The sequence below is a fragment of the Scardinius erythrophthalmus genome, assembly GCF_964197995.2.
Source record: "Scardinius erythrophthalmus genome assembly, chromosome: 6".
In the NCBI taxonomy this organism is placed as follows: Eukaryota; Metazoa; Chordata; class Actinopteri; order Cypriniformes; family Leuciscidae; genus Scardinius; species Scardinius erythrophthalmus.
The window spans coordinates 24,813,871-24,947,612 of NC_138226.1; the positions used below are offsets into that span (position 1 = coordinate 24,813,871).

Here is a 133,742-nt window from a genome sequence, read left to right on the forward strand (position 1 = left end):
TCTTCGCATTCCTGTCCTCTACCCTTGCTGACACCCAACATGATATTATTAAAATTGCCTTAAATTACAGTTACACTTGTTTCCTACATTCGTAAGACTAGGTTCCCTTAAATATAGCTGTTAGCCTACTGTGTTAATTTCATTACTGTTGTATCAAGTTTCCCATTCATTTTTACTTGTCTCTATACAAAATATATTCATTTAAAAATGATGATGATGATACTACTACTACTACTACTACTACTACTATTACTAATAATACTAATACTACTAATACTAATAATTTAGTCACTCATCAAAAAAATTAACAAGTCCATTTTAAGTAAATCAGTGGTACTATCTCAAATTAATGTAAGATTTTTAAATGAGTATATTATGCAGTATAAGTTTTCATTACCAATGCAAAAAAAAAAATAAATAAATAAATAAATAAATAAATAAATAAATAAATGTTTAGTAAATATTCTGATGTCTGCCTAATGTAAGTGTTGTTATTATTATTATTTTAACTTGATTCCACTGAGATCCAGGGGTAAACAGCTTTAGTCATCCTTGACATCATCCAGTGTTAACCCAGGTTAAAAAGTCCCTCATTCTGTGTGGTCCACTGGGATTTGGCTTTTCCTGTTGCTTGAGGCTCACCTGGGGCCTAAACACCTTGCCTATGCTCTAACTGGGGCATGAGCTGCACTCATGCACACTGCCTGCACATCACACTCACTCATAAATGTGCATGGCTTGTAGAACATGTTCCTGTTTGTGTAAAAATGTGTTTACATTAGCTGTTAGCTTATACATACAATAGCGTTAGCTATTCTAAATTGCCCCTGCATTCGTTTTCCCATTTTAGTCAAACTCTAAACCTCCAGTGAACCTGAGAGCATTGTGCCAAAGCACTGGTGTAAACTAAAAATCATCAAGTAGACAAAAGTACACTAGAGAAAATGGAATGTAAGCATCTAATCAAGCTCAGCACTCCAAAACACATGACAATTTGAAGCAATATCAGAGGAGCATTAAGTGGGCTGGAGGGAGCCAGAGGGTTCTCCGTTTAATTTCCAACACTAAAAATACTGAATGAACACATAGCACAAATGACTCAACACGGCTATTCGGAGGGGAAAAAACTGCTAAATTTGTCACTACTGTTTTGTTTCTGGGCTTCTCTGTACCAGTAAAAAGCTTCCTGTCCAAATCTATATCTGGTTCCTTCCTCTTCTCGTCAGTATGCTAGCAGTGTCCATTTAACCCAAGGCTTGGTGACTAAAAGTGTCTAATGCATCGAGCACTGCAGCAAGGGTCTGGAGCTGAGGGAAATGACATCCAATGGAGTCGACGTGATTCTGGCACAAGGGCTAGCATACTCCATGCATCAATCTTTCCCTCAATCAATTGCCTTAATGAAGAATGGGCTGGAATTAAATCTAAACCTCTAATAACACTAATGGTGGCTCTTTTTTCCACAGTCAGAGGCCAAGTGGCTGCACCCTCAGGGGAAATACCCTTCTCTCTAACCATTTATAATCAATGATTAGCCACTGATCAGTGATTAGCCAGGCCAACTTTAGACTCGATCAAAGCAGAGGAACCCACAACCTTAAAGTTCAGACATGTCTCGAATACATGAACTCAAATTTCTGGTTTAATTTCTGTTCCTTTTGAAAGTCATTTAATACCTTCATCTTGTCGAAAATGAAGAACCAGCAGGATGGCAGAAAATCCTAGCACACTCCATTCAGTCAGTCGAAGTGGTAATGACATTTTTTTTCCAAAGCTAATGGACTTGGATTTAGCGTTTTGCTTTGACAGAGCAAGACAAGAAGTCAAAATGCAGCCACTAAGAATAACCCCGGCGGCTAAGAAGGCGGTGGTATCAGTCAATGAGCAGAAAAGAAAAAGAGAGACATTTACCTTTCCTGTCTGTCAAGGAGTTGATGCATGGATGGAAAGAGGATGCCTTTTAGTGTCCTCCCATTCATTAGGAGAGTCTCGTTAATGCAGACCCCCAGGTAGGGCATCAATTTCTCCTAACATCTATATCTTCAACCCATTAATGTGACAGAAGAACAAGCTCAGATGTTGCTTAGAGTATGGGATCAAATTCCCGCCAAATATATAGCGGTCGCGTATAAAAAAATAATAAGCGTAAATCAAAAATTTAAAAACACATGTAAAAATATATTGCACAAACTGAAAAAAAGAATGCAAAATGATCAGAATAGCAAACAACGTGGTCACAGATCAAAATATAATAAGCGTGAATAAAGAAATAACAAGCATGAATAAAAACTTTAAACACATTAAAAGTTATTTTGCACAAAACTTAAACTTATGGTCATGCTTTGTTAAAAAGTATGGTTTTATTACTGTGTACTTTGTGCTTTCTTGCATTTTCTGCTCATATTTTACTCTTTTGTACGCTTGTGATGTTTTTCTCTTCGCTCTTCTTTCTATGTTCTGCGCTTGCTCTTCCAAATGTTGCAGTTCGAGTTTCATGTAAATTAGGGCGGGCTTAAGCGTCACCATTGGTCCACTAGTTCTAGATTGACAGATACTCCTCTAGCCAATCAATCGAAGAAGGGAGTTGACGTCACACCAATGCGACTCGTGGCTACTGATGCTTACTTGTTATACAGGGGAAGACGACCATCAACAGGACACCTTTAAACTGCATGTGTGCCTGCAACTCAAACTGTTGCCGGTATACGTATACCTGGCAATATGGTATAGTTAAATTCGTCATCCTAACAACGACCTGTTACAGTTATGCCTGTCTGATGATCCATCATTCACCTCTAATGCACTGGACCTGGCACCGCGAACGTCGATCTTCTCCGAGCAGCCACCACCACCTACTGGCCGTTTTACTTTCATATTTAAAATCATATTTAATCAATAACAAGGATGTGTAATGTCGGTCCTGGGAGCAGAGTTTAGCTCCTCCTACCCTAATCAAACACACCTGAACCAGCTAATCATCGTCTTTAGGATATTTAAGACAGGTGAGGTTTTTAATCGGAGTTGACGCTAAACTCTGCAGGACAGCAGCACTCTAGAAACAGCGTTACCTATCGCTGATGGAGATGTTACTGTATTCAAATTTTAAGCTATATTTAAAACATTAATTCTAAAGTAATATGCAATTATGTGGCTATGTAAGTAAACACAGTAAGTTTGTAATGAATCACTGTATTAAATTCAACTGGTTTCTCTATATCTTCTCTGTAACACAATCATTTTCAATAATCTTGTCAAATTTGGCGAGGTTAATAAAAAAAAGGTAGGCAATGCGTAGCAGGCTTGTGCACAATTCAGAATTGAATTGAGAATGACTCCTTAATTCCAATTCAATTCTTGAATTTGAATTGAATTTGAATTGATGTCAAAAACAGGATCTAGAATTACAATTCGAATTTGAATAAAGTTATCCAAATAAAGTAATCCAAACCACATTTATAATGGGTAACCAATAACAGTAAGCAATAACATTTACAAAGTAACCTTCCTAACACTGAATGCATGCGAGACTCAACACATTCTTTCTGTTGTGTGACTGTGTGGAATTTCTTTGAATTGCCATGAATTTAATTCCACTTCCTGTCATTCCAATTCAAATTCAATTCAATGTCCTGTGGGGCGGATTAAATTCAATTCAAATTCCAATTCATGAATTGAATGGAGGCCAATTCTGAAATTCTGAATTTTGCACAAGCCTGATGCTTAGCGGCGAAAGGTCAAAGTCCTAAAGTCTTCAGACAATGGCCGTTTTTAACTTAGTTTTTGCGACGAATTGTAGTGTTTCATAATTGCTGGATGTTTCGCTAACAGCAGCCTTAACATATTGGCATCATGAGCCAAGTAATATTGTTTAACACCAATTACCTGTGTGCACATTAACATTCTCATGTATCTAAAAAAAAAATGAATTTAATTATTTATGTCCAGAGTTCAGATAGCTTTACTGCTTGAAAGTCTAACTGTAAAGTTAAATTGAACTGCCGTCTTCCCTTGTAAGTGTAGCACTCCTGAAAAAGAGTATAATGATTAAAGAAATATGAAATAAAAGAGAGTGCAGCAGTGCTTCTTTGTTGTTATATTTACTCAGAATGAAGTGCTTCACGGGCGCGCACCACCCACTGAAGTGTGCGGTGACGTAATCACGCTGGTATGCCAAGCGAAAATAATTAATTTAATAAATGCACATATCAAAGCACAAATAAGAAATTGAACAGTATATAAAAGTATTAGAAAATAACATTTTAGTATATTATAATGGGATTGAAGAAATTGTACAAACATAAACAGCTTGTACCACGAGTCGCATTAGTGTGACGTCAACTCCCCTCTTCGATTGATTGGCTAGAGGAGTATCTGTCAATCTAGAACTAGTGGACCAATGGTGACGCTTAAGCCCGCCCTAATTTACATGAAACTCGAACTGCAACATTTGGAAGAGCAAGCGCAGAACATAGAAAGAAGAGCGAAGAGAAAAACATCACAAGCGTACAAAAGAGTAAAATATGAGCAGAAAATGCAAGAAAGCACAAAGTACACAGTAATAAAACCATACTTTTTAACAAAGCATGACCATAAGTTTAAGTTTTGTGCAAAATAACTTTTAATGTGTTTAAAGTTTTTATTCATGCTTGTTATTTCTTTATTCACGCTTATTATATTTTGATCCGTGACCACGTTGTTTGCTATTCTGATCATTTTGCATTCTTTTTTTCAGTTTGTGCAATATATTTTTACATGTGTTTTTAAATTTTTGATTCACGCTTATTATTTTTTTATACGTGACCGCTATATATTTGGCGGGAATTTGATCATATATTAGAGCTCTGATTGCATGACACCCAAACCATATGATTGGCTTAAGACAGGAGGCTCCAAAACAAAACATTATCCATGTCAATCAGCATCACATGATCTAAACCAAGGGTGCATTAAGACTTCAGATGCAAAAGCCACTAAATGCCAAAATGAGATAGCGATATTGAGCAAATGCTCTCCACACATAGTATACGTTCATCAAATACAAAAAGAAAATCGTTAGAAAGTGGCAATGACAGGATTTTGCGAGTAGCATATAAACACAACAGTATTTCATGTTCTGCTGTAACTGCTATAACAGAAACAGGCATAAACATTAAAGAACAGGACTTAGTGGTTTTTGCAAAGAAAAGAAAAAAAAGTACACATGGACAATGAATGTCACTGAAAAGCCAGTCAAAAGAGTTAATATCAATTAATTGATTAAAGTGATATTTTAATAATAACCTTCATTGCCACTAAAGTGAAATTACTGAACCTAAACACAGGAGCCTGATAAAAATGTTAATTTAAAAGAGAAAAATGTCAGACAGAATTAGAGGTTTTTGCATCTGAGGTCTTTATATATACCAAGGGAAGCTTGGAAAGATTTTGCTTTGGTAGACCAAAAAGAAATTACAATAGATTAAAAGAACATTTTATGACTCCTGTCTTAAATAAATAACTGTCTTAAATGAGTGCATAATACTTGTGTTTAGGGGGTTATAAAAAAAATAATAAAAAAAGTATGTTGTTTACAAGCAGTTTAATTTATAAAATATAATTATTCAAATTAAAAATGATAGTAAACATTTGTTCTGCATAGAAACACATGGGAAATGCAAACATAAAATGTGGGTCATTTTACTATATTATTGCAGATTTGTATTGTATTTATGAAAAAAAAAATTGTAACATTGTTTTTTTAAAGGGGGGGTGAAATGCTCATTTTCACTCAATCTCCTGTTAATCTTGAGTACCTATAGAGTAGTATTGCATCCTTCATATCTCCAAAAAGTCTTTAGTTTTATTATATTTATAAAAGAAAGATAGGCTGTACCGAGTCTTTCCGGAAAAAAACGAGCGGCTGGAGGCGGGCCGTGTGGGCGGTGTGCTAAAGCAGTGCTAACCGAGCTAACAACACACAGAGACATTTGAAGCAGATTCTTACTCACCGCCTGCGACCGCGAACCTTTATCATTGTGAGTGCTCGATCCTTAAGCATTAGACGATCTGCAAATCCATCGATCTGGGCTTTGTTTATAAAACAATCATCGTCGAAATGCAGGGAACAAACAGTCTTGCACAAAAACAAACAGTCTCTGAAAAAACAAACTCCATCCACTGGTCCCTTAGCGCTGGGTTCTTTGGGAATCTGTGCAGGGTTGTCTTGCCCTGGCAACCAAAAACACACTTCTTTGGTGATATTGACTTCCAAAAGCTGAGCAGAGCACTTTGATGAGGTAACGTACTGCTTTTGCTCCCTTCTCTCTCTGTCTGGTCTACGAGTGTGCGCGCGCCCGCGGAGAAGTGCCCTTAGGACCCATATAAGGAAATTCCGCCCCAGCTGACGTCACGAAGACCCATACTCGAAAAAAAACTTTCCGAAACTTGTGACAAACCGGAAGGACAATTTTTGGCACAGAAATACTCCTTCAAACGTACAATTAAATTTTTGAAACTTTGTCCATGTTTAGCATGGGAATCCAACTCTTTAACAGTGTAAAAAACTCAGTATGCATGAAATAGCATTTCACCCCCCCTTTAAATAATATCAATGATTACGCTAAATTATTTCCAATACAAGATACAAAACAGTAAATCATGCTACCAACAGCAAGGCATGTCATGGTTCTGTTCTGTTTGGACTTTATATTATGTAACTGCTGTTGTCACTCTTTGTTTTTTTGCCATGGTTATTGATTGATTATTGTGTGCCCTCATTATCTGGCGTATTTAAGTTCATGTGTTTCTGCCTGTAGTTGTCGGGTCTCGTCTATGTTATGGTTGTGTTTGCTTGTCCGTTACCTGTGGATACTGTTAAAGACTGTCTTGGATCTTCCTGTCCTGTCTTGTATCAACTCCTCTTGGATCTTTATCTTCTTCATCATGCGTGTTACTACAGCCAGTGAGTTACAGAAGACCGGGACCAAAGTAATTAAAGTTGTGGCAAATTTTATATGTTTGCTTGTTTCATGAGTGTTTTTTCACCATGGACATTCGTTTGGTTCGTTTGCCCAGCCTCGACCATGGAGATTGCTCCCTCGAGGACCATTTGGATGAGTTTTTAGATCTCGCTTATCAAACACGCTTCCTGGACGACTACTTTTGTACATTTTTCCACGCGGGACTTAACACCATTACAAGGGCCGAGTTGTCCGGGAAGGTACTGGATTCATGTGGATCTGCGTTCTTCACCGGCCCAGTGGATGATGACACCAGCCCCACTCCCAACCCAGAGCCCAGCCAGAAACCACTCAGCTGCACGGAACATCTGCCTGAGTCCACCACTGACAGGGAGCCCCAGCCTCAGGATCCTGACCAGGTGTGTGAGTCGGCAGCACCATCCATCACCGTGGAAGTCACAGTGGAGTACGAGGGTACGGAAGGGCAACACAGTCCCGCCACTGAGTGTGAGTTTCTGATGACCTCAATGAACTGTTGTTTTGATTTTAGAGAGGATAATTCCCTGCCCTCCCTGATCCCAGCCAAATCAGACTCTTCATCTCCATATCCGCTTATCCCGCCCAGCCTCCCTCTCCCGCCTCCTCTCCAAACCTCAGACTGTCCTTCTACCCAGTCTCTGCTGTCTCTCGTCAGCCCTTCAGTTCAAGAGGCCATCTCTGCTTGGCCGCGTGTGGATCCCCTGGCTCCGCATCCGGGCACTGATCCCGTCACTCCACCTCAGCCCTCTTGTATCCCGCTTCCACATTGGCCTTCAGCATCGTTCCAGTCCATTGGCTCTCTGTCTGCGCCAAGGGCTCCACCTCCATTGGCTCCGTCGCCTTCGCTCATCCCCAGGGTGGCTTTGAGGCCCTCATCCCCATGGTTCCTCCCTCCAGCAATACCGCCATATATGACCCCATACACAATAGAAATATATTGGAAATAAATTTCTTTTGTGTATGGGACGTCCTGGCTGTGACCTGGGTCGCCATCTGGCTCCTCCTGCTCCTCGCTTCTCCCTGGCTCATTCCATGATCTTCACCACCCTAGTTTCCTCAGTTTTCACCCCTCCCAGATTCCTTTCTTCGAACTGCCGGCTCGAGGTTGTGCCTTTCCGGGAGGGGGCATACGGTTCTCTTTGGACTTTGTTTTATGTAACTGCTGTTGTCACTCTTTGTTACTATGGTTATTGATTTGTGTTCCCTCGTCATCTGGTGTATTTAATTTCATGTTTTTCTGCCTTTAGTTGTCCTGTCTCGTTTGTGTTATAGTTGTGTTTGCTTGAGTTTATCTTCTTTGTTGTGCGTGTTAAGCCGGGTGCACACTGTACGATTTATTATACAGTAGTCCTTTACGATTGTTGCTTGTCAGACTGTACGAACATGATCATCGCTGTTAAGTCATGTCACACTGTAAGATCTCAGTTGTCATTAATGTCAGACTGTACAGCAGTCAAGACGCGTTAAAAACGGACGCACGCAAGAAAACTTGTCTGTAGTTTTACATCAATCAATAATGCGTTTGGTGACAGTGAGCTGCATTACACGCGGGATTGAAATGGTGGCAACTGAAATGTAGCGTTACTACAGCCAACGGGTGACAGCATGGGTTTAATTCCCTGGTAATGCATGAAAAAAATACAATTTCAGATTTGGTATTGATGAAGGGGTACTTGGGCCTTATTGATGGGGCTGTGGGGTTATACATGGCAAAAAAGCACCTTATCCACTTATTTTTATTTCTTTGTCTCAAAACTTGCCTCTATACTTCCCCTTGCCTGTGGGGAAAATAGGATGGGGTGCAAGTGTCTGGAGCTTTCAAAGCCTGTCTGAAGAGGATTCAAAGTTAGCTTAGCTTTCATGTCATAAAACACTGTCAAAAAGTTTGTGGTTTTAGAAGTGTCATACAGCCACCCACCATTAATTAAAGTGAGAAGAGTTTCTGAGGTAGCATACATTTCATCTTTACCCTTAACTATTCAACTATTTGGAGAATTCAGCTTGGGCCACTATCATCTGTGAAAATTTGTCAGAATTATCAATGCAACCTCTTTATATCAAGCCTACTGTGAGATGAATTCAAAACCATGATGAGATCAAAGGCAGGAAGCCTATATAGAGTAATAAGGGAAATAATCCTTCAGATTTAACCAGAGATAATCAGAAAAAACGCAGAGTAACATCCTTTATTCAAGAGGCATCCATTCTGTACATTACTGGTTTGACCATGTACGCCACAGTTAGCTGCTTCACAATGCTGAAATGTTCTTATTTTGAGCTGACCAAAACAGAGAAGTTAGATTACAAATGACACCCAATATGGGGATGTCATGATTAATTATGATGATACTCAGTTCATGGATAGAGTTGGTGATTCCCTGTAATGACAATAAATTTTATTTCGTGAACGGCTGTCAAGTCCCTGAGACAGGCTGCTAGGGAGTGTCAAGTACACTTTGGCAAATGCAATAATGAAAACTTTATTCCCTAGATTGATATTTCTGGTAAGAAAATGATGTCTGTAGCTCCAAATTGAATTCTTCACAATCACAACCGACTTAGCACAATAAACATTTATGTATATATTACTATAAAAAAATATTGAAAGGAAAGGCAATGGATACAATTCTCTGTCTCACTCTTAATATTTTGCAGTTATGTAACTTATACACTAGAGCCCCTTCAGTTTTTGAGCCCAATTTAGGGATTGTTTTAGGTCAACGGCAGATTACTTATGCAATCAGTTCATTCACTATAATACATATTCACAATCCATAATGCAGGCAGTGCGCAAAACGACAGGCCAATGAAGATGGAGAATAAGTTAGTGACATGTCCAACAACATCAGGATGTCATGTCAGGACAACACATCAAAAATAATCCAAAATGAGCCGTCTAGTCTCTGACTAACACTAAATATATCCATACACATTCACTGTGTCATTGTCTTTTTATTTGACATATTCTTGAAACTCAATGCATAATAATGATGTCTTTACAAAGTGAATTATCAAAGCAGCCCAAGTCTTGTTCAAATTCATTCAGCACAGAGGGAAGATCACATCTCTGATGTCTACAATGACAGCTCTATGTGTGGAAAGGCAAGTGGGAACAAAAATGACGGGTCATTATGATATGGAATAAATTATGCAACATAAAATGTGTCAAATGATTATTTATGTTAGTTGACAAATTACAAATTTGATGATCAAATAATTGGTTCATGTTTTTGTGTTTTAAATTATTATCTGAGGAAGGCCAGACACTATCTCAATCATTATTACTATCAAGTCCCATTATTACTAAGGTGGCATTAATTAACAATCTTTTATTTTTTATTTTTATAATTAACATATTAAATAATAATTTTTTTTTGAGATGGTCTATATAAATAGGCAGGGCTGTGCACAGACCTTTTGAGGGGCATGTGCTGAAACTGAAAAAGGGCACCCCTCCCTTTTTTATATCAAAATTATTTAGTAAGCCTACATAAAAGGAAGAAATGGTCACGTCTTCATGACAAATTCAATAACACAAAACAATAGTCTCAAAAGCTTTAGATTTATTCACGATTAATAACAACCATAATAATAATATAGATAATATAGATAAACAGGGTTTTAAGGGCCTCTTAACCTAAATACAACAGCAACCTTCTGTTGCTCTTGTGTACTCCCTCTTTTTTAAATTGCATTTATAGAAATATATGTCAAAAATACTTGACTCATACATAAACATGTTAACCAAATAATACAAATTAGCTTACAAAACCAAACAGAATAGCTAAAAAATTCTGTTTTTTTATTGAACTTTATGCACTTTTTTATGAACTTTGCAGAGAAATATATATATATATATATATATATATATATATATATATATATATATATATATATATATATATATATATATATATAAAGAGAGAGAGAGAGAGAGTTCAGATGCAAAAGCCTCTAAGTGCCATCTGAAAATTTCTTCTAGAATGATCATTTTTATCAAGCTCATATATTTAAGTTCAGTAATTTCACTTAAATGACAATTAATAGCTAATTTTCATTGCCATTTAAGTGAAATTACTGAACTTAAATATATGAGCTTGATAAAAAAGATCATTCTAGAAGAAATTTTCAGATGGCACTTAGAGGCTTTTGCATCTGAACTCTTCATATTCTCTTTTTTAGCTATTCTGTTTGGTTTTATAAGCTAATTTGTATTATTTGGTTACCATGATTATGTATGACATTGAGAAGAGGGGAAGGTAGAGCAATGAGTCAAGTATTTTTGACAAACTATTTTGAAATATAATTTGAGTAATTATGTCCAAATCAATTCCAGATTATAAGAAACTATAGCCATACCTTTACTATATCCAACATGTATCCGCCTACCTGGCAAAAATTTGATACTGTGCTGTGGAGGACAAGGGATGTTGGTCTCTTGAAGGTCTCTTATTCACTAAAAATATTTCACAATATTACTGTTTTTGCTGTATTTTGGATCAAATAAATGAAGCCTTGGAATGAATTACATTTTTTTTTTGTTACTACTACAACATTACTGTAGTAAAACCATGTTTTACTACATTTTATACATGTGAGGATGAGCGGAGAGTATAGAATAATATAGATTAAAAATTAGATAGCGAATACATGCATATTAACAGCCTTGAATTAACCATAATTGAATATTATTACCATAACATGATTATCCTAAATGTTAATAAATTAAGTGTATCAGCAATCATAAATCAAAGAAGAAATTTCTTAGAAATATGTTATCTAGGTGATGAGGATCGCTTTATGTAAGTTCCAGTACGAAACAGCGCGGGGGCGCACCTGTTATGATTTTCCGATAGTAAAAACAAATTATATGTTGTTGTATTACTTATCAATATATAGTTTTTGTTGTATTACTTATCAATATACCAGCGAATGTGTGCAAATGTGCATTTTTTTGTCCTTCATTAAAACGGCGCAGGCGGTATCACATTACATTTTCATCAACAGGTTACAAACTAGTTTGTTTTTCCTGTTGTAAAATACATTTGGCCAAAATCGCATTTTATAAAATTTGAAATACTACTGTATGCACAGGATATTTAAGTTATTTGCGTTAGGCTATGTATTGGCTATGACTAGATGGCAAATGCTAGCCTAGACCTCTCTCACATGTCTCAGTCAGTGAGTCATCAAATAAATAAAATATGAGCCTTTAGAGACATAGTGTTTAGTAGTACTTATTCAAACAACAAGATATTTATTTACCCTTCGCAAAACTTCGTTCAGCTGCTGTCTACTGTGCGGCTGCTGTGGAACTTCAGTTGATGCAGTGAATATAGAGGAGGCGGAGTTATCAGCTTACTGACAGCTTGAGGATCGAATAAGATTTACACAAGCTCGGTTTAAGAACTGTCATTGGCTAAATATTTGTAAAACAGACAGACAGACGTAAAGGATGACCAATAGCATTGGTTTAAAAAAAAAAAAAAAAACACCACCAAAAAAAGGGCACTTCGGAGTGTGAGGGCAAAAAGGGCATGTGCTCTGCACAGGTTGAGCCCTACCTGTGCACGTGCCTGTAAATAGGGATCTTTTGTGCATCCACAATTACGAAAGGTAAATAAATAAAAACAAATAAAAATTCTGTTTGCTCCTTGTTTGATTCTCAAAAACCTAGACTTTCATACTGTAAGTCAGATATCTGCAAATTAGAATGAAAAACATTTTAATTTCATAGTATATGTTCTAAATTTTTACTTTTTTCTCTTCTAAAAACAAATTTATTTGGGTTGAAACCACACATTTGCCTGAATCTAACACTCTGGAATAATATAACAAGCTCTCACATAATTATCACTTCATTTGGGCAAAAGAAAAGTGAAGAAGCTTTTTCACCTCTGATTGTGTTTAGGATTGTGAGTAGGAGGAAGCATTCTTTATTAGGAATAAGTGAGCATGAGCATATGCAGGTCACAAATACATCCATATGCTCTATTGTACAGCCTGTGTCAAAAGAAAATTATGAATATGCTTATGTGGAGCACCTGTCACCAACCCTTTTTGGGAACTTCACAGCATGCAAGAAATATCTGCAAACTTAAATGTCAAATTCAGATCGATGGTGTCCTATCAAACTTTACAAAACTTTTCCTAGCCTTTTGAAGGAGAGCAAAGCTTGTGAAAACACAAGCTTAATTTCATTTCATTTTTACAGACTTGGGTTCAATGGAATTTTGAAGGTGAACTTGTCATCTCACCATATGCTCAGTATTTCTTGCAAAAAAGAATCAGCTTGTGTCCCTTCAGACATAGATCTGCTGAAGTCAGCACACTCAAACAAGCCTTAGAGATGACATGGATATTGTTTTCTTATAGCATTCAATAGTAACCCTACATTGCACGGAGTAGCCTTTAAAATACCTTTTTTAGCAGAATTTGCAAAAGGTTATAATATTCAGTATTACTTTTAGGTGTATTTAATTACTATGTACTAACATTTAAATTATTAATTTGATACAATGCACTTATTGTGTGTACATATTTTAACATTGAACTTTAAACAAAACAAACAAAAAAAAACTAAATGTAATTACATCTGTAATGAATTTCTGTAATTTATTTCTATAATTACACTAATGGCCCTTCCCCTACCTCTTAATTCACCCTTAAACCTACCCATGCCACCAGACCTGTGCCTAACCTTGCCTGTATCCCATAACAGCAAAAGTGTTTTGCAATACAACATGAACATTTTTTTGTTGTTGATGTAAGTCCATAGTAGTTAATAACAAAGTGTGACCGAATATTCTTATGTCATTTGTAAAATAACAACAGACAACTAGTGAAATGAATAATCTTTTGGATTTTTGTTATATCCCATCTGGGTTTCTCTATTGTCTTTTTAAAGACAGAATAATACTTGAGTCTGTCTTTCTCCCAAATGATTGATTGTTTTGGTCACTTTTAAAGGGCTATCTGCAAGAATTGTCATGTTTTAATCACTTTTTTATTGCTAATGTGTGAACAGCTTGTAATAAAAGTAAAAAAACGAGACGTTTCCTGACTTCATAGGTTGTCTTTGAAAGCCTGTAGACTGATTTTTATGTGAAGGACTTGAGCTGGTTTTGCCGGGAAAATCCAAAAGATGTGGTGGTTGTGCATGCTCCTTTGAGTCCCTACCGTTCAATGACACATGAAATGAATGCTTATACAATGTTTAGGATAATCCAAAAAGAGCAATTCTGTACTGTAATGTCAATGTGTCATCATGCAAAGATAAGGGATTTAAAGTCTCTGTTGTCTCACATAGGCTGATCTAGTCTATAGTATCAAATATACTTTATAAACAAACAATCATGACTGAGTCATTTTAATTACTTCATCTGTCGACATAATGCTGGTGAATTGCAGAGCTGGTGCAAACATCCACATCGCTATAATCAGATGCTTTCTTAACTGCTGCTTTTTCACCACTTTCATTGTTGTTGTATGTTTATTTTGTTATTGAGGTGACTATCAGGGCCTGATCCCCATCGAATCCCTAAGATACAAGACATGCTTGACGCATCGAGTGGAAGCACTTAGTTTTCAGTTTTGGACCAGGGGAAGGCCTACCACCATGGCTTCCTGGATGAGGACAGCCAGCCGCTGCCAGCATTTATAACACCATGGGGACTATACCAATGGATATGCATTCCATTTGGACTGAGTTCGGCACCAGCTGATTTCGAAAGAAGTATGGAGAACTGCTTGTTAGGCCTCAGGGACACAATATGTTGACTCTATTTAGATGACAACTTGGTCCATAGCAGCACTTTTGAACACCATTTTGCCCATGTGCAGCTGGTGCTTCAGCGCTACAAAGAGCATGGTATAAAGATCACCCCAAAAAAAATTGAACTCTTAAAATGCAAAGTGAGATTCCTGGGTAAAATGGTGTCTGGTGAAGGTTATACGATGGACTCAGCAGAAATTGCCCCAGTGCAGGCCCTGAAGGAAAGGACGCCGCCCACAGTGGGTGACCTAAGGAAGACGTTAGGGTTTCTGTCCTATTACTGTTCTTATATTCCCATTTTTTCACGCATCGCCCAGCCCCGGTACCAGATACTGACAGTGAGAGAAAAGGGTTCAGGTGAATCAGGAATTAGTATCAATGAAAGTAAAATCCACCCGGAAGTGGAAAGGTCATTTGGAATCACAGACACCCATTGAATGGACACAAACCCATCAGTCGACACTTAGCTACCTGATAGATCACTTTTGTGCTACACTGTGATGCATCCCAGGAAGGGTTGGGTGCAGTATTGTATCATCGCCAGAATGGGAAGATTGTCGGGATAGCTTATGGGTCCAGAACACTTAGTCTCCCAGAGAAAAATTACCACATACATTCTGGTAAGCTTGAATTTCTGAGGTTAAAGTGGGCTGTTTGTGAGCGTTTCAGCCATTACTTGTACTATGCAGTATCCTTTGTTGTCTGGTAAGAGAATCCTCTTACCTATGTGCTCACCACCGCCAAACAGAATGCCACTGGGCACAGATGGGTTGCGCAGCTAACAGACTACAACTTTTCCATTAAATACTGGCCGGGCAAAAGTAATGCTGATGCGGACGGTCTGCCATGCATGCCGCTGGACATCGACAAGTTTATGGAGCATTGCACAGAACAAATGCAACCAGAAGTCCTTCAAGATTCAGTGGAAGGGGTGGTAGTGGAGTGTGAAAATCCCTCACAAGGAACAGGGTTGATTCACTTAAATGCCTTGAGTCTTGAGAAATGCCTGAGAGAGAGCAAGCAAGGTGACCTGGGTCCACCACTGACCCCAGCCCAGATTGGAGAAGGTCAGGAAAATGACAGTATTACTGGGAAAGTCCTGAAATACAAGGAAAACCAGGCAAAGAGAACAGTTGCTTCAGCAGAAGTCTTACCACTCCCTGATTCTAACTGAACTACACCAAAAGATGGGTCATCTGGGTGTGGAGAGAATCCTCTGCCTCATTCAAGAGTGCTTCTGGCCAATAATGCAGAAAGACGTGGAGCACTTTGTCAAAAAAGAAAGTCATTCAGAAAAACTCGAGCACCTTTAACCACGATTCACACCACACATTCATTTGTAATGGTCTGAATAGACTTCCTCCACATGGAGACCTGCAAACAAGGTTTTGAATACATTCTTGTGGTGATGGATCCCTTCACTAGATTTGCACAGGCTTATGCAACCAAATATAATAATAATAATAATACATTTTATTTAAGGGCGCCTTTCAGGGCACTCAAGGACACGTACAATATAAAACAAGGCAATAAATACAAAACATACAAAGCCCAAATTACAGATCAAACAATCATGTCATTAAACGCTATTCTAAACAGATACGCTTTTATCTGAATTTTAAAATGGGAAATTGAATCCATTTGGCGAATGTGCAGTGGTAAAGCATTCCATAACTTAGGCGCCACACAACTAAAAGCTCTACCACCAAAGGAACTCATCCTGAAGTTTGGAACAGACAATAAGTCTGCAGAAGATGATCTCAAAGAACGCAGAGGAGTATACAAATGAAGAAGATCTGAAAGATAGTGAGGTGCCAAATTATGAAGAGCTTTGTAAGGAGTAAGATTCTGTAATGTACATGGTAACGAACAGGAATCCAGTGCAGTTGATAATTAATTTTGGTTATATGATCAAAGGTACGTGAGTGAGTAACAATCCTGGCTGATAAGATAAGCCAGATAAGCCTGCTAAGACCATTACAGAGAAGCTTTTCAAAGACTTGGCTTTAAAGTTTGGTTTTCCCTGTAAAAACCATCATGACATGGGCAAAGAATTCGACAACAAATTGCTGAAGAAACTGAAAGAACTATGCTCCGTACACTCATGGATGAGGAGAAAGCAGACTGGAAGAATTTCTTGACCAAAGTGGTTCATGCCTACAACTGCACAAGGAGTGAAGCAACAGGATTCTCTCCATACTACTATGGAAGGTCCCCTCGCTTACCAATTGTCATTCTCTTCAACCTGAAGACAGATGACGTATGGCACTTACCAGGACTATGTCTCGTTGTAAGGAAAGGATGATCGAGGCATACCAAATTGCATCAAAGACTGCTTCAAAAGTAGCAGCCCGTGGGAAAGCTCACTATGATCAGAAGACTCAGGGGAGAGATCTTCAGCCTAGTGACTGGGTTACAGAAATCAGTGGTATTCACTTATGATACTTTAGGCCAACCTTCTTTGGTTCAAAGGGACTGCTCAGTAGAAGTAAAGCAGTTACCTGCCTCTAACGTTCATTTCTGGAGACCTTGGAGTATATTTGAGAGTTGTTAAAGACTGCTGTTGAGAAACTGTTGAATATGCTTCAAGTTATATTTGAAATGTCAGGAGTTTTTAGTTTAGTTTTGTGGGGGAGAGTGGGGCACTAGTGTAGGGTTAGGGTTAGGGTTAAGAAAAGTCATGAAAACGGAAGACACCCCATTTAAAATGTGTTAGTTTAAATATTTCTATTCAGACTAAATGTCTGAAAGTGCTTGAAGTGTGTCTTGGGCTCCTGTTTACTTTAATAGAGAGCTGCAAGAATGTTATCTATCTATCTGCAGTTAATGCACGAGCAGATAGATAACACACAGGCTGTGTCCGAAATCACCCCCTATACCCTTAAATAGGGCACTATTTGACCGGACAGGCATTTGTAGTGGTGTCTGAAACCATAGTGGATGTTATTGTGTGCACTCATTTAATCTCACAATGCACCGCAATAATGAGTGTACAACTGATGTATGCTCAACAGCTAGAGAATACTCATAATGCACTGTCGAGTCGCACGCTGAATGAATTCCTGCGTCTCGCCAGGAGATGGCGCCCGCAGCTGAATCAATCATCAATCCATTTTCCAAACCGCGCTGGTCCAGTGTAATATCATACATGAATAAATTATTTTTTAACTGATTATTAAATTGTTTAATTCCGTTACATGCTAGTTTCCATGGCAGAGTCCAGGATAAATCTTTTCATTACTACTAGAGCTGCCAGTTTGATATGTTTCAATTAATTATAAAACAGCAAGCACAAACTATGCAGAAGCGGCAGCCCTTCCGGTGCACTCAGTGTCCGAATTCACACACTCGTTTTCATTCACTCCTTCAAGTGGACTATATTAGAGGAGTAATGTAGGGAATAGTGAATGAGGGTCAGGGCGATTTCAAACACAGCAACATAATTGAGATGCTCCATATGTGATTCAATTTATATATAAGCGAAGAATAAAAAATAACTTCACCATGAGTATATCAGAGCCTTTAATCACATTCAGTCCCTTGTACGTGACGTGCACTAGTGCGAGCACGAGCAGAAAGTTGCTGGCTGCAGTTCACTTAATGGCCACCGATGTCGCTAATAACAAGGGTTTCTAAATTCTACATTTACAAATATCTACAAATATCCCCTATATAGCCTACATTAGTTCACCCAAAAATGAATTATTTACTCACCCTCATGTACAGTATCTCACAAAAGTGAGAACATCCCCCACATTCCAGCAAATATTTTAGTATATCTTCTCAAGGGACAATACTATAGAAATGAAACTTAGATATATTAGTCATTGTGCTGCTTGTATAGCAGTATATATTTACTGTCCTCTGAAAATAACTCAGCATACAGCCATTATTGTCAAAATAGCTGGCAACAAAAGTGAGTACACCCTAAGTTAACATGTCAAAACTGTGTCCAAAGTGTCAATATATTGTGTGAGCACCATTGTTATCTAGCATTGCCTTAATCCTCCTGGCCATGGAATTCACCAGAGCTGCACAGGTTGTTGCTTGGATCCTCTTCCACTCCTCCATAATGACATCACGGAGCTGCTAGATGTTAGTCACATGGTGCTTCTCCACCTTTCACTTGAGGATGCCCCACAGGTGTTCAATAGGTGTCAGGTCTGGAGAAATACTTGGCCACTCCATCACCTTCACCTTCAGCTCCCTCAGCAAGGCAGTTGTCATCTTGGCGGTGTGTTTGGGGTCATTATCATGCCGTTCGGCACAGTTTCTGAAGGGAGGGCATCATGTTCTGCTCCAGAATGTCACAGTACATGTTGGAATCCATGTTTCCCTCATTTAGGGTGCCACAAATTCCAAAAAAGTGCAACAAAGGCCAAAGCAAAAAGTCCATTGTAAGTTCAAGTTTCACTCAGAAATTTAGCAGGAAAACAAACTAACAAAAATAACTGTTCAGAGTTCAACTCAACACATATAAAAAAAAAAAAAAGAAACCACACAAAAGGGAAAAAATGGAGTTATACAGTTGGCTACTGATCCAACAAACACACCATTCTTTTTCTTTTCAAACATTTCATCTGTTCTTTTATAGTTTTGGTCTCCTCCTTCATTTTCAAACTGACCAAATATAACTCTTCATCAGTTACTAACTGTACATTTTACATTTCACAGAGTATTTGCAACCTTACAAACAATACCTTGAAAATATCTATCTTTAACAAGTTGCATTACCACATGATCTTTAGGTCTAAATATCGTTAATAGACTAACTCCTCCCCTTCAGGGTGACATATAATCGGTTTCCTGTTCGCGGCCTGGCATTTCCAGGAACTGGTAAGACAAAGAGACATGCACAATAATATACAAGCATTGTTTGTCCAACTTCACCTTGTATGCTTCACTTTGATAACAGTCACCATGGAATGTGCACCTTTCATGTGACTGCCACTAGAGTAAAACAAACACAAAATAAAGATCTTACAAAACTGTTTAGTGTGGTTCTTTGAATTGGAACGTGTGCAACATCACAACAAATGAGAACAAACCTAATTTACCGTAACTGATGTGTGCTTTGATAAATGTTTATGTGTGAATAAAAGAATAAATTAAATCTGTTCATCACATTAAGCGATTGTCTCTTCAGAAAATTTGGAATAAACTGCTCAATTCATATAGATAAGTTTTAAGATCTGCTTATTAACTTTTTGAAGCATCAATGCGGTAGTTGCGTAGACTGTCAATTGAGGGACAGAAAGCTCTCAGATTTCATTTGAAATATCTTCATTTGTGTTCAGAAGATAAACAAAAGTCTTATGGGTTTGGAACGACATAAGGGTGAGTAAATTATGACAGACTTTTCATTTTTGAGTGAACTAACCCTTTAATAATATTAATTATACTGCTAAATGATACAAATCAAGATCATTATGAGTCAAAAGTAACACAAAAGTAAACACAATTGGTGTTGATGACAAGGGGCTGTGGGGGTAAAAAGACAAAATACATTGGAAAATATTGGTGTACTGTGCTAAGCCAGTTAAAAGGACACCTATCAACAAAATGTTGAATTATCTTGGAGATTTTTTTGGGGGGTCTGGACGTAATAAAAGTCATTTTATTAATAAAAGTGCAATATATGTACTGCTGCATTGCAGATGAACACATTTAATTTTTTATCAGAGACTCACTCAAGCTGAAACAGCTTGATGTTGTCAGTAATAGACCACTTTTAAATCAGTGCTCGACACTTGATGAGGATTCTACAACTTTATCATATTATAGACACTGTACAGACTCTGAACATGTGGTCAGTTTTACTGCTAGCCAACTCAAGGGACTGGAACATCTGCATGGTTATAGAAAGATGTTTAAGAGCTGCTGACTAAATAGCTTACTGCTGACCAGAGAAATGGTGATTAACATTTATTTTACCATGTGAGAAAATCTTGGGGAAAAGTGCATTGCAAGGTTAGCATACAAAACAAAATGGTGGAGCTTTAAAGGCAGTATAGTATCAATGTCATGACACAGCATGAAATGACAGCAACAATAAAATGCTCAATAAAACAATGAAAAACATCGTTAGATTCTTAAAGCAAATATTTGATGACTTTCAAAAGCCCAAGAATTATTTAATTTAAATGGGGTTTTCCGAGTTTTCATAATTTGGGTTTTTAAAATAAAGTGTAACCAAACATAAAGTGACAGTTACATTGTACTTCAGAGTAATACTAATTAACTACAAGTACTTACTATGTTATGGTTAGGGTTTGGTTTAGGGTTAATTACTTGTAATTATGCATAATTTATTGTTATTACTATTAGTAAGTACATGTTGTAACATGTAACCATGTCACCTTAAAATAAAGTGATACCTAAAGTTGAATAATCTAAGGCCTGGTTTCACAGACTGGGCTTAGATTAAGCCAGGATTAGGTTTTAGTTCAATTAGCTTTTAGAAATGTGCCTTAGAAAAAAGAAAAAAAAAACATAACTGGTGTGCATCTTGAGATAAAGCAATGGCACTGACATATTTTAAGATAGAGATAAAGCAATGGCACTGACATATTTTAAGATATAAATTGATTTCAGTTAAAACAGCTCAGTAAAAACAGTCTGGGACTAGGTTTAAGCCTTGTAATTTTCTTTTTTTTTAAACCTATCTTACCTTAAAATATTATATTCAAATCTTTGCTTATGCAAATAAATAAATAAATATAGAATGACAACAATTAATTAATTAATGACAGGGTTTTGATCAAAACAATTACTGTGGTAATTAATGAGACCTAGAATAGTAGAATACATTCTTTTTGTTAAACTTATTAAGGAAGCAATTCTTTTGGATTGGTCTCTTACCTGTTGCAGACTACAGGTAAGAATCACATTGCTCTTTTCTGAGCCTAGCTTGTCTTAGGCTAAACAGCAAAATAAGAATTTGCTTTGACACAGCCCATTTTAAGCACAGTATCTAGTTTATTTGTTTTCTTTAAGCATTATAGTGGCTTCTCATTTGCCTGAATTCCATTTCTTCTCTCACACCTGCCAACCAATCAGCCATTAATCATCAGCATTATACGCTCAGTGCATCTGCACTGCAGCAGCAGCCTCGTCCTACTCAGCCTCATCAGAGTCTGTCTGTGGGAGTTCAGTGAGGAAGGCTAATGGAGATTCTAGTTCTTCTGCCCTACAACTATTATGCACTTTATGTAAGCTCTCTCCTATTGTCACAGAAAAGATCCTCTTTCTACCTATTCCAGTCTGTTACATACATCATTTCATTCCACAAATGAAGACTCTCATCCCACCTATTCTATCCTTCACTAACTATTAGAGATTTCTCAGTCCAGTGACATCTACAGTATGACTTTACCTTGGCCTTTACCAGGATTATGTCATTTTCACTTTCTGGGCTTCATGTTGAGGTGGTGGAACAGGTTTGCTCAGATTATTATTTCATGCTACAGTATTACAGTCATTACCCTATACACTGTAAAAATGTATCGTAATTTTATTGGTAAAAGACTGTAAAATGCTGTGGTAAAAACCTGTTAATTGGTTACTTTAAACAGTGAAAAACTGTAGTAGATCTAATTAAACATGTCTTGTAAATTTACATTAAAATAGTATTAAATGTATTTTAGGAAGTATGGTGACATCGCCAGAATTCTCTGTGTTACAGCTCACATCTGATGATTTTTTCAGTAGCTATTTACTGCTTTGTTTTTTCGTATTAGTTATGTACATTTGGGTTTTATGTTATGCTATGTTGCTAAATTAATGTTTTATTTTTTTTCCCTACACACCTGACTTAAGTTTTACCTGGCTCGTCTCCTAATCGACATTTTTAATTATATCTATCCACTAGCGCGCCTCCTAATCGACGTCTATGAACACTCTAGTGCCCCACTAACTTGCTGCACAGCAAATACCAGACAGACTTCAGCGAATGCCCTTTAAATGCTTTAATTATGGCCAGGAGAGTCCTCTTAGAATCTCACCCAGAAAGAAGAACACATCAGGCTTTATGGGATAGACGTAAGAATAACATGTCATATTTCTAATGATCATCTTTCCATATTTTCCTCCAATATGATTGGTTCAATCTGTGCAAAAGAAGCCCCCACTTCTCCCTCTGTTACTGGCAGAGCAAATTTAGATTTCAAAATCATAAAATAATCATAGGGTTAGACGTTCATTTGATTACTCAATATGTCATGGGACTATTATAGACTATTATCTTCTTGATTTGTCTAGCCAGCATCTCAAAGTTTCCACTGGTTTAAACATCAACCTCAGATTACATTTTGTTTTTCAAGTGTTAGAATGTTAGGCCTGTAGGAAAATAAATGTTAGATGTTAGTTATGATAATAGTAATAAAAACTCGGTGAGTGTTTTAGCGCAATTTTCTCACCTCATGGGATCACAACACTAAGAGATAGTAAATCTTTTCCTGGATTTTTTTTGTGCGTTCCCGACCTTCCTTAACATAATGCCGAAAACCCGAAGTCTCAGGTGGTCTGATTGAGGAGTAGATAGAAGTGCAAGACTGGTGCGCACAGACGCACAGAACAGAAATCATGAGTTAACAATCGCAATTTGTCCGGTGGAAAATTGCGCTAAAAATACAGTTTTAAAAAACCCATTACAGTGTTTATTGCATTATTTTAGAGTAATGTCTGTGTGTTACCATGATAGTGTTTTGTATAAGTATTTACCTAAGAAAAGCTACTTGTCAAACTTTGATTAAACATGTGGCTTTCTCTTTACCACCTTAAGGTTGTTGTCAGTACAGTATAATATATATATATATATATATATATATATATATATATATATATATATATATATATATATATATATATATATATATATATATATAACACTATTTCCACACTATTGTTTTTTTCCCTCTAAGTTTAAGTTTAATCTGTAATACGTACAGTGTTGCTTTTTATGGAAAAGTTCAGCAACCACAGCTGCCAATTTTCTACTGAATATTTCACAGATTTTTTTTTTTTTATATATCTTGTAGTTGTAGTTCTTTAAAAGCACCAAAATCCTTGTCCCCATGGCCATCTAGGCACATTTCTGAATGAGGTGGACATTCTTCTGAGCTGATTTCAATATTCAGGCTGATGCTCCCAGCTGCCCTTCAACATCAAATGTCTATGATAGACTCTTAAACTCACCTGTGACTCTAAAGATGCGAAAACAATTTGATTTTGTTCACAGAAAACTGTCCCACACCAGTTGCTGTCACTTTTGGTCCATATGTCTGACTATTTCATCTCATTCCCACTTGTAGTGGAACAAACAGTGAAGACAAACACTGTGGGATTTGTGGTGATAGAGTTTGAAGAAGTGTTTTATAAAGGAATATAAAAATCCTTGTCAGAAATAACTGCTGTTTGTGCAGGGAAAGCAGTGAGTTCAGAGGTACAAGGCAGTCATTGATTTGTGTCTGCCTGGAAGTGGACCTCAGTAACACCAGATGTAGATGTAAGCCAGCAATAGTAGAGACAATAAACAATGATTTTAAATGAATTGCATCATTCATCACAACTCCCATGACACCTCCCGTCCTTTTACCCACTGCAGGTCATACTAAAGTGAAATTTTCAGATTCCTCCAGTGCCATTTCTCCAGTGGCATTTCAGTTTTCACATCCCTCCTTTCCATCCACTTCTTCTACAAAATCTCTGCAAATATTTCATGCACACAGGCTTAACTTTAGATGTTTGACCATTTGACATCTAGAGCCTCAAAGCTATTTTTTTCACCCTGAGAACTTCTGAACTTGTTCCACAAATTGTGGTCATCATCTTGTGCAATTCTCACACAACTCATTGCCTAATCTCATGCATCTTTACTTCCAAGAGAGCCTTGAATGTGCCTTTAACCAAGCATTGTGCAACTGCTCACCTTCCTTAATGCATCTGCTCAAAGATATTGCACATACCTTACACATACCTTACTAGAAGTTCTGTCCCTTTATACTTTAAAAAAAGGTTTAATCTCTCTGAACCTCTAGAAGCTAAAAGCTGGTTTCACTATTTTCTCCCTTTTGTTGTAATGTTGTAAATTTTGTAATCAACATTTCTCCACCTGCTGAACTATTGAGACTATCAGTCCGACTTTCATATTATTTAATCAACTTGCTTGACAACAAACAATGACAAGTATTCATGTTCAACAATATTGTGATTATTTCTAATAATCAGAGGACTTGATTGCAGTAAGATATTTACATCACTAAGAACTGTGGTTATTTTTTATCGCTATTATTCACATACCCCAATGCACAGCACAAATGATGAACTCACATGCACTTATGTTATTGGCCACTGTTCACTGTTGGCGCAACATTGTCAACATGACCAGAGCTTCTTTAAAATCCCAAAAATGTGATGTTTACGAATCTGCGCATGACAACGTGACATGAGGGTGATGACAGAATTATGATTTTTTTGCAAACTGTTCCTTTAGTAAAATAACAAGTCCTTCCTTGCTTTACCCCTCCACTCTGAAGCGACCAATTATGATCATTAGATTATAATCTTTTGTGTCAGTTTGTGTAAACACCCCAAACTGCGCGCTCCAGAACAGATGCTCTTCAGTTGTCCTGAGTGAGGTTCGATTCAGTGGTCCACTGAGTCTGCCGCTGAGTCTGTCTGGGATCTTTTTGAGTGCTAAATAATGGACCAGTTTGGTGCCAAAATTGGACTACCCAACAGATTATTTATCCCTTGCTTCTCTCTACCACAGGGAGATGGAGACACAAATGGAGACACGACAAAGTGCTTTTGATGGTATTTACTGCCACGGTTAAATTTCCCTTAACAATTTCCCCACAAAAAAATTGTGATTAAAATGTAAACTACACAATTGCCACAGTTATCTTAAAAAATGTGATTAGTTAAAAAAGAACAAGGCAAGCCTAGCTGGCTGCTAGTATTAAACTTAAGATAGTTGTCTGTGAGATGACTGTGTTTCTGGACTATAATAACACAAATGGTCTGGCCCTTTACCTTCAATCTTTTATTTGAACTGTACACGTGATCATTGTGAACAGCCTCTATTTTTACTCCCTCTTCTCTCCATATACCTTTTTTTTTTTACTTCACTAGGAACATGAGCATTTAATAAAACAAGATCGGGAAATGGTGGTCTGACCCATTGGCTGCAACACACACACACACTTTTTTAAGAACACTGTTGCCTTGTACAACCCTCTGTATGTTGAACAATTTAACAAAAGTTACATGGCCCTTTTAGCAAGAAAGTGAGAAACATATACTTTTTATGTCTTTGAGAAAGACGTTAATACACAGAGTTTGCCCTTTCATCATGTATCGACAACTCTCCTTGATATTTTCCCCATCACGCACAACAGGTATTGATGATCTCCTCAATGCCACAATAAAAATCCATTTCTCTGTGTGTCTTGTTTGAAATTGTGAGTGCCTTGTTGTTGTCTCCCCACGAGCGCTGTTGATGCTGTGTTTCTGTTGTTGAAGCTGGCAGGGGTTCTGTCACTATGAAAAGGCATCACACCGCCTCTCAGTCTGACCTGCATACAGCACCAGTCCTCTCACAGTCTCGGCCATTGATCTTCTCTGCAGCCCGGCTCACCATGACCAGAACTTAGAAACAAAAGACTTTTCCCTTTCTGAGAGACGGCCCTTATCCACAAAATGACCATGACCTCTAAAGACACGCAAGTCTGACATTAAGCCCAGCAGTTGTAAAAGAGATCTTGTTTTGTAAATAAATATTATGCATTCAGCTCTGTAGACCTAATGTGAATGGGGAATTCATTAGGTGTGGGAATTCACTTTATATTAGGTGTCATTAACTACTATGTACTCAAATAAAAACAAAATGGGTGGTGTTAAGGGGGTAATGGAAAGGGTCAACATTGTTATTATAAATGTAATTACAGAAATGAATTACAGCTGTAATTACATGCAGGTTTTTTTTAAATATAAGTGCACTGCATCAAATGATTCATTTAAATGTTAGTAGCCTAGTAGTTAAAGACATTTAATATAAAGTGTGACCAAAATTTACTAATTTAAAAATCATTGGGATGCATTTTAGTATGAAAAATGGTTTACAAACAAGATCACATAAGCTATATATTCACATATGTGTCTGTCTTCGCTCTCCCGGCTACACTGCACACTTGTCAAACATTTTGACGCCTGGCGACTTAAATTATAGAGGGAGGTAATGCTACATTAATTCCATAATGCACTGTACGCTGCACCTCTTCCTCTAAGAATACACCCCCACTGAATATAAGACGTTAGATTCTATACTTTATACTCCGAAAGGACTGTGTTCAATGGACCCTGGGAAGTGAGAGCCATTACATACTGTTTTTATGTCTTTAGTAAGGGAGGTACCACATAATAGGCCCTGTGTTCCAGGAGGTTTAGACGGTACACAATAATGAAAGGTATTTGCTTCGCCAAGCACCGCTCCTGATATACAGCAAATTCAAAGAGACAAAGCATAGCGACAGTCTACCAGCATCCGTGAGCACTCGAGAAGGAAAACATTGGGAGCTGAAATAGACCTCCAGTTTGTGTGAGGTACTGATAGTAAAAACAGAAGTTGGCGTAATGAGTGTGGTTTGCTTTACTGAGAATCTGAACCCCCTGGGAGACTGACAGTCTGGAGGTGAGCTGCTCTTCAGCATTCGCAAACGCCTGTTTACACGCTCATCTCAAATTGCGAGTCTTCGCCTCCCTTTGTTATTGTCAAACTCCTCTGTTGTTTAGTTTGTAAGAATGAACACGAGAGACTTGAGATCTTGACTGTGAATTTGGGCGCGCGTACGTGCAGTTAGATTTGTCAGAGACATTTTTCTCAGTGCATAAAGATCGTTTTCATATTCAGCGTCTGAATGCATGACTCATGGCTCTGAATACTGCAGCAGAAGGGAGCTCCTCAACCACTTTGCTAATTATCACAGATTGAATCATTTTTTAACAACTGAGCTCAAATGCAGCCAATAAAGAGGGTGATCTGTCTAAATCATTTGCTCCATGCATTGGAAATGGAACTCGAAATTTCCTGTTAATTATTAAGCTTTCCCCATCAAATGAATTTTAAAGCATCTTCTGTTTGGGTTTCTGTAAAGTGAACCTAAGTTATGGCCTGATCTGTTATGGCTTTACAAAAGAAGATTTAGCAATGACTGAAAACGATGTGATTTTTCACACTATAAAGCTTGGAAGTTTGCCTGCATCGTCATGAAAACAAAAATAGCATTCTAACTGTTCGATTTGCCAGGGATGGAAGAGACATACGAAAGCATGAAAATAAAGACTGACATTAGCTATAATCTGTAGACATTTAAAAATACATTTTGAATAAGCACATTGGATATGGCTTTTTGAAGTCAAGACTTGTGCATTATCTGCTAGCACTGAAGTGAAAAAGAAGTGACAACGAAGGAGAATTTGCCCTTGTTGGTGTCAGCTCAATCAGCCTCCTTTGGAGGGCACTGTTTTGTGGCACAAACATATGCATGCTATCTCAGCTGACCACATGTCCAGGCCTTAATAATATCTGACAGTAAATATATAACCTTGCCATCTGCTCGTATAACGGTGCTGTGCAAAGCGAAAACGCTAGTATCTTACAACATTGCAGGGTGGCACCCTAAAGGAAAGAACAATAAAATGGCAGGTCACGAGGGTCAGCACACTCAGTCTTCATTAGTTTATAGAGCTAATAGAGCTGCATATAGAAATGAGGCAATTGCAACATGTTATTTAAAGCAACATAACTTGATTTCTTTTTAAATGTTGATGACCTGTACAAAATCAACAGATGTTGAAAAAGAGGGAAATTAAAGTTGGTGTACACACAGCATTTACCCACACATTCAAAAACAGCTAGACGAAGCACAATAGAATGGAACAGAGCGTGGGGAGGGTCTGAAAACACACTGAGCACTCAGGCTGGTTGCCAGTTACCCATTATTAAGATATTAATAAGACAATGTAGCAGACAGATAGTCTAGACTAGGGTTGCACGGTATACCGGTAATGAAAAGATAGAGCTACATGAAAAAAAAATAATGATAATAATCTGTCAAAAAATAACTAAAAATATTAACTTAATATCTGCAATTCTTTAAAATATTAGTATAAGTTACTTTTGAAATCTGAATTGTGTTCCCACTGAAAGGTATCCCACTGTTCTTGTTTGAATGTATCACTTTTTTAAATTCTGTTGTGCCATATACATCTTGTTTGGACTTCTAAGTTATAGGGCTGATTCTGGCAAAATGGGCTTTTAATAAAACTTGGTTGTCTATGCTGTAGAAAGGCAGTGCTACATGACAAGAGAAAACTGAGAAAAAGGGCTAGGGAAACTTCAACACCCATAATGCACATTGAACTGGGTTCAATCTGGCTGTCCATAAGCAGGACTATGATCTGTAGTTTTTACAAAAGCTCTGGAGCTGTCAAAAGTTTTGCATCATCAGGCAGACTTTAGCTGAAAAATAAACTGGGAGATCTGGGTCCAGGTAACATGGAGAAAGAGTACACATTGTTACATAGAATAAGCTGGTTGAAAATTGGTGAACTAATCCTTTAAAGTGTCATCTCTAAACTTTAAGATGTTCCATAGTAGTTTTGACATATCTTACCATTATATCTTGACAGCAACATATAGTGTCGCCTCAGAACCGGCCCACATCTGGTGCGCGTTGAATCCACATGTACCAGATGTGGCCCGGATTTGGCCAATCACTATGTTGCTATCTGGGTAGCATACTGCTGCTTTGCATGTGTTTAGTGGACTAATGATGCCTGAGATTCTGTTCTGTCTAATTAAGAGACCAGAAACATCACAATAGCCGCAATTCCACTGGCGGGCCAAAAGCAAGCTTGCTAGTAAGGGCCAGTCACCTTTCCACTGTCACTTCCAGGGCTTAATAGGGCCTCCTCTGGGCTTCCTTGGGGCCAACGGTCAGGGTTTTTTGGCCTGCCGAACACCTTGGTCTAAAAGCAAATGGTTATGAACAAAGATGGTGTTTGAGAGACTCAACACCGCTGCTCGTTTCCCACGTTTTCATATCAGGCTACCAGCCAAACTCAACATTAAAGAAAAATTTCAGCTCAAAACTAACTTTCAGACACCAGCAAGTATGTGCAATAACTTCCGACTACGATCCGATGGGAATTCTGAAAACCGAGGCAGAAATATATTGATATTTTTATATTTGAAGAGTTCAGATGCAAAAGCCTCTAAGTGCCATCTGAAATTTGAGCCTGTAATAATATATTAATATATTATATAGGCCTATGTGATTTTTCTGTCTTTGTCTGAATATATATATATATATATACACTATAGCCTAGGCATAGGTATCAATATGTATAGGCACATATCTGCTAATATAAGCAACTTGAGCAATTGTGTGTAATCATTACACAAAAATGTATTACTTTTACTTCATTTCAGCACAATTTGATCTGAATCCACACAATATTTTTAATCAACTGCAAATAAGTGAATGATAATGCAAATAGATTCTGATTACGAATAGTGAAATTCTTCAGAGACATCCCAAAAAGTTACCAATTTACAAAACAGCTACACCACTTTGAGCGGAGCATTTCAGCACAAACTTTCACCATTATAAAAAGCATCTGGTGGAGTGATGCCTCTCAGTCTCAGCAAAGTATCCCAGATAAAGCTAGTGTGCTCAATCCTGCAACTTAACTCTCAGAACTGACCCACAATTTTGGGAACTGCACTGTGCAAAGTGTTCAGCACAGATTTGCTAGCACCATTATTTGATTTGCATAATTCCTTTAGTGAACTGCTACAATGCAGCCAATTCATTCTTAGTGAATTCCCTCCTAAATGTCTAAATGCGTTTCATGTGTAATTAAACGTTATCTCTGTCTAGATTAACAATTTACATATATGCAATCTACTTAATCATATCCTACAAGATCAAATCTTTAATTTTGGAAACAAAGCCAACAGAGTCAAATATTTAATTGATGATTTAGAAATACAGCTGTTTTTATATAACATCCCTTGTTCAAACGTAAAGTAAAAATCAAGTTTTGGATGCTAGTATCCTCCAAGATATCAAGTGATCCTTCTTTGCCTACATTTACATAAATTATATTAAACGTATTTGCTGACATCATGAGAATAAACAAGTGTTGAAAGATAGCAGGTGCAGCAAGCGAACAGCCAAGCGATTCTCTGCCACCCTAAACACAGCAATCAACACATCTCACTGTGAGTACTATTTGTATTCAGACTCTATAATGATGCTCAGTGTAACAAACTGGATTTCAGCAGGAGTCTGAGAGACATTACAGAGCTTAACCTGAAAGCACTGAAACACAAGAAGCCTGAGGCTCTGGGAATCAACATATAATACAGCATCATTAGCCCCTTAGCATGTCGTGAACCAGATGTTCATTTATAAATGCTGAATATTAAGTGCACACTGTTCTCTCTCCATTGCTCTACCCTCTAAAACGTTTTAAAGTAATCCAAACCAAAACCAACAGACACATGCACAGCTTTTCCCCAATGCTCTATTTCGGCTCAACAAGGACCTCAACCGTTAAAGTGGTGAGAGCACCAGGTTGCAGAATGTAGAGACTATAGTGCAATAATATTCATCTACTTTTTTTTTAGTGGCCTTGGTTCTATATTTCTCATACATTTTGTCCAATAGATCCTTCAATAAAGAGTTCTAATAAAGCTGTGATGCAGTATGATAAATAACATGTTTCAAGTGTTTGGATTATACATGCATGTATAGAACGTTATTTGGGGCACAACAAAATAATTACATGAAGCATTGTAACCAACACAATCCAGTGCTTTTCACTGAAAAACTTTACATAGCTGACATTACACATGAGAAAAAATTAATGTTAAATGTTTGCTTATATTGAAAAAATATATCTATATATACATTTTCTTGGTTTCCTTTTAGCTTTACATTTTTCTGATGAACAACCAGAGAAAAATAACCAAAACAACGAAAATTACAGAATGAAAATTCTAAGAGCTCCTACTTGTACCACGTGTCTGCTGCAGATTCATTTAGGAGTTGATAGTGGTGCCATAGCATAATCCCAGTCTGAGGACGCGAACAGCTCCGAATATAACGTTGTGTGTTGTCATCTTGAGACTGAGGTAATTAGGCTTGTTTGAGATGCGCCTCGCCTGAAATGTATGCAAGAGTAGGTGGCTGCAGTGAGGGTAGGAGTGAAAAAAGTGCAGGCAAGATGGACAATTCTCTCTTCTCATAGTGGATCAGAGCACCTGCAAGATCAAAGGCGGGTATCAAGGGATTCACACTCATGCACGCGTTGATGATAAACTGGATGCAATTTAAGTTGTTGCTTTTATATGAAAATAAATATAATGAACAAGTCAAGACACCCAAAGTAGCCTATACTGTTATTTATTGTTATTTATACGTCTATACTGACGTGTTTAACAGTCATTTTTGCTTTAATTACAGGCATGTTATATATATATTTTTATAAATATGACAACAATCAAATAACCCATATAGAGATCGCAGATATCAGAGCAAGGCGGACCGCACTCGGACACATTTCTAACCGGCATGCATCTCGCGGTGATCACCGGTGGTCGGTTCTGCGCAAATTTTGCTCATCTCAAGCAAGCCTATTATGACATGGCGTGAATGCTGCAACTGATAGGCTCGCTCCTTAGGATTATGGGTAGTGTAGTTCTTCACCTGTAGTTCTATTATGCTATTTTATTTTAGTTTTTCCAAATGAGGTTGAAATCACAAAGAAATTATTCTGTTGCTCAACAAGAGCTCATGGTAAGTTTTTACGTTAAATGATTTATGTTAAAATGTTTAATGACTGGTAAGAGAATCGTATAGGCATCTTACTGCATCCATACTTAACATATTTGCAGATTTTTAGATGAAAGACAGGGTAAAGACAGTTAACATGTATGCACAATATCTACATGCATAACCTCTCTAAAATGCACATATTATAGCATAGAAACAATAAATGTTAATAGTACAGTCCACAGATAATTTAAAGCCTATTCAGATTAATGCACTGATAAACTGCAACTGTTTACATTCGTCTGAAAAAAATAGATACCACTTTGCATTTATGATATTTTTGGTGCAGATGCAAACAGTTTGTATTTATTTTTTGCATTTAATTATAAGTTGTAACGTTTTTTCTGACTGCAAAACACATTTGTGTCAACATAACTGATGCATCTTACACACCCCACTATATCCTTTGCCATCAGTGATGCGTGGGTCAATGTATAAACAACCCGCACCCGACCGACGTTTTCAACTAACCTGCCCGCAACTCGGACCGCAAAAAAAAAGAAAGAAAATATTGTATTTAAAAGTAGTAAATGCTCATCGTAGCGTCATTGGGCCATAGACGTAGGAACTAGGGGTGCGGGGGGGCTCCCGACTTTCCCAACAAAAATCCCGCCCCCTCTCAGAAAATACATAAAACTGACATTACTGAGCTATATGCGTTTAAAAGTAGCCTATTACAATGGCATTGCTCAGTCAACGTGTTGGGAAATCGGGCATTTTGTCCCACGTCAGCATTTATTCAAAAGTTAATAACGCTCAACATTCAAAAGGTAAATAAGGATTTCCCACTTCTTCAACACGTCGCTCCTGATTGGAGGTAGCTCGCCAAGGGCCGTTCACCTATCGTGTCTTTTGCGCGCTCAAGTTCGTTATTTCAGAGAATGTCTAATAGGAAGAGAATTGGCACTCTCTGCTTACTTCCGGTTTCTGGACCGGCTGCAGTAACACGTCTCTGTCCATTGAGCGAGAGTGTAGTTTGGGGAGGTTTTGGGGTAGTCCTACTATGATATTAGACTACATAGCCTATAATAAAATGAATTTTCACACCTGAACCAAACATATTTTTATTCAAAGATCAACAGTCTGTCATTAATATTTAGTCTGCCACAAAAAAACAACATTAAAATCATGAACTCAAATGTCATTATGACCAAAAAAAAGAGAGACTGTTTTAACAGTGCGTAAATCAGACATTTCAGGCTATAGTCTAATAAGCCTTATGCCAAAATTATTATTATGACGAAATTGTTGGTCATTAAATAAGAAAACTAAATAATTGTGTATATGATTTGCTTTGTGTAACCCAACATCAGACATTAGGCCGAAGTTTTTTTTGGCACACAGTGCCGCGACCAATCAATCACTCCTTTACTGGCTGCCTGCACATTCACTGTCCTCGCGGCTGCGACATCTCGCGCTCGCTTATCAATGCATTATAATTCGCGCCTACGGTATCTTTGTAGAACTTCAAAAAAAGACAAAAAAAAAAAAGATGCTGCAGCCAATGAGCAGCCGGCGGGGGCTGGCTGCAGGACGACTCAACCTCCACGGACAGTTTTTAATGTTTTATCAGACAATAACTACTCAAGAATTTGCTTTAGTATAATTTTCGGGACAATTAGGGCCGGATTCGGGATTCGGGACAACAGCTTAGATTTCGGGACTGTCCCGAATTTTTCGGGACGTCTGGTCACCCTAGCTAGAAGAGTTTTTGTTTTGTTTGTTTCTGGTCCCGCTTCGGATGCCACGATGCCATCAAGCGGTATCTCTGGTCGTAATCAGTCCTTCACTGACCAATCAGCGTTCATTAGCAGAATGCTAGCGTGTTATGGGCAACAACAACTCAACCTGTAAGAAATCGAAAGGACATAAGTACTCATTCATACAACTTTCGACCTATAACCCATGTTGAACTTGCAAAACCTACAATAAAATCTGAGATTTCTCAACGGCAATCGGGTGAAAGAGACACATTTAGCCGTCTAGCCCCATAGACTCCCATTCAGTCTGCACTCGCCCGCGATCACCTCCAGTCAGAGGTGTCAAGTAACGAAGTACAAATACTTCGTTACATTACTTAAGTAGAAATTTTGGGTATCTATACTTTACTGGAGTAATTATTTTTCCGACGACTTTTTACTTCTACTCCTTACATTTTCACGCAATTATCTGTACTTTCTCCTTACATTTTAAAAGTAGCCTCGTTACTCCTAGTTCATTTAGGCTTGTTTTCATTCCGGCTTGTCGTCGTTAAAAAAAAAAAATTGGCCAATTACACAAACGGTTAATAGATCTGAGTCCCGCCTCCTGAACACACATCGCTAAACTGATTGGCTTTGTGTTTTCTTTCTAACTTGTGAGAGGCTGTAGTCGGTTGTGCGAAGTGCCAAAACTCCTCCGAGTCTTAAGGAAACCTAGATGCGGTAAGCGAGGGAGAAATCAACAGTTCTTTGCTCAAGAATACGGGGCAAATCGCGTCAAATATTGATTTGGGGACAGACGTTTTTACAATATAATGACAATCGTAACATAACACTGACATAATCGTTTGTGTGTGTGTGTGTGTGTGTGTGTGTGTGTGTGTGAGAGAGAGAGAGAGAGAGAGAGAGAGAGAGAGAGAGAGAGAGAGAGAGAGAGAGAGAGAGAGAGTGTGTGTGTGTGTGTGTGTGTGTGTGAGAGAGAGAGAGAGAGAGAGAGAGAGAGAGAGAGAGAGAGAGAGAGAGAGAGAGAGAGAGTGTGTGTGTGCAACTCTACATTATAGGGTCAAAATATCCCCACAAAGATGTCAATATCCGAAATCCTTGTCCTTTTGGGGATTTTTTTTCTTCTTCAGAAAACAGCTATAAATCAGACTTGTTTTTTGAAAATGTAAAAATGCAGACAGTTTTCTGTGATAGGTCAGGTTAGTCTATAGGGGGCTAGAATACACAGTTTGTTTGTACAGTATAAAAATCATTATGTCTATGGAAAGTCCCCATAAAACATGAAAAAAATAATATTGCTTGGTCTGTTGAAGGCTGGTCTTGTTGAAATGAGAGGCCTGTTGATAAAATCATCCCAGTCTCATCAGCTGGACTGAAAGAAGTTTCAGTGCTCCTAGGACACTGAAAACATGGCTCAGAGCATGGTCACAAGTGACACTTGACAGTATTGCCAACCCGTTGGTATTGCTGTGTGTCGTGTCCAACAGGACAAACTAGACAGTATTGATGTGAAACATATGCCAACAGTTAATTTCTGTTAAATGATTAGTTCACTAAGTTAAAAATGAACATTCTGTCATCATTTACTCACTCTCGAGTTGTTTCAAACCAGTTTCTTTCTTCTGCTGAAAACAAAAGAAGATATTTTGAAGAATGTCGATAACCAGACAGTTGATGGTAGCTATTGACTTCCATAGTATTTTTTTTTTCCCCTACTATGGAAGTCAGTGGGGTCCATCCACTGTCTGGTTATCGACATTCTTTAAAATATATTCTTTTGTGTTCATCAGAAGAAAGAAATTCATACAGGATTGAAACAGTTTGAGGGTGAGTAAATGATTTTCATTTAGGGTGAACTATATCCCTTTAATGAAAGATGCAGACATGTGTTTGGCTTCTTCAAAAAGCAAGGAACAAGACAGTATTGCACTATTGCATTGCACTATGAGCGCAGTAAAGTTAAGTCTCTGTTAAACTGCCACCATGTCTTTATTAGTTATTTGTAACATTACAGAATTAATTAATTTACGTATTGTTAAGGTCAATATAGACTAAAAACCTTAATACATTACCCTATTAATTTCCTGATTCCTCAGCTTATTTAGCTTATTTATTTAGAAAATTAATTTTCTATGGGCATATATACGGCTGAAACAGGTATAGCCTAGTCACTAGTGCATCATCCCAAATTTTTCAACATCAACATTTTAATATAATTATAGTCAAATATGGCCTTTAGAAAAATGTGTTTTTTTGAGGAGCTGGGGTAGTGCACTATATAGGCCCCTGTGGAGCGGCCTAAGCTTTTGTCCTTAATGGCATTTTTTTCCTTACATTACTTTTACTTTTATACTTTAAGTAGTTTTGAAACCAGTACTTTTATACTTTTACTTGAGTAAAAAGCTTGAGTTGATACTTCAACTTCTACAGAAGTCTTTTTAAACCCTAGTATCTATACTTGTACTTGAGTAATGAATGTGAATACTTTTGACACCTCTGCCTCCAGTGGAATTCTAATGGAACTGCAATCAAGATCGATACAATGGGGCTAATAGGAAGTGCCAAGGCTCTCCGTAGACGGGCTCTGGTTATTTCAAATAATTGAAGCGACGCGCTCATTTTTTCCAGGCAACATGACGGATGGGAGTGCACCCAAACTACGGGTGTTTTTTTCTTCTCCGTAAATAAATCTTGTAGCAAAGCTACAGGCTACAGCAAGCGTTTTTCTATGGTGGAAATCCATTAGCTCTTATTTGACTAGCTAACTTATTTGTCGTTGTGGAGAGGCAGTGCATGGTTGCATAGCAACGACAGACGCCACGGGAAAATCGGACCGAATTCTATTATTAATAATAAAAGATAAGCTAATGTGCATTGTAAATGTCAGTAATTTATCTTTTTTGACTCATTCTTTTTATGAAAATGATTTAGAGGCTGAAATATGCGAGGTTTATCCTTTTATAAAAACTCTTTTGTCAAAACTTTATTTGAACTTGTACAGTAGATAACATGTTGCAAGACACTCCTTTCACATTTGACCCGACCGTTAGCGACCCGAATATCATTAAAAATATTTTTGGATGACTCGTAACCGCGGGTAACCGCGGGTGACCGCAGGCGCAGGCACCCACTCATTTTGGATCAACCCGCGCATCACTGTTTGCCATACATTGCACTCAACTTAATACCTCATTTCAACATACCGGACTGCAACACACACTGCACTTTAATACAATAATATATCCCTATCACCGAATTACCATCCATGCACATCATACTGCATTATGTGTATTCTGTGCATGTATAAATCTGTAATTTCACATATTATTGTGTGAATTGTATATAATTTGCATAATGTGTAGCCTACTGTTAAACTGTTAAGTAGCCTACGTCAGTTATATACTATGTATATTAAGCATATAGGCTACTGTATATTTTGCATTGTCATCTGTATATTGTCAAAATATGTAAAAACTGTAAATTGTAAAATTGTAATATTGTCTTCTATGTTAAAGGGGTCATATAATGCTATTTTTGTACAAGCTAATATGATTCTTTAGGGTCTAAATTAAAAGTTTGGAATATACTTTAATTAAAAATTCTCATTAGTATTGTAAGAAAACACTAACTTTACCTGGTCAAAAACAGCTCTGTTTTCAGCACGCCGTTTCAGTGCATGTGTCTTTAAATGATAATGAGCTTTGCTCACCCCGCCCCTCTGTTCTGTGTGTACACCGTTTGAAATAATAACGCAATAACCATAACTCGTTTTCATTATAAATGTGGGATTATGAATTATATTGATAACGTCGTACATAGAAAACATGCCGTAATGTACCTGAGTGTAAAAATAGCTGCATTCATCGTGAAGCGTGCAGCAAGCGATTTGCAAAGATTAATATAAAGATTAATATAAAGGTTAATAAAACGTTACACTCACTTCAGTTCTTCTGGAGGTGCAGCAGGAACACGAATAGTTGCCGATCCTTTTTTTCAGGAGCAGCTTCTTAGCAAATCCAGCTTTATACTGACCCTCGTTTATAAAGCAGTCTGGTGTGTGAAATGATTCGCGCAAACATGAAAGCATTGACGTTGATCGTGGGGAATATTAGCCTGGCTGCGCCCTCCTACGCACTTCCGCTCAATTTCATTTTCCTTCAGTACTACGTCTGGGACTGCTGTATATTCTTAGGTTTCCAGAAATCAATTTTTTGTAGGACCAATCAGTGAACAGAGGGAGTGGCTGAGAACGATGACGTTGATGCAGTGCGTCAGTTTGAGTTGGAGTTCAGTAATGGCAGTGGAGAAAGACGTGAGAAAAGGAGAAAAGCTATTCGGTCCGTTGTTGCAAAACTGCCGAATATACAGAAATTAAAGCCGGAGCAAGAACAATGTTTGCTAAGTTTTGTTGGTGGCCATAGCAAACTGACATTGAACCAACATGGAAACGACGTCTCTCCTGACATTGAAACAACATCACTTTGCTCATCGAATTAACGTTGAATCAACGTCAGACACGCCATTCAACCGCATTTCAACATTGAATCAATGTTTTATTTTCAACGTAATAAACAGTAAAGATTGATCCAACGTTGAAATTTGATTGATGATTGATACTAACCTTTACAACTAAGAATCAACGTTGAATCGACGTCTGCCTGCTATCTGGGTTGTGGCCCTCCTCCCCACGGGGTTCGGGAAAAGTTTGATTATATTCGTAGATGCCCTGAACAAAATGACGGAGTAGCCTATGTTTTCATGTTTCCACTGTTAGATAGCGCCCGCGCCCACACACACACCATATTCCAGCATTGCAATCTTGACATTGCAGCCTGTTCATTATAGCCATAATACAATATAATAGCCTAATAAAATAGTCAACCTAACATATAAAAATTCCACTGCTCTGTTTCTCAGTAGCCTAGTACAATTCGTAGCCTACCATTTTATGCGTGTGAAGAGGATGATTTTTTCCGTCGATATTGGAACGTGAGTGAAGTTCAAAGCCTATGATAAAGAATAGTTTAGCATCCAAATACATCGCAAATGTTGAAACATTTTGATTCTAATTAGAGAGTTACGTGAGCCTAACGCCGCTTACTTTCACTTTCGCTTATAAAGTATTTCATTTTGGCTTGTTTATAGTTATTTTTTCTTTCTTTTTCTGTTCTGAATATCAATACATTTAAATGATTTCTTGTTGAATATGTTTAGTGTATTTTTTACCACATTTTATTGTTGTGTATATTGGTATATGTATAATAATACCGCGAAATTCAGTGCGGTCAATATGAACGTTTATGGCCGAAATATTAACTATGTTCATTTGTTTTTTTGCCTTGTGTAATTTGAAAAATGAAAATACAGACACTTTTAGGAAAAGTCAGGTAGGCTACCAGCAGGATTGTATTTATTTTTTCAACAAAGTTATTGCAGATATAAAATTCAAAACGGTCAATATGACCGCCATGGCAAGTTCTAGTGCTAGTGGTGAATGAGTTAGCTAAGGCGAACGATAGGGATGCAAAGCCGATAGTTGTTGTCATCTCCCCTCTTGTTGCACTAATGGAGGACCAAGTGAAGGAGGCAGAAAAGTTATTTCCGTATCGCGCAGTAGCCTGGTGATCACTGTACAGCATTTGCGGCAGATCCAAAACGACCGCAGCAGCGTATTGTTAATGATTAGACCCAGCTTCGACAGTTGACTGAATACGTCACTGTCCTTAGTGTCAAATATACATTTAGAATTTACAATTGTTCCTTGAACTCTTAAATTCGATGAACAAAACCAGCAGCTCGTTGACAGACATCTTATTCTAAACATAATCCTCTGATCATTCGGACTTCGGTTGTTTCCGGCCGGTTTCGGCGCATGACATACGTCACGACCACACGTTAGCGGTTGGCTATGGCAGATCCTGAGTGACTCTGGGCAGATCCAATAGTTTTGAACTTTAACAGAGAACCCGCCTACAAGGAAGTAAACGTTTCTCAATGGAGAGAGGCCAGACTCTCTGTACAAATGAAATGTACGAGAGTCTGGTAGAACCAGGCTAGGGGAATATTCCCTTCGAAAACAAAACTCAGCCACTGCGTCTTCAGCGGTTCGGATTTAGTAACATCAAAATGACTGCTGTGTTCCTTATTACCATAGACAGTATAAGAAGCTTATTACACCCAAGAACAGGACGCCATTCTGCTCATAGACAGTGCTCCAGTGAGTATCAACAATGACGCGCGGACTATGATGATTGACAGCTCGCTCACGAGCGAGGGTGGGACTGTGTTGAAACGCTGCTGTCAATCACAAATCGTGGGAGGGGCGTCCGACCGTGTGACGTCACTAGGTCGAACAGCTTGATTTTAGAGATAGGAAAACATATAAGGAGATAAAAAAAAAACACTGGATGGATTTTTATCATTTTATGATGGTTGTGTACAGGCACTGCCAACACACATTTCAGTACAATCAACTTGTAAAAGTGCATGTACCATTATGTGACCCCTTTAAATTGTATTCTGTGCTGTCTGGAGCGCTTAAGAATTTCACATGTGCTGTTAGTGATGTGACAATGAAGTGATTCTGATTCGTCATAAGGTAAGACTTTATTTATGTGCTTGACATGCAGCATAAATTATGTGCTTTGTATGTGCATTGTGAATATGTGCATGATGTTCAACTTCTCTAGGCACATTTTATTTTGCATAACTGGCCAATTACATCAACAACCCCCTATAAACAAACATAATATTAAAAATGTGATGTTTTGAAGACAACATGCAATTAAATGTGTTTTAAGTCATGCATTTTTTGTTGTCATCATGGATCAATGCCAATTGGTCAATCATGCCCATCACTAATGAATTTTCAATTCTGTTTCTTAAACTTGCATCAGATATTCAAGGAAAGTTATAAAATCTCTCAGTGCATCTCATGTCATGAAATTTGAAGGTTATCGAACAAGCAATATGGTATTACACTTAATACGCAGTGTGATTTACACAATTAGGACATGTTTTTGGAATATTTTGTTGTTTCGGGGACAACATTCCTGTCAACAAGCCCTAACCCTATTCCAAATTTGCCCCAGAAATCAGAGAAGAATGATTGATTGACAGAAATGCTGTTCCAGGAGAAACAAAGGATGTTGATCCAGGAGCATGTCCTACTTGTGTAAATAGGATATAGAAACGTAGAAGGCATTATTAGTCATAAACAAAACTCGCTGTATTGTGGTCTCTGAATTAACTTAGCTTTTTGCATCCAGTGGCCTTTCTCATACATGCAGGCCTGAAAAGGAAGAACAAATCAAAAATAGATCAAAGCGGCCCTGGGCTTGGAAAGTCAGAATGTTTAAATTAAAGTCGCACTCAGTAACTGGGCCTCGTTCTCTAGGGAGCAGGGAAAGAAAAAAAATCAAGTGCAATTTTGAGTGGGTGCAGTTGCTTGTTATCTGGCCCTTTTAACTCAGGCTCTTGAGGGAAGTGCAACCTTTATCAGACATCACTGCAGATGCTGATGTGAAGAGCCAGGTTTTGGAGAGACAGAGTGTATATTGTAGGATGTGTGGTCCGTACAATCCGTCAGCATTCACAATGCATGCTCTGAGCCTCTCAGATGTTATTTTTCCATGCATTTGCTTGATGAGAGTCATGCACTGGGGGGCTGGCCATGCATCCATCCAATCACCCAGAAATGTGTAATCATGTGAATCCCTAAAAGGGAAGATTCAACACCTTGGAAAATGTGAGTTGGGAATTGGTCTGTGTTTTGCCCCTGAGCATAAGCGGTGTGCAGTGAACAGTAGCTCGGTCTTTATGGTCAGTGAATAGAGAAAGTTCCTTCTTCAGGGCATGGCAGAGCCGGGCCTGACCAGACTGGAAAAACACGCCGATCTGAGCTGACATTTCCATAATGGAGGCTGTCTGTGTGATCTGGGCAAATAGACTGGGTGTTGTGAGGGGGGAGGGAAGCACTGCGAGGACCGCGTTGCGGCAATAGTAATATTAAGATGCATTGAACAATACTCTCTAATTCTCTTCTCAGCTGATCTGTCTCAAGTGTTTGGTTTCTCTTTCAGTGCCCGCAAGCAAACAATTACAGTACCTATTGAACTGCATTAACGTGGTGTAATGTGCTCGATGCAATTACCAATTCTAATAACCTTGCCCATTTAAATAGAGATGGGGAGGAGATTGCCACATGGAATGGGTAATAGTTTGAAGTTGATCTCTGATTTTTATTGCTTTAATGAAAATGTAGTGTGGTGATTTGCCATTATAGGTCCATTGGTGTATGACATTCAGGGATAAGAGAGGTAATTTTTAACGACGCAGATGGCGGGCCATTTTTCATTCCTCGGGCCATGCACTTTTGTCTCTGCAGTGTGAAAGAGGAAATATGAGAGACTTCAGGGTGACCAGTACCAAGACATCTTATCTATAAAGGGAGAAATATTTCACCCAACGTAGTAGTATCACTGTCAGCCGTGATTCAATTAGAAGATCTGCAAGCATAACACATATAACCTCTCTTGAACAAGGCATGAAGGAAGTCAAGGCAATTTGGAATTACTTATCTGCTGGTATATAACCTCAAACGACAAATATCATTCTCTCCCAGCATTATACTGATTACACCATTAGACAATAACAATAGCGTCTTGAATCGTCCATCTCTATCTCGCCTAATCTGATTTTTAGACCATTAGCTACCATATGGAGATGGCAGAGATTGTGTGAAATTGCTATTATGCTATAGACCACCACTATTTGTAAAATACGGTCATTAGGATGAAGACTAAATAATTGTGTAATGTGCAGAGGGCTGGAAAACATATGCAGGCCTTATCTGGCCTTCATCTCCAGCTGACCATCAATACTGACTTTCAGCAATACAACAGGGAAAATAATAGAACAGAACTTGAACAAAAGGGCATTATTTGATATAAAATTATCATTATTTACTCCCTCATGTCATTCCAAACCTGTATGACACAAAAGATTTGAAGATGTTTTGTAACCAACGGTATTTATAAGTTATTTATATACTATCACAGTTTTTATACATAATTTGAATTAGCTTATATTTTTATATATCTACAGTTTTTATGTTAATTTTAGTTACATTTTTAGTAAATTGGTCATTTGCAATATTTCTAAATAAAGGGTTAGGGTTAGGGCTAAAAAAAAAAAAACCCTATTGCCTGTTTGTTAAAATATCTTTTATGTCCCACAGAAAAAAAGTAAGTCATACAGGTTTGAAATGACACGAGCATGAATAAATGATGACACAATTTACTTATTAGAGTGAACTGTCCCTTTAACACTGACAGTGAAGTGCACAAGTAATACTGCTTATAAAATCACTGTCAATTGAAAACAAGAAAGATTTGATGTGCATCAAGGTTAATGTGACAGTGCCATTCAGTCTAAGTCAGATCTGATTACAACTGTAATAAAAATCAGTTTGGAAAGTATAATATATGAGAATCAACGCCTGTCTCTAGTTTCCATTGCAATTAGGTCACAGTGGTATTGGAGAATCCTAAAAATACGGCCATGTCGGCAGTGTTTCTAAAGGCTGAGATTACGCTGTCACAGGGTAGTGGGTCTTGGAGAAGACCAATCATAATGCTGGATTTGCACTGAGAACTCCCCACTGATTAGAGCTCAACACCTCAAGTGACACCCTTCATGTGCAATTTGCTTAAGTCTTATCTACTGATGCAGAGTAACCCAGTAGAGCATTACCATTATCTGTGCAAATTCTACAATATTAAAGTACAAAAATACAAAAAGTAATCTATTTATTATGAGGAACAACTATATTCACCAAGATCTGAGTGCACAGTCCTGTCCCAAATGGCACACTTAATATGCACTTGTGGTTCTGGGCTGGCTGCCGTGTGCATGTCTCCACAAAGTCCATGAAACCGTAGGTTGTACTTCCCAGTTATCTTTTTATATTTTAGAAGGGTTTCACAGAAACAGTGGCCAGTTGCCATTTTTTTCTTTATACACCATCTTCCAAGTCTTGGCCAACAGATGGTCCGAAGATATTAAGTAGAAATGTCTTAACTTAAATGAAGTGCAGTATAATTAAAACCGCAACCCTCATTTTCATCAACACTATCATTATTATTATATTACATCGATACACCAGTAGGTAGTGACTAGTCTTTACTGTATGAATGAGTCATTGACTTGTTTAAAAACACTGATTCATTCAGAAACCAAACTGTCTGAATTTAAAAAATAGCATTTTAGTATACTACTCATACTATGTTCACCACATATTTATATTATCTATCTATGGCAGAAATAGAAAGAGTACAGTTTTTTTTTTTTTTTTTTTTTCATTTTTAATTGACTGAGATTCAGTCACAGTCAATAATTATTAACTCATTCAGGAACGACAGAGTTATTATGAATGATTCATTGAAAATTGCGCTTAATAAGATTCATCCAGAAATACCTCTACTTGGTGTTTGCTCTGCCCAGTTATTCCTCTGTGGCATTTGGACCTTTTCATTGACAGAGCAAAAACAGACAAATTAACTGGTAATACTGTGTCTAAAGTGTAGGTGAATCACCATTAACTTCTTGTATTTTAGTCTGTTGTATAAAAGTCACATGCAGTCGTGCTATTTGAATTTTATCGTGTGCTGATACGTTTGTCAGTGGAGGGTGTTCGCTGAATATTTATTACATGTTTGCCACAGTGAGACTGAAACATTAGTACTCAGTACTCAGGCCAGGCTTCACCTACTCAGCTTCCTTAAACACACTGTTGATTTTTCCATCATCGATTTGTGGATAATTCCACATAATTACTTTTATCTAAGCAGTCCTGATACCAGGACACTTTCCGGCTGGGACTTTCCTCCCTGGGGCGATGGGGTCAAGTTTTCTGAGTGCCCCCACCCCCCACCCCCCAATTAATTAAATGCAATTAAATACTTGGAGTGCTCATGGGGGGAAAAGTGTGTTAGAAAAGCTCCCAACACACACAAGCGCAAACCTCCCTCTCTTTCAGACTCACCCCTTATGGAGGCTCTCTCACACTTGGGTCACGCTCAATCATAGCGCATTTCCGCTTAATCTAGCCAACCACTTGGACTGCAGTCATTTATGCTAAGCTCTGTTATTAGCCGACTGAATGGACAACGAGCAAGCGGGAATCACCGCTTAGCAATTATGATTGCTCTTTCAAATGAAGCATAATGATAGACACGTTTCAACAGATCTCCCTGAAGTTGCCATGTCAGTGCCGATGGAGTTTAATTTTTCATTTAGGAATGCATTATTCCTTTCATTAATATGTGACAGAATCGTTAGATATATCATACCATTCACCCTTTGCCTTTCCAAGAGTTGCTCGCTTGAAAAAGAAATGTGAATTTTGTGAATTTCTATCATAAAGTTTTATGTTATGTTATAGAGTTGCAACCACAATTTTATATCTGCAGCTGTCAAGAGCAATCGGACCAAAATGAAGGCTATTAGCAGAACAAGCAGAGCGGGAAAGCCTGAGTCATACTGTTGATTTTCTGATACTGCAAATATGCACCTGTCACTTGTACCTGCTTCCATTACACATCCACAAGCTTATCTGAGACTATTTAGATCAGAGTGCTTTTGACAAACAGAGAGAGCTGAAATAGCTGAACAGTAAAGTAAAAAGTACCCTTAAAGGATTTAGTTCTGGTACAAAGCATATTTTAAAGAATTGAAAATTTTTTGGTTACCTTGTCATTTTGATGTTTTTCAACTATTTACTTTAAGTAACAAATGTAAAAATACCTGACCATTAAAGGGATAGTTCATTCAAAACATGACTTATCTTCTTCTGTGGAACACAAAAGAACATTTTTATGCATTTTGCATTTTACACAAAGTTTCATTATTTTTTGTTTTGTCTATATAGTGAAAGTATTCCATGGACAGAAACAAAATCCTTCAAATATCTTCTTTTGTGTTCCGCAGATTTTTTTAACCCTTTAACAGGTGTTGTTTTTGTTAGGAATGCGACGGCCGACGGATGCTGCAGGAGTCATTCATGTAGAACACCTGATGACAGCTGTTCTCTTGAGGGAACGCAGAGACCTCTCCATGACCTGGATATCAATATGTCCCCACACCATAGGGTAGCATTGCCTCACAGTAAGATTCAAGATATTTGCAGTCAAAAGCATCACTGGGCCCCATGTGAGCCACTCAGAGATAGATGGTGCTGCCAATTTATTGTATCTTTGATATTTAAAGGGTTAGTTACGGTGGCCCAGTAGCCTAGTGCACAACACAACGAAATGTAAAAAGCAAACATAAGTTCACAACACAACGGAAATGAGCCATAACCCAACGGAAAATGTACAACACAACGGATATAAGCCACAACACAACGGAAAATGTACAACACAACGAAATAAAGCCGAAACACACCGGAAATGCTCCCGACCACTAGACAGCTCTCGGAGCGCAGTAAAATTAGTTTTCCTTGCATTGTTCTATAAAGTCGGCAGTCTTAATATATCAATACCACGATTCGTTTTTACAGTATGTAACCATTGTATATCGACATAAAATATACTTCAAAATCACCTACATGAATTATAGCTGCATATTTATACTGGAGAACGTCTGGCAATTCCATCAAGTGGTTAAAACGTATAATTTATTATAATATAAGTTGATAAATAAAAATAAAAACCATTTGGTGAATTGCAAAATTACAGGAAGGTATTGGCACAATTTCACCTGTAATAAGTCAGTCTGGTCACTAGGAACCTACCACAAGCTTTGGGACATAAAAAAAAAAAAAAAAAAAAAAAAAAACCCTTTAGGTGAATTATAGAAGGCCTAATGTTTATATAAAAAACAAATTGTGTACTGTGCATATAGGGAGCTATTGGCACAATTTCACCTGTTGTAAGTCAGTCAGTCAGTTTATAGGAACTACAACCTTTGAAACATGATAAAAGAAAAACAAACTTTTTTTGAATTACAGAAATTTCCTAAAAAAATAATAGTTTACTGTAATGAAGGGAGGTATTGAAAAAAAAAATCAGCTGTAGTGAGTCAGTATACTACCAATACAATCAAGCTCTGGATTTGGAACATGTCTGTTTTTGAATGTTAAAAGTAATTTTAATTTATACAAATTATACGTTTTAACAACTTGAAAGAATTGGTGGACGTTCCCTTAGGGATCATGCGTCAAAGCATTATAAAGTAGCCTAGGCCCTAGAGTATAGTAGAGTAATAGAGTATAAATATGCTGCTATAATGCACATAGGTGATTTTGAATGAATAAATGTCGATATACAATGGTTAGCTACATACTGTTAAAACTAATAGTGGTGTTTAGACTCATTTAGACATTTTTTAGACTCAGTGGCATGGAAAACTAACTTTATCGCGCTCCGAGAGCCCTCTAGTGGTCGGGAGCATTTCCGTTGTGTTGTGGCTCATTTCCGTTGTGTTGTACATTTTCCGTTGTGTTGTGGATTAATTTCGTTGTGTTGTGAACTTATATTTGCTTTTTAAATGTCGTTGTGTTGTGCACTACTGGCCCACCATAGTTAGTTCACCCAAAAATGAAAATTCTGTCAGTAATTACTGACAGTAATTACCCTCATTTTGTTCCAACCCTGTAAGACTTTCGTTCATCTTCGGAACACAAATTAAGATATTTTTGATGAAATCTGAGAGCTGGCTCACTCCTTCATAGGCTGCTAGGTAATTGATATCTGCCAGCCCAGAAAAGTTAGTAAAGACATCGTTAAAATAGTCCAAGTGACTACAGTGGCTCAACCATAAAGGGTTAGTTCACCCAAAAATGAAAATTCTGTCAGTAATTACTCACCCTCATGTTGTTCCAACCCCGTAAGACTTTCGTTCATCTTCGGAACACAAATTAAGATATTTTTGATTAAATCTGAGAGCTGGATCACTCCTCCTGCAGGCTTATGGACACTACAACTTGCTGGCCCAGAAAATGTATTAAAGACATTGTTAATATAGTCCAAGTGACTCCAGTGGCTCAATCTTAACTTTATAAAGCGACGAGAATACTTTTTGTGCGCAAAAACAAACAAAAATAATGACTTTATTCCACTTTTCATTTCCTTCTCTCTGGACCTCGAGTTTTTTTTACGTAGTGTAATAGCGTAGCGCGTCTGTGTTTAACGAAAGTCTTACGGAGTTGGAACAACATGAGGGTGAGTAATTACTGACAGAATTTTCATTTTTGGGTGAACTAACCCTTTAAGTTTATCAAGCAATACTATTTTCGCGCAAAAAACAAAACTAAGTGGCATTTTGCAACATGCTAAAGTTTGTCACAAAATAGCTGCTTGATTTGAAGGGGACTTCTGTGTGAGCTGTGTTTCATATATCGCTACACCACAGACAATATAGACAATGGACCTTTTTGCCCGCAAAATTTCGACAGGACTTTCAATAGGAATCTGCGAGATTGGGAGTTCCCTATGCAGATTTTGTTCATATTCAAACTGATTTGAGAACAGAACTTTTGTCCCTGTGAAATTTCACCAATGTGATCATACCTTTGCGCTTACATCACGATTATTATATTGTTGTTGTTGTTTTTTCTTGTCTAGGCAGGACTGCCAACATGATGCATGATGCCCTTGTTTGCAGTCTATTTGAATTTCACTTGATGTGGCGCTTGTGATTTTCATCATAATATAATACGTGATTTACAGGCAGCGAGAGCCTATTTCCCATATAAGACAATAAAGAAAATTGCTGTCAATCCGTAGGAATGCCTCCATTATGTTGAATTGGCCCTATTAGAGGACATTAAGCATATTCAGTCCTCTCTGAGCCTGCGTTTATGACACACGCATTCAGCCACTTCCATTCTGGCTGAGCCTGTTTTGCAGGGGAAGGAGATAACAGCCAATCCCCAGTTAATAGCTACCTCTTGCCCTTTCCCTCATCATACAGTGGTGAACAACGCTTGATCCTGGTCAACTGAGTGAATACACTGAAGCATTGAGAAGCTGTTTTATTTATTTATTTATTTTTGCGTCACAGCTGCGAGAGCAAAGGTTAATTAAATAATACATTTTTTGTGAAGCAGAGGCATTCTGTTCTGGCATGGCTAGGAGCATGATGGGAAAAATACTGGGGAGAAATTTGCATGTAGTGGTTCTCTGAAAGAGCATAGCATGTTATTCACAGTGGCTCATTTAACATGGCTGTTTGACTCCCACTTCACCAAGGCAACAGTGGTTTTTCACTTTGCTTGCATGATGTTTTTTAATACAAAAGCAGTGCATTCTATCTTAAGCTGCAGTTTCACTACAAAGTCGAGTAACTGTCAGATATCTTCTGCACTTATTTACTCTTAATTATGAGAATTTCACATGACAGAACATCACATTGGTATAATTGCCGTTTAAGTAATTATCCTTATATACGGTTATTTTTGGTAGCTTTGTCAAGAAAATATAGCTGCAGTTCTTGAGTTACCATGTGCCCATATCTACCACGTGTTATTCTTTTAATTGTATTTTCTAATATTACATAAACCATCAGTGGGGTTAACGTGACTGTATTTTTAAAGCCTTCAAACTTTGCAAAATTATGCTACATGATTTCAGCCAGAGAAAAATGCTGTTTAACAGCCCTTGAACATTCTTAAGAGTTACTGCCAAATCCAGTCAATGGCACATTTGTAAATGAAGCATAGTATTACTTTAGGCAACACTATTTTAAGAATGCTCGCATATTTTCCCCCACAGTTGGGAAATGTTTTGGCATTTAATTAAAGATAGCCTAAAGTACTGTTAGGACCAATACCAAGTGACATAAGGCTATTAAAGTGAAAAACTTAAATTACCTTAATTGCGTAAATTGTCGGTGATCTGAAAATTTTTCCTCGTGTATAGGAAGAGGAAGTTCTACCTGAAAGACTCAGAGGGCAGGTGATCGTTTGCTTGGTATTTATTCCATAAAGTATTAACAGTAGTGAGCTCCTAACTAACCCGTGCTTAGTCCAAATCCTGGGGGATGCAGATTCGGCTGATCCTGCCTGAAGATGAAGGCAGGGGTGGAGCCTACCCCCTGGGTGGACCGGGGCCAACCTGGTGGTGGTAGGGAGGATGGAGGAAAATGTAAGCGTCATCAACTGCGAATGTGAAAGCAGTTCAAGCAGTGATTGGCCAGACCTATTAGTATTAATGAATAACGTGGCATTAGGGTCTTCCTGGTAGAACTTACGCTTAAAGCTAATTTATTTCGGTTAAACTTACTCAGAGGGGGATTTAAATGGAGCATATTAATTAAACTTTTTTTTTTTTTTTTTTTAGGTGGAAATAAACCAAACAATGGATACAGCAGTGACAATAAATAAAAAAGCAAATAGAAATGAATTCTAGAATTAATTCAACAATGAAAATTATTTCTAAATGCAAAATACTCAATTTTGTGTTGGTTTGGTGTTCAGAAAGGTAAAGAAAAATAAGAATATGTAGGCTATTTGGAACAGTGTAATCTAAACGGGTTGGTAAACTCTTGAAAGACATTAAAGTCCAACTATGCAATATAGATGACCGTTTTTAATAGCAATTCAATTTGTCTCTGAGGAAACCTTTGACTCTGTTATTAAACTGCTTCACTCAATGAGAAGATGTCTATGCATATTTGATACAGTGACATTTTTACAGACATTAACATTTGACAGTATTAATGTAAATATGAAACATTTAAAAAATCCATCAAACTATCTAAGAGGCACTGCTACATGATTTACCGGTAGATGAATGAATGATAACACAAATGTTATTCAATTCAAATTTATTTGTATAGCGCTTTTCACAATACACATTGTTTCTAAGCAGCTTTACAGAAAGTGCATTTCAGAAATGTACATAGAAAAATAAAGTTAGTTAATCATGTATTAAATTAGGGCATAACATTACTGGCGTTGAGTCATCTCTTCACAGGCGTCGAGTCGTCTCTTCACGGGTGTTGGGGCATCTGAAGTCTCCATGAGAGGCTGGATACAAACTGGAGCTGACGAACTCTATTTACCTCGGGACTAACGTCCCGAGATGACAACAGAAAAGCAGATGGGAAATAATTAGCATAGCTGCTGTTCATAATATTAATGCATTTGATCTGATTTAACTGTAGTATAAAAGGTAATCATTATGTGAATACTTGGCTAAAGAGATGCGTCTTTAATCTAGTTTTAAACTGGGACAGCGAGTCTGAGCCTCGAACAATATCAGGAAGACTATTCCAGAGTTTGGGAGCTAAATGTGAAAACGCCCTCCCTCCTTTAGTAGACTTAGATATCCTAGGAATGACCAGAAGCCTCGAATTTAGTGATCTTAAAGAGCGCGATGGATTGTAGGGCGATAGAAGATCCATTAAATACACTGGAGCTAAACCATTTAGGGCTTTATAGGTCAGTAGTAATACTTTGTAATTGATACGGAACTTAAAGGGGGGGGTGAAATGCTCATTTTCACTCAATCTCATGTTAATCTTGAGTACCTATAGAGTAGTATTGTATCCTTCATATCTCCAAAAAGTCTTTAGTTTTATTATATTTATAAAAGAAAGATAGGCTGTACCAAATCTTTCCGGAAAAAAACGAGCGGCTGGAGGCGTGCCGTGTGGGCGAAGCTAAAGCTGTGCTAGCGCGCCGAGCTAACAACACACAGAGACATTTGAAGCAGTTTTACTCACCGCCCGGTTCCAACCACGACCGCGAACCTTTATCATTGCGACTGCTCGATCCTTAAGCATTAGACGATCTGCAAATCCGTCGATCTGGGCTTTGTTTGTAAAACAATCATCGTCGAAATGCAGGGAACAAACAGTCCGTTGATGCTCAGGAAAAACAAACTCCATCCACTGGTCCCTTAACGCCGGGTTCTTTGGGAATCTGTGCAGGGTTGTCTTGCCCTGGCAACCAAAAACACACTTCTTTGGTGACATTGACTTTGGTGAAAAGCCGAGCAGAGCGCTTTGATGGCGTACTGCTTTCGCTCTCTTGCTCTGGTCTACGAGTGCGCGCGCGCCCATGCTAAGAAGTGCCCTTAGGACCCATATAAGGAAATTCCGCCCCAGCTGACGTCACGAAGACCCATACTCGGAAAAAACTTTCCGAAACTTGTGACAAACCGGAAGGACAATTTTTGGCACAGAAATACTCCTTCAAACGTACAATTTAATTTGTGAAACTTTGTCCATGTTTGGCATGGGAATCCAACTCTTTAACAGTGTAAAAAACTAGCATTTCACCCCCCCCCTTTAATAGATAACCAATGTAGAGATGATAAAATTGGTGTTATATGATTATATTTTCTTGATCTAGTAAGAACTCTAGCAGCTGCATTTTGGACTAACTGTAGCTTGTTTATTGAGGATGCAGGACAACCAGCTAATAAAGCATTACAGTAATCTAGTCTCGAGGTCATGAATGCATGAACTAACTTTTCGCATCAGAAACAGATAGCATGTTACGTAGCTTAGCAATGTTTCTAAGGTGGAAAAAAGGCTGTTCTTGTAACATATGAAATATGATTTTCGACAAGTTGCGGTCTAGTATAACACCCAGGTCTTTTACTGTAGTGGATAAAGTAACAGGACATCCTTCTAAATTAAAGTTGTATTGCAAGAGGTTTTGTAGGCAGTTTTTTGAACCAATAAGTAATACCTCCGTTTTATCTGAATATAATAGCAGAAAATTACACGTCATCCAGTATTTTATATCTTTAACACACTCTGTCAATTTAGATAATTTAGCGTTTTCATCTGGTCGTGATGAAATATATAATTGAGTGTCATCAGCATAACAGTGGAAACTAATTCCATGTTTTCTTATAATATTACCAAGTGGCAGCATATATATTGAGAATAGCAGAGGGCTCAACACAGATCCCTGCGGCACTCCATAGTTTACTTAAGTTATGATCGATTTTTCCCCATTTAAACAGACAAAATGGTAACGGTCTGATAAGTACGATCTAAACCAGTTTAATGCCTGTCCCTGAACACCAGTGTAATTTTGTAGTTGATCTAAGAGTATTGTGTGATCTATAGTATCAAACGCAGCACTAAGATCAAGTAAAACTACTATTGAGATACAGCCTTGGTCAGAAGCTAGAAGTAAATCATTTGTAATTTTAACGAGCGCAGTTTCTGTGCTATGATGCGGTCTGAATCCTGACTGAAATTTTTCATAGATATCATTTTCTTGCAAGAAAGCACAATTGAGCGGACACAACTTTTTCTAGTATTTTAGACATAAATGGAAGATTTGAAATGGGTCTATAATTTGCTAGGTTATTATGATCTAATTGTGGTTTCTTAATGAGTGGTTTTATAACTGCCAACTTGAATATTCTTGGAACATGACCTAAAGATAAAGATGAGTTAATAATACTGAGAAGAGGCTCTTCCTCTACAGATAACACTTCTTTCAGTAGTTTAGTGGGTATTGGATCTAATAAACATGTTGTTGGTTTAGATGCAATGATAAGTTTATTTAGCTCTTCCTGTCCTATAGTTGTAAAGCGCTGTAGTTGTTCTTGAGGGGCGATAATTGAGGCTGAATCATAAGACACCATTAAAGATTGTACATTTACAATTGTGTTTCTGATGCTTTCTATTTTCTCAGTGAAAAAAATTCATAAAATCATTACTACTAAACTGTAACGGAATATTTTGCTCAGGTGATGTCTGTTTATTTGTTAGTCTAGCCACAGGGTTAAATAAAAACCTTGGATTATTTTGGTTATTTTCTATTAGTTTGCGGAGATGCTCAGCCCTGGCTGCTTTTAGAGCCTTTTTATAATGTGATATACTGTCTTTCCACGCGATTCTAAAGACCTCTAAATTAGTTTGTTTCCATTTACGCTCTAAATTACGGGTTTCTCTCTTGAGAAATTAGCTTTAGTTTTCTCTCTAAACTTTTTTAATCTAATTGGTGCAACAATTTCTAATGTACTAGAGAAAATGGTGCACATAGTGCTAGTCATTTCCTCTAGTTCATCTGTTTGTTTCGGTTCACTGAGCAGCTGAGATAGATCAGGTAAGCTATTTGAGAATCTATCTATAGTGGTTGGAAGGATTGTTCTGCCTGGTCGATAACGTGGCGCAACCTGACAAATTTCAGCAGTACGTAGTATGCAAGTTACCATGTAATGGTCAGTGACATCATCACTTTGCGGTATAATATCTATATCGGTTGGATTGGTTCCATGTGATATAATTAAATCTAGTGTATGATTAAGACGATGAGTGGGACCAGTGACGTTTTGCTTGACCCCAAAGGAGTTTAATAAATCTGTAAATGCAGCCCCTAACGCATCATTTGTGTTATCTACGTGTATGTTAAAATCTCCAACAATTAATGCTTTATCGACATCGACCAATAGATCTGAGAGAAAGTCTGCAAACTCTTTTAGGAAATCAGCATAGGGCCCTGGAGGTCTATATACAGTAGCCAAGGCTAGAGATAATAGGGATTTATTTATTACATCTAAGAGCGTAACATTTAGCACAAGTACTGCAAACTAATTAAACCTGTGACCTGTTTTCTGAGTAACATTAAGAATATATAATATTCTTATATACACTCACCTAAAGGATTATTAGGAACACCTGTTCAATTTCTCATTAATGCAATTATCTAATCAACCAATCACATAGCAGTTGCTTCGATGCATTTAGGGGTGTGGTCCTGGTCAAGACAATCTCCTGAACTCCAAACTGAATGTCAGAATGGGAAAGAAAGGTGATTTAAGCAATTTTGAGCGTGGCATGGTTGTTGGTGCCAGACGGGCCGGTCTGAGTATTTCACAATCTGCTCAGTTACTGGGATTTTCACGCACAACCATTTCTAGGGTTTACAAAGAATGGTGTGAAAAGGGAAAAACATCCAGTATGCGGCAGTCCTGTGGGCGAAAATGCCTTGTTGATGCTAGAGGTCAGAGGAGAATGGGCCGACTGATTCAAGCTGATAGAAGAGCAACTTTGACTCAAAAATAACCACTCGTTACAACCAAGGTATGCAGCAAAGCATTTGTGAAGCCACAACACGCACAACCTTGAGGCGGATGGGCTACAACAGCAGAAGACCCCACCGGGTACCACTCATCTCCACTACAAATAGGAAAAAGAGGCTACAATTTGCACAAGCTCACCAAAATTGGACAGTTGAAGACTGGAAAAATGTTGCCTTGTCTGATGAGTCTCGATTTCTGTTGAGACATTCAGATGGTAGAGTCAGAATTTGGCGTAAACAGAATGAGAACATGGATCCATCATGCCTTGTTACCACTGTGCAGGCTGGTGGTGGTGGTGTAATGGTGTGGGGGATGTTTTCTTGGCACACTTTAGGCCCCTTAGTGCCAATTGGGCATTGTTTAAATGCCACGGCCTACCTGAGCATTGTTTCTGACCATGTCCATCCCTTTATGACCACCATGTACCCATCCTCTGATGGCTACTTCCAGCAGGATAATGCACCATGTCACAAAGCTCGAATCATTTCAAATTGGTTTCTTGAACATGACAATGAGTTCACTGTATTAAAATGGCCCCCACAGTCACCAGATCTCAACCCAATAGAGCATCTTTGGGATGTGGTGGAACGGGAGCTTCATGCCCTGGATGTGCATCCCACAAATCTCCATCAACTGCAAGATGCTATCCTATCAATATGGGCCAACATTTCTAAAGAATGCTTTCAGCACCTTGTTGAATCAATGCCACGTAGAATTAAGGCAGTTCTGAAGGCGAAAGGGGGTCAAACACAGTATTAGTACGGTGTTCCTAAAAATCCTTTAGGTGAGTGTATCTGTTATATCTGTTATATCTGTGCTGAGCATACAATATAACAATCTACATTCCTAATGATAATCTTTTTTAAATAAATACATATAACGTTAAAAATACAATGTAAACACCTGAAAGAAAATATCTTTAGACTTAAACTAATGATATAAAAAGGACTAGATTATACATGGTTGGGGTCAGTGATATATATATATATATATATTATTTTTTTTATTTTTTTTTAAGAAAAGACTGCTGAAGAAATACTTTTATTTAGCAAAGTTTTTTTTTTTTTTAAGTGAGAGTAAAGACATTTTTCTATTTCAAATAAATGCTCATATTTTAAACATTTTCTAAAAAAATATAAAGCAAAAAATATTCAACATTTATAGTAGTAAGAAATGTTTCTTTAACACTAAATCAGCATATTAAAATTAGGACCATTTGCAGATTGAAGTATTGCTGTTTTTACTGTATTTTTTAATGCAAATAATACAAATAAACAAATCTTACCAAACCTTTATATATATATATATATATATATATATATATATATATATATATATATATATATAATATTGTCATCTTAGGTTCAGGCCTCTCTATTGAAAAGCTTAGTGAAATTAGCCTCTGACCCCTATTTTGACAGAAATCATCTCAGTACCAGTTCAGTGTGTTTAGATCAGTGACAGCAGGATCAATAAAATGTCTAAGGGGACAGTCATCGGGGCCAGTATGAAGATAGCCTGTGTCATGAGAGCAGCTAGGCAATTCATTGCCATCACAAACCATTCAGATTGTTAACATCCTGTGACCTCCTTCCCATCGCAGGGGAAATGTCCACAGCTCTCTGAAGTGACTGAAACAGCGCAATACTGTACATTCCCTGCTATGTGCAGTATACAGTATGCAGATGATACCTGGATAATGCACATCATCTGAGGTTCATCAGCATCACAGGGGGGCTGCAGGGTTTTTCGTGTGCCAGTGGGCCAAAGATCACACTGGACAATGTCAACATAGATGTAGAATATACCACACACCTGTGTAACTATGTACTTCATAAATGGTTCAGATGTAAGTTCTACATAAAATTAAGTTCATATAGAAAAGGGATTCGGACACAGCCATAGTTACTAACAGTTTGAACTACTAAATAAGAAACTTATTTGAAGTTAAAGCCAATTCAAACTAAAGAAAGCATGAATATGTGTATCTCCGTAACAAATCATACAAGCTGCAAAAGATTCACTTCAAAACCTGCTGATATGATCACACATCAAATAATTATACACCGACTTCAAATAAATTGCAAAAGCGTTTACAGTCATGGTCTATATGCACATTTTTATGAGAATGACATGCAGGCAATATGATATCCAGTGCATTTTATTCATTTCTTTTTTGCTGTGTGACAAATTATAAAACTGATAGTTAACTAATATAGTAAAACTAGTAGTTAGCTAAATTCTGATTCAGAAAACATTTTTACATATCTCATGTTAGCAAAGACCTTACCAAATCTAATATTTATATAGCCTACTGTACATTTATTCTATATAATCTATAGTCTGTGTTTTATGTTCAGTGCTCTATATTATTGTGCAAAGTTGGGAACCACCTACTGGTGGAAGAATTGTTTATTCCAATAATTACTAATCATAAATGTAAGTCTTTACTGAACATAAGTCAGTGATTTTACATGGGTAAATGGGTAAAAGGCAATCCAGTTCATGCTCTGTCTAAGAACATGTTTAAGCCCTGATAAAATGATTGGCCTGTCATGGCTTATTGGTTTCATATTCATTAGCCTAGAACCATGATTCTTGAATGTGTTTAGATGTTTATAGTATTTGACATTTCTTTATACGCTATTAATTTTTCATGCAGAGACTTCAGGCAATGAAATTTGTAAGCTTGCTACTGTCGAATCGGCTCTTATTGAGGTTAGCAATAACTTTCTTGACAATTTATTTGACTTACTGTGGGATTCGCTGTAACACGAGCACTTAAAGAGTCCCAGGCAGTCCCTATGAAGAAAAACTACAAAGAGCTTCACTTGAGGTCAGACTTTAATACACACCACAGACGGTGTCTAATAAAAACTGAAGCCAGATTTAATAGTTCAGGCCCTAATTCAGATGCTCCTCTTGCCATTCAGAGCCACACAGACTATTGTTTCATTCTATAATAATGAGGGTAAAATTATCCAGGAGCTCATCTTCGTTTAGTAATAAAAACCTGCTCTAAGAGAATGGAAGCGTTAATTAAACATTATTTAAAAGTCCTGCGTGAGTCTGTGTGTTTTGCAGTTTCCTGCATCACTCTCTTGTGTATTTCCTTGACCTTGCGAGGAAAATAAAAAGAAAGGCAACAAACAAAAAGGATAAAGAGACGACACAAATGAGACGCCTAGATTCTTAATTGCATCCCCAATGTAGGATCCATCCTCTGAACGTGAGACTCTGATCAACATACAAACAAGATGACTACGATAATGCTCTGATTCTGATGAATGCAAAATCATGATTAGACCGGTACAATGCTCAGATTGCAGAGAATGCTTTTGTCTGAGGGTAGCCAGGCATTTGTTTATCCCTGGCTGTGAGAGGCAGTGTCGTACGTGGGTGTTTGTAAAGAGATGGTCCATAAGTCTGCAGGCAAGATACGCTCCGAGGAAAAAACAACGTTTTAGATAGCAAAATGTTGCAATTTGGTGCTTTTATATAACAAAGGCTTTATGCAAATGCTGCATGTCAATGTATGCAAAAAGGAAATAAGTATGGACGTTAGTTGTTTAGCTTATTTCTCACAAGTACACGAGCCCGACAGCCTTCATTCCGGGTCGTCCAGGCTCAGGGAGAGGTGCTTAAACAGTAGTGTAGACAGCAGGAAGACCATGTTTTAGCTCTGTGGGATAGAGGTAGCGGGTGAAGGAATCATTTGCATCCGTTCCAGGGAAACAAAATGGCACAAGGGAGTGCTGTGACTGGGCCTATGAGTCACAAAGTATGAGGAAATCTACCGAGTGCTGTTTTGAGTGAAAAAGGTCGGCACACAAAATGGCTCAGAGAGCCTGCGATTGTTGCCGAGCAGAAAGAAGGTAATGCTGTCTAACAACAGTGGAGCCTTGGAGAGATGTGATTCAGGGACTGGAGGGGAAATAACAGCGGAACATCTGAGCTAATCAGTCTCATACAGGATGGCAGAATAATTCTGCATAATGATGTCACTCTCTCAGAGAGCTGCTGCAGGAAGCTGCCGACTGGAGTGTGAATTTTAAGCCTCGCGTACTAGAAGCTCAAGCTTCCGATGGTCTAACACTGCCTCAAAGTTGCTAGAAAATGACCACGGCTGTCTCACTCAATAACCTCTGCATCGCTTGTGCAAGACCTTAAGATGAAATATTCAACAGTTCTTTCCTAGCAGTGACAAAAACCCTGGATTTTCCCCGGCTTCAAAAAGCATGTATTTCCAGTGTGTTTGTAGTCATATACTGTGGACTTATTTCACCTGTGTGTGGTGAACCCAAAAACACATTTTAAATGGACACACATGAAAGCAAGCGCTCGTTTCTTTGTTTTATTACATAGTACTTTAGCATCATTCAGTTGGCAAAGTGGCGTAAAAAACATAGTTGTTTTTATCTTATCTAAATAATTCATACATACAGGGTACCTGGCACAATAAAAACATAAAACATATGTACATGTACATTACATATTACATGATTTATAAATAGTACTGATTTACAGCATATACAATTTTCCAAAGCATGTTTTTTTTTTTTTTTTTTTTTTTTTACTGCGGGGAATAAAACATTAACATTGTGCATTTACACAATTTCCTATGTGTTAAGGGTTTAAGAATCAGCGTGAATTAAGAAGGAGCAATCTGGTGGTATTCAGGGCTTTGTTGAACAGATGTTACAAAAACACCAGTCTCTCTCTTTCTCTACACCACTTTTTATTTTCATATACCACCTCATTTCAATGCAAATTTCAATATTAAGTAATGAAATTACATGATTTTAGGATATCCAGAAAAAACTAAATAGACTGCAGCTTTGCTTAAATTTCTCCTCTGTTACATTTCTAATAGAATCCGTCTACTTCACATTAACAGATTCTTTATTAATATTTATTAATTAGGCATTGAATACAGCTATTACATGTTAATATTTATTAATGTTGTCATTATTGAATAATTTAAAATAACTTGAGTCCTGTTCACTAGAAGTGGTGAAATATTATTGTGGAGCTGTATAGCCTTTTATTTATTGATTTTTCTGTTTTAAATAAAAAGATATCTAAAAAAAAAAAAAAAAAAAAAAAACATATGGTTGAGCATAATTATCAAGAATTAAGTACAGTCTACTTTCCATATGGCTATTTGCAAAATCCACAAAACTAAGTCATTAATTCCAGTTCAACACATCTCCTTTGAAAATGAAAGGATTGTGAGAATTCAAAGACACATAATTTTAACTGTTCTTCACTAGCTAACTTGACTTGCTTTTGGATTCAAGTGTCTTAGAAGTTAGTATTTTAAATAAGTAAATGAATCCTTCTCTTGAGTTTAGGCTCTTCTTTCATCTGATGCAAGCAGGAGAAATTGAATGCTTTGCTAACAAAACCACACTTCTGTTTTGAAGTTACCCTGAAGCAGGATTTCAATAAAGTTCAGTTAAATATTTGTTAGAATTAATCATATTACCAGAATTTTATTTTAATTTTGTATTTATTTTTTATTTTTTACATGAAATATGAAAATCAAACCAATAATATTAATGAATTGAGAAGGGGAATTGCCTTAGTTGTATAGGCTTACTTTGAATAACTGTTAATGTTAACTTTAGCTCCACAAGGCAGGCCATTTGGTCGTTTTTGGATATGTAAACCAATCAGATTTACACACTGGATAGAAAAAGATATGCTAAGAATAATAAAAATCCTTCAATAACTGCTACAGGGCAGGGTACTCCATGTTCTACAGATAGATCTAGTCTATGTTCTCCTAATCCAAGCAGATTACAATATGAGGGATACAGGAAACACCCATATATGGATTTGCACTTGGTAATTTTTGTGCTTCTTTTCAAATATTTTAGGCAACAGCATGTAAGATCTACAATTTGAAGTACATATTAAACCACACATAACATATTCTGTAGTCTGAACTTAACCATAATTCTGTTTGTTTGTTTATTCACTGCACTGAGGTTGATCATAATTAGCTAAATAAGAAATATAATTTGCCCGTATCAGTTCAGCTTTCAACAGGGACATTCAGTTTCCCCATTACATGCAATGGGCATTTTGATTTGCATAAAAACTACTCATAAAAATGAGCATTATGTATGTGTTCAACACAATGCTGTCGTAGCACATGGTGCATAGCGCTATTTTGCTGCATTCCGCTAGCCTTTGACAGGTACAGCAACATTATATTTAAAGTAGCAATTATTCTCATACACTAGTGCCAGTGTGATTTATTTTAAATGCTGTTACATATGAAGAATGTCTGTGTTACATCAATTCTCTGCAGGTTTACTATGGAGCTCTGTAAACTGCACATAATAACACTTTGACCCTTTAGGACTTCCTGTTTTCATTTCACTACATATGCTGGATGCAACCATCATATATTCTATTGTTATTGTATATATTATTATTATAACAGTATTTTGTTATTATCTTTGTGTATATAGACTAAAGCGCACATATGTATTTATAATATTTTATCATTTATTTCTACAAAGATGTGCACCTAAATTGTGTTCCGAATGATCATGCTGCTCTTGATCCAACAAAACGATGGCCTTTGAGATGATTAAAATCTGTTAAAATCTTCTTAACAACAAATCGTAATAAAATAGGTATTGGACTTAATCAGGTAGGTGAGTTATATATTTCCTAATAAAAGTGTCTGCAAAAATCTCTACTGACAACATGGCACAGAAACAGCATCCTTCCCAAACTGCAAAGACTATTCTTTTGTATGTTACCCAAGGAAAACTTCCTATCTCAAAATTCTTACTAAGGGAGCAGTGCTGCAGATGTTTCTCTCGCTGCTGCAGTACAAAATACATTTTTATTACACACAGCTAGAAGAGAGGCTGAAGGGGAATGACAGCGTGATGAGGGGGCAACATGGGCGGAAACATGGCAGGTCGTGGCAGGGCATGAAACGTCACAGTCATTGGGTGAATACTAGGGGGTGCCACTACCGATACCTGCTGAGGGGTCACGAAGGGAGGTGCAGTGGGCCGACAGATCTCTGGCCCCAGGGGGAGTCGAGAAACAGGCACTACCTGGGGGTAAATAGGGGGTTGTGGGGGCAGGAAAGCGGTGTGGTGCTGTAGTATGGTGTGCCGTATTGTGATGGAGCCAGAAGGCAAGGAGGATGGCAGGTGAACTGGATGAAGGACAGCAGATGACATGGGCATATGAGGCCTGGACAGGACAGATTTGAGCTTGGTGGGGAACATCTGCTGGTGTAGCACCTGTCCATGACTCTGGATCTGCAGGAGACAGTGTCTCTCCATGCTTTCTGAGGGGGCCTGAAAAGATGTAGAGGGTTGGAACAGGCTGCTGGTGGTGTGGAAGCACTCCCTGCTCAACTTCTCCTCAGCCTGAATGCCTAGGTGAAATCTCTGCGGCGGGGTTTGAATGCTGTGCTGACATGATTTGTCGTGAGTAGCTTTTTCAGTCCTCTGCAGGGCTAACTCTCTCTCATCGAGCAGGCAGGCCTGAGCAGCCGCTGAATACTTGTTACAGTTCTTTAAGTGCGTTTGTGCTGCCTTAGACTCGCTACTAAGGATATTACTATTCTCCTTTGTTGGCTCTTCTGAGAGCTTTGAATCTGTCTCTAGTAGAGTTAGACTGCCCTTGGTGCATGAAGCATTGATCTGAGAGGAGGCGCTCCGTTGCCAGTCACTGCTCTCCACCACAGTATGACCCAGGGCACTGCTAATGGAAGTAAATGTCTGAGGACCAACCGCACTGCTCTCTACATCATCAATACTGCATGAGATTTGGTCTGACCCATTCGAGCTGTCACACACGCCTTTTAAAACAAGGCATTTCAGGCTTGACTCCTCCACAGCTTTGTCCTTTTCTTCCAGAACACTGTTTTTAACAGCGGTACATTCATTTGCAAGGCATGGCGTTTGATCTTGGACATGTGACCGCCTCTTTCTTTTCCTCATAATCCCATGCTTACAACAGGTAAGTTCTGAGCACCCATCAGAAATCTCTGCCGGTGACTGATAGGAGTCGTCAGACTCATCTACATCACTTAGAGAATCTGTTCGTCGTCTTTTAGAAATTTGTCCTTCACATGGTCCATCGCTGTTAGTCTCTGGTGATGAAGGTGTCTCCTCTCGGCACCCTTCGGCTGCACTGGATCTCTGAGAGTGAGATGCTTCCTGGCTGCGAGAACACTGTCCAATGGTCGTCAGCTCCCCTGCAGTTGGATTGTCAGGCTTTTCCCTGCTGTTCCTAAGCACCTTTTCACCATCAGCACAGAACTCATCAGAGAGAATGATGCAGCCTGCTGAGCCGTTTTCATCGGCTGTTGCCTCCTGCCTCATGCCTCCCACCCCTTCCTCAACTACGGGAGCTGTGCTGCTGTCCTCAGTCTGATTTTGAGCTGATTGCTTTGACTTCTCTAATGGATGCACTTGCTGTGAAGTGGTGCCTCTAAATTGGCTATCAAGTCCTTCCACACACTCAGGTCGTCTGTGGAATTTCTTAGATTTCACCATATTGCTCTCTGTTTCCCGGTATCTGTCTCTCCTCCTCTTCCGCCTCCTCCGCTTCCTTTTGCAGTGGCTTCTGTAATGACGTCGATCCCTGGTCCGCAAATTCTTTTCAGCCCTCTTACTTGCATGAATCCAATCTTTTGAATGTCTACACCTGTCATGTGTTTTCAGCCTGACACAACTCTCTGTGTCACTTGAAAACTGATAACACTTTCTGACCTTGCCTTCAGGTCCTTCGCTGGGACTGTTTCTGTGGCTGGCTGTGGATTCCTCAATGTGCTTGTCAGAGTGGCAGGATTTGAAACCTGAGCAGACAGATAATTCCTCATCAGTTTTGAGCTCAGTCATCTCCTGAGTATCAGCAGACCTTCTAATCCGTGACCTCTTGAAGTCAAAATGGAGGGGGTTGCAACTGAAAGACAGGGATGGCTCTGTCCTTGTGAAGGTCACCATCTCGGAGGGCCACTGGAAGATGGTGTTACCATCTCTGCTTAGGACAGAGAAAAAAGGCTGGCTGGGTTTTGTGAAAGGGGAAGGTGTCTTAGCAGTTGCATCCCCCACTTGTTCTTGTTTTTGAGCAGAATCGTTCTTAGGTGACATATCTGAGAAAGTCTTTTCCGGAGACTCAATGATGGTTGAGTGCCCCTCCTCTGTAATGCTGTTCTCCTCTACTGTCACATCCTCAGAGGTATCAGGTTTACTTTCAGCAATGCTGCTTTTCAGGCTCTCAACAGAGTCGTCAGAGTCAAGAACAATATCAGCACTGTTTAAACGAAAGGGGGAAGTGTTTATGAGGGACACGGCAGGACTGGGCACATCCTCTGAGTAAACGAGCAAAGCACACAAATCTGACGCCGTTGACGAGGGGTTCTCCCTCGCCACAGGGATATCTGATGACCCCTGACTTCCGGTGCTGTCACTTTCTTGGAAGTGCTTGCCCTGCTGTGTGCCAGTGCTGTAAATTGCCTCTTCACAATTTAGTACTTTTTCCTCCATGGGGGAGCTGGGGAGGTCAAGCTCGACAGGGGGTGCTCTGAGTCTTTGTCTACGGCTCCGCTCCATTGATCCCTCCTCTATACTCTCACAGAAAACCGCCGCTGATGACTCAAGCTTAACAGACGCTTTCTTTGGAAAGGAAAAAGAGAATGCAATTTTGCGTCTGAAAGTTTGCTTTTTGGCCCTGCCATTGTACGGCCACAATGACTGCTTACTAGCTAAGCCACAACTGCTGGAATGGATCTGACCCCCTGAATCTTGAGCCGCACAGCTGTGGTTCTCTTCTTGGGCATCATCACAGCAGGACTCCCTGAAAGAACCCTCCACTGCCACCGTAGTAGACTTAAACATAGGACCACTTCCTGGGGCACTGCATCAGAAAAGATTAAGAAAAGAAAGACAAAATCATGAAATGCATGTGCCAGGTTCATTTACACTTTTAACTAACCAAATAAGGGGATGATAATGAGGATTGGACTCCACAGGGAAACAAGATGATTGTGCCATGGTATCCAAAATGACTTCAGAATCAAATTACATCTTCAATGGAAGCAAGAACATCTGACATTTTATACAAATAAGTGAACATTATCAGTGTGAAAAAGGGCTTGTTTGATCAGTGACTTAAATCTTTCCATCTTTATTTAACTTTGAAATATCATTATCTTTATTTTCATGTTTAAAAGAATGTTTCAGAAGAAAAAGAGCAGATTTTCTTGACTTTTAGACCCCATTCTATATATGTATACACTTGCACATTGTATATAAATATGGACAATTTAACAAAACGTCCCCCACCATTGCACCTCTCTGCGTTGTTCAGCAAGCTCATGTAGGCGTCTGAGAGCTCTCTCCTGTTTCCTCTCATCCTTCCTCGATTTGGAGGCCACGTTGCGGGCAAACTCTCTCTGCTTCAGTTCCTTCAGCCTCTGAGGGGGGACAAAGAATCTCTCATTCATTCACCTATCTTAGTATGTCAACTACGTCAAAACAACAAAAGCTATTTAAATATTAATCCTCTTTGAGACCATGAATCTTTTTTCCATGCTTTAACAACCTTTCATTATGAAGACTGGGGTATCGCTGTGTATCACACATTGAGGGATACACAACAAAAAGATTAAAAATCTCTTCAAGAGAGAAGGAAGGTAATTAAGGTGTTTGCACACCAATGTTATGTTTCATCAAATCCATTTTCTGTGCAAATAAAAAGAAGCTGAGGATGAGGTTGCTAAACTCCATGAAATTGTCCTATTTATTTTAGATAAAACTCAGTGATGCTAATTTGCATTTGTTTCCAGGTCTGAAAGGCTTTGTGCTTTGAATGCAAGATTGATGGAAGCTGCCACGAGGGTCTGATGCTAAGGCTGTATATGCATCTCAGGCAGTGAGATTTATCGATTAGGATTATGTCTGTACATGCAGTGTACACTCCCTTTGGTCTGTTAGATAATCTAAATTAACTTTCATTAATAATTCACAAGGAAATGATATTTATGGGTGTTTAAAGACTACACTCCTTTTGAAAGCACTAGATGTCTCCAAGCAACAACCAGCTCTAGAACAGTTATCACATCCAATTAATCCTGAAAGCTTTCTTTCAATTATCCATTAATAGTTGATGCTTAGCTTTAAGACAGATGACAGGCCCTTTTGAAAATAATTTTTGTTGCAGGACAGACTACTGTATGTGTTAGATTCCGTGCTAGCGATAGCTGAGAGTAAAAACAGCGATGGTTTCTCCAGGCAGCCAAGTAGAGTCATCTGGCCCAACATTACGCATTCCACTCAGGTTGCACAGTTATACACAGTTCAGTGGCGCTGTAACCTCTCCTATTTGAGAAGGCTTCAGTGATTGCATTTACCATGGCTGGGGCTCATAGTCAGGGGAATGCGAGGCGGTCACATCAGATATCATTTTGTCATGTTAAAGGGCTGCTCAGTGTGGAGTGGGCACATCAGGGTAACTAGTTTGATCCCATCAGGATAGGGTCTCTTTGTGCACCTGCCCTCTATCTTTCAGCACCTATCTTGTCACTCTCTGCTGGCACAGTATGGGCAAACTCAGGCCTGATCCGCTGCGCTGGTTCACTGTCAGCCATTCTTGCAGAAAATAGCAAACAGGTTGGCGTGGGCTATATTTATTTGACTCTCAGGTGCATTGCTTGGAGGAGCTGTTCTTTATTGACTCTTAATATATTTGGCGAGAGAAGCTCTGGAATGAGCCATTAATGCATGTAGCCTGTATTTCACATGACTGGATGTGGTTACATCATTTATAGTAGGATACACGACTGATTTGAGAGAGCTGTACTGCAAATACCCTGTGAAATCCTTTCATGTACAATGGGGGCAGACATGACTGACAGTTCACTTGAGAATGAATGGAAATTTTAACACAGTAATTTTTTGACCGGACATGTATTCTTAATTAAAGGCAACATTGAGACCAGTCGAAGGCTGACAGTGAAGGCTTGGCAGTGATGATTCACACACCGACAGGAACACCAGGCTTTTCTGTAGCTCTAGGCTTCCTGTGGGTCAGTGAGTCTCCCATACTCCATTATATTCTCAGCAGACATGCTCTGCCAGCCTCAGAGGGTTGCTGGGAAATTGTGCTGTTCATCCATCAACCTCATTCATTGAGGAGGTAAATGGTAGGATGTTCTGGTGATGTAGAATAGTTTGAACTCTGCAGACAGGAGGCCATGCGACGAACACATCTGAATGACACAATCTAGCATCCAAAAAGTGTAGCACCCATATCAAAGAGTGAGGGAGAGTGGCTTTTTCCTTTATAATCCATTAATTTCACTCCTTTTGCAGTGTTCAATAGCAAGGTCATGGGTGGAGGGTGGCGGAGATGGTGTTCAGTCAATAGTTCAGTGAGCTCTGTTATTGACAGCGCAGCAGGCCCCAGAGACTCCATGCATTTAGTTTCTGATTGAGTCAGAGCACAGGGGTCAGGGTCGATATCAAACAGCAGGACAAGTGGTGGAATTAAAGCTTTAACTTGCTATTAAAGGTTATACTGCTATTTTTGGATGCTGGCGGTTCTTAAATCAACATACACTGAGGGCCCTATTTTACCGATCTGAAACGCAAGTGTCAAGCGCAAAGCGCAAGTAACTTTGTGGGCGGGTCTTGGGCGCTGTTGCTATTTTCCCGGCGGGATAAATGACTCTTGCACCCGGCGCAAATCTAAAATGGGTTGGTCTGAAGTAGCTTCATTATTCATAGGTGTGGTTTGGGCGTAACGTGAAATAAACCAATCAGAGCGTCATCTCACATTCCCTTTAAGAGCAGATGCGCTTTTTCCATAGCGGATTGCTATTGTAATGGTGGATTTGCCAGGTGCGCGCCAGAAGCGGTTCACAGCCAAGGAGAGCAACGCTCTCGTCACGGCCGTAATAATGTATGATTTGCAAAAATGAAAACGGCTGCTTCTGTGTAGATGAGAGAATCAAAGTGTATGTGCGTTGTGCACACGCTACATTGATTATGGCCAAGCATGCGCCCTTAAAATAGCATATGAATAACATGCGCAACGCGCCACTGACTTTAAACTATTTTTTCCTGGTTAGTGGCACAATTGTTTTCTAAACCTGCAAAATGGCATGAAGGAACGTTTGCGCCGGAACACGCCTCCTCTTTGCCCTGAACCGCCCTGGGGAACAAGTGTATTTCCTAACTTACCGACGTGCGTCTGTGGAGGGAAAAGTCCGCTTTGCGCGGGTGCAAAATAGGAATGATACATGCGTCGGTGTACAAAGTCAATTGCGCTGGGTGCAAGATAGGGCCCTGAGTGTGAAACTGCTTTGAAGTTAAGATATGTTTGTTTGCTGCAGAATTTCTCAGAATTGAAGAATTCAATTACAATTTAAACAAATTCAACAACGCAATGCATTGTAGGAAATGGAGTGATCCATCCATCCATCCATCCATCCACATTAACCGTAAAACTTTTTGAAAGTTTTTTTTGTCAATTAACTTCTGAATGAAGCACAACAGTGCTGCAAACATGTTTTTGTTGCTTTCTATGATTTGTTTGCAAACTAGCACTTTTGTTAACTTATAATATTGAAACGCGTATAATATTCAAATGCCTCAGTGGATCTAGATATGGATGAGACTATTAAGCTATTCTCAGGAAAACTTCACGCATGTAGGCTTTATGGCTTAAACAATTTGCAGTGCTTAAGAACAGGTCAACAAAACTAGCACACTAACTTGTTTATGCAGCATGCTGGGAAAGAGGTTTAACACTGTCCCGAGAAAAGGGGATAAACAACACGAAAAAACAACAACAAAGCACTAGGACTTCCAATTTTCCTGCCTGCTTTTGCTCTATGGCCTCCTAAAATAAAACTCCATAAGACCACCTCCACTCCACTGACTCTGAGTCAAAGGGGAAGTCATTTGTCTTGTGCTTTACATGTGTGCTACAAAATCCATCTGTTTTCATATTCTAAAACACTCTATTATTGCAATGCATTGCATCAGTGGACGTCTCAAGGGGCAGACAACAGGCCCATTACCTGCTTGTGAGCGTGGTCATACGAGTTGATGTGGTTGTCAAATTCTTGATGCTTGTAATACTGTTTGTCACACAGCTGACAGTAGAAGTTGGCCTTGAGGTCCTCCAGGGCTTTGGCCAAGGTTTTCCCCTTCTCAGCATAATCCTGGAGCAAAAGTAAACATAATAATCCATCAGGATAATAGCTTCCAACTTGTTTAAAACACATAATTTAGAACGACACTCAATGTAATGTCCTTCATGAGGTCCTTGAATTAAGATGTTTTTAGTCTTATGACTCAACAACATATTAATATACAAAAAAAAAAAATTCTAATTATATTTCTATTGTACACATACAGTCATAAGTGATCATTTTTCCTATTAATACAGAGATACTCTTGTCCCTCAATAAACTCTGTTTGCCAGATAGTCAAATAAACTCACAAATATACACAGAGATATTGGTAGACAGATTTATATATACACAGTACACATGTTGCTGTCATGTTGATATATATTCATAATTTGAGAGGGTGAATATTTGTGGTGCTCTTCTTTGAAAATGATGCTCATAAAACTGAACTCAGCTCCCATGATGCCATCCTCATTTTCTTCCTCTTCTTTAATACTCTTTATTAAATATTGATTTACAACAAATTTTAGATGGGAATACTTTCACCAGGGGCAGATTGTATTTCAAATTTAATTTCTTTAACGCTCTAGAAGTATGGAAACTTGCAGATTTAAAAACAAGATGAAAAAAAGAAAAGAAGTCTATTCCCAAAAGGTCTCCAATCCAAATGACCACAGGGAAGAGGAAAAGCACTTCCATTTTAATTAGAATCAGTTTACCATAAAACTCATCGTCGACTCAAATGTGAACCTGTCATTTCTGTGAAAAACAGCATGCAGTGAAGGACTAGTAAATCAGCCAAGGATGATTAAGTCAACTATCAAACGTGTCAACCAGAATGAGATGGCCAATAAATGATATACGATTGTCATCATCAGTCAAAGCCGACAAACATATGTCTGGTGTTATTACTGACATGATCGTGAGCTTTTCACAACTGCATCAAACCCATTAGACTGAGAAACAGGGAATCCCGGCCTATTCAAATGATCTGATGCCTTGTGAAAATAGTCTGTCTCTCACTCATCTTAGGTGAGAATACGCTACCGCTAAACACACGTCTGTGATATGCAAAAATAATAACATCCCTCACACTCACTCCCACTGAGAGACAGCATGAAACAATTGCCGTGTAATTGTACTTAATAAGTGGCTAGCTTGCAGGTAATGAAAACTGAATCGCTTGATTAGCTGGAAGTGCTAGGGAAAGTGACCCTTAATTTCTTTAGCTCAATAGACCCGAAAGGTTAGAAAAAATCGCTTGCTCTATATCAGGAAATGGTTACTTCTTCTGGGAAAGTCCTGTGAACACCTGGACTGTTGTGAAGTACGCTCTTGTTGTTATAGACTTGTTAGCAACCCCCTGGATCTCAAGATAACCGTGGAGTCAAGGGAGTTTTCAAAAAAAAAAAAAAAAAAAAAAATCCAAGTTGGCTTTAGCAACTTTTTTTGTACTTGAAAGTGTTTGGGAGCGAAATTAAACAACAGAACTCACATGTGGAATGAAGAAAAAAAAAAAAAAAAAAAGCAAGTGATGTGGTGTGAAGCTGTGAACTCATTTACACAGCAGATAGATCTAATCACTGCATGGGGGGAAGCAGCCACTTAACAACAACTTTGTGTCAAGCTGAGAAACCCCCCTATACCTCTCTGTTCCTTTCAATTTTTCAAAATAGAATGAGGTTGTTCTCAAGGGCATGTGACCATAGCAACAACCACAAATAATAACTCTGTTTTATTAAATTAATGATTTTTAGTGGTACTTTCTAAGGCAAACATCACTATTACTGATTCTCAGTTAGCACTTAGAACAATATTAAATTACCTCACATAATGCATCTCCCACTGTTTATAGGGACATAATTGATACTTGAAATCATGCAGATTTCTGAAGTTATTGCGTAATTTAAAAAAAAATCCCATACACTATCATTGAAGGAGGGATCTAGAATAGAGCGCAACAGTGTCCGCCCTCTTTTTCAGCAGCGCTGGTTCCAGAAGTTTTTTTTTTATTTTTTATTTTTTTCACATGTATTTTAAAATAGTATCTGTTAAAGAGTTATAAGCCATGAGACAAGTTAATCAGCTACTACGTGAATCACAACACTACAAAAAAAAATTTGACAAAAAGACAACAAGAATGTGTACTTAACAGTTTTAGTGAGGGAAAGAACTGCAATCACATGAAGCATTGCGGACAGCATAATCAAAAAAAAAAAATGGAGAAATAGAAAACTACTTATTAACAAAAGTTTATTATATGTATAAACATATAATATTAAGTTTATTGCAAAGTATGCATAATATATAAGTATTTTGAGAGCGTAGATCGACTAGATTTCATCATTCACAGTGCTTCATGGGAGCGGGCGGAGCTAAAGAGCTATTTTGGAGCGTATTGCTTTTTTCGACCCTCTGATTGGTGTAATTTTCTGTACAGCATCATGGGTAATGTTTTTCACCAGGAATTCCACTGATGTTCCACTGAGTGCTGACGGCTTTAACAAGTTTTTACTTCCTGAAACCAACAGTTGCAATTCTATTATAGAATTGTGGAGGAAGGGTGCTTGTGCTAGTAAGCAGAATGCCCTGGCATCCACCTAGCAACACCCAAGCCGCCATCCAGAACACCCTAGCAACCATATTGCAGCTCCTAGCTACAGCTACATGTTTTTACATTCCACTCATTTTTAAGCCAGTTGAAAGTAATTTAAGTTGAAATTACTTACACAAGTTGATTGTACATAAAAATGTAAGGCAGCACGTTTTTTTTACAGTGTAAATAAATATATAAATATGTGGGTAAAATTAATTATTTTTGTGACTAAACTATTAGAGTACTTTATTAAACCACCAGGTGCTTGCATTATAACATTAGAACTTGCATTATGAATGTGTTTTTGTACTGGCACTTCTGTCTCACATGACATACTTTGTCATTTTCTGTAGGCCATGCACAAAATTCAACAATCAATCAAAACTTTCCAGCACATTAAACACTGTTGTCTGCTATTGTGATTCCTGTGTAAGTGATTGCAGACTATTGTAAAATCAGCATAAACACACTCCGATGCCCTATAAGCACTAAGTGAAACTCCAACCTCAGATCAGTAGATTTTTAGGTGCAATGGATGTGTACTAAAAAATGTCCTCCCTATGGACAAGAGCTTCTCTCTTTAACATTGTCTCAAGAACCTAAGGCAGGAATAATTAATGCGGGACACATTTAGAAACATTTTGCAAACTAAACATCTGTCTTTTGTTTAATATTTGTAGCAGCAGACTTCAATCTGGCATTCTATTAAAACATCAAAAGACAAGGGTATTTACATACAGTGGATTACTGCCTGACTTAAAACAAATCCTGTGATGGGTTGACACACAGGGGGTGTTCGTATAAATAGCACACTTCTGAAGCATCACAATGCATCTCCAAAATCTGAAGCGCTACTTAACAACATGGCTTCTTTTGTACTGAACATCAAGCACGAGAACATGAACCGTTGAAGATCAAGTGGCTCTTTATGCATTTATGGGACTGCCTAACAAGGTCAACCACAAGAGTGGGGACCACAGAGCCACCTCACCGCAGAAATTTATTGAAACATAAAGACAAAATATGATTGACATGAGGGTACATGAGTGGTGATCAGAGAGACTGTGATTGCTCTTTTTATAGCACACCTGGGTTATGAGTGATGTCTTTTATGTGGCACAGAAAAAGGGCAATTTCTGAGCAAAGGGTTGAGAGAGTGTTTTTTGATGCAAGTAGAGAAAATGAAGATGGTCCTTCGCAAAATCACATTATGTGATTCATGAATTAAACAGTAAAATAAACCCTGTCTCGAATTAAATTAATTAAAAACAACCTGTTGATTAATTAATGCACATTTCCCGAAGCCTTGGAACAATATCTAGTCAAGAAAATCAAAAATGCAATTTCATCAGGGATCATTTCATTTTTACAGATTCTCGCATAATTTATGAGGAAATAGAAAATATTAACTTTGCACATGGCTCACGGGCAAATCTGTTGTAAATCTCATGCATATTTTCAGACAGTTCTAGTGAAGACTCTACAGACTTTAATAATAACCAGCAGTAATGGCAACACTTTGAGAAAAATCACATAGATCAGAGCCGATCATAATAATGATGTCATGAGCACAGCAACATGTGATTGCCCATTTAATATACATACTGTAGCAAACCTACTCAGTATTCAGAACCACTGATGAAGTATGAACTACACGGATGAGAGTCAATCGTACCTGAGGACACTATTCAAATATAATTAATAATACTATTGTACTATAATAATATTTCAAATAGTTCTTTTTAATTATGTATTATAATTAATAGTATTATATCAATACTATTAATTTATTAATATAATTATCATTTATATACATAATATAAATATAATATCAAAAGTACAGCAACAAAGTATTGTAAGAGTCAGTCTAATTATTTTAAGAGTCTAATTTTAAAACTAAATTATTGCTCTTGGGTGCAAGAAACCTTGACTAACATTATAAGTGGAGGGAACTTTTTTTAAATTCTAGTGGCCATTTTACAGTTACTTTTACATTGTTCATCTAATTACATTGTTCTGTGTGTATATCCTCCTGGGACCCAGGAATAGACTCTTGTCCACTATAGTGGACAATTTTAGGGAATTTCTCTGACGCCATACGTCACATGTCACAACCTGGGTGTCCTGTAAATAGCATATTCAGGACTTTTCAGAGATACAAAATGTTTGGAGGTTTCACCATGAAAACAACTTATCCTTGGTCTTTAAAAATGTTTGACATTAATTTAGTGATCAAATGTAGCACTTAATGGAAATATGATAATATATTGTGCCTGATAAACCTGGACTACTTTTCAAATTGTATTTCATAAACCAACATCACGCGTTGTTGTCTTTGGAGCTCCATCGATTGATTTATAATTCTTGATTTCTCTTTAAACTCACTTACAACGAACATTTTCTACTTTTCCTCACCTCATAGTTACAAGGCGGACTGTTGAGCAGACGCGTCTCAAGCCTAGTGATCCAACGCTGGATACTCTTATAGGTTACGTCCGTGGATCACGGCTGAACGCGTCTTCTCCGCATTCATTTACAAACAAACATCTTTTTTTCGCCTATCGTGCGTCTACTCTACACCCGTACCACTAAAAAGACGGATTATTTCCAAGACTTAAGCCATAAATTAGTATCAATATTGATAGCATCACTGTAGCGTCGTTGCTAACTTAACGTACTGTCTATCTGTTAAAATGCAAATATATCAGATGTAAGTAGCCTACCTTTTGGTGCAGGTGAGGACACATTTGAGCTGCACGCTGTGCAGTCTGAGCTGGAAGCTGTTGAGAAACAGATCCACAACCTTTTAGTGAGACAAGCCGAGCTGATAGACCGGCGTTTGGCTCTTGAAACATCACGCGCCGATGCACACAAATCAGAGATTAACGTTACTAACCCGCTGACTCCGACCTCGTCTACTCCGTGCGTTTCTCAACATCGGTCCCGAGCGTCGAGGTCGAGGTCGCGATCAGCCATGGTCTCGTTCACTCCTGCTCCAACATGCCACCACGAAGCCTGGATAGTTCCGCAGCGGAAGACGCGAGTCAGGTCTAGACCAAGAAAACTCTCTCCGACCCTCCCGGTTTTCGAGATATCCACACAAAACCGCTTCTCCCCTCTTCGCGAAACAGAACGTGATGCTGTGATCATCGGCGATTCCATCGTTCGACACGTACACGCTACGTTAAATAAAAGTAAGGTGCATAGTCACTGCTTTCCTGGTGCTCGTGTTTCTGAAATCGCCGCTCGCGTTCCCGAGATTCTGAACGAGCGCGTCGGAACTGTTGTCCTGCACGCGGGAGTGAACGACATCAGGCTGCGCCAGACGGAAGTTCTGAAAAAAGACTTCAGGAATCTGATCGATACGGTACGCAGCACATCGCCTGATATAACGATCATTGTGTCAGGACCGCTTCCCACGTACCGACTAGGTCATGAAAAGTTTAGTAGATTATTCGCGCTAAATGAATGGTTAATGTCATGGTGCACTGAGCAGAAACTGCTCTTTGTAAATAATTGGAATCTGTTTTGGGAGCGTCCTAGGCTTTACCGTGCTGATGGCTTACACCCAAGCAGATTCGGATCGGATCTTCTGTCAGATAACATCTCCAAAACGTTAAATACCTTTTGACTAGTAACCAAAAGTCCAAATCATAGTCTCTGCTGCACCAATTTAACTGATATAAATAGTGTTGAACATTGCATAAAATCTGTGTCTATTCCTCGTTTAGTGAGATCAAATAATAAATCTACTGCAGGATCTAGAAAAAAATCTAATTGTTATTAAAACAGAAAATGTTGCTATTAGTAATCAAAAACAATTTCTAAAGCTAGGTCTTCTAAACATTAGATCACTCACACCTAAGGCAGTTATTGTAAATGAAATAGTCACAGATAATAGCTTCGATGTACTTTGCCTTACTGAAACCTGGCTTAAACCAAATGATTATTTCGGTCTAAATGAGTCTACTCCATCAGGATACTCCTATAAGCACGAACCCCGTCTGATTGGTCGTGGCGGCGGTGTTGCAACAATCTATAGAGATATTCTCAATGTTACTCAGAAAACGGGCTATAAGTTTATTTCATTTGAAGTACTTGTACTAAATGTTACGCTCTTAGATGTTAGAAAAACATCCCTATTATCTCTAGCCTTGGCTACCGTATATAGACCGCCAGGGCCTTACGCTGATTTCCTAAAAGAGTTTGCAGATTTTCTCTCAGACCTATTAGTTAATTTCGATAAAGCATTAATTGTTGGAGACTTTAATATCCATGTAGATAATTCAAATGATGCGCTAGGGGCTGCGTTTACAGATTTATTAAATTCCTTTGGGATTAAGCAAAACGTTACCGGACCAACTCATCGTTTTAATCATACACTCGATTTAATTATATCACATGGAACCGATCCAACCGATATAGATATCATTCCACAAAGTGAAGATGTCACTGACCATTACATGGTAACTTGCATATTACGTACCCCTGTAATATATCATGCTGCGCCGCGTTATCGATTAGGCAGAACAATCCTTCCATCCACCATAGATCATTTTTCAAATAGCTTATCTGATCTGTCTCTGCTGCTCAGTGAACCCAAACAAACAGATGAACTTGAGGAATTAACTAGCACTATGAGCACCATTCTCTCTGGTACATTGGATATTGTTGCACCCATTAGACTAAAAAAGGTCAGAGAGAAAAGTAAAGCACCATGGTACAACAATACTACGCGTGTTCTAAAGAGAGAAACCCGTAATTTAGAGCGTAAATGGAAAAAAAACTAACTTAGAGGTCTTTAGAATCGCATGGAAAGACAGTATGTCACGTTATAAAAAGGCCCTAAAAGAGGCCAGGGCTGAGCATCTCCGCAAACTAATAGAAAACAACCATAACAATCCTAGGTTCTTATTTAACACCGTGGCTAGACTAACAAATAAACAGATGTCTCCTGAACAAAATATTCTGTTACAGTTTAGTAGTAATGATTTCATGAAGTTCTTCACTGAGAAAATAGAAAACATCAGAACCACAATTGTAAACGTTCAATCCTCAATTGCGCCTTATAATTCAGCCTCAATTATCACCCCGCAAGAACAATTACAGTGCTTTACAACTATAGAACAAATAGAGTTAAATAAACTTATCACTTCATCTAAAACAACAACATGTTTATTAGATCCTATACCAACTAAACTATTGAAAGAAGTGTTACCTGTAGTGGAAGAGCCTCTCCTCAATATTATTAACTCATCTTTATCATTAGGTCATGTTCCAAGAACATTTAAACTGGCAGTTATAAAACCTCTCATTAAGAAACCACAATTAGATCCACATAATCTAGCAAATTATAGACCAATTTCAAATCTACCTTTTATGTCTAAAATACTAGAAAAAGTTGTGTCCTCTCAACTGGGCTCTTTCTTGCAAGAAAATGACATCTATGAAAAGTTTCAGTCTGGGTTCAGGCCGCATCATAGCACTGAAACTGCGCTCGTTAAAATCACAAATGATTTACTTTTAGCTTCTGACCAAGGCTGTATCTTAATACTAGTTTTACTTGATCTTAGTGCTGCGTTCGATACTATAGATCATACAATACTCTTAGATCGACTACAAAATTATACTGGTGTTCAAGGACAAGCATTAAGCTGGTTTAGATCGTATTATCTGACCGCTACCATTTTGTTTATTTAAATGGAGAAAAATCGATCATAACTCCAGTAAACTATGGAGTGCCGCAGGGATCTGTCTTAGGCCCTCTATTATTCTCAATATATATGCTGCCACTTGGAAATATTATAAGGAAACATGGAATTAGTTTCCATTGTTATGCTGATGACACTCAAATATATATTTCATCACGGCCGGATGAAAACGCTAAATTATCCAAATTGACAGAGTGTGTTAAAGATATAAAAGATTGGATGACGCGCAATTTCCTTTTATTGAATCCAGACAAGACAGAGGTAATACTTATCGGTTCAAAAAAACCACCCACAAAACCTCTCACAATACAACTTTAACATAGTAGGATGTCCTGTTACTTCATCCTCTACAGTAAAAGACCTGGGTGTTATACTAGACTGCAACCTGTCTTTTGAAAATCATATTTCATATGTTACAAAAACAGCCTTTTTCCACCTTAGAAACATTGCTAAGCTACGTAATATGCTATCTGTTTCTGATGCAGAAAAGTTAGTTCATGCATTCATGACCTCGAGACTAGATTACTGTAATGCTTTATTAGCTGGTTGTCCTGCATCCTCAATAAACAAGCTACAGTTAGTTCAAAATGCCGCCGCTAGAGTTCTTACTAGATCAAGAAAATATGATCATATAACACCAATTTTATCATCACTACATTGGTTACCTATAAAGTCACGTATTAATTACAAGGTATTGCTACTGACTTATAAAGCCCTAAACGGCTTAGCTCCAGTCTATTTAACCGATCTTCTATCGCCCTATAATCCACCGCGCTCTTTAAGATCACTAAATTCGAGGCTTTTGGTCATACCTAGGATATCCAGATCCACCAAAGGAGGGAGAGCATTTTCACATTTAGCTCCAAAACTCTGGAATAGTCTTCCGGATACTGTTCGTTGCTCAGACTCGCTCTCCCAGTTTAAAACTAGATTAAAGACGCATCTCTTCAGCCAGGCATTTATATAATACTTTTAATCTTACAGTTAAATCCGGTCTCTAGTTCATAAACGCCAGAGGAGAACTGGCCCCCGACTGAGCCCGGGTTCTCCCCAGGTTTTTTTTTTCTCCATTAGGTCACCTGATGGAGTTTTTCGGTTCCTTGCCACTGTTGCCTTTGGCTTGCTCAGTTGGGGATATTTGGGGATATTTAATTGAATTAATCAATCAACGATACTATTGATCAGCATTACCAAACGTGGACGTTCCACTAGAAACAAACATTGATGTATTGTTTTAATTTATTACTGTGAAGCTGCTTTGATACAACCTATGTTGTGAAAAGCGCTATATAAATAAACTTGACTTGACTTGACTTGACTTGAAACAACAAGTGAATATGGAAACAAATTATACATCAATATTCCTATGAATGAAATATTAGATATTATTATTACAATGTTGCTAATTATTACTCCAATTATTACACTTCTTTTTACATTAAATGTTGCTCCAATAAACACATTAATGTGCACATTAGATACAGTGTATAGATATTAAATGGGAATATTAATTTATGGCCATTTTACCCACATATTGCATAAAGTAAAATGGTGCATCAATTAATTCGAATATATCTTTCATTACATAGTTGAGAATCATCTTTATACAAATTTTAGTTAAAATAAATCCTGAAACCCCAACATTTATTGGTGATTGAAAAACAAATCCCATTGTTTTTGCTTATACAAATAATTTCATGTCATTTTTTTTTCTTGGTCCTAGTGTTACAGAGGACATATATAGCATAACATATGAATAAAATATAATTTTTCCAAAAAAATTTTTTTTTTTTTTTATCAATTCTTTTTTTATGCTCTAAACAATGTGATTACATGAAAAAAAACTAAATAAAAAAATAATAATAATAATTCTGGGTCTCAGGAGGTTTTAAACACTGTCAGTCTTCAAAGAGCCTGATTCAGTTCTTGATTAAGTATCACATTTTCTCATCTTTCACGTCTTTTAAAATTAGAATTAGAATTAAAATATACATTGTGTAAACTGGTTTCACTTCAGGCTACAGCAAACAGCAAAAAAACACAACACTTACTCTGCTGGCTGGCGGTACCGTAGCGTAAATGTATTTTGACATGATCCGCTTGTTTCCACCCACTCAAGTAGTTTTTTTAGGGGAGTAATTTTACTCTTCCTCGAGCACATTGGTTGTGATAGAACATTGACTGTACTGTTCTCAATACACACTCCTCTAACAGCACATCACTCACTACTGCTTCTACAGTTTATAGACGAGACGATGCAAGGTTCAAGCCACACTTCACGGCAATGCAAGGTGAAGCCATTTTCAGTAACTGCACTCTGACTTTGAAGCAGCGTAATAAACCCAACAGGCTCCAGCCTTAATAATGATGCAGTGATATTTTACACTGAAGACTGCGGGAGAGCGAGATCTCTCAGAGCAGACGCTTACATCTCGCCTGTTGTGATTAATTGTATCCCTTCTGGTGGGATTCCTGTTGGCTGTTGTTTCTAAATTGCTGACACACACAGAATCTATCTCCATTATTGACTGAAGAGTCTCCTCTAGAGGGCATGATGGGAGCTCCTGCATTTGTCTCCAGCTCTCGCTTGCTGTAATGTGCTCTTCCAACGACCACCTGATTACGACACGTAATTGTATGAGGATTAAGAAAAAGTGTTGTGGGTGTCTAGGGAGCAGCATTTGATAAGATTTGTGATAACACAATTTTCGACCAACCACAACACAATGACGCACCGCTCTTAGGACAATGGAAATGCACTAGAATGTTCACTGGAAATCTAAGTGAAATTTGAATACCACTATGTTTGTTATATATAATGGTCAGATTTAATATATAATAATAAGAATATGTTAATAATAATATTCCCAGCTTTGGTAATTGTACTATTACAGTCATGCCAATAAAGCTATTTAAATTGAATTGAATCAATATATGTTTTGGAGAATTTTAGTGAATATTTTTTACATTTACGCCTTGAAAGGCAGATGTACCATTGAATTGCATTGCATTTTAAATTGATGGTAAGGCAAGTGACTTTTCCCCCAGGTTTAAGTAAATCACAAGAGATTCCCTCTTGAACTTTGTATATTGTAACTTGACTAACTTGAATGCACTTATTCTGTAAGGGTGAAGAGGGTACATCCGCTTCATTTAGCACAGGGTTTCAAAACAGCCTTCAGCTATGTTTTGTCAGTGAAGCACTTCATATCTGAGCCAGGCATTACCATTACCATTACAGGGGATTTTACAGTTTCACACACTATATAGCAGTGCATATGACACTGAATACCATTCATATTCATATAGATGCAAGTTCAGTTTGCTGTGAATGCATAAACAAACATAGAATGCTATTCTCACTTGTGTATGTATGTTTCTTCACGTGTTTATTATAAAAAAATTAAGACTTATTATATGAGCCATCACCAATAAATTAAACTGTCATGACAGCAAAAAGTGTCATGTAAGAGCTAAGATCATTTCATGAGGTTTATGCAAGAAGATAAATGGCAATATGGTAAGAAAAATTTACTTAAAGGGATGGTTTGGAGTAAAATCAACCTAGGGTCCTTTGCACCATGACCTCGATCCAAACACCCCCCCAGAAGCCTTTTTCCCCTTGGTCAAACATTATTAAAGTTAGAGCTTATTTAGAGAAATCAGCCGGATGGCTTAGTGCAGGCGCTATTGGATCCTGTGATGTATCTCGTAAATTACCCCACTAATAATGCCCGGAATGGTACCAAACTTCTACAGTAGTACAAATAGGTTCTGTACTCATAATACGAGGCATTGGAAAGTTTGTAAGTACATCAGGAGTGTATTTAAATAACACTTGCCTGACGGCTCATGCTACCGCTAACCTGGACCTGGACCGCATTATTAGTGGGGTAATTTACGAGATACATCATAGGATCCATTAGTGCCTGCACTAAGCCATCCGGCTGATTTCTCTAAGTAAGCTCTAACTTTAATAATGTTTAACCAAGGGAAAAAAGGCTTCTGGGGGGTGTTTGGCTTGAGGTCATGGCGCAAAGGACCCTAGGTTGATTTTTTGTTTTAATAGTGTTTCGATATTTTTACTGGAAATCAATACAAAAAGAAAAAGATCTATTTCAGTGCAAGAAGAAACTGAAAACATTGTTTTGCTCCTGCTAAATTAAAGCTCTTTATTTTACATCACACTATGTGCACATTATAGTCATTGAGCACAATAACACAATAATTAATATCCAATAGTCCACAATTATTTCCTTATCCCAACACCACTTTTAAAAATCATGTATTTGCTGGGTTTTGCAACAATTTCAAAGGATCTTTTTTTTTCTTTTTTTTTTTTTTTGCTTCTAGTAGTTGTAGAGAGTGGGTTGTAATTGGAGGCTGTGTAGACTGTAGACACAATGCCTGGAGAGAAAAGAATCCCTAAAGACAAGAGTAAACGTTACGTTGACTGGGACAAGGCCGATTTAGGTGCTAGATGAGAAATTCAGCCTTCAGGATCAGGGATCAAGATCCGTCTCATGTGAGGTTTTGTGCCAAAGTGATCTGCATTACAATTCGGCCTCTATAAGCGCTAGCCCCCCGGCCGGCACTGGGAGAGGATGTAGTTGAATTAAGACAAGAGAGGAGAGGGAGATCACACATGCACGCGCACACACACACAAAAGCAGGGCTCAGTTAAAAGCTGGTTTCCATCCACTTTGTGCCTGTGGATTTGGGGCAGGGAGTAAAAAGAAGAATTCTCTTGTAAAGACTATGATCAAATGCCCTTGACTTGCAGCTGCAATTCCTACGGGAAAGTTGCACAGTACTCATTGACAAGGTAAAATGTAAGAACGATACAAAAAAAGAAGAGAAAGGGTGTGGGACTATGCTGACAAGCAGTCAGAGGAGATGTGCCTCCGTTTGACAGCTGCTAATTTTCCTAAGGTTGCCCTCCTATTGTGAGGGAGGGAGAGATGTGATAATTATCATCTGCAATCAACTGAGGTTATGAAGGGAACAGCGTATGTTTTTCTTTGGCTTTTCAGAGACACGACACGGGAGCTTGGATAAATCACAGGGAGCATGCAGCAATTAGAGGGACGTTTTTCTGCTTGATGAAGCTGAGCTTGATAAGCCTTTCCCAAATGTCTCCAAAAAAAAACAAAAATTGCAGCTGTAGTCAGGTGCTGTGGAAGTTGCATCTGAGGAAAGAACAGAGTGCTAAAGCAAGCTGTCAAAAATACAGAAACACGCTCAAAGACATGATTGGAACTTTCATCCCTTAACAGGTCAAATTTGGTTTGTATTGATCCTTTGTGTGCTCATTATTGATCTACGGTGTGCCTAGGAAATCAAAGTCAACTCATGCATGCATATTCATCTTAAGCATACATATTCATAAATAATTACATGCCGGTATTGTCATTATTATTGCTCCACACTGAAGCTGAAATGCAATATGGACCGAAAATGTTTTTCCAAGTCTGAAAATAAAACCAAATGTTTGGCTGTAGAACAAAAAGGAAATGGCATATGCAGCACTCTACTCAAAATCAACATGAGTAGTTCTTGCACAATCACATTGTGGCAAGCGAATAAGTCACAAAAACATGCGCGTAGTGAGTTTGTAGCACATTTTCATTCAGTGGCATGCTTGTAAAAACAGCAATAGAATGTGAGCTGGAACAAACACGATTAAAAGTAACCCACAGACGACGGTGACGATGAAAGATGACTAATTTGTTAATTCCCTCATTGGCATGATGGTGTGCTGGGAGTGTGAAGTGCAGGACTTACAGGTCTGAGTGTTTCTGCAGCTTGCAAGCTTCAAGCTTGTAAACAAGGCCATTGCCGGTGCCTCATTTCATTTTAAGTGTTGTTTTTTACTAGGTTTGTATCTCACATTTACTGTCGAGATCTCACAATCAAACTCTACCCATTTTCTCAATCACTATTGGAGGTTTATAATAGCTGGAAAAACTCGACATGATCATTTCCATTATTTCATCCGGTCAGTTGGCCAGTTTTGCTTTGGGAACTCCCTTTCCTTGTTCACTGTTATTTCATGGTAATTAATGTATTTAACTAACGTTGAAAAATTTACCCCTTCAGACCTGAATTTTTTTCCATTGAGCAAAACAATTTTCACCTATTTGAGATTTACTCTTTCAATTTAGAAATGAATCTAAAAACTTTTTTTTTTTTTTTTTTTTTTTTTTTTACATGTCCACTACAATCCACACCACGACTGAAGGAACATACAAATCCTCATATTTTAACCATACTAATGAACTAGAGTTTGTGAACTTAGTGTTGAGGACTTTGAAAAGAACACATACTGTGAGAGTGAGCAAAGCAATATTAATGTAAAAAAGGGTGAGATGATATGAAGTCTCAAAAAACTTGTTTGATTCTTTTTGTTGGTTGCAGTGGGTGAATCTATATGTGTGTATTTGTGTTTTTGTGTGTTTGTGAATGTGTTTATGTGTACTTGCTGGTTGTTTTGATGAATATGTGATTGTGTGGAGGGTATGTGAGTGTGTGTGTGTTGCTGTGTATTCAATCATCTCACATCCACTGTGAATATTTCTCACTAAAACCAATGAAAAATGTATTGACAGTTCATGGTCACTTTGAAGACATAAATAAAATCTTGAATTTTAAAATCAATGTGATGCTGGAAGCACAATCTGATTAAGTTAGGGGTTATATCTTCATTGTGATTGGTTGATCAGGGACTAATCAGTGACCAGGCATTACTCATATTATAAAAACATATTTTTTTATTGGCAAAAAAAAAAAAAAACATTCCAATGGGCACATTTTTTTTTTTTTAAGTTGCCAGCCAGCATCAACATTTTCGGTAATTTTCACACACACACACACACACACACACACACACACACACACACACACACACACACACACACACACACACACACACACACACACACACACACACACACACACACACACACACACACACACACACACACAAAATAAAATAAAATAAATAAATCATGGCCCCCAGAATATATCTGAACATGCAATATTTCAAAAGAAGGAACACATCCTCTGCTTTTAAACTAACAAACAAACAAACAAGCTAAAAAATCTGTTTTATTTTTTTGTTATCAACACTTGAATCTGGGTAAGTTTGCTTAAAAAACAACATTTTGAGCAAAAAGCTGAGAAAATCTGTGTCTGGATCTGATTCAGTACGATGATCAAAACACAGATGGAGTAGACTGAGTCCATCAACACCCCTAATGTGTGCACAGTCATATAACACTTCCTGGGTCAACATTTCTTTCAGTAACATTAGGCCATTTTGATTTATATGCCGTTTTGTGATGTCGCATTATTTTTCATATGCATCTGCTTTCATATGAGATCGCTCGTTTCTGCTTCTTCTTTGCCTGTGTTTTGATCAGGATAATCAGAGATAATCCAGAGATAATCAGAGATGATCTTTTTATCAGAGATAATAGCGCCCCCTACCTTATAACAGTGATAACACGAAAATCCGTAAAAACTCGTCATTGGCAGAGATTTGTTTTCTCATAAATTATCAGTTAAATCGTCAATGGCAGGGAAAGAGTTAGTTTCTTTAAAGAAACAAATATTTCTATGTATTTAGATGGCCATCAATGGACAACATTTTTGCCAACCAGATTGTGTAGTTACAGCTTTTAGCAGCAGAAGCTAACATAGCCGTCCAGACCTTGACCTCTTGTTTTCAATCACATCAGGTGAAGATTTCACTGCAGGCGAATGGGGTGTATTTGAACCACATGTAAGCTATTACATGACTTCAATAAGCTTTTCCATCATCAGAGCTATGTGATGCTGTGAGCTTTGAGTCTGCTGCAATTCTTACTCTGTGACGGCCAATCGCGACTGAGCGCATGAAGCCAAGGTCTAACTTTTATCCCTCAAATCACGCATATACGTTGTTTATTGTAGCATATGTGCATGTGAGCCACGCTAAAGCACAACGTGACAGGGTTTAATCTAAGTTTGGGCTCCGCAGTCGCTCTGTAATGAATGAGTAGCCTCGGTTTGATAGCTGCTAGCGCTGCCTATGCATCAGCGTTCTGCTTCAAATGAGCAGCGTCTTCGAAGTCTCATCTCCACCACCTCAATCGATAATAATAAGAGAGACTCTGCCGAAATGAGACAAGCTGTAATTAATCCTTCCAATCGCGCCAGCCGGCCCCTGCCAGCCACTTCTGTCTTAATAATGTCGAAAGGCCTCATGACCCAGCCACTGAAACAACCATTTAATCACAGCATGACACAGAGAAACGGGCCAGGAGACACATACGCCACACATATCACATAAAGGCCAGGGGGAAAGCACAGAGGTCTGAAGGGTCCTCAGAAAATGCTTTCAGTCTGTTAACTCTACAAACAAGCTTCTTGTCCTGTTAAATCAGAAAATGAGAATCAAACTATTCAGAATGAAAACCTGTGAATCAATCTATTCAGACTGAACGTTCCTGGGTTGTAGGATTGAGTGACTTCCCAGGCTACAATTTAAACGTACAAGTAATAATGTCTGACAGCAGAAAGCATCTTTCTCCATTGATGGCCATTCAAAAGTATCCATGTTTTCTTATTTTTTGGTAGCAACATTTAAATGATAAATATTTCATTTTAGCGCAGCAGATGTTTACCATGAAAGGCTCTTAAACGCGTGAAATGGATTTTGGAAATGGAAATGACTGTTTTTTCCTGTCTGTTGCTTTCAGGATAGCAAAGGGTTTGAGACTGTGTATATTATTGTAGTGCCATCTGCCAATCATGGGATTTATGACACTGTTTGATTGGTTCTGAAAAACCTAGCCACAAAACGGAGCACTCATGAGCAAAGTTGGCAGTTTTTTTAAAATCAGCAAGGACCCATTAAACTAAATGCTAAATGGAAATGCTGTTATTTTGAACTTTCAATTCATCCAATAATCATAAAAAAATTATCACATACATAAGCAGCACAACTGTTTTCAACTTTGATAATAATAAGAAATGTTTCTTGAGCAGCAAATCAGCATTAGAATGATTTCTGAAGGATCATGTGACTGAAAATTCAGCTTTTCCATCAGAGAAAGAATTGACTTTTTAAAATACAGGGTGGGCCATTTATATGGATACACCGTAATAACATGGGAATGGTTGGTGATATTAAAGTCCTGTTTGTGGCACATTAGTATATGTGAGGGGGCAAACTCCTCAAGATGGGTGGTGACCATGGTGGCCATTTAGAAGTCGGCCATCTTGGATACAACTTTTGTTTTTTCAATAGGAAGAGGGCCATGTGACACATCAAACTTATTGGTAATGTCACAAGAAAAACAATGGTGTGCTTGGTTTCAACGTAACTTTATTTGTTCATGAGTTATTTACAAGTTTTGACCACTTATAAAATGTGTTCAATGTGCTGCCCATTGTGTTGGATTGTCAATGCAACCCTGTTCTCCCACTCTTCACACACTGAATGGCCCCCAAGGTCTCCCGATCTGACCCCCTTAGACTTTTATCTTTGGGGTCATCTGAAGGCAATTGTCTATGGTGTGAAGATACGAGATGTGCAGCACCTGAAACTACGGATACTGGATGCCTGTGCTGGCATTTCTCCTGTGGTGTTGCTATCAGTGTGTGAAGAGTGGGAGAACAGGGTTGCATTGACAATCCAACACAATGGGCAGCACATTGAACACATTTTATAAGTGGTCAGAAACTTGTAAATAACTCATGAACGAATAAAGTTACGTTGAAACCAAGCACACCATTGTTTTTCTTGTGACATTACCAATAAGTTTGATGTGTCACATGGCCCTCTTCCTATTGAAAAAACAAAAGTTGTATCCAAGATGGCCGACTTCTAAATGGCCACCATGGTCACCACCCATCTTGAGGAGTTTGCCCCCTCACATATACTAATGTGCCACAAACAGGACTTTAATATCACCAACCATTCCCATGTTATTACGGTGTATCCATATAAATGGCCCACCCTGTATATTGAAGAAAAGAGTTTTATTTTAATTTTAATAATATTTAACAATATTACCACTGACCTCTTTGAGCATAAGAGGCTGAAAAATCTAACTGACCCCAAACTTTTGAATGGTTGTGTATTTCATGGGGGTCCTGTGCTGGCCAAGCAAGTGCCATTGAGATGAAGAGGAATGCTAACAGACATCTTTCTCCAGATATATCTTCCCTGTAGCATTTGATTTTCAAGTGCTGGTCAAATCGAATGTACCGACAACACACAAAAACAACAGGCACAAATAAACTTCAAAGCACAAAAAGAGTGGCTTGGCTTTGATGACATGATATGTGATTACCATTTGAATATCCTGAGGGCCAATTTCTGCCCCTCCCACCCCCCAAGAACTGGAGCAGAGACCGAAAAAAAACAAAAATGAGGGGGGAAAAATGTAAAATAATTCTAATGACCTACTTCTACTCTCTTCCCCCAGAGCTCTCTTACAGGGATCTGTATGCAGGATTATAATAACAGGGCTCTAGGTACAGAAGAGTGCAGGACCGAGAAGGAATACACAAAACAACTTTAAGATCAGTGGGCTGAGATCAATGGGACCTGATATTTCTGTTGTCATCATTATCTCGGCATCATTTAATATCTGAAGAGAATTTGCATGCAAACACACAGACAGCGTTTAATTTCAAAATTATGAAGACCCGGAACAAGGACTGGTGAATTTGTCTGTTTGTACACTTGCTTGTAAATTGTAAATGTAAATTATATGCAAAAAAAGAAGTTGTGAGTTTCGTAAGCACTTGCGTTAGAGTAAAGCAGTGTTACAAAAAATTTTACTAGCAAAGAAGATTTTCTCTTTCGTGCATTAAGATGAACTGAAGTGCAAGCATATGTGCTTTTAAAAACAGTACATAATATTTAACAAAAACTTGCATGGCTAATTTTTGTTTTAATGATATTATTATTATATAATATATAATAGGTCATTCAAAAGTGCAGGATTACATATGTAAACGTCTGATCCAGATTGTACCGCCATACATTTAGCAATGCTTTGAGGGAATTCACTCATTTCATAATACAAGGATTCTGACAAAATGATTCACGAACTACATTTCCATAAACTAATGTCCTGTTATTCTAACTCATCTTTGCAATCTGCGCAGGAAAATCCGTTTGATTAATTCATAAACATTTCCTGTAAAAGTGGACATTCAAAAAGATTTGGTTTGAGAAGGGATATGGAATAGATTATGCCATTGGCATTGCTTTACAAGCTGTCACATCACATGGATTACCCATAAAACAGTTTGATATATTCAGTGATGAATGATCAGTGGTCCAGTATTGAATGCGTCCCAGATAGCCTCTGCAAACAATTACTGTGACATAGACTTGACAGCTGTGATTTAGCTGTGATGGCATTATATGGTAACTCATAACCTTTGTAGGCCCCATAAAGACTGAGATTTCATCTCTGTAGCTGAAGGGAGAACACAGAAATAAAGAGAGGCTAAAATGTAAAAGGTTAATATATTCTACATTTGTGTTCAGAAAACACACATAAATAAATACATACATAAATAAATAAATATCAGTAGACCATGTAGTTGATTAATAACATTGTTGAAAAAAGATAAAATTAGAAAACATTAAAAAATATTATTCTTTTAATAATGTTTTATAATAATTATTATATTATAGCGTTATATTACCTAATAGCATGACCATATTATTGAATAATAACATTAAAAGTAGGTTCATAATTCAAAATAATATAAAGTATTATACTAATTTTCAAAGGAAATATTTATTTTGGTAACACTTTATTTTGGAGTGTCGCTGTTACACATCTTATGTATTAAAAACAAGTCCCTAACCCTAAACCTAATCCTAATTATTTACTAAGTACATTTAGTTAATTAATATTATTCAGTGGCAATTACACTGTAACAACATCACCTTAAGTGTAACCAAGTGTAACCTTTTTTTCTTTTTTCTTTTTCCTTGTTTATAGGTTTTGTTTTAAACACTTTCAAATATGAACTCCTTTTTTCTTTTTCTAGCTTTGCTGTCCGTTACATAACAATTTTGTCCCCATCAGTAAGCAAGCGTCGCGCTGTAATTATGGCTGGCGTTCCTTTCAGCTGCGAGGCAGGTTCTCTCAAAGACAATCCCCACCAAGGTTCTATAAAAAGTAAATTACACGTCAAGAGTATCATTAGGGCGCAAAATTACTGAAACAGTAATTCCAATGGCAATAAAAACTATTATCTCCACCAAATAATGAGAATACAGTATGTAGGCCATAGAAGCTAGGATAATGAGCAAAGATAATTAATAAAGTGAATAAGCATTACATTACAGCTAGCCAAAATCCACGTTTGGAACAGCGTGTGCTCCTCTGTTCCATTTCCCATGCAGGGTAATGTAGATGAACCACAATCAAATCTCGACGAAGGGCCGCGCTAACCTTTGAAAGAAAATCAACCAGACGTGAATTATTCTGATTGTCAAATGAATCAATTAGCCATGCTGGAAGCCTCATTTTCCTCTCGGCAGCTTTAACGGGCAACACGAAAACGAACACGCTTTAAGGAGAACCCCTTCAAATTGTCAAAAGGCTGTGTATTCTTCTTTTTCTATAACTGATTGCAAGCTAGCCTTTATTTGCGAGTGAAAGGCAATTAAACAAGTGGGTGCCTTTCTCTTCTCGCAGTGTGATGGAAATTGTAGAAGATGGAATAATTCGTGGTAGTTAATAAAAATGAGTGAAATAGACTGGAACAATGGTTACAGTACCCACTGTCATCCGCAGTTTGGATTCAGAGAGAAATTTCGTGCTCCTCTATTCATTCTTTTAATCCTCGCTATCTCCATCTCTTGGGGAAGCGTTTGCTTTATCAAAACCAGGCTTAAGACAAGCAACCATGGAAACAGAAGAAGAACCCCGTCTTTCTACACAAGACCTGCGTTCACGTAAAGCAGCAAAGAGAGCGTTTGGTGTGGTATTTTTGAACCGTGTGTGGATGTGATCAGAGATGTGATAATGTGTCTTCTGTGTCTTGTCTCATCTGAAGTCTACTTGAGCTCAGCATCCCAACCCTCAGCTATGCCAACATAATGCTCTCAAGATTTACTACTGGAACAGATGAGCTTAGATGATTGCTAAAAATACTTCCTTACGAAAAAGTTTTTGACATTTTGGAAAGAAATCAAAACACTTAAGTTTGTCCAGCTGCCTTTGTCCTATACAATGTGTTCCTGGGAAGCTAACCTGAAATCCTTCCATTGGCCTTAGTCAATGTCTGTAAAGTATGTATGCAATCAAAATGTAGCACTTGCAGCTGTTACCCTTAAGTAAAGTCTTATTTTCTAGTTTTTCTACGGTTTTTCTAATCATCTAGATAAAAGATCAAAGATAAATGTTACTGTGAAGTCAAATTGCATTGGGTAACACTTACTTAAAGCCTTTATGTATAATGCACTGTAAAAGTATGTTTATTAATTATGCCTTGTAATGCTCTTTATAATGCATTGTAGGATCTCATGGATAATTGTAACCAGTTATAATACATTATTATAAACCTTTAGAAAGTATAATACACTTAAACACGACAAACAACCAATTTCAGATGGAATACTTGTTACATCTGAATATACTTATAATTTTTCTACACAATATACTGCATTTGATTCACAATTCATTTTTTCTCATTTTAAATATACTTTTTAATGAGAAAAAAAATGTTTTTCAGTGCAGAATCCTTTTTCTTTTCTTTTTTAAATTGTTGCATATTTTCAAGTAAACAAAGAAAGCTAAATCTACCCAGTATGCTCTAATAAACAATCTAAAAGTTCACTCCATAATTTATTGATCTTGAGCCCCGCTGACAAATTATCTACCTTTGAGAAGCCATCACTGGAAATGAGTTCAAATTATAATGTGCAACCACATCAAAAGCAGAACTAATGTGCGTGAACAACTTTTTCTATGACACGCTGGTCTGCAGCAACAACAGAATCTCTCCAGATGTTCAGAGATGTTCACTCCAGGACTGAATGATGATTATGAACGCTCACAGCCTAGTTTGCACACAAAGCACCCAGGCTCCCCTCGTTCAGCATGCTCTTATCAAGTTAATGAAATGGAACTGCTGGAGGGAATTTGATTAAGGATGCAGCCTTTTAATCATGGAGGAATCTGAGATTTTTTTTTGGGGGGGGGGGGGGGGGGGGGGGTTACAGAGGTCTCAGTGGTACACGAACAACAACAAAGCGAATAAGCGTCGACTGATAAGTCCCAAGGACAATGGGAATCAGGTGTCAGGAGCTATAAACATTGCGGCTCGGGCGCTAGCTGCGCGCAGTCTGTTGTTTGGGATCCTGTCGTGGGTTATTAGCAGCAGCGGGGGCTATGTTCGCTGGGAGAGTCCACGATCAGGCAGCTGCGTGCAGGCGGCCAGGGGAGGAAGATGAAGCATCTGGGCCGAAGGTCTCTGAGGACATGGGGTACATCTGTACATCACTGATATCACATGCTGCTACTGACAACACTAACTCAATCCGTCCATCTGAGCAACCACAACTGCAACCCATGAAAAAAAGACATTACTCTGACATATTAGCAATAAAATGAGATCTTTTGCCTTTAGCGTGATGAGTGCTTTGATCTGTGCCCCACTGGTATCAATAAAATCGTGTCTAATACTTCACAATCTATGCCAGCAGAAGCCAATTATTTAAATGAATATGTAAGAAATAATGTTTCTTAATGGTTAAAATTCTGTCATCATTTAATCACTCTCATTTCATTTCACCCTCATTTCATGACTTTCTTTCTTCAATGGAACGTAAAATATTTGGAAAAATGTGCAATGAAAATCAATGAGGTCCAATGATGTTGTTTTGGACCCCATTGACCTTCATTCTATAAACAAAAAATGTATCTGAAAAAAACGCGCGATTGCTATTTAAAATGTTTGTAGGGCTGCAAAATTTAGACAAATCATCATTGTGATTATATATAAATATTACTATAAAATGAAATAATAATTATAATAATAATAGTAAAAAAATATTATTATTATTATTAATACAAAATAATAAACAAAATAAGAAATATTATTATTGTAACTAGAACTTTTCTAAATATTACTAATGTAAATCACGATAATCGCACTGAGCCATATTGCAATTTTGGTTTTAATTTGATTCATTGTGCAACATAAGCCCTATTCGGACGGGACTAGTTTCACAGGGGGTCGTTAGAGAAATTTCTGTTTCACAGACGTACTTTGAGATTTTAATCCTGTCCGAATCTGCCATGTCTGTCTTTTTCTCACACGACCTCTGTAAAAATTCCAGAGCAAATTACCTACTGTTTTTCGTCAAACTCGGCGGTCCTCAGAGAAATCTAATCCCGTCCGAATGCGAATGTCTGTGATTGCCGAAAATGTTTTTTTTCCAAAACGCTTTTTCTTGTGTTTTTGGTCAACGTGAACTACCGTACAATCTCTCGCTATCGCGCCGGGTATTCAAGTTTCTGCTTTTTGCGCACCGATAATGGATGTAGACATGTAGATGTGTTCGGTAACGTTATACTGCGAATAAATAAAAAAATGAAATCAACAAGAAGAGCCAAATCACGTAAACTGTTAAGACTGGCAACTGTAATATCAGTTTCAGGTAAGATTACTTTCATTTCTGCACTTAATTAGCCTACATAACGTGTAAATTATATAAGTTAAAACTTTTTATTCCAGTGGGTTTATTATAAGAACCCAGTTCTATAAAATCATGATGATAAATGTATGTTTAGTTTTTTTATACTACAATTTTTATAAAATGTTTACAAAACACTAAATACGTTAAGACGTTTTACTTTATATTTCATCCGCAATCCACACATTCTGAACACGTGATCTTCTGCCATGCCCACATGTAAAACACAGACACTCCTACCTCGGTAATAAACACGGAGATGTTAGTCCCGTCCGAATCCGTACATGAAATCACAGACGTAGGTTGATAAGAATTGTAACTCAAACGTCGTTTGGAAAACTAGTCCCGTCCGAATAGGGCTTTAGTTAAACAAGTTCTTCAAAACATCTTGTTTTGTATTTTGCAGAAGAAAGTAAGTCATACAGGCAGACAATGACAGACATTTTGGGTGAACCATCTCTTTAAGGCATAAGATAGAAGAGCAAGTGTATATGTGTTGAGGTTAGGTGACAGTGCAATAGCAGCCTTTAAGCCCAAACAGAGTTAAGGCACACAACTGACTGTGAAATGTCTAAAAGGCTATGGCTTTGCACATAAAAGTGTTGGCCCCTTTTGACTGCATCGGTTTCAGTCCTCGGTTCATTTTGAAATGTCAGCTCTGTTTTGACTGCCACAATCACAGGAACTGATACAGGCATCTATGCTGTTCCAAGGGGAAATAAAAGGTGAAAGCTCTCAAAATCTCCTTTTAATATGACCTTTACTGACCTCAGAAACAGGTTAAGATGGGGGTGCTGGCGATGAACTGTTTTAGAGGGTTTAAAGGAATGAAACTCAATTTCATATGGCTGTGAGAAGCTGTAAGAATTATAAGTTGATTTATAGGAAACACTACCATGGCACTACATTATAATAGTTCTTATGGTTCTATCAAATCTGACACATTTTTATAGACTCTCTAATATTCAGTCTTATGCCAAGTTCGTTTTACAACAATAGACATTGCTTCTTGTCATACCTGTACAGGAACGTGTTTGTACTTCTGAAGTAGAAGAAAGATAAAAAGCCATCGATTCTTGTGATTTAACTCTGTAGCAGATATTTCCTGCTGTTAATGTTAAACTAAGTTCACCAGCAGTGAGGAAAAAACTGTATCTGATGTTGATATAAGAAACATGGCTTGTGAATTTTCAAACATACCATCAAAGACTGTGCAGTGTTTGTACAGTACCTGATGATCTATCATTTTACTTCTGAGAAAGATTTGTCTAGACCAGTTATTAGTTTTAAACTGAACATCTGAAAACAATCAGGTATTTTTTATTCAGTCTCAAAGTTGAAGTGTGTGTTTTCAACCAAACAAAGGAAAAGTCTTCATTTACTCACCCTCAAGTAGTTTCAAACCCACATGATTTACTTTCTGTCCATACAATGAAAGTCAATGGGGTCCAAAACAACACTGAATTGTGTGTGTATATACAGTATATATATATATATATATATATATACATTGAGACAAGAGGAAAAAAAAGTCATATAGGTTTCAAAGTGACAAAATTTGCACCACTCTGACAGCAACATTAGCAACAGCAACAATGACATTTAGTTGGGGCCGGGACATTTTCAATGAAAATATGTTTTTATATCAGCGCATGTGGAAAAATTGGCGTTGGACACTGGAGAGAGACGTTCGTTCCACTTCACGCTGGGCATCATGACAATGAATTTATTCACATGATGAGTACAGTCTGACGGAGTGAAAAGGTACAGTGTGTCAGCAACTAATTATTCATCTGTTGCTAAAACGTTACTAGAATCGAGGGCCTTGACTGATCAGACGGCAACTGTGAAGCAGCATGTTCAGATTTAGAATCAAATGACATTCAATGTGAAATTCTGACTGGCCATCTCAAAAACATGAGGGAAAAAAATCTGAGCGTCGGTTGTAAGCTGTGCCTTCCGTCTCAGTCAGAGAGCGTTTGCTTTCAAACCACCCTCTAAATACAAATTCTTTCTTGGTAAATGCTTAAATATTAATAGGGTTCTGCATGGGAAAGATGCTAGAGCTAGAGAATGAATCTAGTTTATAGTTCCATTTTCTGTGCACGCCGCCAAAGTGATCAAAGGATTTTTTTATTTTGCAGCCACTTTGAAATAGAGTCGGCAATCTCGAGTTTAAACCTGAACCAATGGCAGTACTGCAAACCCAAGAAAACACAACCACAAGCCAGATCCTAAAGGTCAGTAATTTTCAGTTTTAGACACAATTCATTGAGTTACACACAGCGATGGATGGCTTTGTTCAGAAATGCTATCAAAAATGTGGACACATGTTGACAGCAACAACACGAACAAAGATTTCTTTTTGTGGGGGTTGTTGTTATACCGCGAGTTATAGAAACGGTTTTGAGATCTAAGCGCACAGGAATTCCCCATCTACTCCCCTGAGTCCTGCGCAACAGGGGCAAGAACAGCAACATTTTCTCTTAATCTGATCTCATTTTGCTTTATGGATTTTTTTTCTTATCCTCTCTGATGCTTACATTAGGGAGCGCTGCTCTTGTGTGAGCTGAGGCTATATCATGATTGGGTTTTTACAAGAAGCTCCAAGCCATTTGAATCTGGCTTGTAATAGGTTTTTTTATGACCATCCTCTCCTTCTCTCTGTCAGATTTTGTGCGTGTGTGTGTGTGTGTGTTTATAGCTTATCTAATTATGTGTCAGGTCTGGGCCTAGAACAATATTATATCATTACCCCCCTCCACTTAACATTTTGCTAAGCCCACACTGAATAATAAAGCAGTGGTAAGATGTTCAAAACTCAAAGTGTCAATCTGCAAGATGCCAAAAAAGCCATCGGGGATCACAATCACAGCACAACACAATTAATCTCCACCATGTCACAATTCATAAGTCAGTGTGTTATTTTTTTATGTTGAAAAGATGCGTCTGCTGAGTTGGAGACATGCCCTCCCCACTTTTTTCAATGACTGATAAATCTAATACAGAGGAAGCATCTCCATTTGTCGAGCGGGAGTTTTCATTTCAATTCATTCGCGTGTTTTACATTGAGTGGCACTGGAAACGTTTTTAATATTTTGCTGAGTGGTTGCAGTCGTTATCAGAAAAGCAAACAGAAGGAAATGGCGACAATATGTTCTCACAGAGTTCCCTGTTTATTACTTGTCAATGGCTCTCTACATGTTTGAAATGACAAAACCAATTTGGAAACAAATGCATTCCAACAATTGTTTCCCATCCATAATTTGTCATGCAGACATACAACTATTTTTATCCAATCTAGGCTCATTGAAAAAACATGCCTGTACCCTTGGTTTTTTTTTTGTTTTTGGTTTTTTTAGCGGCAGTAAAACTCCAGCAACTTGTATTCCTTTTTGCACATATTATGATTACAGGGGCAGATTATCAATTGAACAATACTTAGTTTTACACCATTCCCTTTACACTATGTATACACAATATAATAGTATGACCTCAAAACACTTTTACCAAAGTGCATGATTTGTAAACTAATAGATTTTGTCATTTGCATAAGATAACCAACTCCACACAAGTGAAACACAAGTCACAAGAACAGATCTCAAGGACTTATAAAAAGTGTATTTACAGTGCTATGCATAACTTTAGACACCCATGCTAAAGTTGACTAAAAAGAGGAATAAAAAAATCATCTTTTGGAAATTGAACTTAATGCCTTAATTAAAAAAAAAAAAAAAAAAAGGAAAAATCCAACCTTTAAGGACACCAATTTTCTTTGTGAATGAATAATGTATCGTAAATAAATAAATGTTCTTCCTTAAAATACAGGGTGCATAAGTCTGGACACCCCTATGTTAAATTCCCATAGAGGCAGGCGGATTTTTATTTTTAAAGGCCAGTTACTTCATGGATCCAGGATACTATGCATCCTGATAAAGTTCCCTTGGCCTTTGGAATTAAAATAGCCCCACATCATCACATAGCCTTCACCATACCTAGAGATTGGCATGGTTTTATTTCAGTTAGCCTAATAGCTGGTTTGATTTGCATTGAGAGATGATCTTATGGAAAGTACCTCATGCCAAATTGGTGTCCTTAAAGGTTGGATTTTTCCTAATTTTTTTTTAATGAAGGCATTAAGTTAAATTTCCAAAAGATGATTTTTTATTCCTCTTTTTAGTCAACTTTAGCATGGGTGTCTAAACTTATGCATAGCACTGTATTTATCATTTGCTTTTGTAAACACTATCGGTTAGATTTGGGTAAGGTTTATTGTGTGAGGTACTTTATTTTTAAACGCGTTTCAGCACCACTCACCAGACATTTCACTTCCAAGCTGCTGTGAAACATAAAACAACCAACGTAATAAAACATGGCCGGATTCACGTTCATATGTTTTGGATAAAACTGGACGTGCTTTTAGCACCACTCTCTGGACATTTCACTTTGAATGTGTCATGAAACTTGCAAAAAGCAATGTAATATCATTTTGCACAAATGTTGCCACAGGTTTGCTTTTTTCCAATGAGCCTGGGTGTTTTTAAAATATGGATGTTTACATTTCAGTTTCACTTAATGAGCAAATACTCTTCTACAAACATTCAAAATATTTATTAAAATAGTTCTGTGCATAATGTAATTAATATTCATAAGCATAATTAATATCAATAATACGTAGCAATTTTGTGATGTCACAAGTATGTCTTTAACCCCCACCCCACCCAATGGATCATTACATTATAAAGTCGTTTGGATATAATCTTGAATCTTTCCAAGCCGTACACTAACCCTAAATGCATGAATGTTTATCCAATCATTATTACTTATTCGGGTCTTTAGCGACCCGGATCTATATATAAGATGGATGGATCTCTACCTGTCGTGATAATATAAAACTCTTACGATATTTTAATAACAATTAAAAAAGATTAAAATAAAGCATATTTTGTTACCTTTTGGAGCTTGGAAGAGTTCAGTGTGAGCACGTTTTATACCTTCATCACTGTCCTCGTCGGAGCTCATTTCCCAGTACATTCAGCATCTGGCTCATATTTGCGATCTCAAACATATTCTCAAAACCATCATCTTCAAAATCAATATTTTGAACGCGGACAGCTTCTTCACCAGATCCACCATTAAGTGACAGTGACACTAAAATTTGACTGTGTTCAGTACTTGCTCTGCAGTAAATCGCTGACCCATTTCAAGTTTTGCTGATGATACTTCCTATTCTTTTGTTTCTTGCCTGCGGAAACTATGAGTGAAACGTCACTTCATCATTGTGTATCAGACACTGCCACCTTGTGGAATAAAGGTGAATTGCTCTTATTCAGGCATCAGTCATCAAAGATTCAATTGTTGTTGTGCAGAAACTTATACTGTTAGTTAGTGTTGCCACATAGTTACACACACCCTTTACAGCTTTTTACATAAAAATGAAAGGGAAAACGGGTATCCATTTATAATTTTATTATTATTTTCTTGTTATATTGTTTATAATGAATTGATTGAGGACTACTGAGAAGGTTGATGTCTAACTTTAAAAAATGAATGAGGAGGAGGGTAGTGAATGATGTCTCAATTTAAGGGTTAAAGATTGAAGGTGAGCAAACTTCTTGTCAAGGTATAATGATGTCAGGTGACTTCAATAGATGGTGGAGCAATGTGTTCATCCCAGGGCTGTGATTGTGCTCCTGTATCACTTCTATAATGAGGATCTTCTATTAATGTAAATGAAAGCAATAAGTCTCAAGAGGCCTTGCATTATAGAAGGCTAATTTATAGTACAAATGTTAAGAGTTGCTTAGGCACAATGTGAAGGATCGCAACAGCAATATGATAAATAATTGCTCAGTAAATAAATGTGTGTATAACAACAACAACAATATAAATTTTTCTGCAAGTACCTCTAATGTAGGTCTATTAGTCTACTGTAGGCCATTTATGGTTCCCAAGCAACTTAATAAAAGAGAGAATAACTTGATAATTAATAGAAACTGATGTGTGATCACAGGTGTTCATATCTGCTACATTACAAGGAGCGTGGCTTATCGGAACATTTATATTTAAATAGGCTATTTCAAGGTGCACAAAGATTATTTTCTTATTAAAAAGGTTAAAAGATAATGAATTGAATATTGCTTTCTTATTTTAAAAAAGATGCTTGTGATATGAAAAATGTGATCGATTGCCTTCATCAGTGACTATATGTATAGTCAGAACACATGGCTACTTTTGAATGATTTTCAATAGAGAAAGATGTTTTTTGCTTTCAGATTGTGCAGTAAGAGGCAAACAGGCTAACTAGAAAAACCAGCACAACATAAACAAAAAGAATCACTAAGCACACCTTTACTTTTGTGAATTCTTTTTAATGCATTTCAAAAATAATTGTTTACGCATCTGCCTGTTTACTTGTGTAATATTCTTATAAGATTATCCTTAGCTTGTGCGGGTGGGTTAGCGTAATTTAGTTGTTCCTCTTAGCTTGTTTCCACACTGACTGATAATGACTTCTTGCCTCCATCCCTGAGTGTCTACATTCCTCTCTCTCAATCCCTCTGCACTCAAACTCTGCTCATCTGTAACCACATTCTCTCCCATCCACACCCCCCCAATTAAGGGTCTCTGTAACAGACCCTCTAGAGTACGAGACGTGGAGGCATAAACAATAACTAGCCACACCCGAACACAGAGAAATGCACACACATATGCAAACGGCCCGTGAAGCAACCCACACACGGTCATGCAACAGATATTCCAATGCAGCAAAAAAAAAAAAAACGGAAAAGATTCCATTATGAGCCTCGAACAGCATGAAGCACATTCACAAGAGTGAGGAAAGATTAAATGCTGGAGGACTGAGCACTAAAAATATACTAATGCCTCTGTAACTAACCTACTCTGCTCCGTTGCGAGTCAGCAGGGACCGCATTACAAGCGCCGTCATTCTAAAAAGGATAGCAATCAAAAGATCTCTGAATGTGAGGTTGCCATAGCAGAGAGAGGGAGTGTATTTCTGTCTTGTGATGTGGCACAGAGGATCAGAGTGAATACTTCAGTTCTAGCATATTTAATATGGTCATAGTCACTCTGCCCTGCCTCTACAGAGACACACTACAAAGATCCAGCAATGTATGGATGTACAGAATCTGAGCTGCAGATAAAGAGATAGCTGATTGAAAGGGAGAGGAGAGAGTGGCTGTTGTTGGCCCAGATAGCAGCAAAACAACAGAGATAATTGGATAAAAGCGAGTTTTGCTAGGGTTACCGTATCTAATCTGTCCAGGACTGCCAGTGTGACGGTGGCGTGGGATGTTCCCTAAAGCCTTTTCTGTGAGATAGAGGCACTCTAATTCACTGTACTGTGAACTCGCCACAGCTTGCTCGACAAGAATGTGCGACATTTGAAGAGAGAGTGAGAATCTGACAAGAAGAAGTAAAAAAAAAAAAAAAAAAAAAAAAAAAAAAACAACGAGTTAAGGGACCGACACTCTATTAATTGGCAGTTTTACTCTGTACAGCAATGGCACTGTTCAGATTTCATAAAAAAAAAAAAAAAAAAAAAAAAGAATGAACCAGAATCTGTCAGGTCCAAAATGTTCTGCATTTTTTTTTTTTTTTTTAATAACTTCATTCTAAGAAACAATGCAAGAAAAATGCATTTATTTAAAATTTTGAACCTGGCAGATTCTGGTTCATTCTTCTTTCTTTTTTTTTACAAGAACAGACATACAAGTAATGCTGTATGATTTTGGGGGAAATCTAATTGCGATAGCTGTTGATAAAAACAGATGGAGCAAAAACACATCCAGGGATTTTGAACTGTACTTGGCTAGATGTGAACTTTTCAATTGGAACAGTACTTGGGCAGCAACTCATGACAAGTCCACAAGAACACAGACAAGAACTCATATTGAGAAAAGGCTATTGTTTTGGTAGTTCTGACGTTTGAAGTGGAATCATCACCTACTTTATGTTAACCTGACACTAGCAGTCCTTTCACAAACTTGTCCATGCTTAGTGCAGAACCAAGCATCATTAATATATAATTTTATACGGCTCCCTGCAAAACTTAATTCTGATCTTTAAATCACTGCCTTTAGCGGTCTGTTATTGCACAAAAACAACCATTACAACTGACTTGGAACTGGGTACTCCGAGTCATCTTGAGGTAATAAAATATGTCACAAATTTCACAGTATTTCATGTTACTCAATAGTTATGCATTTGGTACACAGAAAGACAAAAGCCAGTTTGATTTCATCACTGGAATTGTAAAGTCAGCACTAAACTAAAAAAAAAATGCACCAAGCGTGTCACAAAATGCTTTTCGTCCATCAAATGTGAATCATCATGTATGAAATGCTCGTTCTGTGGAGGGCATATGCATGTTGTTAAAAAAAGTATTTTATCACAAAATACATAATCAAAAAACATATTTCATTCACAGAATGAACATTTCATGGACAACACATTTTGTGAAATGAATAATGAAATGCAATGTACAAAAAAATCCTTGGGAATTATTTAATAATTTACAAAACTTTTGTAAACAAACTGTGTATGCCCTCCACATAATTAAAATGTTGTTGATGTATGCAAACATTCCATCTTCCTATGTATGTAATGCATAAAAAACCCTTTGAATTTCATAATTCATTCAGTCCGCAAAATTAGTCAGATCACATTAGGCGTATCATATATACTGTTTGTAGATTCTTTTAGTCCAATTAATTTTTTAACATTGAGCTCTGCAAACTGCTCATTTGCCTACAGCCTGCTTCATGCACACAGTGAGGCATACTGGGCACAGCTGAAATGAGATGATAAAGCACTATGACTGGGCCACACGCTGAGGGTGTCTCCTGCCTTCTGGAGCTGCACCGTACCACCCAGTGCGGTTGAGCCTATAGAAATCTGTCATCTCTCTGTCGAGCCGACAGAGGGTCACATTTCAACATGTACAACATTCCTCATTTATAAAGTAATTAGAAATGAATAAGTAAATTAATGAATGTACCTTGATGCAGCAAGAAAGTCAATCTTGACCTCCATTGGATTTGTAAGACCTTACAGAAAGGCAACCACCAGTGTGGGTGAACAATGGAGCAAAGGTCAAACAAGGTGATGTTTAATGGAAAGCCAGTCTGCAAGGAGACAATATGCCAATCTGCTGCTAGGTGTGGCAAAATGAATTCCCATCACAAAAGAAATCAATTCTCATTTTAGCCTTCTTCCTCTTACACAGTCATTTGTCGTTTGAACAGAATCCTGTCACTTTTTCTTTCTGTCAGTAAATTATTCACACTTATTCGGTGGATCTTAAATTCCCAAGGTGCCTGAACAGGCATCTAGCTCATACGAGTCCAGTTTAATCAGTATATATTGTGTATTTTTCGCTCTGTACCACCAGACAGAAGAAAAGGTGCTAGTATTGTGCCCAGGAGAATCTATCAACTGGAGGAGGATTGCTTTTCCCCTTCACGTATGAGGAAGTATATAATACACATTATTTAGATACAGGACAGTGGATGTGAAATGAAAGGAGTGAATTGATAGGTTGCAGACTCCACGCTGGATCTTGGGAAACCCATTTCTCTTCCATATCAGACCTTCAGCTGACACTAGCTGAACAACAGCTGCAGATATTGCACTCTGCAATTTTATTTCACTACATGTCTGATCGAGGGGTTGGCAGCAAACAAGACGCCCGCCAAGAAAGGGCATTTCTGTCTCCCTGTGGGTGTCTGCCTGAAAATAACCTCAAAAAGAGTGATAGGAGACACTTGTATACAAATATTTAATCGGTCATCTGAATAGTAAAATAATTAGTTCAGGGAAAAGAAAATTGTCATTATTTACTCACTCTCATGTTGTTCCAAACCATCTGGTTTTCTTTCTACAGTGGAACGCAAAAGAATAAATTCTCTAGAACATACTGGTTGCTCTTTTTCATGCAGTAACAATGAATGGGGATTCTGGGGACTATACAATAGCAATAAATGAGGACTGTAAAAAAAAAAAAAAAAAAAACAGACAGAAAAGCACCATAAAAGTAGCATGAAGGATGTCCATATGTGTGCTTTGCGAAGGCTGAAATTAAAGTAATTATTTTGAGCCAATCTTCCACTTCAGTGGTTGTTTCACTGCTATGACCAGATCTTTGAGTCAGCAAGTTGATCACTGAGCCATTCACTGGGCCAAACAAACCATTCAGACCAGTTTTGTGAATTGGATCAGTCAATTCATTGAAAAGATCTGACTCAAAAGACTTTTTTCATGAACTACATTTCCCTTTCGTGGTCACTCCGAGTTACGTCGGATGACGACGAATGGGGTTTCGCTTAGAACCTCTTCGTCAACTGGTGTTCTTCTAAACATCAAGAACCCACGAAATGCCCGATCAGTGTCGTGCTTTCCTTCCTGCAAGAGGGGTTGGAGCGAAGGCTGTCTCCCTCCACCCTGAAAGTGTATGTTGCCGCTATTGCCGCACATCACAACGCAGTTGATGGTGAGTCTCTGGGAAAGCACGACCTGATCATCAGGTTCCTGAGGGGAGCGAGGAGACTGAATCCTCCTCGTCCTCCTCTCGTTCCCTCTTGGGACCTCTCAGTGGTTTTAACTGCCCTGCAGAGTGCTCCCTTTGAGCCTCTGCAATCAGTGGAGCTTAAGTTCCTGTCAATGAAGACAGCGCTCCTGGTTGCATTGGCCTCCATCAAGAGGGTAGGGGACCTGCAGGCATTTTCGGTTGACAAAGCGTGCCTGGAATTCGGGCCGGCTAACTCTCACGTGATCCTGAGACCCCGGCCTGGATATGTGCCCAAGGTTCCCACCACACCCTTTCGAGACCAGGTGGTGAACCTGCAAGCGCTGCCCTTGGAGGAGCCAGACCCAGCCTTGGCACTGCTCTGTCCAGTACGCGCCCTTCTTGCTTATGTAGACAGAACGCAGTGTTTCAGGACCTCAGACCAGCTCTTTGTCTGTTATGGTGGGAAGCTGAAGGGAAAGGCTCTCTCCAAGCAAAGATTGTCCCACTGGATAGTGGACGCCATTGCTTTGGCATACCAGCAGCAAGGTCGACCATGCCCCCTTGGTGTGACGGCCCACTCCACTCGGAGTGTGGCATCCTCTTGGGCTCTAGCGCATGGCGCCTCGCTAACAGACATTTGTAGAGCTGCAGGCTGGGCGACACCCAACACATTCGCGAGATTCTATAATCTCCGTGTGGAGCCAGTTTCTTCTCGTGTACTCGCTTCAACTAGCCGGTACTAGATTCTGCTCAGGTGTCTTCACTTGCTCGCCATTCCTCTCCACGGACGGGATCCGTGCGATATTTTCCTCAGGTGAGCCTCATAAGCCCTGAGTCTCCTCCAGCACTGTCGACGTCAACGCCAGAGTTATGCCACCGGCAGCTTTCGCGCTTGACTAGGTGCCTCCATGTGCATGGTTCCCCCTCTGGGCGACCCCCACATGTGTATTTCCACTGTAAGTCTCTCTGAGCATGTGTCTTTCCCTCGGCAAGCCACCTTGCCACCCCTGGGGTTGAAATATTCCACCTGCGGCTGGACACCCCAGTGATACTCCATATGCAGCCCCTCTGGGTCATATGTGTATTCCAAGTCCCCCCCCCCCCCCCTTCGGGCTGGGCATAATTGCATATTTCCTCTGAAATATGCTTCCCAGTGTACCTTGGTATTCCTGTGTTAAGTAGGACTCCTTCGTCCGTGCTAGTCTCACGACAGGGAGCTCAGACTTGCGCAGGGCACTGGAAGACAGCTGAGGTGGCGTGATTAGACTGGGGACCCCATTCGTCGTCATCCGACGTAACTCGTCTCCCTGCCACTTCCGCTGTACCGCTGGGAACGCCTGAGTTCAGTCTCGGCTCCTCAGCGAAGACATATCTGCATGTTGCCAGCGCACTTCCTTATATACCCCCTGCGTGGGGCGGAGATACACTATGCAAATTCCGCAGACCCATGGCATTTCATTGCCATTGGCTCGTTTTATATACTCGAAGGTGATAGGCTTTCTAAGCGAAACCCCATTCGTCGTCATCCAACGTAACGTCTCCGTTCCCTACTCAGGGAACGAGGGTTACATACGCAACCGAGACGTTTTCAAGGTGAACTCAGGTATGTCAAGATTCTCTATGAATAATGACTGCTGGACCTAAATCACTTAGTTTAAACCGACTACAAGCTTGCATTCAAGTCCTTCAACACAATTTCATGGTAATCAGTATGTTTTTTACATTTTGGAGAACTGTTGAAAATTATGACCCGTTTATGTTATAATATTTAGGGATGGACCCTCATGTTTTGTCATTATCATTTCATAAATTGTATGTTTTGTACAAATCACTTTGTAGGAATTCATACAAAATGACCACTTGTAAAATAGTTACCTTTTCCCATGAGATCAGGTTTGAGCTGCCTCCATCCAATCAACAACCAATGTATTGAACCAAGCCCTTCCCCACATTATTTTCATATCAATGTACGTCACAATATGGAAAAGAATCTGTTACTACTTTCGTTGAATCTTTAAGGGACCACATGGTCAATAAATTCCTCATACACTTTTCCAACGACATAAGGGTGAGCAAATAATGACAGAATAATCATAAATTGGTGAACTAGTAAGTAGAACCCATTGGTTTAATGGTTTTGCACTGTTCTCCACTTAGGATTCAAGTCTCTACCTTCAGAGAATCAGGCGGTTGTTATTGAGTAGCCCTCTTAATCAGTCATCAGCCAAGTGTCTTTCCCTCTTAAATGAGAGCACAAATGCCACCAATTTCTGCAGAGAAAAATAACTGCGGTTGCAAATGTCACAAGACCCAAAATCAACAGTAATAAGCTCTTTGATCAATAATAGATCACGCTGTCAGGTACAAACACGTTCTGCATTAATTAGCAGTGCGCGTGGCGGAGGCTCAGGTTCACGTGCTGCATCCCTGGCCTCGGAAACAGATCTGATAGGCCTGATGGAAATGAGGCCTTTGATTAGCCTATGACATCTGAGAGGAGAAAGACATTAAGTTGGAGGCCATCTATCTGGGATCAGCAGCGTGAGAGAATTGCCTCCGAACTGCTGATGTGCACAGGGTGTGATCATATCATGAAAAAACAGTAGAAAGATTGACAGAGAAGCCATTGGATGGCAAACAGATGATTTACCACAGGTAAAGGACAGATAAGTCAATAATATGATACGTGATCCTGTATTCACCTTAGCCCTATAAGTATACCTTCCTCTCCCTAAACTATACAACCCACGGATTAATGATTAGATGCATATTAATTGTAACTTGTTTTGTCAATGAACATGAATTTTGATGGTAATTTAGATTCTTCTAGATCAGGTTTTGACTACACTGTGGGGACAAAATGTCCCCACAAGAATAGTAAAACCTGAAATCACTAACATTATGGGGCAGCCAATGGTCCCCATGAGGAAAATGGCTCAATAAACGTACTAAATAATATCTTAATGAAAATCTAAAAATGCAGGTTTCTATGAAGTCCCGAACATGATAGAAAAAATAATGTGTGTGTGCAATCGTGCGTGTGTGTGTGTGTGTGTGTGTGTGTGTGTGTGTGTGTGTGTGTGTATGTGTGTGTGTGTGTGTGTGTGTGTGTGTGTGTGTGTGTCTACCTAACCTCAGGTTGCCCCAGGAGGAGTATTGCTGTTATAAAGTACTGTACATTGCTATGATTAAAGCATCTACTGAATGACAGTTTGCATTTAATTTCTTACTAAATATAAATCTTGAAAGCACTTAAAAGGGAAGTGAATGGATTTAAATGCAGAATCTTATAATTTAATGAAACACTTACATTAATTCTTCTGTTTAATCATTAAAACGGTCGTTACAGGGTTTTAGATGTTATGTTGTCATGGCAACAAGTTGAAGATTTAAATATAGCACAGAAAAGATTTGTTAATGGCTGAAAAATGTGTTAACAGGTATATTGTTTACATTACTTGTGGCTATACTAATCAAAGAGTGAGCAACATGTAACTGTAAAAGTAAGTGTAAGTGCCTCACTGTAAACCAAATGTTTGTTTTATTAAATAAAGGAGGTACAAGTTGAAACGAATTTTTGTGGTAATCAACATTATGCTACAAGTGCAGTAAATTATATCTTGTTTCAAACCCAGAATATTCCTTTAACAAAAAAAATGTCCTTTAAATGTAAATATATATATATATATATATATATATATATATATATATATATATATATATATATATATATATATATTAATTTAATCAAAAGCACATTAACAGAATCATTCCTAGAGTATCAGATAAAAATAATAATACTAATAAAAAACACTAAATAAAGATATTAGTTGCCAGGATTGTGAAGCATTAAAGATTTCATTCAATTCAAACTAAAATTTCACTTCACATTTCAGTTCAGGAGCACGCATTGTCATTATACCACAACCTGTTCAACAGTCCCTTTTATTACCCCAGCTCTATTTTTATGTGCATGGGTTTTAAGTCAGTTCATAGCCTCAATGCCTCTGTTTATTACTACTGCTCTTCAAAGATGAATTGCATTAGCGACGAGCGCACTCAGCCCAATACAATAACCAAGCACTACCTGGACAAGCGCCAGAACAGTTCTAACATTAGCTCCACATAGCATATGTCAGAGTCGGTGCGTGATCGGCTCTCCGAGCCCCTGATTGGGGCAATCCAGAATGGCAAATCAAATCTGCTTTTACAGGAGACGGCTGTAAGTGCTAGAGAAACACTGACCACACATTAATTATTAAACACAGAGATATCAGGCTTATAAATGTACACTGCAGATACACCTCTACGGCAGCAAGGGGATGCTATCTGAACCTCACAAATAGGGCCCTTAAGTGCCCCTGAACCTGAGATAAATTTGTGCAATCGAAGAGCTTGTACACACCGCACAGCAAGATACTGAAAGATTGCACGTCTCCATTAAACTGCAGCAACTTGTGCTCAGGTTATTTTAAGGCAAACAATCAAGGCTGGATATGAGCAAGCAATGTGAGGGCGAACATCGCCCCACTTTGTGGTAACAGCTGAAGTCATTGTGCCATTTAAAGCAAGACCACGGGAGCAGAGTGTTCAGGCGAACGCGCCAATATTTACAAAAGCATTGTGCAAGCACAATGGCCGACACAATGCCTCTGGACCGCAATGAAGAGGTGAAAATCCTTCCAAAGCTCCCAAGTCAATAATTGTTTGCCTAATAATATAGATAAAACAACGTTTTGTTGCCTTTTGTTTGCAAAAATGACCCTTTCGTCTCGCTAGGGTCCGTTGTTGACTACCATAGTGCAGGGAATCATGCCTCTGGCAGCGATGTAGAATCCCAATACATGTTCCCTCTGTCACGCATTTCAAAAAGAAGCTTAATTAGTCTTCCAGCTTTTAAGATGCTCTGGCTAATGAATTTCATTAAAGAAGAAAGTGGCCCGATATCTGGGCACTACTCTGACAGATGAGAGGAGGGGAGTGGGTGGAGAGGGAGGCTAGCTGCGTGGGTAGTCCAACAAAGATACAGCCTCCAGCAAAGACTTTATAAAACACACAAAGATGCCCTGCAAAGCTACTCATTATGTAGACAATGACAGCCATCATACTGCTGGGAACGTACGTTCTCCTGCATCCCAGCAGTCTTCTTTTAATGAAGCGGGTGTGGGATAACTGGGAAGAAGTCTTAGGGGTCGCAGAAATGCTTTTACCTTCTGCGAGTCTGAGCTCTCTGCTGATACTGCGAGAACATAAGCCAACTCCTGGCACCTGCCCAGGCCCTGAACCGAACCCGACCCCTCCCCTGGGTCCTAGCCTACCCCCTCCCCTCCATGTAATTTTAGTCCACCACTCTACAAGCAAACCAGAGCTTTTGAGCAGAGCCACTACACAGATAAACACTGCAGCAAGGAAACTAAAACAATGTATTAAATGTATCCCATAACATCTCAAGGTGGACTGCACTTTCAAACCCAGCACTGCGGTAAAACACTCAATTCATGTGCGGGATACTGAGCGTTGCAAAAACCAAGAATGCATTTTAAATCAGTTTTGAATATGTATTAAAGGGATAGTTCACCTAAAAATGAAAATGATGTCATAATTTTCTTACTCTCATGTTGTTCCAAACCTGCATGACTTTATGTCTTCTGTGAAACAACAAAATACGATATTTTGAACAACTGTTATTGTACACACAATGAAAGTTAGTGGGGTTTGACCATTTCAAGAGCCCAAAAAGGGCACAGTGAATTTTATCCATATGACTTATATTCCAAGCCTTCTGAATGCTCACAGCGGTATGCTCCTTTTGTTTCATGAACAGTTTGAAATGTAAGCCTCTCATCTCAAATCAAATCAAAACATTGATTATGTCTAATGTAGTCTGTGTATTCATGCACTGATCAATGTTTTCATTTAATTTGAGAGTGAATAAAGACCGAAATTCAATCTATTTATTATACACCTTTAGAAAAAAATAGTAAATTTAGTGGCACAACAGCTTGTCACTGAGGTAGTGGGACACTTTTGTACCTTATCTACCCTTAAAAGGCTAATAGTATTACCCTAAAGGGATGGGTTACCCAAAAATGAAAATTCTGTCATTAATTACTCACCCACATGTTGCTCCAAACCCGTAAGACTTTCATTCACCTTCTAAACACAAATGAAGATATTTTTGATGAAATCTGAGAACTTTCTGTCCCTCGGTCGACAGCTACGCAACTATAACTTGTGAATAAAAGCCTAAATTCAATCTGTTTAAAGATTTAAAGAGACACTTCAGACATTTTTGACTAAACCGCTCAATTAACACGGATTAGTTTACGATCTCTTTATGAACTTTTTGAAGCGTCAAAGTGGTAGTTGCGTCGGCTGTCAATGGAGGGACAGAATCTTCATTTGTGTTCTGAAAATGAACGAAAGTTTTACGGGTTTGGAAAAATATAAGGGTGAGTAATCAATGACATATTTTAAAATTTTTTGGGTGTCCAAAAAAAAAAAATATCCCTTAAGGGTTCACATTACTAATCTAAGGTACTAATATACACAATTTAATTTTGCAGTGACAAGCTGCTGTACCCCTAAAGGTATAATTTTTGCGCATTTTGTTCTATCAGACCTAATTTTACGTTACCTTCATGTCCTTTTTTTGACATTTTTGGACCTCTTTGACTTTCATAATGCGGTAAAAAAGAACAATCTTCCCATTTTTTTTTTTTTTTTTTTTTTACAGAATAAAGTAATTTGCATTTGGAACAAAACAAGGTTGAGTAAATTATGAGCTATCCAATCATCATTATTATTATTATCGATGTTAAAAAAAATTTCAGGATTCTTTGATGAATGAAAAGCAATCTGAAGGTGGTCTGCTCTTGCAAACCCAGCACTGCGGTGAAGCAGTCAATTCATGAGCTGGATATTGAGAGTTGCAGGACCTAAAAACGCATTTTAAATCAGTACTGAATATGTATTAAGGTGAAAGAGGCTGTATAGAAACAGGGTCAAATTCGCCATTCATCCAGAATAGAAGAGGAAAGGGGAAGTTATAAAGGAGATAATGTTTTCACACAGGTGAAAACATTCTAATAAAGAGCATAAGTGTTTGAAATGACATTTATGCTCTCAACTGCAGCACCACACACAGAAACCCAGCATACAGAAATCGAAACACAGATTCACACACACACACACACACACAGGGACAGGCTCCATAAAACTGTCTCTTTGAGCTCTGCTGCTTTAATTTACACAGCCCGCACCAACTCTATCTCTCTTCACGCTGACCATGCACATTCCCCGGGATCCTTCCACTGCCATTACCGCTGCTGTTGTTTCAAGCAGAGATTAAATGAGAGGCCAGAGGAAGATAAATTCTGAGGAACTGCTAGGCTGCCAGACCAAAAAAAATCAATGCCTTTTCTATGGGCGAATTCTAATGAAGGTACAGAGGAACTAGCCTTACAAATCACCGGCAGGTTTAGAGCATTTGAAGCTCTATGTGATCTTCAGAACCCTTTGTGTAAAGCTAAAGAAAGAACTAATTGAGGGTGTTACGCAAAATAAAGAAGCCTCTCGCTCTAATGTGTCAAACGGGCACTTGTAAGGCATCTGTTTGTCAGTCAGATGCGCTGTTTGCATTAGGTGAATAACGTATGTCAACTCAAGATGCTGAATTAATGGTCAGAGCTGAAACATGCAAGGGTTTGTTTTTGTCATCAGTCTCTTCTGGCACAGTGAGCATCTCACTCACAAATACAGCTCTTCTATCTTATTTTTTGGCTCTCAGATACATATATCTTCAGATGTAAAGCCTCGCTTGTATGTGTGATATTGATTATTGGACCGGTGCTGGCAGCATTGTCTAAAAGAAATGCTTGAAAAGAAAGTTTAGATTGGTGATGTCATTAGAAAGGAGAGTTTACAGGGGTCATTCAAAGGTTGCTTTGGGACTAGAATGCCATCAAGAGGGAGAGGGATTATGGGATAGCATGCACGCACACACACACACACACACACCATCCGGTCAGCCTCAGAGGCTGAGAGAGATCCTGCAGAATTTAAGTGTCCCAAATCAGAGACCTTTCAACTGTGTTTGATGCAACGTGTGCCTCTGCGATGTGAAATATGCACATATGAAAACGTTATCTTTCAAACTGTCTCTCAACCTGCGTGATATGATAAAAAAGGGCATATACACTATACCAGCTGAACTTTTCAACCAGATTTCAAATGCTATGGAGTTTATGGCTGAAACCTTGTCACAGCACAGCACAATTGTTTGTAAAACTTTCATCTCACCAAGCACACAGCAAGACAAGCCGTCTCACACCAGAGCTCAGGGGCAGAAGTCGTGAAATTGCAGTGATCGTGTGCACGTGCAATTTATGAAGTGAAAAAACCACAGCCGTTAAACGCATGACAGGTACTGACGACGTTTGAATCCCAGGGTCGCAAGTCAACCGGTTTTCTGAACCGAACCTCAACAAGGATCGCTTTGTTATCTGCTTAGGTGTTTATTAAAGCTTTGAAACAGGGGTTTAAATGTCAATAATCGCCATGGCTACCATATGAAAGGCTCCAGATCATAGCCCTCACAGACTGAGAAGACGTAATTATGGGGAAGAGATCTGAAATGATCTAACCAGTGGATTTCAAATTTTATTGAATATTATAACTTAATAAGGCATGCATTCGTCCAAAAGCTTGGGGTCAGTTAGATCTTTTTATTTGTTTCATTAATCATTTTATTCAGTATATAGGATGCATTAAACATTTCAAAACTAAATTTTTACCTACCTTTTTTTAAATTATTATTTTTTCTTACTTTTGAACTTTCTGAAATCACGGTTTCCATAAAAATATTAAGCAGCACAACTGTTTTCAACATTGATGAAATAAATGTTTATTGAGCAGCAAATCAGCATAATAGAATGAAGGATCATGTGACACTGAATACTGGAGAAATGGCTGCTCAAAAGTCATTTCAAAAGTGATTTGAATAGGCTACCTCTTTGAACACTAACACTACTATCTGCATTCTATTCAAAACAACACTGCCCAAATCGGACAGGCCAAGGCTGAAATGTTTGGTAACGTGAGTTTTTTTTTTTTTTTTTTTTTTTTTTCTGATGTCTCATGATCTTTTAACACACGACAGACATCCATCAATTAGCTCACATTCTGATCATTAGAAACTGATCACGAGCAGAGCTCAGTCTAGCAAACCCTGGTGAGAGGTTTTAAATGCGTTTGGAACACAAACACATTGACGTGCACATATATACACATGAGAAATAAGAAATAAAGGCCAAGAAACACACACGCACACAAACATGCTCATTTAGAAATTGTAGCCAGAAAAATTAAATCAGCATTTTGTAGTGAATTTGTAGTTCATGGTGATACGGTTATGATGGATCTATTACCTACAGTTATTTTGTACACTTAAACAAAAATCAGTCTGCTATCAAGCTCAAGTGCTAGTGTCTGACCCTGACTCCGTCTCCTGGATCTAAATGATTGCAGATTAAGAAGTAGCTGGCAGGAGACAGCACAGGCTCTGCCGCCCCAGTCTGACTCCATTTTGCCCAGAGACGAAGGTGACGACACTTGAATAATTAACAACCACAAATAGAGACTTTAAGCCGCTTTCTCTCTCTCTCTCTCTCTCTCTCTCTGGAGTAGAAGAAAATAGAACATTGAGATAGGAAAGCCACTCTTAGAAACACCGGCGTACTTTCAAGGCGCGAAGATCAGTGTTATACTTTTAGTTTATTCAAATTTCATTATGTATTCAGTTTTCAGTCTCAGTATTTTTTTATAAGGATGCTAATTTTGTTAGATTCCTAATATAGCACCCTTTTGCAATGATGCATATACACTTTAACAGAAACCGCACTATAAATAAATGCAACCCAAGTTTAAGGTAAAAGTTTTACTCACCCAAATGTACAACAAAAGCACTCCATGCTACTTGCTGACAATGAAATGTGCTATAAATGTGCCACTGCTACATTTTACAGTAAATTAACTACCATCGCTCTGGCATCTCTGGGACATTTATGATTCAGCAACATGGACCGGACTAACTCAGAGTTTGTGTCCATCTCAGATGCCCCTTACTCGATAACAACTAGTCACTGGATTTGCCACATTTTGCGCAGTTCATGGCACTGAATCATTGAGGTCTCAAAGGTTTTGGGTAATACATTATTTCGATAGTTCACTTTAGACATTCTCCTGATGTGAGAGTAAAAAAATGTTAAAATAAACGCTGCTCTTTTGAAGAAAATAAAATAAAATGTATCACAGTTTCCAGAAAATATTGAAACAGCATGCATGTTACAGTCTAACATCCATTGCTTTGTGTGCACAGTATCTCAGACTTCACACAGATCAGAAATCTCACTGAATAAAATATAATGTCAAATTAGGTAAGTATGAAAATAAGTGTAAAATATGATTTTAGTATTTTACTAAGTCATTTACATGTACGTCTAAATATCTCATTTGTTATAAATACAATAAAATCAAGCTATAAATTCCATGAATTATAGATGCTGTCCATAAATGAATAACATACGTTTTGGTTTCTCTCCTTAATGTAAAAATAATGTATGTGTGCCAGAACCACACGAATAGTAATGAATAGTAATAAGATCAGGTTGGATTTAGAAAGAAAGTGAAAAAAGAGAATGTTACAAGGCAGAGTGAGAAAGAGAGAGAATGAAAGAGCAGGATGAGAGCAGAGCAGAAGTTAATTGACTTGAGTCAAAGACAAAGGGCCTAGTATTCAGATCTCTAACAATATCATTGCTTGCTGAAGTATCTGAATACGAGACAGATAAAAGGAGAGATAGAGAGAGGTAGGAGATTCAATGAACACATACACACCTAACTCAGAGCTCATCAGAAATACTGTGGTCACCTGGAGGACTCCTCTCTGCACCTCTTTCCCTCTATCCCTATCTGTACTCAATCTCAAACACGGCCCAATGGCAGTCGTTTCCCCCGCGATCGGCTCCGGTAAAGTTTAAGGCAGTGAAGCTCAATAAGATCAGGGTCTGCTGCTGTGATACTCAGTGTTTGCAAGCTTGCTCGGTGTGCAGCACTTCTTCTTTTTTTTTTTGAAAAGGAGGAAAAGGAGCGCTTCACTTCTATCAAGCATCAAATCAAGTGAGACGAGGCAGCTGGGATGCTCTGCATTATAATATCACTCAAAGGAATGGGGAACATTAAAAGGCTCTCAGCACTCATATTGCGGTGAGTGGCTATGAGCAATGATGGGGACTCGTTCAATTACTGGCACAACCACAGGGCTCCTTTCCAGAGCTGCACCTGTATCTTCCCATACCTACTGCATTTATTTATTATTATTTTACACTGCATCTGTATTATTTAGCATTAACACAAAAGCATAAGGAGTGATAAAGGGATAGTTTGCACACACAAAAAGTTCTGTCATTTTTACACACCTTCATGTCATGTTTTCTATTTGAAAGAATTTTAAAACTGAATCTATTCCTGTGATGAGAACCCTGAACTTCCAGCAGCTATTATTTCAGTGACAAATGATCTTTCAGAAATCATTCTAATATGCTGATTTGGTGCTCAAGAACCATATCATATTATTATTACTCTTGAAAACAGTTGTGCTGATTAATATACTGTTGTGGAAGCCATGTTTATCAGGATTCTTTGAATAGATAGTTTAAAAGAAATCATTATTACACCTTTAGAACATTATACATGTATTTACTCTCAATTTTGATGTATCCCAAATGCATACAAAAAAGAAAAAGAAATCTTTCTGAAGCTTGTGGTTACTACAAAATGTCTTTGAATGGAAAACAGCTGCATAAATATTCCTCAAAATTTCTTCTTTTGCATTCCACTGTGAAAAATAAATAACAGCATGCAGGTTTGGATAAACATATGAGTGAATAATGCCAAAGTTTTCATTTCTGGGTGAACAATTCCTTTAAGACTCGTATGCTTTCAGGGTCAGAGTGGATGTGTCACAGCAATGATATGGCAGAAAACGTCCCTCAGGAGGCAGAAACTGTAAGGAAGCCTCACTATATGCTGCCCTTCAGTTGTACAAGGCCAGAGCTCAGGGCTGGCTGGGTATTTTTACTCCACTGCTTACGAGTGCAAAACCCTTCCGACACGTAGAAAACTGCCTTGCAAAGTTCAAGCGATTATATTGAGACGAGCGCTTCGGAGAAGGAGATCGGTCTCACCGAGTTAGCCGCTTATTCTGCATTGCAACAGCGGGTAAATTATAGACCTTGTGGCCAGCGACTTAAATATTTATGAGGGTAAGATGACAACAATGACGGCATCGAATCGCCACGAACGTTTCATCTCCAAACATCAGGTGAGCCGAATACTGAAAGGAGAAAGGGTAAAGCTGCCATGCTACTGTGTAATTGTGCTATTATACCTCAGCAGCAAGCCTACAGTCAAACCCCGCTGTGCCTTTGTGCCTTCTAAGTACACAGTTTATTCAATGGGGTATTTTCTGTGAATCAGTGTGAAAATGGGTTCACCGTCAGTAAAAAACATGGGATTAGCACTTTTATAAGGGCCCCTGGAATCTGCACCGTGCCTCTTTTGTGCAGAGAGGAGGAGAACAACACAACCAGGGCAAGAGATTTGATTTGTCACAGTGAATACCTCCAGAAAACACACAAAGAAACAAACACAGTGTCTGCGGGGTTCAGAGAGAATGATCCCATTGTTATAAAGTTAACAGCACTGTGAAATGAAATTGATGCAGCACTAGAAGGCAAAGCGCCACGTTCAGGGTATTTAAATGAACCTGGCGTTTATGAGTAACAGAAGGCCATGAATGGAGTGAATTTTAATCAGCCGAGTGCGAGCGTGCCACACATTTGTCTCGGGCGTGCGTAAAGTTAACTACATCTGTCTGCATTCAGCAGTGATGACAAGCCATGGGTTCTCCCCGTCTGTAAATAATGCATGGTGCGATATCTAAACGCTCGTTTCTCCCTCGCACCTGGATGGGGCCGAGCAGTAAAACGCGGCGAGAGGTTGCAGAGGCTAATCGCCCGCACTACTACATTAATTACCCCGCAGCAGAGCTTGTGCGCGGGGCCTGGTCAGGGCTAGAGCTGGATTTCTGCTGTAATTCTCAATTAGGAAGGAACTCAGAGTGCGTCCGCACACACATACACATTGTCCTCCCACAATGCAAATTGTCGGGCCAGCTTTCCCAGCAGGGAAAGACAAAGGGTAAGAGGAACATAATAACATTTTGCCCTTTTTTATTCCCTCTCCTTCCTCTGTTTTAGTCTATTTCTCCGGCGCTCTCTGCGATTAAGCTATCTGCTGCTGCCTCAGCTCTTGGACACAGGCAGTGGTGATTAGGGCTTCGCATACTTTTGTGCTTTGGATGGTGGCATGAAGATAACAAGCCACAGGATCATGGTACACTACAAAAAGCATAATACATGGGACAAAAAAGGAATATGAGAGCGACAAAGGAATTTTAATTCCACGCATATCACGTTAGCAACATCCGATCTACACAATCGCCCAGATCCCTTGCGCAATCAGCACTAGAGCTGATTATAACACCTGTTCATTCTGCCATGCATCTGCCAATAGAGGCACTGTGACGATACATACCGTATAGATATTCAGCATAAGGATTATTTCCCAGAGCACAGTGGTGTCTAAAAGCGGCATCACTGAGTGGAAATGGATGCTCACATCACAGCTCAGCGGGGAGATGGGCTGACTTAGCAGCGACTGTGAGAAAATCAATACGAGCATTGAAATAACGCCGTTGATATGCATATTCATGGAAGCTAAAGCAAGGGGCAAAATTCCACTCAGGCGCTCGTGTCTGACTTTATAAGAGTCCACTGACATGGCACAGCTCCAAACAGGTACTCATTCAGTTTAACATCAGGAAGATGTTTTTACTGCCTTGTCACATCTGGACTAAACAAAACAAAAAGCAAAGTAAAACAAAGCTAAATAAAATAAAGTCATTTAAGAAATGATAGACATATATACAATAGAAAGTACTTTGCTTCTCTTCCAAAAAATAAACATAATATATAATTTTAAGTTTCAATGCAATTTTCTAATCTCTTTTCCACTTAAGTAGAACATTGTAAGAGTCAAAGTTCCTGTTATGGGTCATTCGATAGAGATACGCACAACTTCTCAAAATTATTGTTTGAACCCAGCCCTGTGATGCGCTGAGAAAGCCGAGAGAGCAATACTACTAATTACAGAGATGGATTTCATAGCGCAAAAGTCCACAGTACCATAAGAGTGACTATGGGAACACTCACACTCTCGCAGTGATTTCATTCTTATCCTTCCTCCTCTCCTTTCCTCTGCGTCTGAGCCACGCTGAACAAATGTTCTACAGCACAAAGCTTTTCTTCTGGACTAAAATATCACTGCACCAGGAAAGAGAGCCAGATGGCACTGCACCAGCGCTGGGATAAGCACAGCTTTCTTAGTCTGCCTTTCATACCCATACATCTGAGAGTGTGTGTGCACAAGTATATGAGATTTACAGCTGCTCTATGCAGCAGAGGGAGTAATGAACGAAATTTACTGTGTTACAGAGCGGTGGCAGTGATGCACACAATGCTCCGCCGTAATTTTGAATTCACTGACACCAGGTTCTCCCCGCAACAGAGTGGGAGATGTGTCAAATCTGATAATTGCATTGAGATCGAGCCGAAAACGGCCATCGAACCATCATTCTACTTTCTGTCCGTGCTTGAGAAACAATCTGTTGCTGCATTCGCAGTTACGCCACCCAAATGTTCCCTCAGCATTAGCCTTTCAGCTGGAGGCGGGAGGCAGATGAGCAGGATTGGCGCTTGATCCCGAGCCAAGAGCTTCAATATTTCATCTCCAATCATTTTTGATTCTTTTGAAAGGAGGAGGCTGCTGTCAAGAAATCTCCGTTCCCCCCAACTGACAGAGATGACACGGAAAGGCTTGAGAAGGAAGCAGTGAAAGAGAGTATGAAATTTCACTTCCACATTTAAAAGCTTTGAAATATGCTGCCTTTCAGGAGCCAAGCGCATTAATTAAATTACACTGTACGGCTGCATCATGCATCGTATTACTTTGTGTTTATAATCCCGCTTAACTTGCCAGCAAACTGAAAAACAATATTCAGACTGCTCTTAGAGTAATTATGAAAAATAATATTTTACTAACACTGATTTTGTTTTAAAATTCCCCTTTGTGCTGTCCTAGATATACGGTGGGTTTATAGCAGAGAGTTTGTGCAGTTTTGTGGGAGCACAAACAGGAGGATTATTTCGAAGGCAAGGCCAGAAAAGTACGGTTAGACTAAATCCCAGGCCATGACTGTGAGTAGAGATTAATTTGATCCCTATCCATCTGTTAGGAATTTAGTTATTGGCACAGGCTAGAGCAGCATTCCATTTATCCATCTGCAACTTTCCTCATAAACAGGAAGTACTGAAAATAAAGTCATTTCGCAACACTTTTCCAGAAGGTTCATTCCTTGAGCAACTTCATTTTACGTTCCTGTTACCATTTAATTACTTTTGGAATGCTTATAATCTATCGCTACAATTTCAATTTGATCCCTCCACACTGAAAAAATGGTCACATCTCAAGTCAAAAACCTTATTTAACATCACTGAATCAACTTAAATTAATTAATTCATACCAACAAAGCAAATGTTTATGGGTTAAATCAGGTAGAAATAGCTTGTTAAGGTAACACTTGCAGGCTACCCCTTTTTATAGTGTCACTATAGTAATAACAGTATTATTACAATACTAATTAATAAGAGTCAAATGTATAACATGTAAAGTGTGTACAGACACAGTACAGAAAAGTTTCTAGAAGCAAGATTGCTGGCTTCAAAAGCGATGCAAACAATTCCTAAGCACATGATCAAACACACATTCGTACGGGAGATGTGGTAGTTACCAAGTTTTTGTTGCCATTCTTGCTGAGGGGACCTCGGAAAACTCCCTTGATGTTTCGAAAGTGTCCATTGCTGAGGTGTGTGGAGCTGATGACAATATAGTAACACGCCATGGGGGACCTGAAGCTGCCATGCACAGAGTCCAGCCAAAGAGAGAGAGAAATAAGTCCACCCAACAAGCCTTTTCTTTTGTTTCTCTGTTTCAGATGAAAGGCACAAGCTCACTTTCCCTCAGTCAGGAACGGAGCGAGCAGGTTCCCTCATCCTCTCAGATCCTCAAACATCAGTCATTTCAGCTCGGTCTGTTACAGTCACTTTGGGGGATTTATCTGGTGCGCCTCTGCTTCTTATAGTAGCCTCCAGCAAATGCGTTATCCCGCTCTCTCCTCTTCTGTACAGCGGCAACGAGAGTAAAGCAGAGCTGCTAACTCGTTCTTTTCTCTTCCTCAGTCTCGTCTCTCTGCGCTGGGCTGAAGTGTGTCTGGGTTGAGTCTCCTGCTCGATGCGCAAGTGATACACGCTAGTGAGAGAGCTCCGCTGGGTCTGGCAAAGGAAAGCATGGTGTTATAGCGCACCGTGCGTTGCCGGTCCAATGAACGGGGCCAATGGCGAACAAGCCTCTGGTCTGATGGTGAGGACTGGGATGAGAATTGCATCTGTCACATACTGCTTTTCCAGATCCACTGAGTCAGCCTCTACTCTCCAGCCAACCAGGATTCAGCATCTTTTTCCTCTCACACCCCCTCTCTCTCCCTCATTAGTCCTCTCTCTCTCTCTCTCTCTCTCTCTCTCTCTCTCTCTCTCTCTCTCTCTCTCTCTCCCTCTCTCTCTCTCTCGTGAGTGCGTTCTTTCTTAGGAAGGAGCTGAGGCAGCAGTCAGGAGCAGGTAAAGGAAGGCTGAGGCGCTGAGAGAAACGCTTTGGTATGTGTTACATCCACTATCATCCATCTTTTACCATGTTAATGTATGTGAAAGCAGCTATACAAAGATTTATATGTTCTACGAATACAGATACCTGGAAATCAAAAGTCCCAGGTGGTGAAGTTTAGACAAGTTGGGTATTTCCCAATGAGGAACTGTGGAAATCCATAATGCCATTGCTATAATTAAAATTTGCATGCTGATATGATGTAACTGAAGACTCATGACTTCTTTATGAAGAGAATTGCATTATAGATGCTAACTGAAGAAAGATCAAACAGCAATTTTTAACTCGTTTTATTTTAATGAAGAGTGGAAAAAACAAGCTTCAAAACAGTGTGCTGTTTGAGTATTGGGAATCCGGTGTCAGAGTTCTCTGGATGCATCGCATGCCTATTTAAGAACTACACTGATTGCAGCACTAAACAGAAAGAGAAATAAAGAGAACCATACAAGCTTCTACAGAGCATGTGGCTGCAAGAAAACATGCCAGAGAGAGAGAGAGAGAGAGAGAGAGAGAGAGAGAGAGAGAGAGAGAGAGAGAGAGAGAGAGAGAGAGAGAGAGAGAGAGAGAGAGAGAGAGAGAGAGAGAGAAAGAGAGAAAGAAAGAGAGAGAGAGTTCCCTTCCCACCCCCCAATTTTAGAAGAGCAATAAAGCCTCGTAACTAAGCAACGCAGTTTCTGAATCAATTCTAAATTGCATACAGTAGGAGAGGCAGATGTAAGGGGCAAGACGAGTGGGTGCACACATGTACAAATGTGTCTTTCAATATGGTAAGAGACATTGTAACTGGTAACTTTGCAATAATAATAAAAAATAAAAAAAATGATGGGAAATATGTCATTTGTGGATTACATTAATGAAAACTCAACGACAGGAAGACGTCTTGGCATGTTTGAGAATGCAGCATAATTGAATGGAGTGGAAGACAGATATCTTGGAAAGCACTGTGACCAACTGCCAATTAAAATGAACCATCAGGGGCTGATTTCAAATGAGAGAACAAATGCTGTTATTCGTTTCATAAGTGTTTGAACCTGCTCTTGAAAATAATTCGTTAATACAGAGGGAGTAGACATCATTTCAAAGAAAAATTGTCCTAGAGCAGCCTAGATAACTTTGAAACAGTGATTTAGTAATTGTGCTAGAAATGCAACCACACAAAAAAAAAATAAAAAAAAAAAAATAAATATATATAAACTTCTTTTGTGTATATATATATATATATATATATATATATATATATATATATACTGTATATATATATATATATACATCTTTTGTGCAGAGCTACTTCCTTCTGCCATGGATTCAAATCTCAAGTTAACAGTTTAACAATTGAGGCCAAGACTCCGTTACTAACTCTAAAACGTCACTTTAGAACTAACGAAGGAACATTGAGTCGCTTCATTGAAGCTTGTTGTATTATGTAGAGCCTCAGCAGACATTCAAAATGATTTTTTGGATATAATATGGACATTTAGTCGATCCTTCTTTCATAATACCATATTATGGTATTATGAAAGAAGGATACCATATTATGGTATTATGAAAGAAGGATCAACTAAATGTCCATATTATATCCAAAAAATCATTTTGAATGTCTGCTGAGGAAAGCGATATGCTCGTCTCTATCTTTCCCATAACAGTGCTAAAACAACTTCCTTGTTCTGACTCACTCGTAAAGACAGAATTTACCGACTGGCCGAGATGACGCTGTTCTCTGCGGGTACATGAGCGCTGAACGGCCGCTGACGGCCTGGAGCTCGCATATGTGAATTTTTTTTTTAAAATTGTAAAATAGGCATTATGATTATATATTAGTCACATATTTTAGGTCTAAATAACTACATCCTCACCAAAAATCTCTTAAAACTACATTTTGAAACACAACAAAAGTAGTAGTTTGCTCGACCGCCATTACAATCGCCGCAAATGGAGTGATACACATGGTGAAAAATGGTTGCTGTTACTGGGTGAATATAGCACTACTGGAAAAGGCTCTCAGCCAATCAGATTCGAGAACCTAAATATATATACAGTACCAGTCAAAAGTTTGGAAACAGTACTATTTTTAATGTTTTTGAAAGAAGTCTCTTATGCTCATCAAGCCTGCAGTTAAAAAAAAACAAAACAAAAAAACAGTAATATTATGAAATATTATTACAATTTAAAATAATGGTTCTCTTTTTTAATATACTTTAAAATGTAATTTATTTTTGTGATGCAAAGCTGAATTTTCATCAGCAAGTACTCCAGTCTTTGGTGTCTTATGATCCTTCAGAAATCATTCTAATATGCTGATTTATGATCAATGTTGGAAACAGTTGTGCTGCTTAATATTTTTTTTATAACCTGAGATACTTTTTTCAGGATTTTGCTGAATAAAAAGTTAAAAAGAACTGTATTTATTTAGAATAGAAATCTTTTGTAACAATATACACTACCGTTCAAAAGTTTGGGAACAATAACTATTTTTTTTTTTAAGAAATTAGTACTTTAATTCAACAAGGATGCGTTAAATTGATAAAAGGTGATGGTAACGATTTATATTGTTAGAAATGTTTTTACTTTGAATAAATGCTGTTTTTATGAATAAATGCTGTTAACGTTTTACTCATCAATGAACCCTGAAAAAAGTATTCCAAAAAAATATATTAAACAGCACAACTGTTTCCATCATTGATAATAACTGAGTATCAAATCATCATATTAGAATGATTTCTGAAGGATCATAAGACACCAAAGACTGGAGTACTTGCTGAAGAAAATTCAGCTTTGCATCACAAAAATAAATTACATTTTAAAATATATTAAAAAAGAGAACCATTATTTTAAATTGTAATAATATTTCATAATATTACTGTTTTTTTTTTTTTGTTTTTTTTTTACTGCAGGCTTGATGAGCATAAGAGACTTCTTTCAAAAACATTAAAAATAGTAATGTTTCCAAACTTTTGACTGGTACTATATATACAAAATAATAAATAGATTTTACTACATGTAATAACTACATGTCCAGTGGACATTTCTTATAATATCTTATCCTATATATTATGAAAATGGCTGAATGGGCCAAGCTTGAAGGCACTGTAAAAAAAGACGATAAACTGAGTGCTGCTGCTTTATGCTGAGTAGTTTTTTTTTTTGTTTTTTTTATCTTACTATGTATAGCCTATACTGCTGTGTAAACACTATATAAGAACAGTGAAAGAAAAGCATTAAGCTTTGATTAAATTCAGCAATACCTAAAAAAAATGAAAACTTCAAATTTTTACAAAAGATGGATGATTTTGAGATGGCCTATAAACTGCTTAAACAAATCATCATTCATTATTTATCTAAAAGCACTTATTGACCACTGAATCATTAGGTTTGTAATGAGTGTGGACCATTTCGCTGAGAGAAAACATCAAATGCATTTCCGATAAAGAAGCATCTATTCCCCTTAACCAGCCGATAACTGCTACCACAAGGAGACCATTATTAGTAAACTAATGGAAACAACATGGAATTAACTGCTTTCCTTGCAGTAACAGCCATTTCTGTGGAGAGAAATATCACTGAATAATAACTGCAACCATAAGGAAGAGGAGGAAGAAAGTTTTCCTCGGAAGTCTCTTAGTTTGACCTGTCAGCTGTCAGGGAGATTTGTTCCAAGTGAAAAGCTGCACTTCGCTGGTGCTATTGGTGTGGTCATGCAGCATACAGTGGTATTCAGTTAAGGCCATGCACATAAGGCAGATTGGGCCCGTGTTTCCATCTGTCTTTCTGTCAGTACTCGTTGAAATGCCTACCAACCTCTGCAGTTCAACCAGTAAAGGCTTTAGAAATAACTTGCGTGTGGGTGGTTCGATTCTTCTCAGAAAACAATGTTAATATATTCTGCAATCAGCAGACTTGATATGATGACTATATCTTGGAAAACAGGACGTGTCTGTTCATTATCAAGAACCCGCAGTAAAAGGTACTGTCTTTTTTATTTTTTTTAACATCCACTATACATAAAGACACAATCCAAAGTAATTTCTCTCAGTTACTCCCCAACAAAGACATAGCTACACAGCCAAATCTTGTAACTACAGCGCTGTTTCATGGTCTGATGATAAAGCGCAGTTGTTGGAAAGGACAGGCTTTGTTCTTTATAATAATGGCATTCAGATCTGAACAATGAGCCGAGTGCACAAACACGAAATTAGCTTTGACTGATTGCTACCTGTGTGATCGCCTCGGCGCTGCCTCCCACCCAACACGCATGACATTTTATAAACCAGAAAATTACAAATCCCCATTATTCTTCTATAATATGCAGCCAAGCATGCAACAACTTTCATTTCTCTTATGTGTTAGCACAGCAGTTCCAGGAATTGTGAACATGGCAATTAAACAGATCTGCTGTCATCTTCCCCTGCGTGGTTCAGAGGTAGTAGAAAAGTTTTTGCCGGCATGACATAAAACTTTCAAGCAGAAGTGATGTTGTTAGAAGAGCAGGATTTCTGCTGAGAGGTTCATATTCTGTATTCCATTAGAACCGATTGTGGACGGGGCTTAAAGTCGGCTTGAAGCGAAAAATTAGTCTTTTCTTTCCTGTTGTGACGTATATCCAAGTGAAACGGCTTCTTAAAAAAAAAAAAGCAGTAGGACGGGACTTGATTTTGTCCAACAGGAATTGATTGGATGGTTGTGGTTTGCTATGCTGTGATGTCATGTGAGTGACAGGTTGATCCCGCCCTCTCGCCAGTAAACATTGGAGAAAAGTAGAGATGTCACTTCAAGTGGGGAGGGAAGCGACTTTGAGTAAAGATTACGAGAGCACATAAAAAAAAAATGTGATGTGCATGGATGTATGATTTATTATACTGCAATATTCCATATAAAAAAATAAAAAATAAAAAAAGCCAATTTTGATTTCATGGTGACTTTAAACCGGAAGTGTAACTCTACTATATTTACAGTATAGTGTCCATATAGCAAAAACTCCTTGTTTTATTAATTCAATGATTTACAATTTTTTAAAAAAAATAATGTTTATATAAAATAAAGCAGGTAAAATGAGTGGTTTGTTTAAGTGGAGTGGCAATATTATTTTTTCTTTTGAATCCATTCAGTAAAATGCTTAGTTCAGATTTGTTCACTGATCCTTTCTGGGGGGTTAAACCAATATGCATGTAATTTATGGCATTATTTTGATGCCACATGTTGTGCAAGTAAATCACTGAATCATTCACTCAACTAAACAACTCTTAAAGTTGCAATGCAACCAAGTAACAACAGATCTTATAACAGATTGTGTAACAGATTATCGAAAAGGAAAAAAAAAGTTGGGCAGTTGGAGACTTGGTTCTATTCATCAGCTGTTGATTGGATGACAGAAGATCTGAATGTGAGCTTGAGTTCAATTGTAAGAAAGAGGCAGAGTTAGGACTAAATGATTGGAGAAGTCCGGCATACATCAGCAGAGAAAAGTCTGGAAGATCAAGTTTTGAGAAGAAAAAAATTAAACTACATGGGGAAATCATTCACAATAAGATCTATATCATGCATTTAGAACAGATTTCCATTTCATGCTGACTTAAATATTTATAAAAATGTATGTATACAAATTTCAAAAGAGACACCAGGGAATGTGTTTAAGCATCCTGCAAATTACAACAAAGCAGATCTAATATTCTTTTTCTTCGATTTTTATTCACAATTTGATGACTTATCTTTATTTGTTTCTAAAACACTGATTCATTCATGAATGAAACACCACTACTGTGTGCAGGCTTCAAGTACAACCATAGTAACATACTTCTGCAATATTTACAGTGTGCAGAGTTAATGTCGAGTGTGCCCAACCATCCTAACATCTAAATATATAGACTCGGAGCTAAAAATGAATAACCATGGGGTATTTTCTCCCTTTCGAATTGAACAGCAGCTATGCCATGTTGTTTCGCTACAGTAGCTCATGTTGGCAAAGAGAGAGAAGTGAATCTAAAAGGATAACACACAGAGAGCTTTGTTAAACAAGGCAACTTTTTGGCAACAACCACACAGCTCCAACAGATTTAAAGCTCTGAGCTCAAGAGTACATATGGAGCAATGAGCCGACCGCTGCTCGGGGAAAACTCAAACATCACCCAGCTGACAGGAGAACAGACACTGTCAGAAAATCTGACCAGCTGGAAGATTCTACCCCACTTAATCTCAGACATATTTGCAGAAAGTCTCTTGAGGTGCTGGGGTATAAAGATCTTAGTGTAAGAGCAACTAAAGAAACCCAGTAGCCACTTTATACAGAGGTGTTCTATATATTAGTCGAACAGATTTATCCAATAATAGCTTCCAAGAGCAAAACTATAAATCATTTTCTACCACAGTCGGATTCCAGAATTTGTTTTATACTGAGCGGCAGATAAGAACTGAAGCTTTCCTCTCGGTGTGCCATATGGACATCAGGCTGTGGCGTTCTGAACCGTAGCCTGCTTCCAAATTAATTAAGCCTTTAATTTGTAGCAAAGGAGAACATTTGAAAATTGTTTAACTCGTGTCACAGTATGTCGTATTCAAGTTTATTTGAACATGTCTGTCATGATGTCGCCCTAATGCTATCATGCAAGTCTGACATAATGGGTCGTGACAGCCTGTGAAACAACTCTGATAGAGTCCTAATAGAGCCGCTTACGGAAGGTCAGCTGAACCTTTGATGAAACCCTGAGAAACAGAGTTCAAAGGGAAACCGCTTTGATGCCACATATGTCGGTTGCCATATTACGATTTATGAAAATAACTACGATGGTGGCTTAAGCGAAAAGCACAGAGCCAAACTAATTAGTTAAATGGATGGGTCCACATCTGAGGTGGTCATATCGGAATATAGTCATTTCTAACCCAGTTTTACAGTCGGTGCGTAAATGGACTTCTGTGTTGCAGTTGCAGCTGAAATTCAATAACTGCACAGTAATCACTTTACCCTTTAGAAAATTATTGATCTGGACACAGTCGTCTCTGCCTGACTTGATATCAGAGTCTGATATTCCTATGGGTGCTAATCTAGCATCACCGAAGCCGCTCTCGCCTCACTTCTGAGCAGAAAAGTTGACGGGCCTCAGAGACGAGCAGTTTATTAGCACAGCTTCCACGGCAACTACAAAGGTGGATACTAAAAATACTCAGCAGTGGCTGTACAAAGCGCACACCCTCCCTGCATGCAAGAAATCTGTAAATGACACTTCACAGCACTGAGGATCTTCTCTGACGATGGAGTGATTCAGGCAGGATGGCATAAAGAATGACAGCTATTGTGGCGTCAAGTGTCTTTGTCACACAATTGCTGGTTTTGTGCTAGTTTCTACCTTCCATCTTCCTCAACACAAGTTGGTGCTCTCTGCTGCCCTGGGTGATGTCAACAGCCATGTTCAGAATTTCTAGCATGCTGTTTTAGAGGACCGTATGCATTTGCAAAGCTAAACATTTTGAACAGTAGTAAAGTTTGATGCGTAGTTGTTGCATGACTTTACTTTGTTGCATGTTCAACTCAGTAAATGGTGTTGAGTAATGAACTTCACATTTGGTTTCCCTTTTTTGAGGAAATGTCTCTCTTAACTTCTGGCAATTTAACCAAATAATAAGACAGTAAAGCATTATTAAAAATAGATTGATATAGCTTCTTGTTAATTCCTCTCAATGGAAATGGAAGGACCAATTAAGTGCATTGCATAGAATACAGTATTTTACCAGATGGTCATCCAACTGTTCTATGCACACAAAAAATCTGCATACTGTGTAGGGGAGAGTGGGGTAAGATGAGTCAGTGGGTAAGCTGACCCACCCCTTTTATCTTGACAACCGTACACTTTTATTGTCATGTGACCATATATTTTGGAGCCACCCATAAGTTCTGCCAGACTGTGAAAAGGAGAAACACATGGGAAGAGTGGAAGGCATCCATTTGGCTGTTACGTCAAAGCAAATTTGTCCAGGTCTAAAAATATTGATGATCCATATTGGTGATTTAGCAATGTAAAAAAAAAACATGCAAATCATTTAGCTAAATATTAGCATGAATTGGTAAGCTAGCTAGTTTTGTCCAAAATGGCAGTTATGGGGCAAAGTAAGCCAAATATTGTGGGGTAAATTAAGCCAGCATTTTAACTTACTCACAATAAGGCACTTCAGTTAAATATCGTAAGAAGTATAAACTGGTATAATTTCAATGTATATTACGCAACTGGTTTAGTTAATATATATATATATATATATATATATATATATATATATATATATATATATATATATACACTCACCTAAAGGATTATTAGGAACACCTGTTCAATTTCTCATTAATGCAATTATCTAATCAACCAATCACATGGCAGTTGCTTCAATGCATTTAGGGGTGTGGTCCTGGTCAAGACAATCTCCTGAACTCCAAACTGAATGTCAGAATGGGAAAGAAAGGTGATTTAAGCAATTTTGAGCGTGGCATGGTTGTTGGTGCCAGACGGGCCGGTCTGAGTATTTCACAATCTGCTCAGTTACTGGGATTTTCACGCACAACCATTTCTAGGGTTTACAAAGAATGGTGTGAAAAGGGAAAAACATCCAGTATGCGGCAGTCCTGTGGGCGAAAATGCCTTGTTGATGCTAGAGGTCAGAGGAGAATGAGCCGACTGATTCAAGCTGATAGAAGAGCAACTTTGACTGAAATAACCACTCGTTACAAACGAGGTATGCAGCAAAGCATTTGTGAAGCCACAACACGCACAACCTTGAGGCGGATGGGCTACAACAGCAGAAGACCCCACCGGGTACCACTCATCTCCACTACAAATAGGAAAAAGAGGCTACAATTTGCAAGAGCTCACCAAAATTGGACAGTTGAAGACTGGAAAAATGTTGCCTGGTCTGATGAGTCTCGATTTCTGTTGAGACATTCAGATGGTAGAGTCAGAATTTGGCGTAAACAGAATGAGAACATGGATCCATCATGCCTTGTTACCACTGTGCAGGCTGGTGGTGGTGGTGTAATGGTGTGGGGGATGTTTTCTTGGCACACTTTAGGCCCCTTAGTGCCAATTGGGCATCGTTTAAATGCCACGGCCTACCTGAGCATTGTTTCTGACCATGTCCATCACTTTATGACCACCATGTACCCATCCTCTGATGGCTACTTCCAGCAGGATAATGCACCATGTCACAAAGCTCGAATCATTTCAAAATGGTTTCTTGAACATGACAATGAGTTCACTGTACTAAAATGGCCCTCACAGTCACCAGATATCAACCCAATAGAGCATCTTTGGGATGTGGTGGAACGGGAGCTTCGTGCCCTGGATGTGCATCCCACAAATCTCCATCAACTGCAAGATGCTATCCTATCAATAAAGGCCAACATTTCTAAAGAATGCTTTCAGCACCTTGTTGAATCAATGCCACGTAGAATTAAGGCAGTTCTGAAGGCGAAAGGGGGTCAAACACAGTATTAGTATGGTGTTCCTAATAATCCTTTAGGTGAGTGTATCTTTCCACCTGGTCTAATGGCCTAACATGTTCGACATTGCAGAAAAACTACCATACCAAGAACTTTTTGACTAAAATGTTTATTAGTTTCAGTGACATTTATTCTTTCATTCTAATTCAGTTTTTAATTTCACTCAATAAACTCTCTGATTAGTCTATTTTTGGGAAGGTTACATATTGTTTCAGAAATGCAAACAATTGAAGATATTGAAATTCCAACTTAATTGGGTTGGTTTTATATTGTTTAAGTTAGCTTTAAGAATTTTTTTTTTGATTCAGATTCAGTTAGATGGTCAGTTTACACCCAGATGGTGCAACTTACCCACTGACTCGGATCAACTTACCCCTAACCTGGGGTAAATTAAGCCACATGAGCACTTTTTTATAAGAAGCCATATTTCTAGAACCCTTTGTCATATATGTATTCTGATCATTTAAAATGATAGGAAACATCCTGAAATTACTATAGATACGTTCATTGTACTTCTGCCTAATTTTCTCTTATCTTATCTTGGCTCATCTTAACCCACTCTCCCATATACATACTGCGTAAGGCAGTATACATACAGTATAATTCCCTTTGAAAATAATAGAAGGTATGTCCTTTCAAAAAATATTGTCCATGTTTTTTTGTTTTTGGGTTTGAATGCGATCACACCATTTATTAACAGCTTCCGTTAGCGCAAACCCTCTTTAGGCGTTAAAAAAAATACTGTCAGGATTTACTAAAGACAGAGCTGAAAAGGCGTGGACACAGTAATTTTTTGCAGCTGACAATATTGCATATGCATTTGTAGGAGTTTCCCTTTCAGACACAAAATTAATGGGAGGAGGGCATTTAAATGAATCACGCAAGGTGATTTACTAAGGTTTGCACTCGTCAATTTACTGGTGTTTGCACCATTATTTACCACCCAAAAAAGCACGTTTTATACCAGACGCTACCAGGTAGATTGCGTTGGTCATATGGAAATGATCCGGCTGCTTCTGTGTTCTTTAATTTGCGAGTCGTCAGTAGATCACGCACAGAACTTTCCACTCCCATGGGCGCTGTTTTGGAATTGCGCTCTCACAGTAAATTGCCCTGTTTAGTAAATCTGGCCCATGATGTCCTCACTTTATTTCTGAATTAATTTATTGTTTAAGCACAAAAGATCTGAGCAAGCACCTCTTTACATTCTCAGCATGATTAAGGATGACTAATGATTGAGTCAGTACATCCAAACACATCAGAGCTGACAGCAGAATTGATCGAAATTCATGCAGTATAGTTTGTTTTCCTAATTAGAAAAGTTTGAAGCATGAAGAAATAGATAGTACCTTTGACATTTGACAACTGGCATGCACTTGCATAAGATAAAGACTATATGTATTCCACACACTCACTGTCCACTGTCCACTGTCCACTCCGGTTTGGTGGCATACCCTAATTCTTCGTGGCATAGATTTAACAAGGTGTGGAAAACATTCCTCAGAGATTTTGGTCCATATTGACATGATAGCATCACGCAGTTCCTGCAGATTTGTCGGCTGCACATTCATGATGTGAATCTCCCATTCCACCACATCCCAAAAGTGCTCTATTGGATTGAGATCTGGTGACTGCGGAGGCCATTTGAGTATAGTGAACTCATTGTCATGTTCAAGAAACCAGTTTGAGATTTGAGCTTTGTAACATGGCACGCTGTCCTGCTGGAAGTAGCCATCAAAAATAATAAATAATAATAATAATAATTGCAATAATAATAACACTTTACCTATGCTTAAGGTGCTGCTGTACAAAACATAAAAAATACACTAAGAAAAACAATCAAATAGCAACGCTAATTACTTTCCTACAGTGCTGTGGAAGCTACCTTGGTAGCTGTAATTCTATTCTGCAGTCTATACATAATTTGCATAGCATCATAAGTTATATAACACAGTTTAAAACCGTGATGAACAGCAACATTAATTAGGCCTGTTATTATTTTGTATAAGCCAATTGAAAAAATTGTGATAAAACAATTTGACAAAAATAGCGATGTAGCATTTTGGCACATTTCTTGTTGGAAAAAAAGTAGCTTGTTACTGGGAATATGATATAATAATTTCAAAACTGCTGAGCTACTGGCAAGTTACTGAAAAATGCAGTTAAGGAAGTAGTTACACCCCAACACTGGTGTCAAACATACTTTATAACAAATTATATAATATTAGATTTACGTAATATGGGAATAAATTACATGAAAAATGTAAAACAGCACATTCGTTGAAAGACATAACACATATTGGAAATGCACAAGTGAATAGAAACAGAATTCCTGCAGTGCAATGACTTTTTTTTTGTGCTGTCTTTCATTTGATTGATATCATCCTTATCATGGCAGACAAGCCACATTAGCATACATAGTGTGCCTCCATTCACAGTCTCTGGGGAGAGCAAACATGTACTGTATGTAAAAAATACATCACCTTATTCTGAATCAGTATATGGATCCATGTCAGGACTCGGAAATCTAGAGGAAGCAGAGCCCTCCTCTTAACATACAGGCAGTGACACTGATGAGCTCTCAAACACTTTCAAACACAGGCCAGTTCTTCACATAAATAGCTGCGATAGGGTGATACAATTTTGCTAAGGTGGATACAAGTGTTTTAAAATCTTATTCAGCACTGGAGGAATGTTCATCTCAGGAGAAAAAAAGCAGATGTATAATCTCTATCAATATTCAAAGTGGGTACGTCAGGGTAAAGGATTAATGTTTTGCTACTTGAACAAGAAAAACAAATCAATTGTGATGCTGAAGCATAATAAAGTGAGCAGGGGAGACACCAAAAATTAATCAACAATATCGATTGTCTAAAAGCCATTTCATATTGAAGGCAACACGCAGTTGTCACATGCCTGTCCTGTCTTGTGTAGCACATGTGGTGTTTGTGTTCCTGTCACTGTTTGACCCCACCCTCCTTGTTATCTCATTATTGGTTTCATTTGCCCCACCTGTTGTTCCTTATTACCTGCCTGATTTGTCCCTTTTATAAGTTCCTTTGTGTTTGCAGTCTGTGTCGGATCGTTGTCTTGTACACGTCTCTTGTTTTCCCTTGACCCTTCTGGTATGTTTGTTTCCAAGTTGTTGTTTTGTATTTTGTTGTGTTTTTTCCCCCTCGTGGGTGTTTGTTTATAAACTTCCTTTGCACTTGAGTTTTTT

The 133,742-nt window shown here is 38.2% G+C and overlaps 1 protein-coding gene across 1 annotated transcript; it reads right to left on the bottom strand.

Moving 5' to 3' along the window:
* Window positions 1-59,767: 59,767 nt before the first annotated feature.
* znf804a (zinc finger protein 804A) lies at window positions 59,768-120,791 on the bottom strand. The gene is made up of 4 exons (XM_081369007.1): window positions 120,125-120,791; window positions 69,482-69,625; window positions 65,742-65,872; window positions 59,768-65,313 (listed from the first exon to the last, which is right to left on the bottom strand). The coding sequence occupies exons 1-4, from the start codon at window positions 120,233-120,235 to the stop codon at window positions 62,289-62,291; spliced, it is 3,411 nt and encodes a 1,136-aa protein (XP_081225133.1). The 5' UTR covers window positions 120,236-120,791; the 3' UTR covers window positions 59,768-62,288.
* Window positions 120,792-133,742: the final 12,951 nt, after the last annotated feature.

What these genes read in the sequence shown, in the direction of transcription:
- znf804a (XM_081369007.1), bottom strand. Translation starts at nt 120,235, where the DNA reads ATGGCGTGTTACTATATTGTCATCAGCTCCACACACCTCAGCAATGGA. An exon ending in AGAATGGCAACAAAAACTTG is followed by an intron (nt 69,626 to 120,124) that starts GTAACTACCACA and finishes CTTTTGCTCCAG; the next exon opens with GATTATGCTGAGAAGGGGAA. An exon ending in ATGACCACGCTCACAAGCAG is followed by an intron (nt 65,873 to 69,481) that starts GTAATGGGCCTG and finishes GTCCCCCCTCAG; the next exon opens with AGGCTGAAGGAACTGAAGCA.